The sequence below is a fragment of the Phyllostomus hastatus genome, unplaced genomic scaffold (genome assembly GCF_019186645.2).
Source record: "Phyllostomus hastatus isolate PE091 unplaced genomic scaffold, TTU_PhHast_1.1 phas_contig_1162, whole genome shotgun sequence".
Classification (NCBI taxonomy): Eukaryota; Metazoa; Chordata; class Mammalia; order Chiroptera; family Phyllostomidae; genus Phyllostomus; species Phyllostomus hastatus.
Window position 1 is genome coordinate 10,300,599 of NW_025333537.1, and position 115,904 is coordinate 10,416,502.

The 115,904-nt window shown below is 59.6% G+C and overlaps 5 protein-coding genes across 8 annotated transcripts; 3 read left to right on the forward strand and 2 right to left on the reverse strand.

Annotated features, from left to right (window-relative positions):
• The first annotated feature begins 854 nt into the window (after positions 1 to 854).
• Positions 855 to 35,058, forward strand: TMEM120B (transmembrane protein 120B). The gene is made up of 12 exons (XM_045841472.1): positions 855 to 1,095; positions 15,363 to 15,481; positions 17,905 to 18,021; positions 18,718 to 18,777; positions 19,419 to 19,514; positions 23,660 to 23,749; positions 30,203 to 30,268; positions 30,802 to 30,863; positions 31,952 to 32,044; positions 33,544 to 33,608; positions 33,919 to 33,987; positions 34,382 to 35,058. The coding sequence occupies exons 1-12, from the start codon at positions 1,027 to 1,029 to the stop codon at positions 34,493 to 34,495; spliced, it is 1,020 nt and encodes a 339-aa protein (XP_045697428.1). The 5' UTR covers positions 855 to 1,026; the 3' UTR covers positions 34,496 to 35,058.
• A 924-nt stretch (positions 35,059 to 35,982) lies between these two features.
• Positions 35,983 to 47,468, reverse strand: RHOF (ras homolog family member F, filopodia associated). Its single transcript, XM_045841482.1, has 5 exons — positions 47,015 to 47,468; positions 46,627 to 46,714; positions 38,887 to 38,996; positions 38,641 to 38,775; positions 35,983 to 37,703 (listed from the first exon to the last, which is right to left on the reverse strand). Exons 1-5 carry the CDS (start codon positions 47,150 to 47,152, stop codon positions 37,539 to 37,541), a joined length of 636 nt encoding a protein of 211 aa, XP_045697438.1. The 5' UTR covers positions 47,153 to 47,468; the 3' UTR covers positions 35,983 to 37,538.
• Positions 47,469 to 49,809: 2,341 nt separating this feature from the next.
• Positions 49,810 to 80,020, forward strand: SETD1B (SET domain containing 1B, histone lysine methyltransferase). 3 transcript variants are annotated; one of them, XM_045841442.1, is made up of 17 exons: positions 49,810 to 51,375; positions 57,931 to 58,115; positions 58,348 to 58,446; positions 59,079 to 59,349; positions 61,351 to 61,463; positions 62,254 to 63,489; positions 67,494 to 68,303; positions 68,637 to 68,898; positions 68,989 to 69,320; positions 69,438 to 69,540; positions 70,306 to 70,797; positions 71,908 to 73,161; positions 74,031 to 74,197; positions 74,925 to 75,056; positions 75,160 to 75,279; positions 75,392 to 75,529; positions 77,387 to 80,020. In XM_045841442.1, the coding sequence occupies exons 1-17, from the start codon at positions 51,366 to 51,368 to the stop codon at positions 77,558 to 77,560; spliced, it is 5,898 nt and encodes a 1,965-aa protein (XP_045697398.1). In that variant the 5' UTR covers positions 49,810 to 51,365; the 3' UTR covers positions 77,561 to 80,020. The 3 variants fall into 3 exon arrangements, with proteins under 3 accessions (XP_045697398.1, XP_045697406.1, XP_045697415.1); XM_045841450.1 differs by lacking the exon at positions 49,810 to 51,375 and adding an exon at positions 57,230 to 57,441; XM_045841459.1 differs by lacking the exon at positions 49,810 to 51,375 and adding an exon at positions 57,712 to 57,828.
• Positions 80,021 to 83,934: 3,914 nt separating this feature from the next.
• HPD (4-hydroxyphenylpyruvate dioxygenase) lies at positions 83,935 to 93,003 on the reverse strand. The gene is made up of 14 exons (XM_045844984.1): positions 92,934 to 93,003; positions 92,807 to 92,833; positions 92,317 to 92,379; positions 91,890 to 91,994; positions 91,283 to 91,325; positions 90,988 to 91,070; positions 89,951 to 90,040; positions 88,873 to 88,976; positions 88,410 to 88,487; positions 87,755 to 87,917; positions 87,581 to 87,652; positions 86,045 to 86,167; positions 84,373 to 84,489; positions 83,935 to 84,271 (listed from the first exon to the last, which is right to left on the reverse strand). Exons 1-14 carry the CDS (start codon positions 92,934 to 92,936, stop codon positions 84,161 to 84,163), a joined length of 1,182 nt encoding a protein of 393 aa, XP_045700940.1. The 5' UTR covers positions 92,937 to 93,003; the 3' UTR covers positions 83,935 to 84,160.
• Positions 93,004 to 100,957: 7,954 nt separating this feature from the next.
• PSMD9 (proteasome 26S subunit, non-ATPase 9) lies at positions 100,958 to 114,750 on the forward strand. 2 transcript variants are annotated; one of them, XM_045843091.1, is made up of 6 exons: positions 100,958 to 101,131; positions 105,845 to 105,947; positions 107,213 to 107,424; positions 109,041 to 109,142; positions 113,987 to 114,075; positions 114,401 to 114,750. In XM_045843091.1, the coding sequence occupies exons 1-6, from the start codon at positions 101,051 to 101,053 to the stop codon at positions 114,426 to 114,428; spliced, it is 615 nt and encodes a 204-aa protein (XP_045699047.1). In that variant the 5' UTR covers positions 100,958 to 101,050; the 3' UTR covers positions 114,429 to 114,750. The 2 variants fall into 2 exon arrangements, with proteins under 2 accessions (XP_045699047.1, XP_045699037.1); XM_045843081.1 differs by lacking the exon at positions 100,958 to 101,131 and adding an exon at positions 103,411 to 103,630.
• Positions 114,751 to 115,904: the final 1,154 nt, after the last annotated feature.

Consider the following 115,904-nt stretch of genomic DNA (forward strand, 5'->3'; position numbering starts at 1 on the left):
CCACCACCCCGAATCTCAGAGGGCGCATGGCTCTGCAGACACCTTGGTTTTGTACTCCTAGCGCCCAGAACTGGGAGACAATGCACTGCTGTTGTTTAAGCCGGTCAGTGCGTGGTTAGGGGAGCCCTAGGACCTAACACAGGTGTCATTTGAACTGAGGCTTGACTGATGAGCAAAAGGAAACGACACGAAGATTTAGGGGGAAGAGTACCCCGCACAAGGGCAGGAAGAGAAGACACAGCAGCTGGAGGTCGGGGTGAGGTGAGAGCTGTGACTAGAAAGCCAGGCAGGGACAGGTCTTGAGGGAAGGGAACTGGGATTCAATGGCCTTTGAGGTGGTTGAGTCTTTTGAGTGACAGAAACAGCTGTCCAGATAGTCACCCAGAGTCTTAGAGGGCAGGACTCTAGGATGTTATTAGTGGCAGAAAATAATGACAGTGTGAGATGTCAGGGCCCTCTCTGTACTGCCCCGCCCTACTCGGCGACCTTGTTGGACAGTCAATGTCAGTTGTAGCATTCCAGGCCGCTGGCCTTGGCTCGGGCCAGGTGATGCCAAAAGGATGGTGTGCTTTCACGTCCCCCCAAACACCCTTCTCCCTCTAGACCCCAGGCACCCCAAATGAACACAATCCAATTAATTTATATAAAATAAGCTCTGCAAATACAGTCTGCGAACGAGTTCCCTAGCCCCAGCTAGAAGAGAGATTCCGGAGGCGCAGACGCATTCCCAAGGGGCCGGAGAGAGAGCCCTGCAAAGCTACAGACGTCCCTGGAGGGGCGCGCGACACTCGGGGGCGGGGCCGGGGAGGCGCGTGCACCTGCGCATGCGCGCGGCCTGCCGCCCGGCGAGGGGGTGGGGCGGGCGCCGGGGCGGGGCTGTGACGTCAGGTGCGCGCGTGGCTCCGGCAGCGCAGGAACAGCTGGTGCCTCCGAAGGCGGCCGGCGAGCGGACGGCGGTGGGGCGCTGGTGGCCCGCCGCGCCACGCTGCGGGAGCCGCCGCCGCCGCCGCCGCGCGCCACTGCACCATGTCGGCCCAGCTGGAGCGCTGCGAGCGCGAGTGGCAGGAGCTGGAGGGAGAATTTCAGGAACTGCAGGTAAAGCCGGGCCACCTGGTCCCTCCACTCTGCTACCTGAGGCGCAGTGCCTTCCCCCTTGCGACTCCGCGAGCCCGGGCGGTGGGCACCCCGAGGGACTCCTGGGCGGTGGGTGCCTCTGGCCAGGCCGCGGAGGCCGGTGGTCCGCGTGGGCCAGCCCCCTCCCACCTCCCAGCACTTCAGTTCTTCATCCACTTGGGGCGCCCGGTCGGAGCCCCACTCCCCCGCCCTCGCACCGGCTCCTTGCTCCGCGCACCTCCTTCGCTGCAGAAAGTTGGTCTGTCGCCTCTGGGGGGAAGTTCCAGGCATGTCCGTGTGGGGGAGGCTCGAGGGGGCAGGTCTGTGCTGGGACTCCGAGGGAGGGAGGCAGCCCGGCACCGCGCTCCGCAGGGGTCTTCCCGGAGCCCCACCCCCGGCCCGGCTCCCGCTCCGCTCCGGCGGGGCGGCCCTGCGCTGCAGCCCGGTTCTGCAGCATGCGCTCGGGAGACGTTCCCCTTGAACCCATCGGCCGTGCGGAGGGACCAGCGATCCCTGCGCCCCACCTTCGCGGCTCTGGCGCGGCTGCAGGCTGAGTTCCGCGCGGTGGCTGGCATCCGTCGGTCTGACAGCCCGGGCGCCTCCCTCGCCCTCCGGGCCGGAGCCCGGCGAGGGGGCCGCGGGGGCGGAGGTCCGAGAGGCCCCCGAAGAGAATGGCTTTGCTGCTGTGGGGTCCGGGCAGGAGGGTTTGTTCCCGGTGGGAGTTCTCAGAGGCCTCCGCTATCTGCTCTGCTGACTGGAGACGCCTCAGGAAACCCTGGGGTTGGCCCCGGGGGACTCCCGGGCCCTGTTTGGAGATGGGGCTGCCCCCTCTGCAGCTCCGGGATTGTGGTGGTTTCCTCCGCGTCGGGCGCTGCTGGTCTGAAACCGTCTGGCACACCTCCACCCGAGTCCTCGTCCTCAGCTGGAGCAGTGACCTTTTTCCTGAACGTGTAGCTCTTGTCTGCGGTTGGTTGGCCTCTTGCCGTGTCCAGGGGAGGGGAGAGGAGGTTGCCGAGGGTGTCTGTGATGGGTCTTTCTAGACACGAGGCAGCAGGTCCGGAGGAGTAGAGAGAGGGGTGCTGGAGAGATGGGCCAGTTTTAGGCATGAGCGGAGGGTGAGGTACCCAGAACCGGAAGGGCATCATCCCTTCCTTGGCCTGTCCAGCATGTGTGGGTTGGCGCCCTCTCCTTGGGTCCCACCCAGTTCCCTGGGGACCCTTGTGGCTCCACTGCCATCGAGAAAGCAGAGCCACTTCTTAATGCTTTGTCCTGCTGGGCTCTCATGTCACGTCCAACCTTGGAGCCACGGAGGGGGCTGGAGGGTCAGGAGTGGGAGAAGGAGGTTGCCGAGTGGAGCTTTTGTTGTTCATCCCTCCTTCCCCTTGCCCTGCCTTAGACTGGGAGAAGGAGGAGGAGGAATCTTAACACTTCAGAGCTGTGCAATTAATGCAATTAACAGCAATTAGACTGCAAGTCTTGGCAGGCAGAGGTTGCAAAGGAGACAGTTTGATTTGTTGTTGTGTTCTCACTTGGTGTCTCTGGGCCTCAGGTGTGTGAGGGCCAGGGAGGAACTGGGCATTAATTCTGGGTCTCAAACCCCGGTGCTCGGCAAGGGTTGGCCGGGTGGAAGCTGTGACGTCGCCTGCCTGCTTGGTTCTTTGGCAGTAGGGCAGCAGGACCGGGCCCTGCCTTGGGGCAGAGGGACCCTGCTGGCCTCAGGCTTTGGTGGCAGCTGCTGGGTCAAAGGCCAGTGATGGGTGGAAAGCCACAGGGGCCCCTGGGGGTTAAGATTAAAAACACTATGTCTTCACTGAAGCTTGGACATGCTAATTTAACTGGGGTCACCCAGCAATTTAGTGATCAAGCTGGGGCTAGAACTCAGTGCCCTACATGTCCATGTTCAGATGTCTGTCCTTGTATTGGGAGTCCCCTCTCCATCATATTAAATGGGAGAGCTCTGAACTGCTGGGGTGAAAGTGTCTGGAAACATACATGTAAGTAGGGTGTGCACTGTCCATGTGTATTTATTGGACAGACTTTCAGATATGAGACATTTGCTGGGGAACTAGGAGGTCACCACAGGTAGGCAGGTGGGTGGGTGGGAACTAGAAAGGTTAACAGTAAGAAGGGTTTCTTTTTTCATTTCCACCAGAAAATCCTCATCTATCTTAATTTTCCTACATCTACTTCAGAACCTGGGATTCATGGGTTTTTCATGGTTCGACTTCGTCTTTCTGGGAGCAACGTGTAATGCCTCTGGGTGTTACCTCTCCTTCCCGTTTACCAACGAAGGGAGGAAACAGGAAACTCATTTTCAGGCCCTACAGCATCTGAAAGATGTTTGGAATTCCTCCCCGCCACCCCCCCAAGTCATGATCTCGGGGAATTTCCAGAGGAAAGGATCTGATTTCTTCTGACCGTGGTTTGCATGTGCCGGGGCCTCCCTCAGTGGGTTCGGGACAAGGTCAGGTCGCTGAGGGGACTTTGCCTTTTTGCCTGGTTGGGGTTTCAGCCTTGCGGGCGAACTGAGCACGGCCCTGTGGCCTGCGGTATGACCACAGAAGGTCACTTACAGACCCGGCGGCAGGTAGTTTAATGGGCCTTTCCTGCCTTGTCTCCTTCCACTGGACACCCGGCCTTGCCCCTCGCACCAAGGGAGGAGGTAGCCGGAAGCGGCCTTTCCCTAAACCTGATCTCACAGTAGGTAGACCTCCGCAAAGCCTGTGGCTTTTACTAGCAGTGAAACGGGCGTCCTCTGGCTGCTGTGTATAGACTAGACAGCGGGCGGGCAGGCGGTAAGCAGGAAGAGAGTATTATTTCATTAAAACCCTGTGGAACGAGAAATGAGGCCAGCAGTGTCTAATCTGGTCCCCCGGTCTGAGGATTTGTGCAGAGCCGACAGGCCCGCGTGTCCCCCTAGTAAATAATTTTGGTTACTTCAGAATGAAATAAAGATCTTTTTGTCGATTTCAGTGTACTATTTTTTCTCAAAGGCCACTAAGTTGTTAGGGCATAAGTGCCTTTCGGTTATTTGGTCTGGGGACGCCGTGAAAAGTTTACTGAGACACTAAGGAAGCTTTGCTTTATGTGCGGATGGTAGTGCTGGTTACACAATGGTATATACTTGCCAAAATTCATCGAATCGTACACCTGAAAGCTGGCAAATTCACATGTAAAGTATACCCCAATAAAGCTGATTTTTAAAAACCAGGCCATGGCCTGTAACATAGGCCTTGTCTCCCAGCCCTTTGACAACTGAGGAAACTGAAGTACAAAGAGACTGAGTAACTCAGCAGGCGGCAGACCCTGGATGTGACATCTGTCCAGCTGCACAGTGTGATCACTTGGCTGTTATGTTGTCCTGCCTTCCTAGTGTCTGACACACGTGCTCATACCTCCACTTACTGCTCCCGTACCAGACATTACTAATCGATCCTTACACGTGACTCAGAATCTTTCCCCTCCCAATACAGAATCGATGCAGTTGAGATGAGGTCAACGTGCCATCCTTGGTAGTGTTTCCACGGTGATGAGTCTTAGTTAAGCATACTCAGCATCCAGAAATCTTTGTTTGATGTTGATTCCTTGGAAAGAGAACGATATAAATGTAATCTTTTGAAAACTTCCCGCCAGAGAAGGGCACAGCTGTAAGGCTCCACATTTTGGTGGCGACCCTGGCTCCGTTGCAGTTCACTGGGGTGCCCACCAACCCCGATGCTCCTGGGCCAGAGCCCTGTCTGAAAATGCCGTGAGATTCCATGGCTGGCAGATCTTGCAATGAATGTTGACTCAGGAGTTCTGACTTCAGTTCTGGATCTTACGACTCAGCCAAGATGCCTTGTGTTAAGAGGGCATCTCCAGATGTTTCACGGGTGTGCTGGAAGCTGGAATCATTAACCTCATCTTCCCACTGGGGCAGAGCTTGGGGCCTCAGAGGACAGGACAGGCGGAAGAACTCCGAATCCTCCAACAGAAACTCGCTTGTTTGTATCTTCAATACATAGTGTAAAAGAAGGGGCATCAGATGTGCAGGAAAGACGCTATGGGCATCTCAGCTCCCAGAGCTAATGTTAGTGCTTCTCTGTCTTTTGTTTTTATCCATTATACATTTTTATAAGTAATACCTATACTCATGGTTAAATTTTCAAACAGAAGATATGTCCAAGAATTTTCATAACACTTGTTTATAACAGCTAAGAAACAGAAACCCAAGTGTCCATCAAACTGGATAATTCCACTGAACTCCCATGGAGTGGGGTGTGAAGAGCGGAATGAGTAAACTAGAGCAACATGTATCACGGTGGATGAATCTTTTAAACAGAAAAGCCACACTGAGCCCTGGCTGTTGTAGCTCAGTGGACTGAGTACAGGCCTGCGAACCAAAGGGTCGCCAGTTCGATTCCTAGTCAAGGCACATGCCTGGGCTGCGGGCTGGGTCCCCAGTGTGGGGCATGCGAGAGGCAACCACATATTGACATTTCTTTTCCTCTCTTTCTCCTTCCCTTCCCCTCTCTCTAAAAATAAGTAAATGAAATCTTAAAAAAAAAAAGAAAAGAAAAGCAACCCCGAGAGGGATATACAGTGTGACATGTATAATAAAGTGAAACTATGTATTGCTTACTGATGCGGATCTTTGTACAATAGTACAAAGACTTGCAAGGGAGTGACCTGGGTCAGATTCACTGAAGTGGAGATCGGGCAGGCAGAGCCCTGGCGAGAAGCGAGAAGCGTCTCTGTCCGAAGGATCTCACTGAAGAGTTTAAGGAAGGGGCTGTTTACAGAGAGGTGTGGCCGTTTAAGGCCCCTGCGGCTGGGATCCTAATTCTAAAGGAGCAGAGGGTGCTGCTTGGGCAGCACAGACGCGAAAGGGGCGGAGAGAGGGGTCAGCCCGCAGAACTTGGCCGGAGCTTATTCCTGGGGAAGGGGGGCAGTACTTGAGGGCCACAGCCGAGCAGGGGGGAGGCCGGAGGAACACATACCCCGGCTCTGTCTCGCCCGCCCTCCAGTCTTCTGTCCCGGCCTCCCACTGGCCAGACCTAAGTCGGGGGCAGAGTAAGGGAGCCCAGGGAATAGAGTCTGAGGGGGTCAGCTCAGGGAAAGACCAAATTGATCTGGGGTGGGGGCGGGGGGCTGGCCTGTTTGGGAGGAGGAGGTGGCAGTTCCGCCTAAGCAAGAGTACACAGGCGCTTTCAGCCTCATGTGCACTCTTATTTCTTAAATGCAGCGTGAGAATTTGAGTGTTAATGTTGTGTTTATTTTCTATGCTATGGTTTTTCTGTCCCCTTTTTTTTTAAAGATTTTATTTATTTATTTCTAGAGAGGGAAGGGAGGGAGATAGAGCGAGAGAAACATAGAGAGAGCAATAGAAACATCAATGTGCGGTTGCTGGGGGATCATGGCCTGCAACCCAGACATGTACCCTGACTGGGAATCGAACCTGCGACACTTTGGTTCGCAGCCTGAGCTCAATCCACTGAGCTACGCCAGCCAGGGCTTTTCTGTCCACTTTTTGTATACCTGAAATACTTCATAAAGTGAGCAGGAAACCAGAACGTAATCCAGCAGTACCAAAGGCTTACACAGAAAGCCAGCTGCGTGGGCTTGGTGCCGGCCATGTGCGCGGTTGTGGCCCCGCAGATACCAGTCACTGCAGGACGGAGGGTGCGCGGCGGCCGTGTTTTCTCTCCTAGAGAAGTAAGTGTCTTGGCATTGGATTCTTTACCGACAGTGTCTGCCTTACCCTTACCCCCTTCTTCCTCCTCTCAGCTTTGTCTGCACGCATCCGATCAAGCATGTTTCTTTTCTTGGATTGGTCTTGAACGAGACAGTTGCGGGGGGTTGGGGCTCGCTTCGTGCTGCAGAACGGCGCCTTTCCCCCACAGCTGTCTGTCTGCTCCGGTGCCCCCAGCACTCCGGGTTATTTTTAGAGGGAGCGACTCGGTGTGAGAGTCAGGCACGTTGATTAGCTGGTTCTCCCTGCGCCGAGTGCAGAGAACTGACTCCTGCTTTTCGGAGAGCGTCTCCCATGATCCAACCCACTGTTTCCAAGTTCAGAAATAAGAATGGTGGTTTGGCGGTTGGGTGCGTCCTTTAAAACTTAAACATACATTTACCTACCACGTGACCCAGCAATTCCATTCCTATTAGAGAGAAATGAAAATGTATGACCGCACCAAGCCTAGTACGAAGCACCCGTGGTGGCATTGCTTGTAAGAGCCAAGAAGTGGAAATCACCCCAATGTCCCGCAACGGGTGCACGGGTCAACAACATGTGGTATATCTGTGCCAAATTTTTATTGTTGAGTAGCGCTAAAAAAATACTCACACACGCTACAATGTAAATAAATCTCAAAAAGTTAGGCTAAGTGCAAGAAGCCAGGCACAAAAACCACAGACTGTAGGACTCTATTTATTTGAAATATCCAGAGAAGAAAAGTCTATAGAAACAGAAGGGAGGTCGGAGGCTGCCAGGCGCTGGCAGCACAGGGGGCGGGGAGTGAGCGCTGAGAGGGACCAGGGACCTCACTGGGCGGGGGAATGTTCAAAAACTGGGTGTGCTGATGGTTGTACAACTTGGTAAATGTATACAAACCTTTGAATTGTACACTTAAAGTGAGTCAATTCAATGTATGTAAATTATACCTCAATAAAGTTGTTAAAAAAATGGTTTGGGTTCTTAGTTTGGTTAAAAAAAAAACACAACCCACACAAAACAATATGGTTGTGCTGTGGTGTACACTTTTGGGTGACAATTTAGCCACTGGCGTGATGAAGGATTCTGTCAGCCAGGCTCCAAGTCCTTGCTGTTGGCATCTTCCTGATGACAGTGTCCTCGGCCAGAGCTTGGTAATAATGGGTCCGAGATTTGTGGCTTCTCCCCTACCTGGTGTGATTCATTTTGCCCAGGAGGAAAGCTCTGTTCTTTGGCATCTGAATCTAGATTCTGACACTTGCCTCTCGAATGAAGACACTCAACCCAACGGGCAAAGACAAACGGAACAAAACAAAAGATGTTCGCTTATGTAATTGGGAACTCAAAGGTGCACTGCCTTCAGGTACAGGCCGATCCAGGGGCTCAAGTGAAATCATCAGGGCTGAGCCTTCGTGTACCTTTCCATTCTGTTTTCCTCTCTGTTGGGTTCATTCTCAGGCAGGAGCCGCATGCACACCGGGCTTACATCTCGCTGCCTTCAAAACTAGCAGAAAAAGAGTCTCTGTTTTCCAGCAGTTCTGATAAGAGCCCCACCACTGAGTGTGGTCGGTTCTGAATGCCCCTCCCTGAGTCAGCCATCGGGATCTGGAGGCTGATGATCTGGCCGCCCGGCCTGCAGCACCTGCCCTGGAGCCCGGGGCAGGGCCCACCGGCTGCCAGGCAGAGCTCCCGGACTGAGCGTGGGGGAGGGAGGGGTCTCCAGAGAAACTGGGGAGACATCAACCAGAAGGGGACGAGCTGCCTGGTTGGCAACAACAGAAGGCCCCCATCTGGTGCCCAGTTCCATTCGAGGCCACAGGGCCAAGGCTGACGGGATGAAAGGCAGGATTGGATTGCCTCAGTGCAGTTCATTCTGCCCCCGGAAAAAGCATCCCAGCACACAGGTCTGTCGGAGATACCCTCCTGCGCGAGGGTAAATCGGAACTCCGTGGGAAGGCCGGTACTGTGCCCCTCCCCGCTGCCAGAAGCCCCTGGGGACGCGGAGACAGCTGTCGGCCGTGGTGCGGCCTCTGTGGGAAAGGGCACGGCAGTTCCTCAGAGAAAAGCAAACACGGAATTGCTGTGTGATCTAAGCAACCCCACTTCTGGGGACGCACGCGAAAGAACTGAAAGCAGGAACTTGAAAAGGCACTTGGACACCGATGGTCATAGCAGTAGTTTTCACAAGAAGCCCAAAGATGGAAGCACCCAGGTGTCCATCGACAGATGAATGGATAAAGAAAATGCAGTACACACGTACAGTAACATTGTGCGGCCTTGAAAAGGAAGAAAATTCCGACATATGCCACAACCTGGATAGACCCTGGAGACATAACGCCGTGTCTGAATCAGCCAGACACAAAGAGACAAATACTGTGTGATCCTATTTGTACGGGGTACCCGGAGGAGTCAGAGGCGTGGAGTCAGAAGTGCTGGAAGGGTGGCGGCCAGGGCCTGGGGAGTAGAGGAAGCGGAGTTGTTGGTGGTGGGTTCGGAGGCTCAGTTGGGAGGAGGAAGAGGAAGGTCCTGGAGGTGGATGGTCGCGGTGGACATGCAGCGATCAGTGCTGCTCTGTCGCGTGGACGTTTCCCTCCCCTGCTTCCTCTCTCTCTAAAAGCAATGAAAAAACTGTCCTTGGGTGGGGATAGAAAAAAAATTTTAATGGTCAAAATGGTAAATCATATGTGTATTATATCACAATTTAAAAAGTTAAAAATTTTTAATGATTAAAATGCTAAGTTTTATCAGAACTTTTTTTAAAAAATATTTTATTTATTTATTTTTAGAGAGGGAAAGGAGGGAGATAGAGAGAGAGAGAAACATCAATGTGTGGTTGCTGGGGGTTATGGCCTGCAACCCAGGAATGTACCCTGGCTGGGAATCGAACCTGGGACACTTTGGTTCCCAGCCCGCGCTCAATCCACTGAGCTATATCAGAACTTTTAAAAAGAGCAAGTGAAAGGCAGCTGACATGAAAAAAGTGGATCCAAGACATGAAGGGACGACCATTGCTACTGCTGGAGGCGGGCGGCACCAGCAGCCCACGCAGACTGGCCCGGCGCGGAGAGCGTGTCGCACTAGGGGCCTGGTGTCTGACTGCCCCCGACCCCACGCTGTCGTCCTTGTGGCTGGCAGACCCTAACCCTGGAGCTGAGGACAGGAGTGGACAGATGTACGGTCTCCAGTATCAGAGACAGAGAGAGAGAGAGAGACAGAGAGAGAGAGAGAAGCCCCAGGGATCAGGAGTGACTCCGCGTACCGGGAGACGGGATGACGGGGCAGCCCCCGGACCCCCACCCTCACCCCGTGTCGGGGCTCGGGCAGAAAGCACCACCCGTGGGGCATGAGGGAAGCGCCTGTAAGAAAGCAGATGTCGAGGGCACTGAGTGTCGGTGAGACGTGGACGGCTGTCCTGTGCTGTGGGTGGGGCTGTCGGTGGGTACAGCCGCTGCGCAGGCCGTTCGCCAAGATCCATTAAAACTGAAGACAGGCCTGTGCCCTCTGACCCAGCAATTCCGTTTCTTTTCCCCGGAGAGAATCTTCCCCAGGGAGGGGCTGGCGTGTGCGCCCGGGGAGGCAGGGCCGAGGGTGTTAACCAACGGTGCATTGTTGGTTCCGGTCAGAGACTGGAAACAACTGAAATACCCAGCAGCGGGGGGAACGGCTCCCGTAAACCGTGGCACTGCACGAAACACTGCCCAGCGCTAAAAAAGAATGAAGTAAATCTGTTCTTACATGGGTGGGTCTTCAAGGCATATTATTGAGTAAGAAAAGAGAGTTGAGGAATCATTCTGACACTGTTCCTATGTTTCTAAAAATCAAAAGTATGTGCTTTAGGGTATAAGCTATGCTGTTATAACGGAGAAATCCCCAAAGGAAAAGACTGAAACGAGGTATCTTCCTTCCTTCCTTCCTTCCTTCCTTCCATCCTTCCTCTCTCTCTCTCCCCCTCCCTCTCTCTCTCTCCCCTCCCTCTCCCCCCCCCTCTTTTTCTCATAACAGTCCGGAGGGAGGTGTGGTCCAGGGTGAGTGGGATTCCAGTCATCCGTTGCTGCATAAAACAGCAGTAATTGCTTTTTGCTCGTGGGTCCCGTGAGTCGGGAGTTTAGACGGGGCACATGGTCTGGGCAGTTTGTGTTCTGTGGTGCCAGGGGCCCCAGCTGGGAGGACTCGAAGGGCCGGGATGGGCGGGGCTGAGTCATCTGGAGTCATCTGGAGGTTTCTTCACCCCCTGGTGCCTGGGCTGGAACGGCAAGCAGGTTTGTCATTCCAGCCGGGACTGTCGGCCAGAGAGCCTGTCTGGGGTTCCTCTGCGTGGTTAGGGTTTCCACACAGCATGGTGGCCTCGGGCAGTTGAACTTTTTGCTCCAAGAGGGAAGGTTCCAGCAGAGGAGGGGGAAGCTGTGTGTCCTTCCACGCCTTTTTCCTCACAAATTGTGTAGTGTCACTTTTCTTGCCTTTTTTTTTGGCGGGGGGGGGGAGACCCAGCCACAAGCCTACCTGTATTTAAGGGGAGGGAATAGAGAGAGACCCCGCCTCTCTGCAGGAGGAATGCTACAGGATGGGCAGTCATGTTTTTAAACCATCACAGGTTGGAAGGTCTGTCCCGTGAGGTCACCTGGGGTTCAGGTTAGTGTGGTTTGGCTGGGGAATGGACATGGGCTTTGCCGTTCGTATTGTGCAGCGTCCATCTCTGGTTTCAGTGAAACTGGACCCATTGTTGCCACGCACCGGCCGGGCAAAGGGAGAGTGGCGGCCGAGCCATTTCTTAGAAAACTGTGGTTGAGAACGGGTATACACCGCTTCTGCTTGCGTCCCATTGGCTCTTAGTCCTACTGCTACCCCTAGCTGCAAGGGAGGCTGGGAAATGTAGTCTGTAGGCCACATGCCCGGCTATAACTTCGTGGGGTCTATTGCTAAAATGAAGCAAAGGAAAATAACGTATTTTTTGGACTATAAGATGCACTTTCCTCCCCCATAAATTTGGGAGGAAAATGGGGGTGCATCTCATAGTCCAAATGTAGCTTTACCTTTACATTGGTGAAATATTATGTTGTTTATGTTATTAAATATTTTACCACATTTTTTGCTTCAAAAATTTGTTTCCTATTTTCCTCTAAAACCTAGGTGTGTCTTATGGTCTGAAAAATATGGTAGATTAGGGACCATTCATTTTCGCATATATATCTCACCCTGGCCGGTGTGGCTCAGGTACTTAGAGCATTGTCCCGCAAACTGGAAGGTCACGGGTTTGATTCCCGGTCAGAGCACATGCCTCGGTTGTAGGTTCAGTCCCCAGTAGGGGGCGCTTATGAGAGGTGTGAGAGGTCTCTCTCACATCAATGTTTTTCTCCCTCCCTTCCCTTCTCTCTAAAATAGCAGGTCCTCAGGCGAGGATTTAAAAAAAAAGAAACAGGCCTATATAAAATACAGAAATACATAGGTACATAGAATATAGTCTGGAAGGACACATAGGAAAATGTCTAGAAGAAACTAGTAACAGTAGTTACTTCTGGGGACGGGGAGAAGGACGGGGGTGTGTTCAAAGCCAACTCCAGCTGCAGCTGTAGTGTTTTAATTTTTAACAAGGGTACTGTCTTCATGTTTTACTTTGAAATTAAATATTAATTCAGACCGAAGAGGGCCTGGTAAGCATCTGGCTGCTGATGTTGCAGTCTGGGTCTTATCTCCCCCCGGTGGTGGTGGCACCCAGCCCCAAAGAGTGCCAGGAGGTGACCCACCTCTTTATCTTCCAGGGGCCACTGCTGGGCTGCCGTAGCGGGGGCCATAGCTGGGGCCCTTAGTCCGGAGGCCCCGCCTTCCGGAAGACTGCAGTCCAGTCAGGGTCGCGCTGCCCCCTTCCTCTCCACTGTGGGTCTGGAGGGTCCCCTTGACGCCCAGCAGATGCGGGCTGTGAGGACAGGGCTGCTGGGCGCCGCAGAGTTCAGAAGTGATGGACGCGCAGCCTGGCTCTCCGCAGATGACTTACTGACGACAGACACCGCGTCCCTCCTAATGGGAGACGCTGAGGGCACCATGTCCCTTCAGTAGCGTTCTTCCTCCAAATGCATCAGCAAAAGCCAGTCATGGAGAAACAAGGGACAAACCCAGGTGGAAGGACGTATTCCGAAACTAGATGGAACTCCTTAAGGATGCCGACGTCATGAAAGACAGAGAGATGTTAGGAGACATGAACAGTGGCGCAGTGCAGGGGACTGAGTCGGACCCCAGGGTCCGGGGGCACTGCCGTCAGTGGACAGGCAGCCAGATGGGAATCTGGATGGTATCTGAGGTCATGGTGCCGTGTGGTATCAAGGTCATGCTTTCTGTGTTTGATCACCATTGCTGTGGGTCTGTAAGAGAATCTCCTTGTTCTGTGGAAACACACAACGAAGTCTTTCGGAGTAAAGAAGCATGCTGCCTGTCGCTAACTCCCAAATGGTCTGGAAAAGGAGTAGGCAAACTTACGCGGCACAAAAGCCACGTAGTGAGGGTTCTAGGCTCTGCGGGCCACATGGTCTCTGTCACTAGTGCTCTCTGCTCTCGTAGTTGCATTGAGGCCGCAGACAGTATGCAAATGAGTGGGCGTGGCTGTGCACCAGTAAACCTCGCTTACCGATGCTGACATTTCAATTTCATATACTTTCACATGTTGTGAAACAGTCTTTTGAGTTTTTTTTCAACCAAGGAAAACCCATTTCTAGCTTACCGCCCATACGAAATCGTGTGGCTGTGTTTGACCTATGAGCTATAAATTCCTGGTGCCTGATACAGAAAAAGAACACGCACGCAAACACACACACACACACACACACACACACACCACACACAGGGGACGGGGTGGCAATGAAGCAGATACGGCGTAATGCTCACAGTTGTTGAATCTCGGTGAAGGGTAGAGAGGAGTTCTTTGTACTCTTTTTTTTTTTTTTAAAGATTTTATTTATTTACTTTTTAGAGAGAGGGGAAGGGAGGGAGAAAGAGAGGGAGAGAGACATCAACGTGAGAGAGAAACATCGAGCAGTTGCTTCTCACACACCTCCAACCGGGGGCCTGGCCTGCAAACCCAGGCATGTGCCCCGACTGGGAATCGAACCGGTGACCTTTTGGTCTGTGGGATGACATCCCACCCACTGAGCCACAGCAGTCAGGGCCTTTGTACTCCCCTTATAATTCTTTTACATGTTGGAAATTATTTTAAAATAAAAGCTAAATAAAACAGGGACAGAATTTTCCTTTCTGGGGGCCCAGGACGACGCTGTGTGAAGGTGAGGGACTGAGCCCCCCCACCGGGGAGCCGAGGGGGACCTGCTTGCAGTGCTCTTCGGTGTCGCCCCCAGCTGTCACCTGTTCACTTTGTCGTGTTTGCCTCTCCCTTCCCTCCTGACGTAGCCCGAGTGCGTGTGCAGGGACCAGCTCGGCAGGCGTGAGAACCTAGGTGCTGGCCTTAGCATTGATCATCCCCTTTCTCCCCCCGCTGTGCCAAACAGCGCGTTTTTCCACCAGCCAAGAAAACCGCTGCTTTAACTATGTCCACTGGGTTACTGTATTGAGTTCCACTGGCTTCTCCAGCTGTTGGCATTCGCCTTAGACTGTCGACTGTAGAGAGAAGGGCTTGTGTCCCAGCAGTTGGCGTGGTTCAGGGGAGGCGTGCTGTGGCAGCAGCACCAGGAAGTTCCGTGTTCCAGCCCCCCAGCAAAGTCTCTTTCTTGCAGTTCCCGGGGGCCCTGTGGCCCTGAGCGGTTTGTTTCCAGGAATGGGACATTGAGTTCATCGGGGTGACTGTGCTGGGGGTGGGGGGACGGGCTTTCAGGGAGGAGGTGCGACCTTGTCTTAGCTGACATTGTAAGAACTCTTTTCGTGGCCAGGATTAGCAACCCAATTCCGCCTGGCCTCGGTGGATAGGAATTCATGAATTCCTATCACCAAGAGTACTGGACAGTATTACCTTCAGACTTGGTTAGATCCAAGGGCTGAAACGAGGCTCCCAGAATCCTGTCTCTTACCCTGTCTCAGTTCTGTTCTCCTGTTTGGCTTCATTCTCCGGCAGGCTCTCCCCACTCAGCAGCCCCGAGGTACCTGCTACCAGGGTAGCAAACCCAGGAGAAAGAGGGCATCTCTAAACCAGTATTTCCAGCAGGGTCCCAGGACAGACTCCCACTGGCTCCTCGAAGCCCTGTGTCCGTGTCTGAATCAGTCAGTTGCCAGAGGATTGGGAGGTACCGACTGGCCAGGCGTGGGTCACGTGGCCACTCTTGCATGGACACTGTCGACTCAATCCATCTGGGCTGGGAGTGAAAAGAGGTGGCCCCTCAAAGTCCCCTGTGGTTGCTGTCACCATTCGGAAGGATGGAGCCCGGGCAGGAAAGAAAACAGTAGTTGTCCCTCATTGGTCAAGGGCCTTCCCTAATTCCCGTCCCAGCCTTCCAAGACAGCTTGGTGTCCTTTCCGCTGTCAGACCGTGACCTCTGTGGTCACGCCCCCCTGGCATGAGCGCCTGTGAGAAATGACCGTTGGTGTTCTCCCGGGCGCCCTGCGGGGCCCTCCCCTCCCTCAGGAGACGCACAGGGTCTACCGGCAGAAGCTGGAGGAGCTGACCGCGCTGCAGACGTCGTGCAGCGGCTCCATCGGCAAGCAGAAGGCGCGGCTGAAGAACCTGAAGCACACGCTCCAGAGGTAGGCGGGGCTGCGCGCGCCGCTCCCCCGGGTCTCCGCCCCCGCCCCCGCCCCCGGTCTCGGGGTCAGAGACCCAGCTCAGCACTGGCTCGCGCAGAGAGTGGAAATTTTAGTGGAAAAAACCCAGGGGTGGCGTCAGGCCTCACCAGACCCAGGGGGTCAAAGGGTGTTTTTAGGAATCTGGTTTTTTTCCGTTAAATTGTGCATTCCTGTAGATTGGCTTCACTCTCAGGCTGCGTGTCCCCTCGTGGTCACCGAGATGGCCACCAGCAGTGCCAGGCTTATATCCCCCCAGCCTTTTTCCCCCGTTGGCTTGGCCATCCAGCCCAATGAGAACTTGTCTTTCAGCAAAAGTTCTGAATGTGATCCTCGTCGGCTGGAGTTGGTCACGTGCCCAACTGTGAACCAATCCCTGGGACTACTTAGGCAGGACGAGGTCACATGTGCAGTTTATGGACCTCGGGCACGGGCCAGCCCTCCTTAGACCACGTGGAGGGGGGAAGAGGGTGGGAGGCAGTTCCCCAAAGGAGAGTTGTTACTACAAGTCCTGCTGGGCAGGCAAACAGAAAGTACCCTGCTCACGGGGGTGGGGGCTCACCCCACCAGGCTCTCCGGTGGGGGTGCTAAGAAGCTGGCGTCCCCGGTGGAGACAAACTTGAGCTCATAACTTAGTTCGGTCCCCGAGGCCAGGCCCGCTGTTCTGGAAGTGCTGTCAGCGCCCGTAGGTGAAGGGGCCCCCGGGGGTGCTGTGGTCCCCCCGCCAGGCAGGGGAGATGAGGCTCTGACCTACCTGGCCTCCGTCCCAGGGCGTGTGGCTCCTGGTCAGTTTTTGCCTTCCCTCGTGGACACTTTTTGGGAAAGTTATTGATTATACCCCCTAACCTTAGCTGACCCCTTTGGAAATGGAGGCCCATTTGTCGTGGGGGAAAGTCACAGGTGGTCCTGTTCAGTGGCGTGGGCACTCTCGGAGACACGCATCTAACTGAGGGCAGGGCTTCAGATGCTCGATCCGTCTCGGGTTTGTCAGCCCTGGCACCGCTGATGACTCTCGGCTGCTGGGGGCCGACCTGTGTGACGCAGAAGGTGTGACAGCATCAGTCCCTCTACCCACGAGATGCCAGTGAGACCCGCCCACTCTGTCTGAACAGCCAAAAGGTTCCCAGGCATTGCCAAGTACCCCCCGTTGAAAAGCCCTTGGTTCAAAGGTTGACCCTGGAGGTAGGTTCTTACGCGAGAACCCAAGAGTGTCTGTGACTTGTTCTTCTAGTGGTGAGAGTTCCGTATCACCGAGGAATAACGGTTCGACCTCGATTAGTCGACTGCTCACACTTTTAAGGCGCCTTCCTGCCTGCCCCCTGTGATCGTCATGCTCTCCCTTCAGAGCAGCAGGTGGAGCCCCAGCGCCTTGGTGCCCCAGCTCCGCTGGCAAAGGGCGCTGATCTGTAATGCTTCTCTGTCCCAAGCTTTCCCCTTTGTTTGCTTCCCGTGATTAAAGCAAAGTCATTTGGAAACAAAAAGGAATAGGAAGAAGAGGAATATTGCTAGTAGATTTCCACCGACCTCGTACTGTGTGTCAAGTGTCATTCTAAATACTTTTTTTTAAATGTTACTTCATGTCTTTTATTCACCCAATACCCAATGACTTGTCTTCTGGTTTGTGGGAGCAGTGGGCCAGCCCACGTTTGCCACAACGGTGCCTGTCGAAGGGGCCGGCGGTAAAAGCCCCGGCACCGCACTCAGGGGAAGGGCACTCCCCACGAAGGCGGCTGATGTTGCCATTCTCACCCACGCCGTCGTATTTCAGGACAGCCAGCGAACCTGCTTTCCCTTAAGCTTCTTGGGAGTGGGGTACCACCTCCCCCTTTCCTGAGCCCCACCACGAGGTCGCGGCACACGATGAAGGGGGGCCTCCTCTTGCATGTTGTGGTCACAGCACATCCGTCTCCCAGGGGCTTGCCAGCGAAGATCAGTCTTTGCTGATCGGGAAGAGTTCCTTCCTTGTCCTGGATCTTGGCCCTCACGTTTTCTATTGTATCCGAGGGTTCAGCCTCGAGAGTGATGGTCTTCCCCGTAAGGGTTTTCACGGAAATCTGCATCTTGGCGGCGATCCCACCGCAGGTGGCGGGTTTTGAATACTTTAAATTGCATGTACTGACTTGTCCCAATGGCATCATCAAGGAGGTGGGCTTGATGTTGTCCCTGTCTTTTAGATGTGGAAGATAAGGCAGAGAGGTTCAAGGGCCCTCGGGAGGTCAGAGGGCTAGCAGGGAGCCAGCATCAGACCCGGAGAGTACAGGTGGAGACTTGAGTGTGCAAGAAAAACCGAGGCGGAAGGATGGGAGGGCCGTGCCCGGAGCTTCCAGATTCCTCCTCCAGTCCGAGTAACGCCCCTGCTTCCCCCGCGCCCGCGCCTCTTGCCGCAGGTACAAGCGCCATGCCAGCCGGGAGGAGGCGGAGCTGGTTCAGCAGATCGACGCCAACATCAAGGAGCGGCAGAACATCTTCTTCGACATGGAGGCCTACCTGCCCAAGAAGAACGGGTAGGGGCTGGCCACTCACACACCCCGCACTGTGCGCCCTGCTGCAGGCAGCGCCCAGGCCTGGGACGCCTGGTCCGCGTGACTCCCGCCTTCCCGTCGGGCCTTGAGGTGGAGGGGGAAGGGCAGGCGTGAGGCCAGGAAGGAGGAGGAGGCTTCCTCACGTTTTCTCCGTGAACACAACAGTGGCTGTCATTGGTGGGGAGGGCGGCAGGAGGGGGCCTCCTGGGGCAGGAAGTGTTTTATTCTTTGATCTGGGTGTTGGTTGCACGGGTATATAAATACGTAAAAACTCAGCATGTTATACGCTTAAGACTTGTGCACTTTTATAGGCTATGCCTTAATTTTAAAAAGAGCCTGCTTTAAATTGACCTGGATATTGCACATGTGCTTTTACCTTGTTGGCTGGAACTTAGTCACGTGCTCACAGTAGCTGCAAGAGAGGCTGGGAAATAAGGTCGGTGAGCCGGCTAAAATGAGAGGAAACGGGTCAGTCATGAGCGTCAAGTTCACGGTGCTCACGCTCTGTAGTTAATCACCCTTTGCACTCGGTGAGAGGCCCGTTGTACTGCTGAGTTTAACATCTTATCGTACGTTCTGCATTGCTGCTCCGTGGTGACTGCCCAGTGTGACTGTTTTGGGTGGGGGCTGCCGCCAGGGCTAGGGCCGTGGCGGCGGCCTCACAGTCTTCCCTTCCAGGCTCTACTTGAATCTGGTCCTCGGCAACGTGAACGTGACCCTCCTCAGCAACCAGGCCAAGTGAGTACCCCACGCCGCACCTGGCTCTACGGAATCCAGGCATTTTGCTCTCTCTCCACGCAAGTGAGATGGGACGAGGCTAGGATTCTCGCATAAACGAATAAGTGTTAGCAGTTGGCACTCTGGCTCTTGGTCTTTCTGGCACTTTCTTCCCCCGAGGGCAGCCCCCGGGGAAAGGGCTCCTCCCTTCCTTCAAGAAATCTGTATGTTGGGCGGGCCGGACCGCCAGCTCCCTGTGAGAAATGGCTCTGCTGCACCCCACGCCCGTCACTCACCTTTCTCCTGGGAGCAGACGGTGTCCACTGAAGTCTGTTAGTTTCTAGGGAAATGGAGCCCAGGTGTTTCCATGGCAGCAGCCGGCTGGGGGCGCGGACCCTGTCTGTGCCCCCTGCCCAGCCCCTCCCTCCCGGAGCCCTGCATCCGGAGTCCGGGGGCGTGGGAAGCCACGCTTCGGTCCTCGTTCCCTGGTTAATCGTCACCATTCCTTCAAGGCCGGGCCTCTCCCTTGGCTTGTGGGATGTGGGTGGCAGCGTGTCAAGGATCTGACGGGGCAGGGGTCCCGCCCCCAGTGGCATGTAGTTACTTTACCGTAAATGTGGTAGAAGTTACCTGACCTCTCCTGGGCGTGTCTCCTGCCGTAGATTTGCCTACAAGGACGAGTATGAGAAGTTCAAGCTCTACCTGACCATCATCCTGCTCCTGGGTGCTGTGGCCTGTCGCTTCGTCCTTCACTACAGGTGACGCAGCATGGCGTTGGGGGCTGGGGGCATGCTGGGGGTGCAGGGGGCGCCGTGAGAGAGGGATCCAGGGTCTCTCCTGCATCCGCAGTGCTGGGTGAGGTGAGCTGCAGATACAGAAGGGCCGTTTCTCGTGAGAAGTAGCAGTCCCGTCCGCCTGCCCAGCAGATAGCTCCTAAACAGCTGTTGGACGGCCTTAGCGTGTAGTGCAGAAGGAGCCCAGGTTGGCACATTCGTGCAATGGAATATTGTTTGGCTGCAAACAGAAAGAAAGTTCTGACACAGGCTATGACGCAGGTGAATCTTGAAAACATTATACGGTGGGGCAAAAGTAGGTTTACCGTTGTGAGTATACAAAAATTTTTTTATTTTGTTTGAAAAAATGTTTGATTTTAGAGGGAGGGAGAAAAGGAAAGGGGGAGAAACATCTATGTGAGAGAGAAACTTCCATTGGTTGCCTTCCATAGGCATCCCTACTGGGAATCGAACCTGTAACCCAGGCACGTGCCCTGACCAGGAATTGAACTGGTGACCTTTCGGTTTGCAGGACAACGCTCAACCGAGAGCCATACCGGCCGGGGCCAGAGTTTATTCTTGTATTATTATTTATTAATTATTGTATTATTTTTCATACGAACAACACGTAAACCTTCTTTGTTCCACCCTGTATGTTATGTGAAAGTCGCTGGTCACCAAAGATCAGGTGTTGTATGCGTCCATTTATACGGGATGCCGAGAACAGGCAAACCCATGGAGGCCGGAGACAGAGTAGTGGTTGCCGGGTCGAGGGGAGGGGGTTGGGGCTGACTGCACCTGGGGGCGGGGTTTCTTCCTAGCACTGAGAATGTTCTGGAATTAGGTAGTAGTGATAGATGCACAACTCTGTGCTACACGAAAAAACCCATCAAATGTATACTTTAAAAGGGTGAATTTTATAGTATGTGAATTATATCTCAGTTACCAAAAGGGAGGAAGGGAGAAAGAGAGAAAGGGAACAAAAAAAAAAAAAAAAGGGAAAAAGAAAGGAGGAAAGGAGGAGAGAGGGACACATCCCACATGGCCTGGGTTGGACCCGGCTTTGAGACTGACTGGCTGTTACCATGGGCAGGTGGTTCCCTCAGGGAGCCCCCGTCTGCCCGTCTGTAAAACGAGGTGACACCGGTGCCTAGCGCACAGGGTGGTGGTGACAATTCAGTGCGGGAGCCCTGTGCGCAGAGGGCTCTGCCCGGGGCGGGGCGCGCGGCGGAGCATCGGGAGCAGCTGCTGTTGGGACTGAAGCCACGCCCCCCCAGGGGGTTTGTGTCCTCCGTGTGGCCCCGGGTTTTCCGCCCCAGGGGAGGCAGCCAAGCACACCTTGGGCCTCTGGCCCACGCGTTAAGGGTTTATTTCCTAGCAGGCGCTTGGCTGGGAGTCCACATGCTGGTCTGGCCACTTGAGTGTCCAGACAAAGGCCCTTTTAGACCCGGGGCCCAAGCTCGCCTGCAGCCTCAGGCCTGGCCCGTTTCCCTGCAGGGCAAAGGCTGTCCCCACCGGCCCTGCCGACTCACGCCCCCTCTGGAAGCGGGTGAAAGTTCTTAAGGAGCAGCCAGACTCCCTGCACGGGGGCCTCTTGGGCCCTCAAGGGGCAGGCGTGGGGCGTGCCGTCCAGTTCCAAGGCTCACCCAGGGCCTGGCTGTTTCCATTCCTCCCCGCCCCCTCCACACTCATTTCCGAGGGGCGTCGTAACAGAGTACCGCAGACTGGGGGGCTTAAAGCCACAGAAGCAGGTTTTCTCTCGCCCGGAGGTGGGAGTCCGAAATCAGGGTGTCTGCCGGCCGGGCCGCCCCTGACGGCAGTGGTTCTTCCTCGCCTCTTCCGGCTCCGGTGTCGCTGGCTGTCCTGGGGGTTCCTTGGCTTAAAGCGGCTTCGTTCCAGCCCCTGCCTCCTGGGCCTCAGTCTTGCCTCCTGGGTCTCCTTCCTGTCTGTCCCTGTGTCTCTCTCAGGGTCCCGGCTGCTAACCGTGCCCGCGGGTCCTGGCTGCTGCAGTTACCGGCAGGCCCGGGTGTGTACGCACACCCACTGCAGGACCCAGTCCCGCAGGGTCGCTTGCGTTTCCAGGGAGGTCGTCCTCATAAAGTTCCCGCAGCACTGCAGGTTCCCAGCGGGCCGTGCTGGCCCCGTGTGGCAGGCAGAGTAAATGGCCCCCAGAGACGTGCGCGTTCTGATCCCCAGAACCCGAGACTGTGTTACCTTACACGACGGAAGGTCTTTGCAGAGGGAGTACGTTAAGACCTTGAGACGGAGAGAAGACCCCCCTGGCTTCACCGGTGGGCCCCTTGTCATCACACGCGGCCTTGCGAGAGGGAGGGTCGCAGCCAGGGAGGGGGCGTGGTGGCGGAAGCAGAGGTCAGAGCCGTGTGGGGCCACGAGGCCAGGGGCTCGTCCAGCCTCCAGAAGCCGGAAAGGGCAACAACGACACAGGTTCTGTCCTGGAGCCCCCAGCAGGAGCCCGTGACCCGCGTCAGACCCCGCCTGCAGAGCCCGCAGAGTGGGTGCGCCCGCTTGTTGCAGCAGCAGCAGCAGCAGCAGCAGCAGCAGCAGCAGCTCAGACCCGCGGCACAGCAGACTGAGGCCGCGCTTCAGGCCTCTCGGGGCCGTAAAGCCGTTTTTGCTTCTCTCTTTACTGACCGCACGGAGGAGGGACTGGTGAAAAATGCCCCCGTGACCGTGACTTGCTCGTGGGCATCTCTTGCCTGAGCTCAGACGTCAGGACCCGAGTGACTCTGCACCCTGGGGGGCCGCCCCCGCCCCACCCCCACCCCCACGTCAGGCAGGCCTCGGAGTTTGTCACAGTTCTGCCTCTGAGCGCCATTCGTCCGGCCCTGGGTGCCCTGTGGTGCTTCCAGAGTGGTGACAGGGAACGTGGGCTGCTCCGAGCACTTCATTGAACTCGGCGAGCGCTCGCGGCGGCCTGCTGGGGAGGTGCTGTTCCTCTCCCCGCTGCACAGGCGGGGACGCGACGGTGGGGAAGAATCACTGACTTGTCCCGGTTCTCCAGCGGGGAAGAGGCAGAGCCTGGATTTGAACTCAGGCCCTGGGTTTCCAGAGTCTGATCTTAACCCTCCTGACACTGCCTTTGCAGGCCACGTCCAGCAGGCTCGGGCCGAGACCCTGTCCTCTGTGACCGCAAAAAGGCCACCTCCCAACAGCTGTCATTATCGTTAAAGTTGTGTCTTCTTTCCAGTCCACCCCTCCACCCCACCCCCGGGCACTGCAGTGCAGGGGGAGGCTGTCCCAGTTCAGGGACAGATGTGGAGGGGGAGAGGGTGGGAGGGGTCCCCCCCCATCATTTCTCTGCTGAAGGGCTCTGTGTGACACTGGGAGGCACCAGGGTGCTTCCTCTTCAGGGTCAAAGACACAGCCTTGGGTGAGGTCTCACCAGACAGACCGGCCACAGCGGGGACTTGTGTGTCGCAGGCTCTCTCCCAGGATCCTTCGCCTGGGAAAGCTCACGGAGGGGACCAGTCTCCCTGTTTTACAGACGGAAAGGCTGAGGCCGGGCAGGCGTCCGACAGGGCCACACAGAGCGTGCCCGCCAGCCCTGCACTCCGACCAGGGCACCGCATGGCTCCAGCCGCCCCGCCGGCCACCTTCCGGGCCCGCTCCGGGCCGTGGGCACTGCACGGGAGGCAGGAACTTCCTAAGCTCTTCTGACAGACAGTTCGGGCCAGACACACTTTTTCGTATGTGCGACAGAATTTACGGCTGGTTTAAGGGGACCGTGGGAGCTTACACTCAGCACTGCAGACGGTTTTAAATGGCACATTAGGTGTCGTGCTGCAAGTCCTTCTGTCGCCCCCCCGCCAGAAACGTCACGTTTAGAAGGCAGACAGGCTGTCATGGGCCACGTGGTCAGGGCAGGAGGGAAGCCTCAGCCAGGGCCTTCGGGGCGCACAGGATTCCGGTGGGAAGGTGAGGATGGGGTGAGCGCTCCCGGTGCAGGGAAGACACCTGAGAGGCCAGACCCGCTCTGCCTTCCGGGCGTCCGCGCTTTCCCAGGCGTCGGGGGTTTCAGGGGCGTGCTGGGGCGGCAGCCCTGGGCCCGCCCCGCCGAGCCACCTGGTCCTCACACCTGCTCCCCGCCCGGGGCTGTCTCTCTACACCAGGGTAACGGACGAGGTCTTCAACTTCCTGCTCGTGTGGTACTACTGCACCCTGACCATCCGGGAGAGCATTCTCATCAGCAATGGCTCCAGGTAATTGGGGGCCCGGCTTTGTGGGGGGCGCGGAATGGGGGCGCCAAAGGGAACACAACGAGGAGGCAGGTGAGGGCCGGCCCCCCCACAGCCTGCACTGCCTTCCTCCTTGGGGGGCCCCGGGACGGTGCAGACCCAGGGAGGAGGGACACATGCTTGCTACTGCGGCTGCGTCGGTTGTGTGGTCGGTCTCTTGTTTACAAGAGACCCTGACTCAAGGGGGCTCAGCATGACTGACACTTGTTTTCTCATGTCAAGAAACAGATCCTTCAGGGCTGGCCTCAGGTTAGGCTTAATCCAGGTGCTCAGGCAGTGTTGTTAGGACCCAGGTTCTCTCTGTCTCTCTCCCCTGCCTTCCGCGGTGCTGCCCGTTCCATCAGGTTCCGTGCAGGGACACCGCCAACTGCAAGCTCACGTCTTTATTTCTAGCTTTCCCAGCAAAATAGGGCACATCCCTCTCTTCCAGGAGTCTCACTGGGCCTTTGCCCACTGGTGTTTGGTGGACCACATGCCCATCTCTGACCCCGTCACTCACTGCAGCTAGCGAACGTACTGCTACAGGGATTGGCTGGGCTTGGGCCTTGTGCCCACCCCTGCGGCTGTCACTGGAAGCTGAGAAGTTGAGTGTCAGGCGGGGACTGGTTCCCCAGAGGAAAATTGTGATACTGTCCCTAGAACGACGAGTGGATTCTGGTGACGACGGCATTGGTCCCTCACAGGGAGACGGGAGTCCCAGGACTCAGCTGAGAGCCACGCCGGCCACTTGCAGGACCCATTTCCCGCAGTTCTGATTCCTTTTTGGGGTGGCTGTTGGAACCTCTGCACACCACTTTTGTCCTTGTCCTTCCCCAAAGTAAGGAGTAGCATCTTTCCAGCCACCCCCCTTTCTCCCTGTGGAGACTAGTAAGGAACAACCAGGAGCGTGTATTTAACTGGGGGCCTCTGCCAAACCCCCAAATAATCCGCCACCTTCACCCTTTGCTGCCCAGCGGTCTCTCAGGGCAGACTGCCGCTCTGCCGGGCCTGGCCCTGAACGCAGAGCCGAGAGGTGAGGACCAGGGGGGCGGCGGTTCTTAGACGCGCGGCCCCGTGGCCCGCGGCCTCCTAGGAAGGACCCGTGTTTCTCAAACCGAGCTCCTCCCTGTGCCGTCCGCGCCTTCCTCACCGTGTCCTGTATCGCCTGGGAGACGGCCTCCCCATGTTTCAAATCAGCCATCTCTCTCTCTCCCTTTTTTTTTCTTAAATAAATATTTATTTGAAGAGGAAACTTTGTCCCACCACGTTACATGGAAAACCAGCATGAATTGCAGGAAAAAGGAAGTGGTATAAAAACATTGTTTTGTTTTCATTGTCGAACCCATGAAAGACTCTGGGCCTGAGGCCCGCGGTCTCTCGTGTGTGTGTGTGTGTGTGTGTGTCCCCGTGGGGAGAGGGAGACGGGCGCATCTCGAGGGGCGCTGAAAGTGATGTGCTGGCACCTCTCCCAGACTCTGTCCTTGACGCAATCCGGGGAGCAGAGAGAGCATTCGGTGTCGTCTGGGGTTACACTCGAGTATCATCTAAAACTTGGTGACACACGCCCCAGGCTTTGGGAAACACCGAAATAGGAAATCTTACTCCATGAGGAACATTCATAACTTTCCTTAGTTTTAGTGAATAGTATCTTTCTGCTTTTGGGCGTGGCTGGAGGGTAGGTAGCCAGGTAGTGTATAGAGAGAGGGGCAGTGAGGCCCAGGCATTGGGCACAGCCCCCGGTTACTGATTCTCTCTCTGTGCTGTGGGCTCGCTGTCAGTCTTGGAGTTTTGTCCTCCTGAGGGCCTCCTGTTCAGAGGGGTCGGGGCATGCTGGGTCTCTCATGGTCACTGACACTTTAGTAAGAGTTACTCCGGTCAGCTCTTTCTCTAGGATGGTAAGCTGTGGATGGGGCGAGGGGTGGTCAGCGGAGACAGGGGAGCAGGACTGAGTGCAGGCGCCCGTGAGCGTGGGCACACAGGAAATTGGGAGGGGCACGGGGAGGGAGGGAGTGGGGGGCTCCAGAGCCAAGCCTGGGTTGCCTGGCGCTTTAGCAGGGGCTTTTCCCGGGCTTTTCCGGAGTCCGTGCCCTGCCGCGGCGGCAGGAAGTGCTGCTGTCTCTAGCGTGCAGTGCAGAGCGTTGGTGTGGGTCCACGCTGCCCCCTCCGTCGTTCTTCACAGCGTTTATCGGTGTCTCCTGGCCGTCGGACACGGAGCTCGGGGCTCCGAGGTGGCTCACACTCTGGTGCCTTTGGGGGGCATTCGTGGAGTGTTTGGACAGACGCATTCATGGTGCGTGTCACTCAGGAATCTCCCGTCATGACGGCGCCGCTCCTCCAGGCCTGTGCTGCCACTCGGGCCTGGGCGCGGGTCTGCGTGCGGCGTTCGTGGGGAGGCTGGGATGGGAGTGGGGGCCCGGCCGGTGCCTCGTCTTTTGGGATGACTGCGGGAGTAGTGGCCAAATCTGGGAGACCACGCCTTGTGACTGACTCATCCGCCACATCTGTCAGCCTCCGTCCTCCCCAGCTCCTCCTCGAGCTGGTTTCTGCGGGGAGTGGGCAAGGGAGGCAGATGCCCTGGAGGCCCTCTGTCTCACACTCGGCCCTTCCCAGGGGAGAGCCGGGAAACCAGCAGCTAGGAGAGCACAGTGAGGGGGGAGGTTGGGGTCCAGGCTGGAGCGAACTCGACCTTCCTCACTTGCGCAGCGTCCCAGGGCCCGCTCAGGAGCTCAGTGTCGCCACCCAGCGGAGGCCCCGTGGTTTGTCCAAATGAATTCAACTCAAGCTCTGCAGCCGGTCGGGGCCCTTGGGGCCATGCCAGCGTTCTCAGGACAGGCGCGCTTGAGCCGTGTGGGCTTCCTGGAGGCTTGGCGCCCAGTCCTGGTCTGACCGAGCCTCTTTCATCCGGTTCCCCATGGCACTGGAGACCTGAGTGCGGGGCGTGGTCAGGGAAGCGAGTCTAGAGAGGTGGGGGAGGAGGGGGGAACCCCCATTTCGGGATGGAGGTACCCTTTTCTTTGTGTCCGATCCGTCCCCTGTGAGAAGTAGCTCATTAGCTCGGTTCTGGAAATAAGCGAGTCAACTTACTTTGCAGATTCTGCAGATGGTGGAAAACCACCTGATAGGAGTAAACGTGAACAGGATTTATGGGGGCATATAAATAGTTCTGGGGGGTAGAAAGGGCTCAGTGTTAACAGGTCCCCCTCCTTTTCCCTGTTCTGCTACCCCTGGAACCGCTCCCAGCAGCCTAGGTCAGCATCCTACTGGATCAGCAACCCCAGAGTTTCTTTCCTTCACGAATGTAGCTGTAATCTTGGGACAGACTTCTGATTGGCTAGGCTTGGGTCACATGCTCATCCCTGAGCCAATCACTGGCTGGAGTGATACAACCGTGATTGGCTCTGGGTCCTGTGCCCAGGTATATTACTCATATCATATTCATTTTCCTGGCTAGCCAGCCCACGAGCTGTAACAGGCTTTTGTAGGGACCATACCGGGATGCCGAGGCCTAACCGTGGCAGGCAAGGGGACGGGTGCTCAGTGTAGAAGCCATTCCTCCATCCGCCCAGATTACCTGCAGCAGCGCCCAACCAGGAGCGGCCTGGGGGTGAACAGTGGCTGGCGCACGGGTTTTGTGCGCGTGCCCAGACGTGGCCGAGGCTCCCCGTAGGGAGGGTCAGGGTCTTCCTGGGCATCATCCCCAGGCGCCAGACCTCCTGTCCCGTGTGAGAAGCACTCTTCCTGGGCGCCTCCCCTCCGCTCGTGAAGAGGACGCCAGCCCCTGCAAGCTTCGTTTCCGTCTAAAACAGGCCCAGACTGCCTGCCCCTGGGTGCAGGTTTCCTTTTGGGGTGACAGTTTGCACCACTATATATATGCACCAAAAAATATTTAGTGAATCTATATTTTTTAAGATTTTATTTATTTATTTTTAGAGAGAGGGGAAGGGAGGGAGGAAGAGAGGGAGAGAAACATCAATTGGCTGCCTCTCCCACATCCCCAACCAGGGACCTGGCCTGCAGCCCAGGCATGTGCCCTGACTGGGTTTCGAACTGGAGACCTTTCGGTTCGTAGGCTGAGTGCCACTCAGTCCACTGAGCCGCACCAGCCAGGGCTGTGAGTACGCATTTTAAATGGGTGAACTGTGTGACATCTGAATTACAGCACAATAAAAGTGTTACATAGACACATGCACAAACCTTGCCCGGAGCCCTGGGGGGTGCAGGTGGACAACGGGGCGGGAGAAGAGGCGACTTCTAGTCCCTCCCAGTGCCGCTGAGGTGTGTGTATCGGTGGCCGCTGTCACCGCTGGGCTCTGGGCACAGCGCGCTGTGGAGTTAGAAGCCGCTGCTCAGCTGAGCTTGTGGCCCGGGGCCTGCGTCCGCTCAGGAGATAAACCCACGGATAAGGACATGCAAATGGAAACCTCAATGACACACCAGTTTTCACCCAATAGGTTGGGCAGGAATTTTAAAATTTTGTGTCGGGCCTTGGTGAGGGTCTGGGGACCCAAACAGCCTCCTCTACCGCCCATGGGGGTGTAAATTGGGGTAGCGATTTTGGACGGTGCTTTGACAAGTAACGCACACACCCTCTGAGCCAGCCATCCCCCTTCTTGGAGAGACGGTCATCACGCTGGGGGACTTCCAGAGGCATGTCTTGGCAGCATCGAGGACAATAGTGACTGTTGAGGAATAACCAAGTAGACGCTGGCACAGGGGCACCCCACAATGTCGTGTGGCCTTTCAGACGCCCGTGACAGCTCTGTAGGTGCTAGCCCGGGAGTCCAGCAAGGAAAGCCAGGTGCAGGATGATGGAAGGCTGACCTGGCAGTGCATCCCCCCAGCCAGCAGGTCCTTGGGAGGAGCAGTGCCCTGGACCCCATCTCCTCACTGGGCCCCATCGCAGAGAGCGGGGGAGAGAGAGAGAGAGATGGTTGGTTCTGGAGGGACACAGCTGGATCACTCCTGCAGGTGCCTCTGGGGTCCCAGTCACTGCCGCTCAGTCCTTAGGGGGACGGAGCCTGGCTCCTCCCAGGCTGCCTTTGGCAAAGCACCTCCCTGCCGCCTGGTGTTCAGGTGACTGAGCTCCCAGAGCGGGGCTGGGGAAGACCAGCCGAGGCCTGAGACACACTCAGGGACTTAGAAGGGCAAAGGTGCTCCGGTCCAGCCTTCCTCCTAGGCCGCCCCCAACACTGAGAAGGGGTGACAACCGGGGCCCCTCCCCTGCTGCGGAGTGGGGGCCTTGGGCTGGGGGAACACCGGGTTCTGACAGCAGGGTCCCCCCAGCCTCTGGACTGGACGAACGAAGCCCAGGGCTGGGCAAGGGCTGGCTGTCACGGAGCAGCCGATGCGCCGGCGCTCGGGGCCCCCTGGGGGCAACCGCGTGTGGGGTGCGGCGATGCCGCGTGTGCGGCCCGTCACGCCTCCGTCTCTGTCCGGGGCAATGCAGGTGGCTGCTGCTCTGCGTAAATGTGCGTGCGTGCGGTCTGTGTTTATTCAGCGCACTTACTGAGCCCCCGCCCGGAGCAGGTGCCTCAGTGAGCCACCCCAACGAGACCCCTGCTCTTGGGAGAAGGATGTCTGGGTGGGGGAGGGTGCTCAGAGAACACATGAGGGGAAAAGGGTCATTTCAGAGACTGGCGAGCGCCATGAACAAGGTGAAACAGGATACTGTGGTCCCGAGTGGGCTCGTCTGGTTGATTTCGATAAGAGGGTCGGGGAGGGTCTCGGAGGAGGTGACAGACAAACCTGAATTTGGACCAGGAGCAGGCAGGCCAAGGCCGGGGAGCAGAGAGAACAGCAAGTCAAAGGCTCTGCTAGTCAGCGCGGGCCACCCCCGACGGGACACAGAGTGGGCCGCTCCCACGGCGGAAGCTCTGGAGGCTGGCAGTCCCAGGCCAAGGGGCCGGCGGGGTGGGCTTCTCCTGAGGCTGCCCGGGCTTGCAGGCAGCCCCTGCGTCCCCACGTGGCCTTTCTCTGTGAGCACGCACACTGCTCGTGTGTCTCTGCTTCTCACAGTAAGGACACCGGTCCTGTTGGACGGGGGCCCATCCTTACGACCTTAGTGACCTCTTTAAAGGCCCCATCTCCGAGGACCGTCCCACGGGGGCCTAGGGCTTCAACCCAGGCGTCCCGGAGGGCACAACTGAGCCCGTGGCCGCAGGTCCCGAGGCAGGAACGGTTCCCAGAGGAGAGGGAGGGAGGCGGGGCTTGCAGTGGGGGTGAGGTTGGGGCTGCGTCCTCAGGGCAGCTGGAAGCCACGGGGGCGTGTGCTCCCATGGGTCTCGTGGCTCCTGGCCGAGGGCTCACGGGTGGGTGTGCGTCTCTGTAGGACGGGGAGAAGGGGAGCCCCCCTTACCCCACGCAGGCTGGGAAGCCGGGAGGTGCCTGCGCTTCTCTCCCTGCCTGAGCTTTCTTTTCCCTTCTCTCGTTCTCTCCGAGAATTAAAGGCTGGTGGGTGTCTCACCACTACGTGTCCACCTTCCTGTCCGGAGTGATGCTGACCTGGTGAGTGTGTCCTGCCCCGCACCACCCCCCCCAGCCTCCGCTCGCCTTCCCCAGGTGGCCGTGAATGGGGACTGGTGGGGAGCGAGGGGGCCCACATGGCTTTCGAAGGCCTTGACCTGGGCTGGCTTCGGGGCCAAGAAGGAAAGCGGGAGCGTACGGCTGGGCCGTGGGGAGTTTTCCTGGGAATGTGCCCTCGGCCCGCCGGCTGGGGCAGAGGTGACGGAGCCAGGCCGGACGGAACAGCCCAGGGGTGAGGCTGTGGCACGAGAGGCTAGCGGGCAGTGGGGGTGGGGGGGACCCGTGGGAACGGAGGCCTCAGAACTCCGTGGGCTGCCCTGGTTCTAGGAGGGACTCACAGCGAAGGGGGAGGCGCCTGGGCCCAGCCCCGGGCACTGGCAGTAAAGGAGGGTGGAGATCGGGGGCTCCGGCTTCCGCACGGAACCTTCTCTTCCCTCTCCGCTGGAACAGGGCCGGAGACGGATGTCCTGGTTTCTCGGCACACCTCACCTGGGCTTTTCCCTCCCTCTCCGCAGGCCTAACGGACTGATTTATCAGAAGTTCCGAAACCAGTTTCTAGCATTTTCCATTTTTCAGAGTGAGTGACTCTTGCCTAGATTCAGGGGTGGGGGGCACTTGGTCCTCAAGAAGACCACATCCCTGTTTGCGGGGGGCAGCGTGCCTTTCCTGGAAGAGAGAGGAGAGTGGGGAAGGTCCCTGGTCGGCCTGGGGCAGGGGAGGGCCAGGAATCCAGAAGAGATCTGCACCCCCCCATCAACTCCACCCCCCCGAGCCCCAGCCCCAGCCCCCTCGCTGCCTTTCCTTCCCGGGGCCAGGCCAGACCAGCCGGATCTCGGGGAGCCCGGGAATGCTGGGGGCACTGACTTTGTTTCCCTCAAACTGGAAACATGCTCCGCTTCTCACTGACAAGCAGCTCCGATTTATAGACAGTGCGCAGGTCCCAGGGGTCAGGGGTGGCTTCCGGGAGTGGGGAGCGTGGGTGGCGGGAGACAGGCAGAGTTTTACTTTTTAGTCTACACCTGGGTGTTCCCTTTGGATTTTATACCGTGTATGTATTGCCGATTCAGACAAATACAGCTTAATTTTTAAATAAAATCTTGCTTACAAACAAGTACAAATACATAAAGCTGAGAATGGAAATCACGTCCAATCCCGCTCTAAGGGGCGATACTGTTAGTAGGTCTGTGTCCTTTAACGTGTTCACTCACAAACATGCACACACGTGTGCACCGCATTATGTGTAGTCTGTAGCCATGGGACCCCTCTGCACATGTGGTTTTGCTCGTAACCTGGGCTTTTAACAATTGCCCTGGGCGTTTCTCCACGTCAATACAAGTATCCCATTGTATGGGACCACCTCTTGCCACCTTGGCATTGCACACAGCTCCCAGTGCGGTGCGCCGTCCAGCAAGTATCTTTTGAGTGCCTACTGCATGCCTAGGAAAGCTCCAGAAGTTTCTAGTCTAGCTGGGGCTTCCTTCGGTCCTCAGATATCCTGAGGTCTTTTAATATTCTGGAGAATGGATAAAGTGGGTTCAGAGGACTGTGTGTGTGTGGGGGGGGAGGGCTGTGCCCAGAGCGCCCCCTGCCCTCTGGGCAGGGCAGACCCAGCCCCCTGCGGTGGAGGGGCCACTCCATCCTCAGGGCGCTGTGCTCCCCCTGCAGGCTGCGTCCAGTTCCTGCAGTACTATTACCAGCGGGGCTGCCTCTACCGGCTGCGGGCTCTGGGCGAGAGGAATCACCTGGACCTCACAGTGGGTGAGTAGCCGGCCTGGGGAGTGGAGGGACAGGTGCGGGCCCCAGCCTGGTCCCCCAGACCTTGCCCCTGGCTCCCCCAGCGGGAGCACGTGCCGGGAAGGACATACCTAACAAGACCTACCACACGCAGAGCCGGAGCTGCCGGCCCCTGCCTGAGTTGCTTTTCATAATTCACAGTGGATTCTGCTTCAGCTAAGGGCGAGACTGGCTGTGCGCCCTGAGTGCTGACTTCTCTCTTACCCTTTTCATGTTTATTTTATAAGAATGTTTACTTACTGATTTACAGAGAGAGGAAGAGAGAAAGAGAGAGAAATAAAGATTTTGTTGTTCCACTTATTTATACATTCATTGGTTGAGTCTTGTATGTGCCCTGACCAGGGATTGAACCCGGAACCTTGACGTATTGGGACTGTGCTCTAACCAACTGAGCTTCCCGACCAGGGCCTCTCTTATCATTTTTAAATGCCTGTTTGTGTCTGTGCTTTCTAATGTGCATACTGTCAGCCTAGTGTTGTTGCACATATACACGTACATACGTTGGGAATGTGTGTGTGAGTTTTTAACTCATAGCAGTAGTTGCTTAACCAGAAAAGCTTAGAGACCTTTCACCTAAATTGTCAGGGCAAACTTAAAAAAGAGATTTAATTAATTTATTTTTAGAGAGAGGGGAAGGGAGGGAGAAAGAGTGGGAGAGAACCATCGATCGGTTGCCTCTCGCATGCGCCCCAACCAGAGACCAAACCTGCAGCCAAGACAGGTGCCCTCACTGGGAATCGAACCGGCAACCTTTCGGTTTGTGGGATGAGGCTCAACCAAGTGAGCTGCACCGGTCAGGGCAGGGGAAGTTACTTTTTTTTAAAGATTTTATTTATTTATTTTTAGAGAGGGAGGCAGGAAGAAAGAGAGAGAAACATCAATGTACGGTTGCTGGGGGCCATGGCCAGCAACCCAGGCATGTGCCCTGACTGGGAATCAAACCTGCGACACTTTGGTTCGCAGCCCGCGCTCCATCCACTGAGCTACGGCAGCCAGGGCTAGGGGAAGCTATTTTTAATAAAGCTTTGCTACCTTTGAAGATGGTCATTTTTACTGAATTGCTCTGCAAAGTAGGCCCTACTTTGTCAAGACTCAGTGGAAAGGGTGCATTCCAAAGTCCACTGCAAACATGCGAGTGAGAGAAGTGATTAAAAACATGGCGCCCGGCACAGCAGCATTCTGTGCGTGTCGTCGGGCCGCTCGGTCCATGGCGACGTGAGGCGAGAGAGCAGTCAGGCCGGTGACAGGTGTTCTGCACGTTCTCGGGGTCATTTTCACAGCGAGCGCTCGCATCCCCAAAAGGGGTGAGGGCGGCGCCCCCCATGCTGTGCGTGTTTGTGCGTAGCTGATCTCAGGGTGGCCGGCGTGTGCAAGCTGTGGGCGCTCGGGGGGGGCCGTGGGGGGCCGTGGGGGCCGCCGAAGCCCCTCACACGGGCCCTTCGCCCCCTCCCTGCTCTCCGCAGAAGGGTTCCAGTCCTGGATGTGGCGGGGGCTCACCTTCCTCTTGCCTTTCCTGTTCTGTGGCCACGTGAGTACCCCTGGGGTCTGTGGCTATCCCCTCTTCTGGGCTGACCCCCAAGAACAGGAGGTCTGCGGGCCTCTCCCCCATTCACCAGCCATCCCCGGGCTGGGCCTCGCGGGGTCCTGGGGCTGTGACCGCCCCTGAGCCTGGGGAGGCCTCAGGCCACTCTGGTAGGGTGCCCCAGTTTCATCCGGGCAGTTTTCAGTATCTCAGGGCACTGACCCCAGAAGCTGGGGTCCTGGTGCATCTCCCGGGCTCTCCCGTGAGGGGCCCCGGGCACTGGTGGCTGAGCGGCGCCCGCCTCCCCTCCCTGCAGTTCTGGCAGCTCTACAACGCGGTCACGCTGTTCGAGCTCTCCAGCCACGAGGAATGCAAAGAATGGCAGGTATGGGGTGTGTGTGTGTGTGTGTGTGCGCGTGTGCATGCATGTGCATGCGTGTGGTGGTGTGTGGCTGGGGTCCTGGGGAAGGCTGGGCCGGCTTGGGGAAAATTCTTTCCTTAGCCATCCCCTTGGCCCTCCTCCAGGGCGCCCGGATCCCTCTGCTCCTGGGAACTGGGAGACGGTGGGAGGGGATTTGGGAGGCCGGGGAGCCCCTCGGTGAGCTGCCCAGGACCCTGCCTGACCCTCTCTCTGCCTTCTGCGGGCGAACCCCTGCAGGCTGCAGGTAGCTTGTGCTGAGGGGGTGCTGCGGTCAAGGGTGGGGTGGCCCTTCAGTGGGGGACGCTGAGCACAGCCGGCACAGCCCCCCCTCCTTCCCCTCCCCACGTGGGCCCGCCAGGTGTTCGTGTTGGCGCTCACGTTCCTGGTCCTCTTCCTGGGCAACTTCCTGACCACACTCAAAGTCGTGCACGCCAAACTGCAGAAGAACAGGAGCAAGGCCAAGCAGCCGTGAGCCTCGGGACCGTGCCCTGGAGCCCCGGACTCTGAGACTGCGGGGGGTCTCAGGTGGCACCCCGCTGCCGACTTCTTCCCCAGCGGTGCCAGCGGCCACTGGCAACAGTGACCTCAAGGGCCAGCAGCCTTGTGGGGAGCAGGGCCGGGGCCTGGACCCCGACGGGACCAGAGGAACGTGACCCCAGCCTGTCCTCGCAGTATTAGCCGCCCCACCCTCCCTATTTATGACGTATTTAATGTGGGTCCTCCCTGGGACCTTCCGCCTTCCCAGCTGCTCCTGGCCAGACTGGGGGGGGGGTGCTTCCTGGGAGGAGGCTAAGCCTCAGGGAGCCCCCCCTGTCCCCACTCCCGTCACCTGAGCCCCTCACCTGGGGTGTGGACATGCCTCCTGGGGGTGGATCCATGACCTGCGGCTTACAGAGTCCCGCTGGGGGCGGGAGGAAGCCCCTGGTCGTCCTGTGGCGCCTCCCTCCCCAGGCGCACGCTTCTGCTGTAATGAGCCCCACCTCCTCCCGGCCCCTGTTTCTGTGTGGGCCGGTATTTAAGTGCTCTGAGAACCACTGTCTGTCTGTGCCTTGTGCTCTTTGCGCTTCCCCAGGCCCCGGACTGCCGCCCCTCCCCCCGGGGAGAGCGGCCCTCCCTCCCTGAGGCCTGGGGCTCCTGGCCCCCGGAGCAGCTGGGGGTGGGTGGGCCTCAGGTGGAAGGGTTTTCTGAGGCTGGCCACCAGAGGGCGCCCCGGCCCTGCGGCATTCGGGTGGACTGAGCGTGTTCTTTGACCAAGTCTGGCTCTGCTCTTGGGGGCTTCCTGACGCTCACCCCAGCCCTTCCCAAATTCTAGCAGTGAGGACTCGGGGAGTGAGACCGAGCCCCTCGGCTTCGGCCCGCACAAAGGGCTCCCAACCTGCACCGCCCTCCCTTGGGAACCTCAAGGTTCTAGGAAGCGTGGGGAGCCTGAGCCGCCTCACTTGCAGGAGGCCACCTGGCGGCAGAGCCTGCATGCGCGGAGGGGGAGGGGCGAACAGGTTCGGCTGAGTTTCCCGCCCCTCCTCCCACGCTTGAGCCTCCGCTGCCCCTGAGGACTTCCCTGCAAATCCTCGGGAACCGGCGTTCGCAGCTGGTTTCCACAGCCACGTGCTGGCCCTCAAAGGGATTTCCTTTTTCTTAATTGGTTACATTTTTAAAATACGAACTTCCCTAGAAAAATGGAAAGACCTGGCAACATTCCCACAGGGCTGCGCCGGGCCGAGCCAGGCTCTCTAGTTGGTGGCAGAGCCCGCCGCCCTGAGACCCCCGCCCTCCCCCACTGGCCGGGCCCCCCAGCTGCCTGCTGGGTCCTTGGGTCCACCCGAGACCAGCGACTTTTAGCTTTTTCACTTCCTGGCACACGTAAACTACTAAAATTCTGCTGCACACCAAAAAATACATCTTTTTTCCCCCGGTCTGACCAAAAAAAGTTATAATTTGAATTCATTCATACCGGACAGCTAGTGTGTTGGCTGTTGTCACATTTTTTATTCGACAGCCTAAGGGAAAGGGGATCAGTGCCCCTGACTAAACAGTCAGGCGGAGCATGTTCCAAAAATTCTGGGGTGCGCTGGCTGGAAGTCACTGCTCTGGTCTGGACGTCCCCAACTTTCCCTGTGAGGGGCCAGGTGGCCCATCACAGCCACCGCAGCCCACAGCTGCAGGGCAGGAGCCGCCGGCGCATAGGTGAGTGGGCACGGCTGTCTTCCAATAAAACCTTATCTGCAAACACAGAGTGGCCGGATTTGGCTCACCGGCCATCGTTTGCTGACCTTGGTCCCAAACCCTCATTTGTCCCTGAGACCCCGAATTCTGCCCGAACCAGAGGTCCTTGGACTGAACGCCCTGTTCGGTCCCCAGGGTGCGGCAGGGCCCCGGGGAACCTGGGTGAGGTGCAGTGGGCGTCGGAGGTCTCCTTCCCCGGCCAGCGACTTTGGAAAGGCTCCGGCTTCGTGGCCCCGGCACCGGGGGCAGGGCCTCCGGGAGCATCGTCCCGGCTCCGGGGCGCTGACTCCTGTGCTCGCTCGGAACCGAGTGACTCTGGGTCTCGGGCGTTAAAACCGCCAGGGGCACTGGTTCAACCGTTCCCGGGCCCTCCCGGAGGGGGTCCAGTGAGTCTGCGGCCCAGGCGGGCACGTCCGTCCTCGAAGCAGGCCGGGCCGGTCTTGCTTCCTTGCTTCGGCTGACGTGGTGGCCTGATGGCTCTTGCACGAGCCGGCGCTGTCCTTTTGCAGACAGGGACGGTCTGTAGAGAGCAGGGACCTGTCCGAGGTCAGGAGCTGGTGTCGCTTTTCATCTCTAGTTGGCAGCAGGGTTGCTGCGGGCGAGGAGACCCAGAGCAGGGGTGGACGGGTGGTCCAGGGCGTTGGTTTGCTTTCCGAGCTCCTCCTCCCCCTGGTCATATGCGTCCAGCTCTGGAAAGGTGTCGGTCGAGCCAAAGGCTGGGCCTGAAGTCCTCTGTGTGGGGCGGAGGGGGCAGAGTGGGGGTTTGCCAGCCCCCACGTCCGGGTCTGTCGCCTGTGTGCCCCTGATAGGCCTGGTCCCCTCGTGGCCGACGGTGCCCCGGGGGAAGGAAGCCAGGAGCTGGAGGATGCAGCCGGGTCTATCTCCCGAGCCCAGGGAGCCGCAGGCGTGGGGCCCCTGGGGTGCTGCCCAGTCCGCACTCCCCCGCACCCCAGTGTCGCCTGGCCTTTGGAGCGCGGGCTTTGGGGACCCGCTGGGTGTGCGAAGGTGGACGCACGAGGCTGGGGGGAGGTGTGCAGAGGGCGCTCCAGAGTTCTGGGCACAGATGCCAGTTCCAGGGCACAGGGGACTGGGTCCAGCACCCTCGCCCACTGGCACGGGGGCCCCAGCCGGGAAAGGAGAGAGTTCCAGACGTCCTAAGAGTCTTGCCACAGGCTCCAGGCAGCAGGCCCTGGAGACGCCCAACCCCAAGTGCCCTCCGAGGGCTAGGGCTGCGGCGGGACCCCGAGGAGTGGGCCAGAGACCAGGGCCCGGTCAGTCCCGGCCCGGCGGGGTCAGAGCAGCAGGCACAGCGGGCGGTGTTTCCGTCGATGCGCTTTCTTCAGGGCGCTGAGGGCAACCTTGGCCGCCTCCCGGAAGACGTCCTCCACGTTCTCCCGGAACTTGGCTGAGCACTCCAGGTAGAGGGCGGCTCGGATCTGCTCGCAAGCGCTCATGCCCTGGGGCGGGGGCGGGGGCGGGGGCCAGCGTCAGGGGCGGGGCCTGGGGCGTGGACCTGGGGGCCTCTGTCCTGCGTCCCAGGGCCAGCCCTCGGGAGTGCGCGGATGGAGCAGAGGGGTCTCTGCGTGGCGTGGCCCTGCGGGGAGAAGCCCCTCCTGGCCTCCACCCCACCCCCTCTCCACCCTCAGGCCGAAACGGCCGGATTCTAGGGACCGGGTTGGCGGCGGTGTCTGCCGGCCCCTGAGAGGAGCCGAGGGCCTCGAGGCAGCCAGGGCCCCCGACCCCTCCCTCCCTCCCTCCCCGAAAGCTCCATGCGGGCAGCGGGGCCTGCTCCCGGAGCAGAACGTCTGGGTTTCTAAGGCAGGTTTAACGTTCATCAATGCGCATTCCCTTTTATTAAACTTGACGAGTTTCCCCTTGTGTCCCACGTTGTCTCCCGTGCCCGGCCCGGAAGGCCACGGGGTTAGGTGTTGGCCAGGAGGCTCGGGAGTCGGGGGGAGGGGTGCGGGGGGGGGGCCTGCTTACAAACCCGGGCCTGCCCCGCGGGTCCCCTCGGGTAGACGGGGCCCAGACTCGGGAGCCGGAGTGACGGCTCGGGCGGCATACACTTCAGGCCCGCCGTGTGACCCTGGGCGGGCCACTTAACCTCCCCGGCGCTGCACCGGACGTGCAAAGCACCAACAGCACCCGCTTTGGGGTTATAAGGATAAAGTAAGGTCAAGTGCTTGGGTACTCGGGTCATCGATGTTTCTAAATTGTTATTCTTAGAGTCCTGTTGGCTTCAGCTGTCTGCAGGCCACTGAGGGCGCCCCGCCCCCTGCAGAAGCCGAAGGCCTGGGGGTCCTTCAGGCTACAGCTGTGCCCGAGGGGCCCGGCTGCCTGGGGTGGGGCAGGGACAGGACGGGGTGGGGGTGGGGGTGGGGCGCCCCGGCCTACCTGCAGGTAGGTGATGGGCTCCAGCTGGGCCGCCCGGAGCTTCCGCAGCTGCTCCTTGTCCTTCCTCAGGTCCGTCTTGCAGCCCACGAGCACCATGGGGGTCCCACGGCAGAAATGTGTGACCTCAGGGAACCACTGTGGGGGGGGAGGGGCCGGGGGTCAGGGCCAGGGGCGGGTTCCAGGGTCCCCGCCCCCACCCCGGGGCAGGCGGGCAGGCGGGCAGGCCGGCAGGGAGACAGGCCGCACCTTGATGAGGACGTTGTCGTAGCTGACCGGGTTCATGACGTCGTAGCAGATGAGCACCAGGTGGGTGTTCTGGTAGGACAGGGGCCGCAGCCGGTCGTAGTCTTCCTGCCCTGCAACCGGAGAGCCGCGGGGGGGTCAGGGAGGCGCCCCGACCTCGCCCGCCTGAGTCCCCGTCTGCGCCAGCGACCTGCGCCCAGGCTTCGGTGCCCTCCCGCGGGGAACAGGTGCAGCCCCCCGCCCCCGACGGGAGCCAGGCGCAGCCGATAGGAAACCCACGCGGTCCTCAGAGCCGGGCCTCACTGACTACAGGGGTGGGCAGCTGCCACAATTACGCTGGAGACGACTCCCCAACCACCCCCTCCCGCCCCCAGCCGCCCCCTCCCCTGGTGCTCAGGCCGGAAGTGCAGACTCTGAAGCCACACCCCCTCCCCGAAAATTCAGCTGAAGGAGGGTGCCTCCCCCACAGGCTCAGAGGTCTCAGGTGGAATTCATCCTGCCATTCCAGCCAACACTGGGGCGGGGGGGCGGCTGGAGCCGACACCAGCAGGCTCCCCCCGCAGACCCGCCCCACACGGCAGCTGTCAGCCCCGCCGCACAGCAGACGCACTTGGGGGTGGGGAGACGTCGGCGCCCTGATGCTCGGCCCCTGCCCAGCACCGGAGTCGGAGCCCACGGCTGGGCCGGACAGCGGTGGGTTTGGTTTTTCAGAACAATTTTACATTTACAAGTTCAAGCTCACAGACAGATTGCCAAAAGGAGTGCCCAGAGCGCCCTTCCTCAGATGCACTGAGCGTTCACATTTTGCCCCACGAATGGATGCCCAGGTCACCCACGTATGGATGCTCTGGAGCACGTGAGAGGCCGGGGCACACGGGCTCCGCCCAGGACGCCGCCCTGTGGCCTCTTACCGACCCCATACCAGCGCCGAATCCAGGCGGGCAGCCCCGCAGCCAGGTGCTCCTCTCTCCCCCGAGCCACTAGCTGCCCCCCAGCCCAGCGGCGGGGCGCTGCGTGGAAGTCCAGCACTCCGCTGCCGTGCTGGGTGACTTGGAGAAGCTCCCACGGCGAGCGCCGAGCGCCCTCCAGACTCCTTGGCACCCCGCCAGCACCTCTGCAGAGGGCAAGGTGACTCCTTCCACTCACCACAGAGGCCAGGAATCCCTGCCCAGCCCCGCCTCCCGCCGGCGGGTGCCCGTCACTCCCCGCCAAAGGCCTCTTCACCCAGCACACACAGGCCGTGTCCTGCTTCTGGCCCCTGCCGATGACAGGACCCTCACCTCTCTCTCTTCCCACCGGCTCCCCTTCAAACCAGGGCCTCCCACAGCGTGCAGAGGGTGGCTGCCACAGTTACGGCAGAGGCTGGGCCAGGAGGACTGTCCGCGCTGTCATTCAGCTGGGGTCTCCCCAACATCGCAGAAGGGGCGAGGGGTAGGCGGGGCTGGGCACACTTGCACCCTCCTGCCCTCGTTGCCACAAAGCTGCAGAAATTCGTGTAAGAATGAGGGACTGGAGCCCTGGCTGGCGTAGCTCAGTGGATTGAGCTCGGGCTGCAAACCAAAGCGTCGCAGGTTCGATTCCCAGTCAGGGCACATGCCTGAGCTGCAGGCCATGACCCCCAGCAACCGCACATTGATGTTTCTCTCCCTCTCTCTCTCTCTCTCTCTCTCTCTCTCTCTCTCTCTCTCTCTCTCTCCCCCTCCCTCTCCTCTCTAAAAATAAATAAATAAAATCTTAAAAAAAAAATGAGGGACTGGGCCCAGCACGCTCTTCCTGCCCGTGCCTTCCCTCTCCTGTCTCCACACTGTCCCCTCCCCTAACCTCGGACCACATCTTGCCTGACCTCTGCGGCCCGATAGCGCTGTCTCTAGCCCCCTGTGGCTATTCAAACCATCACGGAAAACTCAGGTCCTCCATCACTTCGGTCACGTTCCGGGTGATTAAGTGCTACGTGGGCCTGTGGCCACTGTGACAGCGCGGGCACAGGGCTTCCTGCCGCCCCTCATGGCCCCTCCCTCACCCAGCCGCCCCTCCGTCCAATCACACCTCACGTGTCCCTCCTGCAGAAACACCGCCACACTCTCTCCTGCCTCCGTGCAGCCGCAGCTGCCGGCCTCCGGGTGTGACTAGTGCGCGACGGAGGGGGAGCACAAGCACTCCCTCCCCCGAGGGAGTGTGGCTGGGGCAGGCATGGAACTGGACAAGGGGGGCCACAGAGTCCCCAGTCTCCCCTCGTCTCGCCTGGCTCAGGGTGCACACGGGCTCCTGGGTGTCCTCCCACACTGCCCATGTCCCTGCGGATGGCCAGCGCCCTGAGGACAAGGGCCATGTCTGTCCGCGAGGATTAATTCCTGGGCGCTGACCAGCATGGCTCAGTGGGTTGGGTGTCGTCCTACAAGGGGAGAAGTCACCGGTTCGAGTCCCAGTCAGGGCCTGGGCCTAGGCTGCGGTGCGGCCCTCGGACGGGGCGTTCACGGGGGCCACATCCATGCTTCTCCCCCTCTCTTTCTCCCTCCCGTCCCCTCTCTCTAAGAAGAAATAAAGTCCTGTTTAAGGAATTAATTGCTGGCACCCGTCAGGCATCCGTCCAATCAGGGATGGCTGGTGGCGGTTTGGGAGCTGCTCATCGGTTGTCACGCAGGGGACCGGGGCGGAGGCGCCGTCCGGTGAGCCCACTGCGGCCGCGATGGTCACGGCAGCGTTGACAAGGGCAGAAGCTGGACCGCCCGGGGCCGAAGGGGGGCGTCAGGCCAAGACGGCTCCCCCCCACCCCCCCGGACGCCACCCTTGCTGCTGTTCCCTCTTCTGGAAGGCTGTTCCCCAGGGAGCAGCACGACACGGCCCCTCCCTCCCTTCGGGCGTCTGCCCAAGTGTCACCTCCTTCCAGAGAACTGCTCGGAAGCGGTCCCCCTGCCGGTCGGCCCCACGGGCTGACTGTGGCTGTGTTTTTCTCTCTGGCTCATCTCGCTACTCGACGTAGCCAAGTTCTTCCGAGTTCTGTTCGTTTGGCCTCCCCGAGAGGACGGGCAGGGCCCATCTCGGTGCCGCTCGCCAGTAACCCCCGGGACCCTGGGGAGGTGGGTTCCCTTTGGAGAACGCACAAGTGGATGGACGGGTGGGTGGACCAGGGGCACCACAACCCCCGTGGCCGTCGGCGTTGGCACTTTCTGTCGCCACCTGTGTTCGTGTGAGCTGCCTCCGGGGAAGGAAGGCTGGGCGGGGAGGGTTTTTCCCGTCAGGAGCCCAGGCGGCTGAGGGGGCATGTTTCAAGGTCACAGGCAGGCTCCCCGGGAGCTGGAGCGCCAGCCAGCTCAGTCCCCAAGTCCCCAAGTCCAAGGTCAGCTCCGGGCCAAGCCGCTCCGAAGGGACCGGTTCTCCCTGGAAGCCTTCCCCAGCCTTCCCAACCGGAAACGACCCTCTGGGCCTCAGTTTCCTCGCCTGCAAGAGGGACACGCGAGAAGCAGGCGAGCCTCCAGGACGACAGTGATAGAAACGGTCACTGTCATTCTTCTTCGACCGCCAGGCCCCACTGGAAGCCCTCGGCCGGCACGACTCCTCACGCGTCACTAGGACCCGGTACCGCAGGGCTGTCACCGTGTGTTACAGACGCAGACACTGCAGCACAGAGAGGCCGAGTGACTTGTGCACGGTCACACAGCTCAGCGGAAGGGTCGTAAGGACAGGGGCCCAGAGGCAGGACTATTGGGGTGCCTGTCTCTCCACCCCAGAGGATAGGGAGCTGTTCCCACTCAAGAAACTCCAGCCCCGACCAGGTGGAGGAAAGGCTGCCGACACAGGTGTCTCGAGGAGAGAGGGATTCTGGGAGGCGCTGGGCAGCCAGCCCGGATCCCAGCTCCTCCTCCCGGCTGCCTTCCTGGCTGGACGGTGCCTGGCTCAGCTGGCCCCAGGACCCAGGGCGGGCCTCCTCGCACAGACCTGGCCGGCAGCGAGAAGTCGGCCTTGCGGGCAGGCGCTGTGACCTCACGCCTCCGTGGGTGGGGTGGAGTGAGTGCCCTGGTCACCTCCCAGGTGAGTCAGGAGCGCCGGCCGCACGCAGACCCGCCCTCCGAGACTGGCCCTCCCGCTCTGGGCCTCAGTTTCCTCGTCTGGAGAAAGAGAGGACAACCCTGGCCCCGGCACTGAAAGGAAAAGGCTCGCAGGGGGAGCAAGGCTGGGCAACAGTGAGGGGCTGCTGCCGCGGTTACGGCTGAAACGGAAGCTCCCGAGGGGCCGGATCCTGGGGGAGGGCTCTGACCCTGGCTCTGCAGACCCCCAGCTTTACGGGTCCCCCGGCTGCAAGGCAGCTGCTGCCCCGCCCGTTTACCCACAGTCACGCCGGGGCTTCGAGGGGCCACGTCGCCTGTCCACAGGCGTACAGGCGGCCCACTCAGGCCCTTGCAGATGGGTTTCAGATGTTTAAACAGCCCCAGCGTTCCGTGCAAAGGAGGCTTTCGTCCCTGGAGAGGAGGAAGTGAGGTGCGCGCCCGCCCCCGGAGAGGGTGTTTCCTTTGTGGGCAGGAGCCCAGCCGCGGCCACCCCCACCCCGGGGCGGGGGGGGGGCAGGGGTCTCGAAAGCGCGGAGCTGGAGTGAGGAGTCAGGGAGTCATCGAGCATGGTGGTCCCCGAATCGGCGGGAGGACACACACTGGGGCAGCCGGGCCCCAGCGCGGGCCAGGGTGTGGGTCGGGATGGGCGCGGGCAGCGTGAGAAGCGGAAGCTGCCAGAAAAGGAACCCGCTTTCACTGGAGCTCTGGGGCCCACGCCCCTGCGCGTCCCCATCCTCACCGGGGACTGGGCCACGCCGAGGACCGCGGCTCCGGCTCCCCGGGCCTCCCAGTGCTCCTGCCTCCTGGACATCGCTTTCGCCCCCGACTCCTGGTCTGAGCGAGTCCTCTGCCCCCATTTTTCCTCGTGTCCTCATCTCAGGCTGGGGCGACAACCACAGACAGCACCCCGCCTTCCTGGTCACTCCCCACCCCATCCTGCGACGCCCCACCCTGGGCCCCACCCCGAGGCCCCAGTAGCCCCGTCTCTGGTGTCTCTTGTGGGTGTCTTAACATCCCACCTCGCCCCCCTCCCCCCAGCCCAGGAAACTTCAGCCCTCGCCACAGCTTCCTGTCTGTGAGGGTGTCGGTGACGGTGGCGTCGGGGTGGCAGGCGGGCGAGGCTGCCGGGATGGCGGGTGCTCACAGCCCCTGCCTCCCTTCCGCTTTGAGCACCGGGAGCCCCGTCGCCCCTCGGTGCTCCCTCTGCCACTGTGCGCGCCTGTGACTGTCCCCACAGGACGGAGACAAGCAGCAGGACTGGCCGCCCACGTGGGCCCTTCTGTGGGGTCCTGGGCGCGGGGGAAGCCGGCTGCCCCAGAGTCCCAGGCAGCTCTGCTTGGTTGGGAAGACGCCACCCTGCACCCTCCCACCTCCGGACCCCCTGCCACAGGGGTTAGCCTATCAGGTTCTAGAACCTTCTACAACAACTTTTATCGGACTCATCTCCAGCTTGGCCCCTCCCTTCACTGGTTGGCCTCTATCTTTCGCTGTCTGGTCACCTGGCCACCCTCATCCAGCACGTTCTCCAGATGCCTGTCCCTGGACAGGCCGAGGCGAGCGTCATCGCCCTTGTCACCCAGGGCCTCCCCGGGGCTGTCTCTGCATGTGGGCTGCTTCCTCATTCATCCCACGAGCCCCGCTGCAGGCCAGGCACCCGGTGTCTCTGCCACACTCCCCCAAACGGCGGGGACTCCCTGGAGGAGGGAGCAAGCCCCGCCCCACCCCGCCCTGGGCTGCCGGGTGACCGGGGGCCTGTCTCCTCCCTGGGCGCGAGCGGGGCGCACAGAGCCCTGCACGGCCACCAGCTGTGCTCCGGCCTGGATGGGGTGGGGGCGGCGAGGGGGGGGCTCCGAAACCACGGCGACGACGTTCGTGAGCTCTTCCCCAGAGCCAGCCTCTGCGCTAGGTGCTGCTGCACGTGGTCGCACGGGCCTCGTTCAGTCTCACAACTATGTCAGCCCCTGTCGCACACGGGGAAACCGGGGGGCCAGGCGTCTCCAGTGACACCCGGCCGGGAGGCTGGCGCGAAGGCCGGGGCTGACTCCAAAGCACGTGGACATGCGGACAGATGGGGTCGACACTGCCCCGGTGGTCACGCAATTCCGATGACGCAGGGGACAGAGCTGCCTGCACCTCGCCCCACCCAAGTAGCTCTTAGAGCCACCCCCTTTTTAAAACAAGAAGCTTTCTAGAACCTTCGCACGACAACCTACCCTGACATGTCCATTGAGCATTGCTCTCCCGGCCAGACCAGAGAAGGGCCAGAGTGGCCCCCCAGGGGTCTGATGGGGGGCACAGCAAGGGACACTCAGTGACCCAGGAGATCTGGGAGGGGCCCCCCTGAGGGCAGAGGGCGGGAGAGACACACAGACAGTCCCCCTGGACAGCCCCCGTGCCGCCGGGGCTCCACCCAGAGCTCCCTCCCGGGGCTCCGGACAGGGAACGTGACACCCAGTGGCCCGAACACACCAAATTTCTACTGTGGCCACGCCCTTGGGAACTCCCCAGGGGCCTTTGGGGGGCAGCCCCGCAGGGTCCTCACCCAGGAGGCCCTCAGAGGCCACCACAGACTCGGACACACCCAAACCGCAAGGCCTGCCAGAAGTCAGGCACAGGGGAGGTGTCGGGACCGGGACGGGCAGCCCTCTCCTGACACTCCAGGTAGACCGGGAGGTGCTAACGGCAGCTCACGGCGGGCGAGGTGTGTGGACTGCGGCTCTGTTCCAAGCCGGTCGCAGCCGTCACCTCAGACACACAGGGCTTGCCTGGGGAAGGGGTGCCCGATGACAGGGTTTACTGCAGGTTCCTAAACACTGAGTCACAAAGGCTGGGTGAGGCGCCAGGTGGGGATCGTGAACTTTGCTCCCCCATGTCTACGCAGGTCCAGAGGGGAGCCCAGGCAAGATGGGAACTCTCTGAGGCAGGCAGGCCCCCCGCCCCCCGCCAGTGCCACCCAAATCCTCTCGTTGGCGGTGCTCCTCCCACCCATCCCCAGCGGCAGGGACGGGTGACTGACGCAGGCAGCATAATAAACCCACCAGGAGCTGCAGGTGGCAGTAAGGACCTGCTTCCAAGACTCCCCAGAGCTCCGTGCCCTCCTCAGGGCCTGTTTCTCCCAAGGAGGCACAGCTCTGTGGCCACAGGCAATCCAGAGGGCACAGAATTCCAGAATCGCCCACAGCAGGCAGCCCCCTGGAATCCCACAAGCATGGGAATCAAAACCTGCATCCACAGGACCCTGGGGCCACGGGGCTGTCGGTCACAGAATCTGGGAGTCACGAGCTCTGATCTGTAGCCCAGAGAATTCTAGACACAGGACCCAAAGATAGATATCCTACCACCAGAGGCCCCAAATCTGGGGCTCACGGAATCCGAGGAGACACACGCAAGGCCTGAAAACCCTGGCTCCAAGGGGAGCACAAGGAAGCGCAGGATTTTCCAGAACCACCGGAGAGGAGCGAAGCCCTCGCTATCACTACATCAGTGCTGGGTGGGGGCCGGGAGCTCCTCTCGGCCAAACACCCTCCTTTTACAGATGACGTGACTGAGGTCTCCTCTGCCACCAGGGTCACCCGGCTCCCAGCCAGCATCCCTGCTCCTGTCTCCAGGGACCACAGGCTGCCAGGGCCCCGCGGGGGCTGGCGGCGGGGCTGGCGGCGGGGATGCCCGGGCAGGGGAACCCTCTGGGCTGACTCACCGGCGGTATCGTAGAGGTTCAGGGTCACCTCCTTGCTGCCCACGGTCACGCTGGCCGTGTACTTCTCAAACACGGATGGGGCGTAATGCTGTGGGGTAAGGGGTGGGGTCGGTTCTTCAGGAGTGCGGCGGGGTCCCAGGGTGTTCGGCGAAAGTCCCCGTCCCCTTCTATCTTCGCCCCCGTGCGGCTCGGCCCCCCTCACGCCGCGAGGCTCGGGAATTCCCGAGGGGGAGACCCGGGGTGGTGGCCTCCTCCCGGCGCGCAGGACGGCGGGGACCCAGGGCCTGGGCTCGGCGCAGGCTGAGGGCTGTCTCTCGCCCTCCGGTGGTCCCAGCCCAACCCCCTTCTCCATCCTGCACCCTCCAGCGCCCCCCTCCGCGGGCCTCACCTCGGGGAAGGAGCCCTGGCTGTACACCATGAGCAGCGAAGTCTTGCCGCAGCCGCCATCGCCCACGATCACGATCTTCAGCTCCTTCCTACCCGGGCCCGGGGCGGTGGTCTGTGCCGGGGTCCCGGAGGTGTCCATATTCCGGAGCCGGCAGACCTGGCGGCAGCGCGCGGGGAACAGCGCCCGGCTGATAGCAGTCGGGGGCGGGGCCACGGTAAGCCCCGCCCCTTAGCTGCTGGCGCCTCCTCCGTCAGGCAGCCACCCGGGCCGACCTCCAGCCTCAGTTTCCTTCCTGCTAGGGTGCCAGCACGGGGCTTTCACCTCTCACGTACAGGGAAACTGAGGTAACAGGGACGGGATGCTCAGCCGCACAGGGACCGCACAAAGAGCCCCTGACCACTTCCCCTCCTCACACTCAGGACGGCGCGCCCCCCACTGTCAAGATCCCAAGGTTTCCGCAGCTCCGCGCTGGGCACCCCTAATTGGCAGGCTCCGCCTTCTGCTAGGGGCTCTTTGATTGGCTGGTTGCGACAGGGACTCTGATTGGCGAACTGTGCCCCCCACCCAGCACCCAGGTTCGTGGAGCTTTGGTTTCGAGCTTGGAAAGCCCCCTAGCTTGTCCTGCTCCAGCTGTGGCCTGGGGCAAGTCTGCCTGTGACCCGTTTCCCCACAGGAGGTAGGTCGGTGGTGCCAGGGAAGATGCTGGCCTGGGCGGGGGGGGGGGGGGTTGTCTCCCCTGGTCTGGGTCTCCCCGCGCCTGTGTGGGTGCGGGTTGGGGGTGGGGAATAGTGGTTCCGCTTACCCCCACCTCCGTAGGGGTGCAAAGTGGACTCGTGGCGCCCTCTGCCGGGCGGTCGCCTTGGTGCGGCTGAGCGCCACAAACTACGCGTCGGTGGGAGCTTTTCTAGCAGGGGTGAGAGGTCTCAACGGAGCAGGACACCCGGGCGGGGCTGAGGCCAGCTGGGCCCCCTTGCCCATCTTGGTCACTGATAACCCTCGCCTCCATCCAGCAACTTAATTAGGTATTCCCCAGCCAGCAGCCACATCCCAAGGATTCTCCCCAATCTTCCCTCCACCCCGACCAAAGCAGCTACTTACAGAGCACTCACATGTCCAGTGCTATAGGACGGCCGGCTGCCATCACCCCCGTCCCCACCTTCCCCACCCCCCCATGCGAACCTGGGCTGACTTCCTTGTACAAACCAGGCCATAGGCAGGAATGGCAGGAGACCCCTGGAGCAGGTGAGGGCAGGCAGGTCAGGCACTGGGGCATGGCCAAGGGAGCTAGCAGGGTCCTCCCAGGCTGGGTAGGACCTCCGAGTTTCCTTGGAGAGGGGCTGGCAGGATGCAGGGTCTTCTTGCCCCTACCCTACCCGGAAGGTTACCAACTTTCATGTTCTCGGCAAAGATGAGGCAAACTTGACTTCAAGGGAGGAAATTGCCAACCTGGCAGTTCCAGAAATGCCGGGTCAAGGTTTTCAGCGGCTGCAAGGCAGGGTCTGACCGCCAGAGGGCAGCAGCGACCGCCCGTGGAAGCCCCAAAAGAGCCACAGCTGGGAAGAGGTGGTAGTGTACCTAAAGGCCCGCGTTTTTCAGGTTGTTGGGTGGATGCCCTACCCTGTGACCAAACCGGATGGCATCAGCTGGGTCAAGCACCCCTAGATAAATGACCAGCAACTCATTCTTTTTATTTTTTCAAACACAAGTTTATTGAGAAGCCATTGTGTTCTTGCCTGTAAGGAGTTCAGAGAAGGTTGAGAGGTGGTAGGTGAACTAGTAAAAAGCTTGGCAAGCGTAGGGCAGGCAGGCCAGAAGGGCACCCAGCCGGGGCAAATGCATGGTGGCCGAAAACCCCCGCCAGGTTTGGCAGAGGCTGGGGAAGGAGGGGGGAGGCCAGACGCTGTTGTCAAGGTAACACAGGTTAGATGGGGAGGGCCTGGCTGCCAGGCTCAAGCAGGGGGCACTGAACCGAAGGCTCCTCAACAGGCCCAGCCTAAGCCGGACCCTCAAGCTCCCTTTGGAGACCACAGAGGAGCTGTGGTGGCTGCTGAGGCAGCCTGAGGTTGGCAGGAGAACAGACCAGGTCCGGAGACACGTCAGAAAGGACTCCAGGACCCCAGGAGGACGGGGAAGACGGGGGAGGGTTTGGAGTGCAGGGAGGAGGACCACTCACTCGCCTTTGTGGCCTCAGCTCCAGCCTGACCCCGTGGCAGCAGGGGCCCTAAAGCGCCGGGAGGGACTGGGAGAGTAAGGGGCGGGGGGGCTGCCTCACCTGGGAGGGACCTGGGGAGAAGTCCCTTAGAAAGGCCACCCCGCTCTGGGCGAACTGGGCCAGGAGAAACCACAGAAGCCCACGGGGAGGGCTCCCGACTCTCCTCAAACCCTCAGACCTCCGCGTCCACTCCCCACTTGAGAAACGGGGTGGTAATTCTGACTTAGGACAGAACCACTCCCACTAAGTGGACAGGAGTGGGGAGAGGGAAAGCGCGTCTCCCAGCCCTGCCTGGGTCCGGGCAGAACAGCTGACACCGGCCCCGGCCTCCTGCCTGGCCGAGGGGCTGGCAGAACCCAGCCTTCACAGCGGGTGTGAGGGGGGCCCAGCTCCGGGGGGTCTGCAGCTAAAAATACCCGGTGGCCAGGCCAGCTGCTCAGCGCCCTGGAGGTGGCGGGGCGGGGCAGGCCAGCTGGGGTGCCAGGTGGCGCACCCCCACGCCCCGGAGCCCTGTCTGTGTCCTTACCTGTGAGGTGCTCTCAGGCCCCAGGTCATCTGGCCTCTAGTCACCAGGATTCCTGGGGAGACTTAGGAAAGCAAGAAAGACACTTTACACCGAGTAAGACACTTTACATGCACCACAGAGCCGCGGGGATGCCGAAGCCGGGGCGAGCTGGCCAGGCGGCCCGCGCCAGGGAGGCCAGGCCCAGCCCACCCGCTCTCGTCGGGGCAGGGTCCGGCGGCGCAGGTGAGGACGGCCCATGACAAAGCCCAGGACTCCCACTTCCCCGGGGCCTCCGAACGCCCCAAGAGGTCACAGCCCACCCGAGGAGGCACCCTCTCTGCGTGAGGATGAGGACACTGAGCCTGCACAGGCTGAACTATTCTCTGAGGTCCCAGAGATGGGAGGTGGCCCGGGGTGGCTTGAGGAGTCACTGCCATCCAAAAAGCTGCCCCTCAGAAAGCCAGACTCAGAAATGGCTCAAGAAGTTTCCCGCCAACTTCCTCCTCCTGGGTCACACGGGAAGACCCATGTTCCCGGAGGGACAAGAGACCTGCTAAGGTCACTGGCCAGTTGGAGACAGCAGCGGACCCACTGGGCCCTGCGATGGCAGGGTGCCTCTCTCCACAGTCCAAGCAGCTGCACCTCCACCCAGAGGGTCCAAAAGGTCATATTCCGCGGCGGGGCTCTCCCTCTCGGTGGCTGGGCCGGAAGAGGCGGGGCTCTGGCGCCCAGTGGTTAGGCAGGTCGGGCCAGCGGGCTGCCCTTCCGCTGGCGTGGCCCTCTCCAGGCAGGCTCCAGGCCGGGAGCGCCCCGCCCCCCGCCCCCTGGGTGACCGGTGGGCGGGGCCGCCCTCTGGGCCCCGAGGAATGACAGCCTGCCCCGCCCCTCCCTGGCCGGGAGGTGATGGGGTTGGGGGCGGGGGCACAAAGACCAGCAGGGGTAAAGGAGCAAACAAGCATGCGCTGCTGAAGAGGAGCTTCCAGGTCAGGTCACGGGGACACCTCTCCCAAGAATCACACCCGGACCACACAGTTCAGCACCTAATTGCTTCCTAATTGCTCCCAGGGCAGGAGTGGAAGAACTGGCTGCGGCCCTGCAGGCAGCAGCTGAAGGGGGAGGGTTTCAGTGAATTACCCAGCCGTCTGCAGCCCGCAGCAGGTTAAGATCCCTGCCTCTGCGGCCACAAGGGCCCTGTCCGAGGGGACACAGGACGCCCTCAGGCGGCTGGGTAGGTGAGGAGCCGAGAGACCTGAGTGGGCTCATCAAAGGAAGGGCAGAGCTGAACCGAGCCCTGAGGTCTGTGGAAGGAGGGAAGAGGCGCACCGACTTTCACAAAGAGGTGCGGTGGGGTGCACCCCCTTGGCCCCAGCAAAGGGCAAGACGGACCTCACCCAGCTAATCTGGGGCGGGAGAGCCCAAGGCACGGTGGCCAGAGAGAGCCAAGAGCACCACTCCGGTTACTCGCAGCCAGACAGGTTTCCCGGCTCGCGGCGGCCGCGATGCCAGCCGACAGCTGGCACAGGAGGGCGCCCAAAATAACCCAGACAGCTGGGGCGAGGGGGTGCCACGGACACCGGCGCTGGGCTGCTCTCAAGACACCCGGAACCCGGTCCTAGGCTGCGGGTGGTGGCCTCATGACCTTGGGTGAGTCATTTACACACTGGGGGGAGGGGTGGGCGTGTGACCCCAAATCCTGACTGTTCCCAGGGCAGGGGGCAGGCCACCAGCCAGACTCAGACCACACGGGAGGTAGAAGGACGCTTCCTCCCGCCCTCGGGCCCTGAGGCTCAGCCACGCGCTCAGGGTGGGCCGGCGGGGGAGGAGCTGGAAGGCAGCCCGGCCCCCAGTTGGAATGGAGGCTAACCAGTGTGAAGCCTGGACACGCAGCCGGCCCCTTCCTCGCAGTTAATCCTCCCGACGGCGTACCACGCTATCATTTTACACTGGAGACTCGCCCAAGGTCACCAGCCCCGCGGAGATTCAAGCCCACAGACACCTGCCTCAGACCCTCCCTTGATTCAACACCAAGACGCCTGCAACGAAAACGTCAGGGGCAAGCCCTGCAGGCTCCCCCACACCTCAGCTCTGCCCTAGCACTGGGGGGTCCTCCCACTGGAGGGGGGGGGGCGTGCCGGCCGGCAGCGCTGATCTGGGACAGAAGCCCAGCTGCGAGCCAAACGGGAGAGGGGGAGGCAGCTCGCTCCGCGGCACCTGAACCCAAACGGCTCATCAAAGTCATCACACACTTAGAGGCCACAGGCGGCGGGGGTCAGAGATCAAGGGCCACATGGGCTCCAGCTGCGGAGCCTCCCGGAGACAGAGAGACCGGGACGCTGTGGCACCGCCCGTGTCAGAAAGAACAGAGAGGTGCCATTACTACGAGGCCAACGACTCCGTGCCAATCACCGGGCTTCTCTCATCAGCACCACCTGGGGCTTTGTCAGAAATGCACGTTCCCAGGCCCCGCCTACTGAACCGGGAACTAGAGGGGTCGCCGGGAATCAGTTCTGCGGTGTGACTCGGCGGCACACTTGCCCGAGAAGCACTGCCCTGGCCCCACTGGCCACCCGTGCAGGGTCGCAGCAGGCAAACGGCCAGCCGCCGTGTGCTACTCTAGCAACGGCTTGTTTTGGTGCGGGGGGTGGGGAGGTGATCGTGGGAATTCCCAGGAAGCAGAAGAGGCAAGAAGCCTCTCGGAGGAAGCTGGCCCAGACCTCAGGCCCGGGTTTCACCTCCGCGGCAGCCAGACACAGGAGGGGAAGGGCCCTTGCTCAACCATTCACCCCACCCGCCAGCACGGGGGCAGGAAGGAAGGGCCGGAGCAGGGCTGGGCTTCCTGGCAGCCGAGGTGTCTTTCACAGGCATCCAGGGCCCATCCCCCACCACCAAACACCACTGGGAAACCCTGGCCGGCGCGGCCCGCCTCTCCTGAGCTGCTAAAGAGGCAGAGAATTGCACGCCCCGAACTCCTGACAACAGAGGCTGACAGGCGGGGATGGATGGGCCCAGCAGGCCGCCGATTTCACACACACACAGCCCGCACATCTGTGTGGGGGAGGGGCTGCAGAACCAGCCTAGCGGGTTTGAGGTGTCCGCCCTCCCGGGGCTCCAGGCCAAAGCCCCCCAAATCTCCCTTACAGATTGGGAAAGGCCTCACACCTACCTTAGTGGGAGGAGTGTCAGACTCAAACTAGGCCTGCTCCTGTTCAGAGGAGGACGGTCGACTCTGGGGTACCCGCATGATGCCCCTTTCTCTGGCCAGCAGCCTGGGGGTGGGAGAAGCCGGAGGATTAGGGAGGTAATGGCCACAAACCAGACAGGATCTCCGAAACAGAAGGGGAGCCTTACAACCGCCTCCCCCCCTATTCTGGCTGCCAAGGCGCCCTCTCTCTGGAACGGTTCAGAGCGGGGGTGGCTGAGTCACCAAGGTTCAGCCCCAGCGAAAATCGGCAGCAGGAGACTCATCTGCATTTCCAAAGGTCCGCCCCGTCCGCATTCCTTCCCCCAGCAAGGGCCAGGGATGTGAGAGGTTCCCCCCACCCCCAGCCCTCCGCCTAGGGGGAGGCCCGGGGAGGGCCCTCTGTCTTCCCAGGCCTCAACCCCCACCTTAGCCTCCAGAGGCCGTTTGGAGGGCGTGCCCTGGACAACCAGATCGGGCGTCGGTGGCTTCCGTGAGGGCCTCCCGCCCAAACCGAGGACAAGGGGCCCCCAGCACCTGGGGCTCCACTGTTAAAGGGCGGTTGCGAGCCCAACGTGGGCACCGAAAGCCGGTGTGCAGCCTGGGGTGGGAGGGCAGCTTCCTGGCCCAGATCAGCCACGCGGCCCTTTGCTACTGGCTCCTGTGCTGGGGGGAGGGGAGTCAGGCTCCCTGGTGCCCGCAGGGGCCCCCCGACTTGGGTGCCAGGTCCGAGCCAGCTGTGCAGCCAGGACTTGACGTCGAGGCTTCCGGGCCAGGGGCGTCCACGCGGGCGGCGGCCTGGAGCGTGGGCGAGGAGGCGCCGGCCTCCCCTCCCCCCGGCCTCCCCTCCTCCCTCCCTCCCTCCTCCCGCCTGGCGCTCGGCTGCCGCCACCGCCCCAGCCGCGGGCGGCGCACGAAATGGCGCCGGTCTGTTCGCCTCGCCCCGCGGAGGCGAGCGCGGGAGCCCCGGCGCGCGACGCCCCTAGACCCCGAGGCCCCCCGAAACGGCCTTCGCGACCAGCCCGTGGCCGGGAGCGCTGTGCCCTCCGGGCTCTCGGGGCCCGGCGAAGCCTCGGGACCGCCGCCCGCCCCGGGCGCCCAACGACAGCCGGGGAAGGAGGGAGGAAGGGCGAGGAGAGCGGCCACGAGCCGCCCGCCGCCCGGCCCGCCCGGCCCCGGCCCCAGCCCGCGGCTCTGCTCTGAACCTGAAAATAAAACTCGTGTTTGGGAGGGAGGCGCGCGCCCGGCCGGGGGAACCGGCGACGCCAGGGTTGCAGGCGGGAGAGTTGCTGCGTCACGGTGCCAACATGGACGCCGGCCTTTGTCCTTTGTTGCCGTGGAGGCGCAGGCGCGCCCGGAGCCGGCCGAGCGGGCGCCAGGGTGCCAGACCCCAGGATCCCAGGGAGATGGGCCTCGGGCCGGGCGGGCACGTCTCCTCGTCCTCCGCGCCCCCCACCCCATCTCCAAAGCACTTCCATTCCTGCTCCCCACCGAGGCTCAGACCTAGAAGGGCGAGGGCCAGGGGCAGGCAGGCAGCGACACGGGCGCCCGAGGCCGCTGGGGAGCCTCCACTGCCCTTCTGGGCCAAGGGGTCCGAAGGTGCCTCCTCGACCCAACCCCTCCCGGATCCGGCTTCCAAACGCAAAGCTCCAGAAACCTCCTTCTCCCCTCAGCTCCCACACCTTTGTAGCCCTTGGCCTGCTCGGAATAAACAGATTTCCTCGAAGGGGCCAAAGGCATTTTTTTGTTGTTTCTTCAACTTACCCGCTCGGCCAGGTGCCATGGAGTCTGGAAGATCAGGCTGGGCGGAGGGTTGGGAGGTGTTATTGGAAAAAATATCTCGGGGTGGGGGAGGATTTGTTTAGTTGAGGTATTTGGGGAGATGGTGGTGCCTTTTTTTGTTGTTGTTACCTTTTTGTAAGTTACACTCTCATGGCATTTTCTGTCCTTCCACTTCTGTGAACTTTCCAGGGTTGGGTTGGCAAAAGGCGGCTTCGCTGAGGGCTGTTTACTGCTCTGGATATGGCAATGGTGGGACCGTCATTAAGAGACAAAAGGCGAAAATACACAGTCAAATCAGACAAAAGGCAGAGAGACACGCGGCCACCCAACCACCATCGACAAATACCCGCAAGTGAACGTTGATGTTTGGCTCAAACCAGCCAGGACTTGTTTTCCAGTTTTAATCTAGTTTCCTGTGACGGCTTTTCGTCTCTTGTGCACAGAGGTCTTCCTCTTCCCTCACCCACTCCTCTACCAAGACCAGAAAGAAAAAAAAAAAACACCAAAACTTGTTTTTCTTCAAGTAGATCGATTTTCAAAGAAAGGGTACGTGTTTACTGGGAAGAAAGCTGACTAGCATTTATTGCTGTACACATTTTCAGAAGCTTAAAGCTAAAGCCTTGGCTTTATAAAAGCAAAATCGTCTACAAGCATTTTTCCTGGCTTATATTAGACAAGAGCGACAAAGACAGACATGCAGATGAAGGTTCGGAAAATTAAGGACATCTCAGCAACATTAACATGAAAACTACACTGGTAAGGACAATGGATCGGGTACTTACAATGTAAAAGGTTTTTAAAAACTTAAAAAAAGAGTAACAACTGCTTACAAGTTGTTGTTGCTGCCATTTCGCTAGTCCTAAAACTATACATTTAAAACATTACCTTGTTAAAAAAAGAGAGAGCAGAAGGAGTTAATAAGATGGCCAGGTTTAAGTGTTTAATAGAGGAAACTATACATATTTAAAAATTTATTGTTCAGTCAAGAGAATACAGATTAAGACAGCTCCAAGCTTCCCCCCACCCCCACTCACCCAAGTTAAAAAAAAAAGAAAGAAAATTAAATATGTCATTTACTTAGGTTTTTTTTGGAATTCAAAATTGTTAACTGCTGACATTAAGGGTGTGCTATGACCTAGTTATATAAGACAAAGATGGATTCCAAGTCATAAGGAAAAATCCAGATCTTTTTTTATAAAAAAAAAACAAACAAAAAAATATAAAGTCTTCTTCTTTCTTCCAACTGTGAATCCTTTAAGCCTTGGTGACCCATGTTACACACAACAGTGAAGCGTCCTGCACAGGATGGTGGAGGAGTCAAAGGAAGAACATTCCCCATTTGCAACAAAGGAAAAACCCACTTGGCCATTTAATTCCATTGCAGAAAAATGGCTCCCCTCATCTGTTGGCCTCTCCTTGGTGTCTGATGAAGGATGTTTGCAGATCGGCGTCTAATAACTCAAGCCCGATAGAAGCCGCGCGCTGATTGGCTGCCGCGCCCTGCCGCCCGGCTCCAGCCAATTACCTCCCCACGGCCGAACGACAAACCCCGAAAAGAGCCCCAATATGAAACACGGCACCGCGAAAGCCCCGGCGAGACGGCGGCCCGCCGCGGCCGCCCGACACGGGAGGCGAGAGGGGGCCGCACGCGCGTCCTCGCCCAGCCCGGGAGCCTCGGAGTTGAACTCACAAGATGGAAGCCGCGCGCTGATTGGCCGCCGCCACTCCCCGGACCTTTAATAAAGAAAGGGGAAGGAAAAGAGAAATGCAAAAAAGGGGGACTCTCTCTCTCTCTCTCCTCCTCTGCTGGTGGCTGGAGGAAGAGGGCGGTGGGGGGGGGGGGTCGGGGGAGACAACCATGTGTTCTGGACAATTACAGGGCGCTGCTCTCCCAAAATAAAAACAGTGCAAGAAGCTTCTATCAGCCAGGTCCAGGCGAGGGCTGCATCCTCCCAGGAATGTGAATGCTAATGTGGTTAAAATCCTGGTTTCCCCTCCTTAGCTCTGCCCCCGGGGGCGGGGGGAGGGGGTCGCGGGGCAGGAGAGGAAGCCGGAGCCGAGATACCTCGATTGCAACTCGCTCTGAGCCGTCTTGCCTGCTCCCGCGGCTCCAGTGTCCAGACACACAATTAAACCCCAAAGCCCCGGCCCTGTCCCTCGGGCCCCCGCGCGCCCACCTCCGGCCTCGGCAGTTTGGAAACAGTTGTGGAGGCCTGAGGCTCACCGCCGCGGCTCGGAGGGTAGCCTCAGCCGCGGGAGGTAGAGCCCGGGGAGACCCCAGCCCCCGCCCGCCAAGACCCCCACCTAGGTCCCAGCAGAATAAATAAATTAAAAGGCCTTCCCCTGGGGAGGGGGGAGGCAGTGTGGGAGCGCGCAAGTGAGGGGTGGGGGGCCGCTGGGGCCCGGGGCTTTGGCGGCGCAGCTGCCGCCGCCGGGAGAGTGCCTGGGGAAGCGGCGAGGAAGGCGAGGGGAGGAGGAAGAGGAGGAGGAGGAAGAGGAGGAGGGTGAGCGCTCGGGTCGGGCTCCTTAGCGGTGTATTGTGGGATGTGCGGCTACTGGGAGCCGAGCCTCCGCCGCCAGCCGCCTCCCGGGCAGCAGCAGCAGCAGCGGCGGCGGCAGCAGCTCTGGGCCCGGCAGCCGCGGCGGTGCCCCCCCCTCCCGGCCCCCCGTCCGGCAGCCCCGGCCTCGGCTCCCGCGGGGGACACCATGTACTGGCTGGCGGCGCAGGGAGGCCGGCGCCCGGCGGGGATGTAAGCGCGGCTCGGGGAGGGAGAGGCCGCGGCCGGCAACCGGGCGGCCTGAGCCCCCGGCCCCGGCCCCGGGGCCCCGGCCGGGCGGGCGGGCGGGCGGGCGGCGCCAGGCCTGCCGCGAGCCCCGCGCCCGAGCCGGGCCGAGCGAGCGAGCGCGCGCCACGCTGGGCGGCCGGGAGGCCGGGCGGGCACCATGGGCCGGAGCCCGCGTCCTCCCGGCGCCCCGGGCCCCGCCAGCCCGCACCGGGGGCCCCCGGGAGCCCCCTGCTGCCGCCCCGAGACGGTGGCCGAGCGGGCGGGCTTCTAATTCTCCCGGAAGGGTTATTCTCTCGCTCCATTCTTATTTTTGGGGGGAGCCAGCGAGACAGCGCCTTTTGGGGCGCGCTGGTAAGGTGGGAGGGGGTGGGGGCTGGACGATTTGATTCTTTCGCGTGTGTGTAGAAGCGGCCGCCGCGGCGGCGGGGACGACAACAACTTGCTCGTTTTCAGGTTGGGTTAACGGCATGGAGAACAGCCACCCCCACCACCACCACCAGCAGCCCCCGCCGCAGCCCGGCCCTTCGGGCGAGAGGAGGAACCACCATTGGAGAAGTTACAAGTTGATGATTGACCCGGCTCTGAAAAAGGGACACCATAAACTGTACCGCTACGATGGGCAGCATTTCAGCTTGGCGGTGAGTAGCCGGCGCGCCTCCCCGCCGCCCCCACCCACCCCCAGCCGAGCCCCGGGAGAGGGGTCTGAACAGCCCGGGGACCCCCCGTCCCGACCACCCGGCCAACTGTCAGCCGGGTTGGCCCAACCCTAGAGTTTGACAAGTGCCTGGACGAGGGGGTCCTGCCCCAGCCCCGGGGGAGCAGTGGGACCGACCCTGCCATCTCGCCCCCCGCCCCCATGTCTCCCTACAGATGTCCAGCAACCGCCCGGTGGAAATTGTCGAAGATCCACGGGTGGTCGGGATCTGGACCAAAAACAAGGAGCTGGAGCTGTCGGTGCCCAAATTCAAGGTGGGACCCCTCCCCCCTGCCCCCGCGGTCCCTCCTCCCCCTCCCGGAGTTCGAAAATAACGCCAGTCCAGACCGAGCCCAGCCAGATTCTGAGTTCCCGCCGTCCCGGACGGGGAAGTTTTGGCGGGGAGGGGGAGCTTGCTGCCAGAGGGGCGTCCCCTCTGGGCTCCTGTAAACAGAGCAACACTGCGGTGCAACTGTAATCGAGGCGCTGATACCGTGTCCTGCCCGCCCAGCTGGGGGCTCTGGGTCCCCACCTGGCTCCTGCAAGGCCGGGGGTTTGGCCCAAGGGACCCGCCCCCCTCCCCGGGCTTGTGGCTTTAGGAGGACAACTTCCCAGCCCAAGGGGTCGCCCCAACCCGGCAGCAGGGAGAGGAGGCCGAAATGGGGGTGTAGGGAAAGAGAAACTGTTTCTTTTTCCCCTTTCCTTTCGAACCCGGAGGACTTCCACGTTCCAAACGATTTAATCTTCCGCTTCCCGGGCCCGCCCGCGTACATTTTTTTTTCCAAAATTTTTTTTTATTTTTTTTTTTACCCTTCATTGTTTTCTACGGGCAGGCGAGTGGGGAGTGTTGTGTTTCCCCTTCGATTTCAATGTTCTCCCAACCCCCTTCTCCCTCGCCTCCTGCCAGATCGATGAGTTCTACGTGGGCCCCGTGCCTCCGAAGCAGGTGACATTTGCCAAGCTGAATGATAACATCCGCGAAAACTTCCTGAGGGACATGTGCAAGAAGTATGGGGAAGTGGAGGAGGTGGAGATTTTGTACAACCCCAAGACCAGGAAGCACTTGGGCATTGCCAAGGTGGTCTTTGCCACGGTCAGGGGAGCCAAGGAGGCGGTTCAGCACTTGCATAGCACTTCGGTCATGGGCAATATCATCCACGTGGAGCTGGACACCAAAGGTGAGTGGAGGCTGGCCCCGGGCACCCCGCAGGGGAGCTCGCGAGCTGTCAGTGTGGCCCCTTCTCCTCCCTGAGCCCCTCCGGCAGTGTTGGGGACCCCCTCACTCTTCCTTGGGTGCCCCACTACAGTCTATTTTTTTTTTTGCCCCCTCCTGAGGGTAGAGTCACATGGAGCTAAATGTGTTGTCTGTTGCTAGGAGACAAGCTATAATTTACCAAATGTGCGGTCCTTGGCCACTGTACCCCTAGGGACCCCCCCCGGAGGCTTCCCCACCGCCGACACCCCCAGAGGGCCCCTGCAGAGCCCCGGTGGTGGCCAGGGTTTAGACAGTCCCCAGTGTTTCCTCTGCGTGAGGGGAGGAGTCTGGCTTTGTTTATTTGTTGGAGGGGGGGCTGAGGGAGGGCCACTAGGATGCCTTTAAATGCATAAAGAGTGGGTCCCTCCATTAAGGAGAGAGTCCTCCGGGGCTCCAGGGAGCCCCTCCCCTCCATGCCACCCCTTCCCCCTGGAAGTGGGAACCAATCTGGGCCCAGAGTGTGGTTTCATTGATAATGTTCCAGATAGTGCAGGGCGGGCTGTTCTGGGTGCTCTAGGGTTGACTCGGTGTCTTCCCTCCTCTCTCTTAAAGAGACAGCGGCACCTCCCCTGCACTGGGCTCGCTCCCCGCTGGCCGCCGGGAGAGGCTGGCCGGGAGGCCACACCTCCCACCCTCTGGGTCCCGGTAGGCCCCTCCAGAAGCTGTCTGGAGGGGGGAGCCAGGACCCCACCACCAAGATAGAAGGTGCCCAGACAGGTGCCAGGTACTCTGAGGACGAGGCAGCCCCGTGACTGTGCCCTGGGTGCAGAGTCCCTGGAGGTCTCTGAGCGGGCCTAGGAGGGTGGCTTCCCGGGGTTTTGTGACCTACCAGGGCACAGAAAACCCAAGACAGGAAAACCTAGACCTTTATTTTTGGTTTTCATAGTGGGTGCATATTGACTGAGTCCCAGAGGCCTTCCTTGCTGGGGGCTGGGGTTCTAGGCAGGCCCTGTCAGTCTCCGGAGCTGTACCTACTTCTGAGTCTCCTAGGGGCACAGGTCCAGGTTCCTATCTAAGCCACATCCTCCCTGTCCCCCAGCTCTAGTTTCTCAATCTCCGGGGGGAGGGGGGCGGAGTACAGACCCTTGCCAGCCTGCATGCCCCGTGGGGTGGCTGCAGTCCTGAGAAGCAGATGCACAGGGGGAGCAGCCCCCTCCCCATTCTAAGGAGCAGCCGGCTCTCAACAAAATTTCATTTCTACAAAAAGAAAAAAGGCGGGTGGGGGGGGGCGGGGAAGGCCCTCAGAGACTGCTAACTAAGTTTGTATTTCAAGAAAGAGACCAGTAAAGTGTAGCTCAAGGAATGTGGCTCCTTTGCATATGTAAGCAGCTGCCTCGCAGGGCTCTATAAATATCAGTGATCTGGGGCCCCGGGTCGACGGAGGCCTCTCTCTGCTGGGGTGTGGGGGGGGGGTGGAGGGTTCCCAGACAGGGCTCAGGGGGACCAGCCCCACACCAAGCCGGGGAGTCTGGTCGGAGGAGGAGGCCTGTGGCATCCGAGGGAACTTGGCATTGGTGTGCGTTTTATAAACTGCTGGTCCCCTGGCCCCCTCACAGTGAGCAGCAGACTGTGACCTCTCCCCTCCACTTGCTACCAGGACTGGGAAGAGCTGCCCCTTCCCTTTGGGCGCCCAGGTGCCAGGAAGGGCTTCGTGCTGGGGGGTGGCACTCTGTATTTGGGGGAATCCCAGCCCCCGAGGCATTAAATTCTGAGTCTCAGGATGAGACACCTCGTAGAGTTGAGCCGCTTCGTGGAACAGCTGGGACACCTGGGTGAGGTACAAAGGGAGGCGGGAACTTTGTTATGGACACACAGCTACCCCAGGCCTGGGGTCTCAGGCATTAGGGACCCACAGGAAGCCAACCTGTGGGGGCTGCGCCCTCCGGGAACCTGGCTGAAGCCCCTGGCCCTTGTCCGTCCTCAGGGGAAACCCGAATGCGGTTTTATGAACTCTTGGTCACGGGCCGGTACACACCCCAGACCCTCCCAGTGGGCGAGTTGGATGCTGTCTCTCCGGTTGTGAACGAGACCTTGCAGGTGCGTTGATCTCTCTCTGTGTTCCCTCCCCTGCCCCCGCCCAGCACCCCCTGACCACCCACCACCAGCTCCTTGATGTGTTGTCCCCCGCCCCAGCTCTGGACACCACGGCCTGTGTGCCCCTGTACCCCGCTCCCAGAAAGCAGAGTTCGGGGCCCTCTTTCCAGAGCCAGACCGACCCCTTCCCCAGTCGCTGCCTCCCGGCACACGCAGCGGACCACCATCGTCACCTGGGGGGGTTCTCGTCCCAGCCCTTGCCCGGCATCAGCCCAGCCACCTGCAGGAGTGGCTTTTCCAGAACGAAGAGACTTTGTTCGCTTGCTGGCCAGCTGGGTGGTTCATTTACCGAGTCCTAGTATTTAAATCCTAAAACACTGGGTAGCCCCCCTCTACACACACTCCCAAGGCCATAGTTCTTCCTGCTGCCCCCCGCCTGCGAGGGCTTTGATTTCTGCCAGCCTGAGATGGAAGGAAAATCCCAGTTCAAACCACGGAGTCGAGATCTCCTCTTTCCTCCGCGTCAGGGATTAGGACAAGCCCTCGAGGTTCCCTGAGGGTAATTGGCTACCCCAAGAGTGGAGAAAAGTTAGGAACACCGAGACACTTCTCTTCAATCTCCCCCCGACCCCTGACTCTTACCAAGTGGCAGCTCTAAAGCGGCCAGTGTGGCGTGAGCTCCGGGCAGCCGGAGTGAGTGGGGAAGAGAGAGAGCCCGTTCCATTGCCGGCCCTGCCTGCCTCCCAGGGTCTCACCTCTCTCTCTGTCTCTCTCTGTGTTTCTCTCTCTGCAGTTGTCAGATGCCCTGAAGCGCCTCAAGGATGGTGGCCTGTCTACAGGCTGTGGCTCTGGCTCATCCTCCGTCACCCCGAACAGCGGCGGGACGCCCTTCTCCCAGGACACCGCTTACTCCAGCTGTCGCCTGGACACGCCCAACTCCTACGGGCAGGGCACGCCGCTCACGCCGCGCCTGGGCACCCCCTTCTCGCAGGATTCCAGCTATTCCAGCCGCCAGCCCACACCCTCCTACCTCTTCAGCCAGGACCCCGCGGCGACCTTCAAGCCCCGGCGCCACGAGAGCAAGTTCACGGACGCCTACAACCGCCGCCACGAGCACCATTATGTCCACAACTCTTCCGCGGTCGCTGCCGTGGCAGGGGCCGCGGCCGCCTTCAGGGGCTCCGTGGACCTCGCGTTCGGGGCCGTCGGCAGCGGTGGGGCCAGCGGGGGCCCTCCGTTCAAGGCCCAGCCACAGGATTCGGCCACGTTTGCCCACACTCCACCGCCGCCCCCAACGACTCACGCCACTGGAGTCTCCTTCAAGTCGGCTTTCTCTCCCTATCAGACCCCTGTGCCCCCTTTCCCCCCACCCCCCGAGGAGCCCCCCGCCACGACCGCCTTTGGAGCCCGGGACAGTGGGGAGTTCCGGAGAGCACCCGCGCCCCCGCCCCTGCCGCCCGCTGAGCCCTTGGCCAAGGAGAAGCCGGGCACGCCCCCCGGCCCCCCGCCCCCCGACGCCAACAGCATGGAGCTGGGTGGCCGGCCAACCTTCGGCTGGAGCCCCGAGCCCTGTGACAGCCCGGGCACTCCGACCCTGGAGTCGTCGCCGGGGCTGGAGAAGCCCCACGACAGCCTGGACTCCCGCATCGAGATGTTGCTGAAGGAGCAGCGGAGCAAGCTGCTCTTCCTCCCGGAGCAGGACTCGGACACGGAGCTGCAGATGGAGGGCAGCCCCATCTCCTCCTCCTCCTCCCAGCTCTCCCCGCTGGCCCCCTTCGGCACCAACTCCCAGCCGGGCTTTCGGGGCCCCACGCCGCCTTCCTCGCGCCCGTCCAGCACCGGCCTGGAGGACATCAGCCCCACGCCACTGCCGGACTCGGATGAGGACGAGGAGCTGGACCCGGGGCTGGGGCCCCGGCCCCCACCTGAGCCAGGCCCCCCGGACCCTGCTGATCTTCTGGGCCAGACGACTGAGATGTCCTTGGACATGGCTGGAGACAGGACCCCGACCTCAGAGAAGATGGATGAGGTACCACCATGTCTGTCTACCTCTGTCTGGGATTGGTTTCGTTTGTTTTCTCTCTCCCTCCTTGCTCCTTTAAAACATTATCTCCTTGGAAAACTAGTTAAGACGTAGAAGCAACAAGGCTAGGGCAGCCAAAAGAACAGATCAACGGGCAGGATAAAAAGAGGATGCAAAAAGCACCAGACTGTGATTGAGCAGCTGGTTTGGCTCTGAGCTCCCTAGCAGCCATGGAGAGAAGGGAAACATGACGTAGTTTCTGTTGCTGTCCTTGTTAGCTGTGGGGAGTCAAGACTTTTCTTAGGGGTCATCTCTGACATGATCTTTGATAGGAGTTTGCTGAGAGCCCCAGAGTATGGATTGTGGTGATGGTCCTGGGCCCCCTTCTCTCGGGTGGCTTGGGGATAGTCGGGGCTGGACCTGAGGCTCAGGAAGCTTGGGGAGAAGCAGGGAGGTCCGGACCACTGTCTGCTCGAACCTAGGGCTCTCCGAAGAGATGGGAGACCACGGCGGGCGGGCAGGTGGGCACTGGAATTTCCCTTCTCCCACCTTTTCTGTCTCTAGTGGTGAAGGAGTTAAGGGCCCGCCTAGGGGGAGGGCCACAGCCAGAAGCAGCCGGGTTGGTTGTCCACCTGCCACCCTGTCCTCAACCTTAGATCCTCTCCTGGGGTCTCAGCCCCCAAATCTGCAGCCTCGGGATTGCGGGGGTCGGGGGGGGGTTCGTTCTGTGTGCCACATTCCCCTGGAGGGAGATATGAGGTCACCTTCCTTGGCTCCGCTCCTCCCCCTCCCTGGGCCAGGTGCCTGCCCCCACCCTCCCTGAAACCTGCACTGGAACCTGTGGGTCCGATGGGCATGAGCAGCCAGGGCCTTAGACGGAGCTCCGTGCCACTGTGGGCAGTGGGGAGGAGGGTCCTTCCCTTCCCGGGCCCTTTGATTAGGCCGGTTTGGCTGCCTCAGGGAGGAACAGAGGAGAACTCGGCCTGCCCAGGAGGGGACTGCAGGGGGCTGGGGCTCCAGATGGCCTCCAGGCCGTTCTAGGGAAGTGGTTTCAGGTGCCCAGGGCTCCCAGCAAGGGGACTGACAGGTGTGCAGGGGTGGGGAGCTGCTGGCCCTGCCGCCCTCCTTTCCTTCCCTCTGCTGTCTGGGGTTGAGGGGTGTTGACCACGTTGACGACCTTGTCCGAGGCTGGGAAGTGCAGACTAGCCGGCGGGGGCGGGGGGGGACTGCGCCTGCCCCACCGTGTCACTGTAGGGAGGGCGAGACCGAGGCCCAGAGAGCTGAGGTCAGGCACGCCTCCCGATCTTTGACCAGGGACGCCTGGGTGCACCGAGAGCCTCTGGGCTGGCCCTCCGGCGCCCCCTGCTGGCAGCCTGGAGAGCAGCGTGCGGGCTCGTCGGGTCACTGTGGGTGGGTGGGAGGGGGTCCCCTTTCTTCACAGAGACAGACGGAGGGTTAAACCCGCAGGCCTAGAGCCCCAGCTCTGCCACTCTCTGGCTCTGTGACCTTGGGGAAGGCACTTTCCCTCTCTTGAGTCTCAGTTTCGGTGTCTGTGTGCGAAATGGGATGGGGAGAGCCCCTGTCTTGCTGGGTCTGGGCCTCCGGGAGGGACCACGAGGTTAGTTCGCTCCGGGCACAGCACGCTCCTTGCGGGTTGCTGCTGGGTTCCCAGTGAGTTCCTACCCCCGCCCCACCCCGCCAAGGGTGGGGAGGAAGGGGCAGATGGAGGCCTGGGGCAGACCTACCGCCGACTGTCCTGGCCCCTCCTGATTGGCTGCACCCCCCCCCCGCCCCGGGGTTCACTCTGCGGGCACCGCCGGGCTTGCTGGGCGCTGTCCAGGGCTGACCTGGTGGCCGCTGTCCCCGAGTACCAGGCTGAGCCTGCCCGTGTCTCTCTCAGCAAGTGGCTGGGGATCCTGCGGGGGTGGGTGGGGGGGAGAAAAGGAGAATAGGGGGGCCGTAGCAAAATCCAGAGCTTCCTGCTGCTGCCGAGTGTTGGGTGTTCTTCCCCCAACCCCCATTTTCCTCCAAGGCCTCCCCCGACCTGTAGGCTGACCTGTCGCCTCTCCTCAGCCTTCAGAGCACTCCTGCCTCAAAGGCTACAAAGGCTCCGTCTCCCCCGCCAAGTTCATCCCGGGCACCTGCTCGCCTCTCGCTCTGTACGAGTGCCAGGGGGTGGCCAGACCCTGTTCTCCCTGTCCCCGCTGGTCCTCCGGTTCCACCTCCACCCTGCGGACCTCCGCACCCCCCCACTGTGTCCCAGCGTGCGGGGACCCTTGCCCGTTTTAGAGGCAGGCTCACCCTTGGCTCCTCCGCCGCCGTTCACCGGGTGCCAGGTGCCCGGGTTCCGACGACAGCAGAGCGTCCTGAGCTTGAGCCCTGGCCCCCTTCCTGACCGGCTCTGCCTCTTGGGCCGGCGGCGTCTGACTCTCCCCAGCGCCCCCTCGCCGGTCAGGAGGAGCTGGGGGAGAAGCCCGCGCTGGGGGCTGCCGTGCAGACGAGGAACGCCGCCCCCCCCCCCGCCCCCCCGGCTCACTGCAGCGTGGTCACTGTAGCCGAGGTTGGGAGGCAGCTCAGATGCCCGCAGGCAGAGGAGTGGGTTAAAAAAGCTGTGGTTTGTTTACACAATGGAATACTACTCAGCTGTAAAAAAAAAAAAAAAAGAAGTCTTACCTTTTGCGACAGCATGGATGGACGTGGAGAACACTATGCCGGGTGAACTAAGCCAGAGAAAGACACGTCCCGTGTGACTGCACTTCTGCGTGGAATGTAACGAACCAAGTGAACCAGCAAACAGAATAGAAACAGACTCGCGGCGACCACGGACAGGCTGGCAGCTGTCGGAGGGGAGGGGGATCGGGGAGCTTGGTAAAAAAGGTGAAGAGGTTAAGCAAAAAAAAAAAAAAAAAAATGAAAACAAACAGATACAGACAATATGGTGACTGACAGAGGCAAGGGGGGCGGGGGGGTGGAAGAAGGTAAAAGGGAGTAAATGGTGATGGGAGGAGACTGGACTTGGGGTGGGGAACCCCGTGTAATACACAGATGACATGTTACAGAACTGTGCCCTGGAACCAATATCATCCCAGTCAGTTTGACTTTTACAAAATGTACGAAAAAAGCAAAAGGCAGGAGACAGCCCCACACTGGCCTGTACTAGGTGGGGGCCAGTCACGAGACGAGGCGAAGAGAGTGATGGAGGTAAAGGCGTGCTTCCTGTCCGTGTACCTGTAGTCCCACTGACTGCGCCCCCTTCAAATGCCACCGTCTCCACCGGCTCTCTCTGCCTCGGTGAGGGCAGCAGGCGGGCTGGCGGCCGCTTCTGGGTTCGAACCCCGGGGCCATCTCTTACTGTCTGTGTGGCCTTGGGCGGGTCGTTGAAGCTCCGTGTGTTCCGATTTTGTCCTTCGTGGAAACGGAGGTAGTTCTTCTGAGGGTGAACTGAGTTACTGCACGTAAAGCGCTGAGAAAGGTGCCGGGCGCATAGGAAATGCCACAGAGGTGTTCATTATGAGCATTACCTTCTCTGAATCCAGACTGAAACAGAATCTCTCAAATTGAAACAGAATCTGTCTCCCTTCCCGGCCGGCTGTCTTTTCTGCAGGACGGAATGTATGTTTCACACCTTCGCCCTGGCGACCTCTTCGCTCTCGTTCCGCTCGACGAGAGCACGAATTTTGGGGGTCCTGTTCCCTGCCGTGTAGTCAGCACCTAAAACAGAGCCGGGGACATGTTTGACAAACGCCTGGATCCTCACGATAACCCCCCGAGGCGGGTGCTCTGACGCCCATTGTGCAGACGGGCAAACTGAGGGTTAGAGAGTGACCCTCAGCCTTGCTGAGGCCACAGGGCTGGGAAGGGAGGGGACGAGGGTGGGGACCAGAGTGTTCGGCCTTGCAGGGCAGACTTGCAGAAGGCTTCTCCTCTGGCTCCCGTGTCCAGAACGGGGTGCCGGGAGGTGGCCGGGCCCTCCAGGCTCACCCTCACTGCTGTCCCCCTTTTCTCCCCAGGGCCAGCAGTCCTCCGGCGAGGACATGGAGATCTCGGACGACGAGATGCCCTCCGCCCCCATCACCAGCGCTGACTGTCCCAAGCCCATGGTGGTGACCCCAGGGGCGGGGGCCGTAGGAGGCCCCTCCGTGCTGGCCCCGAACCTGCCGCTGCCCCCGCCCCCTGGCTTCCCACCACTGCCCCCGCCCCCGCCGCCGCCCCCGCCGCAGCCCGGCTTCCCCATGCCCCCGCCTCTGCCGCCGCCACCGCCACCGCCGCCCCCGGCCCACCCAGCCGTGACAGTGCCCCCGCCGCCCCTGCCGGCGCCTCCCGGCGTGCCGCCGCCGCCCATCCTGCCGCCGCTGCCGCCCTTCCCGCCGGGGCTGTTCCCCGTGATGCAGGTGGACATGAGCCACGTGCTGGGCGGCCAGTGGGGCGGCATGCCCATGTCCTTCCAGATGCAGACGCAGATGCTGAGCCGTCTGATGACGGGCCAGGGCGCCTGCCCCTACCCGCCCTTCATGGCCGCTGCAGCTGGGCTGCAGTTCGTCAACCTGCCCCCCTACCGGGGCCCCTTCTCCCTGACCAACATGGGCCCTGGCCGCGGGCAGCCCTGGCCGCCCCTGCCCAAGTTCGACCCATCCGTGCCGCCGCCGGGCTACATGCCGCGCCAGGAGGACCCGCACAAGGCCACCGTCGATGGCGTCCTGCTGGTGGTGCTCAAGGAGCTCAAGGCCATCATGAAGCGTGACCTGAACCGCAAGATGGTGGAGGTGGTGGCCTTCCGGGCCTTCGACGAGTGGTGGGACAAGAAGGAGCGGATGGCCAAGGTGGGTGGGCGGGCGGTGGGGGTGTTACTTTGTGCAGCTTAGGGGTCAGTGGCACCGATGTGCACTGAGGACGTGCTTCCTGGGAACCCCGGCCCCCCGAGGGGGAAGCCGGTGGTCTGGCCCGGGTGGCTGTCGTGGTCTCCCTGGCGGGTGAGGAAGGGGGGACTCGGTGTCCTGAGAGGTGGGCGCGGAGGGTGGCTGGTTCCCGGGAGGGAAGCGACCGGCTACCCTGCGGCTGTCACTGTGGGAGGAGGGCCGGCTGCTCGGGGAGGGCCGCCCAGTGGGGTCCCTGGCAGCCCCGTAACCGTGGTGACCGTCCCTCTTGCACGCCAGGCCTCGCTGACGCCGGTCAAGTCAGGCGAGCACAAGGACGAGGACCGGCCGAAGCCCAAGGACCGCATCACCCCCTGCCTGCTGGAGTCGTGGGGCAAGGGCGAGGGCCTGGGCTACGAGGGCCTGGGCCTGGGCATCGGGCTGCGGGGGGCCATCCGCCTGCCCTCCTTCAAGGTCAAGAGGAAGGAGCCGCCGGACACAGCCTCGTCCGGAGACCAGAAGCGGCTTCGGCCCTCGACCTCCGTGGATGAGGAAGATGAAGGTCTGTGGCCTCCCCACCCCCCACCAGGTTCCGGGGTCTCCTCCTCCTGCGCCCCCCTGCCCGGCGCCCTCACACCCGGCCTCCCCGCAGAGTCCGAGCGGGAGCGGGACACGGCGGACGCCCCCTGCGAGCTCGCCAAGCGAGACCCCAAGGGCGTGGGCGTGCGGCGGCGGCCGGCCCGACCCCTGGAGCTGGACAGCGGCGGGGAGGAGGACGAGAAGGAGTCGCTGTCGGCAGCGTCCTCATCGTCGGCGTCCTCCTCCTCCGGGTCCTCCACGACCTCGCCCTCGTCCTCGGCCTCCGACAAGGAGGAGCAGGAGAGCACGGAGGAAGAGGAGGAGGAGGAGGAGGAGGAAGAGGAGGAAGAAGGCCCCAGAAGTCGGATCTCCTCCTCCTCCTCCACCTCATCCACGTCAGATAAGGTGCCATTCCGGGCGGGAGGCCTGGGAGCCGGGGCGGTGGGGGCGGTGGGGGGCCAGGGGCACCCTGGGGCTCCCTCCCTCCCTCACCATCCGCCCCCCCACCCCCACCCCGCCCAGGATGACGACGATGACGACAGTGACGGCCAGGAAGAGTCTAAGGACGATGAGGACGTGGCCCTGTCGGAGGCGAGCGACAAGGAAGAAGGGGACTCGGATGGAGGTGAGTGGGGCAGGCCGTGGTCCCCGGCCGGCCCAGGGCCCCCCTGCAGAGGGCGGGGCCCGAGCAAGGGTTAGCGACGCCTGCCGGGTGAGGTGTCTTGCCCTTGAGGCAGGAACTCATTAAAGCACCCCCGACACGCCCTGTGGTCCCACTGCCATGAGACATCCAGAGCAGGGCTGTCCGCAGATCCAGAAAGCAGACTCGTGGTCACCTGGGGCGAGGGGCGGGGGTGCGGGGGGCCGAGGGGCGAAGGCCGAGGGGATAGGTTTCTTCTCGAGCTCACAACAGTGGGACCAGGCAGGGGGCGCTAGGCCCGTTTCAAATGCACTGCACTGTCAACTTTTTAAAATATTTTTTATTTACTTATTTTTTAGAGAGGGAAGGGAGGGGAAAGGGAGGGGGAGAGAGAAAGAGAGAGAAACATCAATGTGCGGTTGCTGGGGGCCGTGGCCTGCAACCCAGGCATGTGCCCTGACTGGGAATCGAACCTGCGACACTTGGGTTCGCAGCCCGCGCTCAGTCCACTGAGCTGCGCCAGCCAGGGCACTGTCGACTTTGAAAGGGCTCGTTTCCTACGTTGTGGGCTCTGCCTCGATCTAAGAAAACAATGAGTAGTTCTCACACACAGACACCCGCCCCCCATGTCTCTGAGGGCCACGTTCAGGCCACGTGCCACCCGTCTGAGCCCTCGGGCGAAGCGTCTGCTTGGGGTGCAGCAGATGACGAGAGGGTCCCCCCCCCTCGTGTCCCGTGTCCCCTGCCCAGACGAGACGGCGAGCATCGTGACCCGCAAGGACGGAGCTGGCTCCTCCAGTGAGAGTTCTGAGTCTTCGGAGTTCGAGTCAAGTTCCGAGTCCTCATCGTCGTCGTCGTCTTCTTCGGAGGATGAAGAGGAGCCAGCGGCAGGGGACGAGGAGGAGGAGGAGGAGGAAGAGGAGGAGCCAGCCACTGATGAGAGCATGGCTCCCGCCGTGCCTGAGGAGGACTTTGAGAAGGAGGTGGCCACGAGGCCGCCCGTGGTGGAGTCCTTGGGCACGGAAGAGGAGGTGGACATTGAGGCTGAGGACGGAGCCCCCGAGGAGCGGCCCCCCGTGCAGGAAGAGCCCCCCCTGCCTGCGGGTGTGAAGGAGCCGGCTGGCGGCAAAGAGCCCCCCAAGGAGCCGGGGCTGACCCAGGAAGGAGCCAGGTCGCTGTCTCCAGAGCCCCCCGAGAGAGAGACAGAGGCCCGCCTGCCACCTTCCCCGGAGCCCACCCAAGGTAACCCCCGCAGCCCCCCGGGAGGGGTGGGGGCAGGATGAGTCCAGCCTCCTTTGGGTACATTGTTTCACCTGCCCAAGCCTCAGTTTGCTCATCTGTAAAATGGGTCAGTGGACAGCGCCTTCGCCGTGAGGCCGTGTGGGAGGAGGGAGTGGAGGGGGACAGATCACGTGCCGGCCCAGGGCCAGCATTTCCCAACCAACGAGTCCCTGGCCTGTTCGTCCCACGAGAAGCTCCCCAGAGAGGGGCAGGTGTGCGTGGTTGCTGTAGTGACAGGCAGGCAGGGGAGCTCTGGGGGCTGGGCCAGGGGAGTGGCGGCGGACATCGCCCCCTCCACGTCCTGACGGAGCTGCACGGAGCAGGGCCGGGGCTCAGACAGCGCCACCCAGTGGAGCTTCTGCAGCGATGCAAACGCTCGATCTCCGCCCTGCCCAGTCCTGTAGCCACTGGAATCTGCAACCTCGCTTCATTTTAACCGATTTAAACTTCTCTATCCACGTGCGGTTAGTTTGTGCCTCCGCTCAGTCCTTCAGGAGAGAGACCTGGGATAGTTTGTATCTCTCCGTGGCATCTAGCTGCAGAATCACAGGTCCTCTGATACTGTCCCGAGTGTTTTATTAAGACTCATCGCACCCCATTGCAACGGTGAAACTGAACAAAGTTATTCGTCCCCTCAAAGCTTACTTTCTAGGGCAGGGTGACAGGTAACAGCAGATGAGTGAGAAAATGCCTTATGGGACTGGAGAGAAGTGGTAGGAGAAAACCCTTAAAGGCCCTGACAGGTCCTGCAGGAGAGAAAGTTGAGTTTTACTCAAGAGCTCTGTTTCAAAGGGAGCATCAGCCACTAGCAACCGTGCCTCCGCCTCTGAGTCACTTCAACATTTATCAAGCGCCTACTGTGTACTCTGACACTGGGCTGGACGCCGAGTGGTCCTTGAGTGGCTCAGCTGCCGGGCAGCGAGGGGGACAGTCTTTACACTCAGAAGAGTCTCGGGGGACTCGGGGGTATGAGCCGGTCAGGTATCAAGCGCACAGTAGGGCAGCAGAAACAGGACACTGAGAGATGTTTGAGTCAACTAACGGTGGCCTGGTTTTCACCTGTCTCTGCAGGGGAGGACCTGGAAGTGGAGCCCGAGCCCCCTGTGCCGCTCCCCTCGCCCCTGCAGCCACCGCTGCCGTCCTCTCGACCGCCCCGGCCACCCAGCCCACCGCCCGAGCCCAAGACCCCAGAGCCCCCACACCCACCAGCCCCTCTGGAGCCTCCCTCCGAGGACCAGCCCCCGCGTACTCCAAGCCTCTGCGGCAGCCTGGCCAAGTCGCAGAGCACGGAGACGGTGCCGGCCACCCCGAGCGGGGAGCCCCCACTGTCGGGGGGCAGCGGCAGCCTGTCCCTGAGCTCCCCGCAGGTGCCCGGCAGCCCCTTCTCCTACCCGTCCCAGTCCCCCAGCCTGAGCAGCGGGGGCCTCCCCAGGACGCCAGGCCGGGACTTCAGCTTCACGCCCACCTTCCCCGAGCCCGGCGGGCCCCTGCTCCTGCCCGTCTGCCCCATCCCGGCCGCCCGGCGGGATGAGCGGCCCGGCCCCCTGCCCTCCCAGGTGCTCCTGGAGACGGGCCTGCCGCTCCCTCTGCCCTTGCCTCTGCCCCTGCCCTTGGCGTTGCCTGTGCCGGTCCTGCGGCCCCAGGCGCGGACCCCGGCCCAGCTGCCACCCCTGCTGCCCGCCCCTCTGGCCCCCTGCCCGCCCCCCATCAAGAGGAAGCCGGGCCGGCCCCGGCGATCCCCGCCAGCCGTGCTCTCCTTGGACGGGCCCTTGGTCCGGCCGCCCGTAGGGGCCGCCCTCGGCAGGGACCTGCTGCTCTTGCCTGGCCAGCCGCAGACCCCGGTCTTCCCCAGCACCCACGACCCCCGGGCCGTGACCCTGGACTTCCGGAACACGGGGATCCCGGCCCCGCCCCCGCCCCTGCCCCCCCAGCCCCCCCCACCGCCACCCCCACCACCTGCTGAGCCCACCAAGCTGCCCTTCAAGGAGCTGGAGAACCAGTGGCTCTCGGAGGCCATCCCTCCGGGTCCCCGCGGGCGCGACGAGGTCACCGAGGAGTTCATGGACCTGGCCAAGGTGCGGGGCCCTTGGCGCCGGCCGCCGAAGAAGCGCCACGAGGACCTGTCGGCCTCGCCCGAGCCCTCCCCGCCGCAGCCCCTGTTCCGGCCCCGCACGGAGTTTGAGGAGATGACCATCCTCTACGACATCTGGAACGGCGGCATCGACGAGGAGGACATCCGCTTCCTGTGCGTCACCTACGAGCGGCTGCTGCAGCAGGACAACGGCATGGACTGGCTCAACGACACGCTCTGGGTCTACCATCCTTATATCCTGCCAGGCGGAGTCCGGGGTGGGGGGGAGCACGCCTAGTACCAGGAGCTCTCAGCTGCCACTTGGAGGCTCGTCTGCCATGTGGGGCGGTGTCTGTGCGCCGGCCCGGGCCGGGGTCCACGGGCTCGGCGCTGGCACCCTTAAACACGCCCTCTGTGGCAGCCAGGCGCAGCTCCGCCCCTGAGTTAGCCAGTCTCAGGGCCAAGTGCAGTCATGTGCTTGTGCAAAGCAACGGGCAGGAGCTGGCCGAGGGCCTGCTCTTCCTGGGCTCCTGTCACCTGCTTGAACCGCCCCCTGTAGCCCAGGGAGGTGGGGCTGCTATCCCTGATAGATAGCCAGCGTGCAGAAGCCGGGGCCCAGGGTGGTTAAGCACCCTGCCCAAAGCCACACAGCACAAAGGGAGCGACGCTGAAATCTGAGCCCGGGCAGATCTGATAGTCGGGCGCTAGCTGCAGCGCGTTGAGGTTGGAGCTGCCCTCCTGGTTGCACTGGGCTGATGCAGTGAGTGCTTGGTGCCAGGCACAGGGAGTCCTCCAGAGAGGCACCGGCAGAAAGTAGCTGCCCCGGGCTGCACAGATAGCTAGGTGCCCCCAGAATGCAGCTCGCCCCGGGCTGCACAGATAGCTAGGTGCCCCCAGAATGCAGCTCGCCCCGGGCTGCACAGATAGCTAGGTGCCCCCGCCTGAGTCCTGGCTGTCGGTGGAGTCGGCCGGCCGGGTGGTGTGGCGGTGGGCCGCGACGGTGCAGGTTAGAGCCACCTGGAGGTGGCCTGAGGGTGGAAGGGCTGGGCTGGTGGGACGGGTCGGATGAGGGACCAGGCGGGGCTTGCCATCCGTGTCCAAGTGGCCCTTGACCCGCACCCACCCACCAGCCTCTCTTCGGCCAAGAAGAAGAAGCGGGACGACGACATCCCCGAGCACGCGACCGGCTGCGCCCGCAGCGAGGGCTTCTACACCATCGACAAGAAGGACAAGATCAGATACCTCAACAACACCCGCGCCAGCACAGATGAGCCCCCCACCGACACACAGGTACTGCCGTCGGGGGGGCCTGGGCAGTGGGCGGGGGTCTCCCCAGGGGGGGCGCAGGCAGGGTGAGGGGTTGCGGGGCCAGAGGGGCCGGCCCTGTGGCGGTGGTTCCGTACCTGGTCGCTCAGGTGGGAGCAGTGAGGTGCGTGGTGGGCAGGGGGAACCCTCTGGAGAGGTTTGATCGGGGGTGTGAGCGGAGCTGAGTTGCGTTTCCAGAAAGTTCACTCGTTCCTTTTTTAAGTGAAGCAAGCATCTATCGAGTGCTTGCTGTGTTCCTCCAGGCACTGTTCTGGGGCTCCAGCCGGGAACAAACCACACTTCTCTTCCCGAAACCTACACGTTGATTGGGGGGGAGGGGCGGCGAGCAAACCGGGCGCTGGGCGGAGAAAAGAGGAGAGGAGGTTGTGGGTTGGCACGTCGGGGTCGGGGAAGGTGGCAGGAGAGCCAGGCCTGAATGAAAGAAACGAGCCACGTGGATGACAGGGAGACTCTGCGGAGAAGCCCAGAAAAACCTCAATGAAAAGTCACTTAGTGAAGTCTGGAGGGGCCCGGCCACGTGCCAGTTCTGGCAGGAAGGGGAGGTGGCAGTTAGGGTCAGGACAGGCACAGGGAAGGCCACACACAGCAAGGAAGCTGGGGCAGCAGGGACCCAGAGCTGAGGGTGCCGTGGTCAGGGGGCCCGCCCGCGCGCCCCCACATGCCCTCACCCGCCCCCCTCCCCCCTCGGCAGGGCATGAGCATTCCGGCCCAGCCGCACGCCTCCACCCGGGCGGGCTCGGAGCGGCGCTCGGAGCAGCGCCGCCTATTGTCCTCCTTCACTGGCAGCTGTGACAGCGACCTGCTCAAGTTCAACCAGCTCAAGGTGAGGCCGGGCCGGGCCCGTCAGGCGGGGTCAGGGCCACCGGGGTGGCGTGGGACCCGGGGCCGGGCTGCTCACGCCTCCGCTCCTCCCCCGCCCCGCGCAGTTCCGCAAGAAAAAGCTCAAATTCTGCAAGAGCCACATTCACGACTGGGGCCTGTTCGCCATGGAGCCCATCGCCGCCGACGAGATGGTCATCGAGTACGTGGGCCAGAACATCCGCCAGGTAGGCGCCGCCCGGCGGCCGGGCACGGAAGGGTGCGGGAGGGTGCAGGGGCGGGGTTTGGGAACGGGACCCGCCCAGCCCGGACTGAGGGAGGCCTGCCCCCGATGGCCAGGTGATCGCGGACATGCGGGAGAAACGCTACGAAGATGAGGGCATCGGGAGCAGCTACATGTTCCGGGTGGACCACGACACCATCATCGATGCCACCAAGTGCGGCAACTTTGCTCGCTTCATCAACCACAGCTGCAACGTGAGTGCCGGCAGGGGTCGCCCGCGCCTGCCCCTGCGCCGGAGGTGGGGGCGGGGAGGGCGGCAGCCTGGAGAGCGCGTGGGGGGGGGTGGGGGTGGGGGGGGCCGTTCTCCGCTGAGTTCCAGTTTCCCCGTCTGTACAATGGGTATAATAACGAGACTGAAGGTGCTCAGGAAGGGCGCGTCCAGCTGGTGACTGCGGAGCTCCTTCCGTGCTGGGCTCTTTCCGTGCCTCAGTGGGTCGCGATCTGGGGCATGCTGGGAAAGCCCTGCGGCCACGCTGTCCAGGGACACGGTACTCGCCACATGTGCAGCTGAGCACTGACCTGGGGTCAGTGCGCTTCAGAAACTGAGTTGTTAATTTCATTTTATTTCAAATGGAAAAGACTCATCTGTAGCTAGTGGCAGCCGGAGTGGACGGTGCAGGGATGGGGTACTTCCGGGAGGTCGTTGATAACAAGAGTGATTCTCTCTCTGAAAACAAGCGCAGGAGCTTGGCACAGGGGCGGGCGGGTTCCGAGCCACCACCGCCAGCTCTGATGTCCCTACTTCCTGAGTGGCCGTGAGCTGCTTACTGAGTGTGAATGTCTCCAGGCCACTGCGTCCACATCTGTGAAACAAGTGGTGTCGGCTCCTCCTTGTAGGTTGTTGGGAGGACCAGTAGGTTCCTGTGGCCGGCCCTCCGAGGGTGCTGACACAGCGAATTCCCTGTCCCCGCCAGCCCTCCTGGCCGTCACTCGGTCGTTATCTGGGCTGGTAGGGCCTCCCTCGGATGCCCCTGTGGGATCCAAGGGGTCAGAGATGGTGGCTGAGGCAAGGGCCCTGTTCCGAGGCCCTGGGGCCGTGGGCGGAGGGGAGCACCCCTGGGTGAGGAGGGTCAGCGAGGGGAGCGGTGGGGAGGCAGTAGGGGGCGAGCAGACAGGCCAAGGGCATGAGGTTGGCAGGGTCGGGGTGGCCGAGGCAGGCCTCCGGCGGTTTGAGCCACGGGGTGGAAGTATCTGCTGTCCCTGTGGGAAGATTTCCCTGGCTGCTGGGTCCAGAGCAGGTTTTCTCAGAATGAGAGAGGCCGTGGCAGCCCAGGTGACGGGTGGGGGTGGGGCCTGACTGCCACTGCTGGCGGAAGGCGGGAAGCGAGCGGTAACCAGAATTAAGCAGGCTCTGGGAGACTGACCCCCCTGGGTGTGGCTGTCAGCCAGGTCCCGTCCGGGTGAGAGGGGCTGGGACCTCGAGGTTTGGGGCCTGAGTCCATGGTCCAGCGCCCCCTAGAGCTTAGGTTTGAGATGACGGAGCCATCCCTGTCTCCTGGAGCTGCCCAAGGCATGCACCCGGACCCCAGTAGGACTTCCGGGCCTGGAGCAGGACCTGCAAACTTTTCCTGTAGTTAGTAAATATTTTGGGCTTTTGTGGTCCAGACCACGTCCTACAGCTACCTAACTGCCACCATAACAAAAGGAACCCCGACAACATGTGAATGAATAGTTGTGGCTGTGTGCCATTAAAACTTTATTTGCAGAAACAGGCGGGGGGGGGGGGGCGGCGGAGTTTCTGACCCCTTCTCCAGAGCACAGAAGTGAGGCCTGGGCTACAGATACAAGTTTGGGAGTCTCCTGCGGTGTGAACGAAAATTGCAGCCCTGGGACAGGCTCGGTTAATATTACCATTGTTATCCTTCTTATGTAACATCAGGGGCCAGGGGTCATTGCCACCCATGTGGCAGAGCAGAGGCCTAGAATAGATGGCACCAGGCGGGGGGATCACACGGCAAGCACAGGGCTCCGCCCCCGGGGCCCTTGGTGGCGGCGGACTGGGTGGGGGTCCCCGGAGTCCTCCGCTCAGTGCGCCCCCTCCTGGCCCACAGCCCAACTGCTACGCCAAGGTGATCACGGTGGAGTCGCAGAAGAAGATCGTCATCTACTCCAAGCAGCACATCAGCGTCAACGAGGAGATCACCTACGACTACAAGTTCCCCATCGAGGACGTCAAGATCCCCTGTCTCTGCAGCTCCGAGAACTGCCGGGGGACCCTCAACTAGGCGCGGCGCCCGGCGGAAGGATGTCGGCTGTCGCCGGGGCTCCCCGCGCGGACCCCCGTGGCCCCGGGGCCCGGCCCCACCCCCCACCCCCATTTCAGGTGCTGTCCTCTACCCAGCGGCCGTGGCAGGGCCTGGCGCCCCCAACACTACCCCCAGGACCCCGGCTCCAGCCCCTCAGAGGGAAAGGGCTTCTCTGTCTGTCAGCCTGTGTCTCATCGTCTCTTAAAGTGCTCCCGCGGGGGCTTGTGTTCGACTCCAACACGAACGTCTCCGTTCCCGTGTCGCCGTCCCCGGCTCTCCATCTCTCTCTGTCTTTTCCCCGCGTCGTCGTCACCGTCAGCCTCTTCCCGTGAATGCTGCTACGTTGTTTTGTCTTCCCTTTATTTTCTTCCTTGTTGTAAGAAAAGACATTTTAACCGTTGAAATGTGAAGGCAGAATCAGAGGGCGGGGACCCCCGGTGGAGGCTGCCGAGCCCCGGGCGCGTCGGGGTGTCGGCCAGCAGTCTGGAGAGCCCCGGGGCCAGGGTGCTGGCTGGGCCAGGTGCTGCAGAGAGGAGGAGGGTCCGGCCCGGTGGCCTTGACCTCAGAACACTACGGAAGGCCCTCGCCTCTGCCAGAGGACTCAGTGAGAAGACCCTCCCACAGTGCCCCGCCCCCAGTCTGTTCTTCCGCCAGCAGCCTGGGGCGGCGCCTGCGTCTCCGCTCTCGGACCCCAGCCGAGCTGGTCCCAGGCGGGACTTTACCCTCCGGGCTCTCTCTGCCACCCTGCACCCTGCCACCCCCCAGATCTTGGGTTCAATGTTTACTTTCTCATTCAAATGCCAGCAACGAGGGAGCCTCCAGGAGGTCCCAGTGGGCAGGCAGGGCACCGGGAAGGGTCACATCTGCGCTCCCCTGTCCTCCCCATCACGGGCCAGAGGGGGAGCGCCCCGCACCCCCCAGGCAGGCGCAGCTCCTAGCCCCACCGCTACGGGTGTCTGACCGTGAATACGTGTGGCGATTTTTTTGTTTATAAGCTTCACCTGCTCGCCCCCAGCCCCCGCCCCCACCCACCCTGCCAGCAGCCCCTTCCCCCGCCCCAAGACATCAAAAAGCGTATTTATTTTCGGAGCGAGAAGAGTATTTCTCCCAGAGAAAGAAAAACCTTGGAGAAGTTTTTAAAACTCGGATCTAAACCTGACAGGTGGTTTGTTTGTTTGTTTGTTTTTGGTTTTGAAACCCTTCCTACTCCCTTCCCGTCATCCTATCAGGGTTTATACTTCCACAGATGTGTGTGTTTGCGCGCGCGCGTGTAAAATCTGACGGGGGGGGGGGATGGGGTTTTGAAGTTCAGAACCAACTTCTGTACATAGGCTCCGGTAAAGGACTTCTTCTCGGGAACATTGTTTCTTGTAGAAACACGTGGGAAGACTTTTTTGCTCATTTCTTTGTACTTCCGAAAACACCACGCGAGTCCCCGCACCCCAGAAAGCAGAGCAGGCGTGTAAATAATTTATGGAAAGTGACCGTCGTGACCAGGACTCGTTCTCGCCGAGACGGGAGCACCCGGCGGGGCCGCCCGCCCTGCGCAGACGCGGGCCGGGCCTCTGGTATCAGCTTGTGTCAAGCTTGTTATCGTGTAAATTCTGTACAAAGAATTGTTATTTTTTTTCTCTCTCTCTCTCTCCTTTTTTTTTTTGTCGTTGGTGGTTTTGTTGTGTTTTTTTTTTTTCCCCAGTTTTCACCCCACGCCCTCTCTGTTTGAGACTGTGCCTGCCGTTTCAAGGACCGTGAAATCGGTGGCGTGAAGACACAGAGAGGGGACCCAGGCATAGCAGCGACCTTCTCTCCCATTTGCGGTTTTCTGCCTAATTGTGCAACTGAGGAAATAATTTATTTTGCACATGAGGACATGTGTAGTTTGTAGAGACGGCCGATTTAAGTTACCTGCGCAGTCCCCAAGGGGCTGTCTCCGTTCTGTCCCCGCTCCCCTTACGGAAGAAGTGGAGGTGGGGACGCCGGGGGCCGGGCCTGCCTCAGCCCTCGCCTGGCCCAGCCGGGGAGGGACCGCGCCCTTGTCCCCAGGAACCCCCGCCCGCCCCTGAGGTGGTTCGCCGTATCCAGGAACACATTGGCTCGTTTTTTCTTTCAATGCCTTCATTTTCATTGAACAAATTTTTTTTGCTTTGGAAGAGTTGGGGGTTTCTGCTTTTTTTTTGTTGTTGTTGTTCTTTTTTGTTCCTCGTCCCTCCCTCCTTGCCTCCCTTCTCCCGCCCAGAAGAGAGCCTGTCGGATTTCGGGACGTTTGTGCGCACAGGCTCTGGCGTCCGTACGGGACTCGTTTCGAAGAGAAGTGTTTCTGTTGTGGGTGTGTCTGGCTGTAAATAATTGTTCATATTTTTGTGAATTCAATACTATGTACCATTGTATTATAGTAACTTTTATAAAGCAAACCATAAATATACTGACTTTTCTTACAGATACGCCGTCTCTCTTGCTCTCCTCTCTCCCTCTCCCTCTCCTTTCTTTCTGCCAGGGGCGCACCCGGCGGGCATGGAGGGTGGGCCGGCTGGGCGGGGTGTGGGCCGCTCGGCCCGCCAGATCTTCAGCTCTGGGCATCGAGGTGAATCCTGTGAACAAGGCCAGGCTACGGCCTCCACAGCCTGGACCTTCCACAGCTTTTTAGAAGCTCTCCTTACAGAGCCTTTCTTAAGCACGTCAGGTACCCCGCCCTGCCACTAGTCTGCAGTTAAGGACACTGGACCCGACATCCTGTTGCCATCCCTAGAAGAACTAAACAGTGTTGAACATTTAAAGAGACAGTGCTTTCGTCTGCGTTTGAGGGGAGCAGGGGCTGGTGAAATGGGTGGAGAAGAATTAAATGTCTGCAGTGTCTGTGGTGTTCCAGGTAAGTGTCACTTCTCCCTGACCTGGGGGTGCGGTGACAGGGGCCCAGGGAGAGAGAGTGTGTGAGACGCTGTCCGCTTGTCCCTAAGAAGGACAGACAGACTCAAAATCCCAGCAAGGGGGCAGCATGATGGAGAAGATGCTGTATCTTACTTCGTAACGACAGGAATGCAAATTCTCATGAGACTGTTTTCCCTGTCACGTGGCAAACGTCTCGGAGGTGGAAAGCGCCCAGCGCCGGCAGGCCTGGGGCAGGGGGCACTCCCGCGCCGTGGCCAGTGGAAGCATCCGTCACGACCACCTCCAGGAGGAAACGTTGGGTACTGACCGTCGGTATTTGAAATGCACACACGCTCCTGGCCTGGCTGTCCCACGGTCAGGAACGGAGTCTGCCAGGCACGAGCAGGCTGCACCCGGAGGTTCTCGGCAGCCTCACGGGGGGGGCAGAGAAACAGGCCGGGCAGGACGTGCACTGGGGGTGGGCTGGTTGTCAGAGCCGTGCATCCAGACAGCCGAGCCCCACCCACCACAGGTGGACTCTCGGGGTGAGGCAGGGCTAGGAAACCAGGCAGCTCCCCGCCGTCCATTCATTCATTCAACCTGCTCTGTGCCCGATGCTCCCCCAGGCGCTGGGGGTACTGGAGTGGAGAAAACCCACTCCCCTTCTTCAGGGTGACTGTTTTTGTGGGTGAGCCGGACAAACATGGAAGACAAATGCTGTAGGCGGGAGGGAAACAGCCATGAGAAGAGGGTGTTGGTGGGTGGGGAGTGAGTGACATTGTGCATAGGGGGACCGGGGAAGTCCACTGGGCCAAGAAGGGCACGAAAGTCCAAGGATGTGAGGGCGCATCACCTCACCGGGGACGCCCTGGGGAGGGGCGTTCCAGGCAGAAGGAGCCCCCGCCTGATGTAGATGGAGCACCCACAAGGGGGCTGCAAGGCTGCAGCTGAAGGCTGAGAGGTCCGGGAGGTACTACAGGGGCCCACGGGGGCAGCAGACACTGAAGGGCCTTGCAGGGCTGCGTGAGGACGACCCGGGGCGTCCAGCCCGAGGCACACACTGGAGACACACATGCACATTTGAGTTTCCTCCATCGTCCTTCCCGAACCTGCTCCTCTTGCTGTTTTTCCACTTCGGTCAAGGGCGTTTCTCTTCGCCACGCCCCCCGGCCCTCCCTTCCCCTCCCCTCCCCTCCCCTCCTCTCCCCCCCACACTGCTGACCCCGGTCACCTAAGCTCAAGCCCCATAAATCCCGGACTTCTTTCCCCTCAGCTACCAAGTTAGACAGTTCTCCTCCCTTATTCTTCCAATCAGCCACCTCTCGCTTTGCCTCTCTGACCCACAGGGTAAGACCTCTCCTCACTGGTTCTGGTGTGGGGACCAAAAAGGAAGGCCCAACTAGAACACCTGCATGCACCGGGCAACTGGGTCGGCTGGCCTGAGGGGGAGGTGCCGGGCGGACTTGGGCAAAGTCTCGCACCCAGGCCCCTCTACAAAACTAAGAGCAAACACATAGTGCTGATACCGTGCCAGTCAGTTTGTTTTGTTTTTTTAGAGAGAGGGGAAGGGGGAGAAAGAAAGGCAGAGAAACTTTCACGTGTGGTTGCTGGCCCACAACCCAGACGTGTGCCCTGACTGGGAATGGAACTGATGACCCTTTGCTTCACAGTCCGGCACTTGATCCACTGAGCCACACCAGCCAGGGCTGCCGGTCAGTTTTAAATATCTTTGATGTTCAACTCACAGCAGCACTAGCAGGCAGGTATTATTGCACCGCCATTGAACAAAAGAGGAAAAGCAGGGCACAGAAAGGTTAGGTAACTAGCCCAACGTCACACAGCAAGCAGGTGGCTGATCTGAGGTGAGAACCCAGGCACTCTGGCCCCCTGGTCTGGGCTCAGCTAAGGCAGGTCCGCTCTGCCCAGACCCCATCTGAAGGGCCAGCAACTGCTTGGTTCCTGCTCAGTGTGGCTGCGTAGGAAGAACAGCCCAGAACTGCCTGGTGGTTCCAAGAACTAGAATCCTAGGATTTCTATGTGAAATATCCCAACTTTCTGAAATGTTCACTCTAATTTGTTTAAAATCACGCAGACGGAATACATCTGTGAGTCACACCTGGCCCATGGGCCACAGGTGTGCGATGTCCTGGGTTACAGAATTTCCCTTTTGTGCATAAGCCATGGGAAAATGGAGGGAGGGTGTTTTTACCTAGCAGCCTGGGCCTGGGGCCTTGAGGGTCTTGCTGATTTAATTTCTGAAGTTCATGGTCCCAGAATCCCTATCTGCTATTACCTGAAATAATAATAATTTTTTTAAAAAACCCTATTCTCCCTTTATGCCAACTTAAATTTTTTCTTTCTTTCTTGAAAAATTCTCACCCAAGGACATGTTTTATTGGTTTTAGAGTGGGACAGGGAGAGAGGAACAGAGTCGTGGGAGAGAAACATCGATCGGTTGCCTACCATACATGCCCCCGTGGGGATCGAACCCACAGCCTGGGTACGTGCCCTGCCTGGGGACGAAATTTGAAAACTTTTATGTACTGGACGACACTCCAACCAACGAAATCACCTGGCCAGGGCCAACATAGATTTTTTCTTACACTGAGATCCACCCACTCCCAGTTCTGAGTTGTCTTTTTTTTTTTTCCTTTTTTCTGAGTTGTCTTCAAGGAGGCTATTAAACGTCAGATGCAGAAGGAAGGAGAGACCCAGTTTGCCCCCACCGCCTCTTGTCTGGTTTTGAAGAAAAAATTCCTTCCAAGAGTTTTAGGACTAGTAGCTTCCTCCCACCTCCCAACTGTGTCCTTCTTTTGCAAGGTTCACTCACACTTGAGTATGAACTAGCAATGCTATGGGGGCCAGAGCTGCACCGCTGTGCTGGGGGCTCAGATCCCTCCTGCCCAATCCACCTCTCAGACCAGAAACCGTGTCCCGTGGTTGCGGAGCAAGGACGTTTCCCCAAAGACCCTCCCCTAACACTCTCCCCTCTCTCTGTCCAGAAGTTTGGGTTCAGGGCAGCGAAACCGGGGATGGCTCATCTTCAGAGACTATAAGACCACCAGACAGATTGCTGCCAAGCGCAGTCACACCTTAAGGCCTTTGCTCGTGCTGTTCCCTCGTCCTGGGATGCTCTTTTCCCAGATTTTCCCACGCTGGCTACCAAATGTCACCTCCCCAGAGAGACCTTCCCTCGATGAAAATTAGTGCCGCTCCCAGCAATCTCACCACCCGCTTTATTTTCTTCATGGCATGTGCCACTCCATGAAACCATAGTCTGCCTTCCCCGCTAGAGTGTAAGCCCTCAGTCTCCCTTGGTTCCAGAATTCCCCTGCCAGGCGCCGACCCATTAGCAAAGCGCTTGCACCCGGCTCCTCGGCTGCCGCGGTGCTCCGAACCCCTAACACAGACTCCTCTGCGGTGTTACCGCCCCCTGGCCGCCAAATGGCGTCACTGCTCCTGCCCCGCACAGACACCCAGACACGGCGCGGGATCCCGGTCCTCTTTATTCCGGAGAACCGCAGAGGCCGGGGACACCAGGAGGTGGGCGGAACCCTGGGGTCCTGGACCGGCTGGTGGGCGGGGCCTAAAGGGGATGGCCAGTAAGAAGGGCTGGCTCTCCGATCCTGTGGGGTGGGCGTACTCCAGAACTAGGGGGCGTGGCCTGTCGTGCAATGGCGGGTGGGCGGGGCCTCGGCTGTTCAGGCTAGACTCTCACATGCCCCGCGCTATCCCATTGATCTCCATGTCGGTGAGGTTGCCCCGCAAAGCCTGCTCCTCCTCGAAAGCCTTGAACAGTGCGTTGAAGTTGCCGGCTCCAAAGCCCTAGCGCAGAAGAGAGGAGGTGAGTTGCAGGCCCAGAAAGACAATCGGGCTAACTAACCTGCATGGCTCCCTTGGGCTTGCTGGGGACAGGTGGCATCTACCTGGTGGTTGTGGCGCTGAATGACTTCCAGGAACAGCGTGGGCCGGTCCTGCATGGGCTTGGTGAAGATCTGCAGGAGGTAGCCTTTCTCGTCGTAGTCCACCAGGATTCTCAGCTCCTGCGTTGGGGACAGGGGCCTGGGTTGGGGGCAGGCTGACACACTCCTCTCACTTCACACCTTAGCATCCTTAGAAAGTCCATAGGAAGGGGCTCTTGCACCCCCTAAGCCAAGAAAAGACCCCTTTTCCCAGCAGTTCCAGACACCTCAAAATAGAGCCCCCAACTGTCCTATTACCACCCCCTGACTCACTCCCCGGGGAAGCCACCCTCACTGCTGGCCTGGACCACCCTTGTAGCCTCCACTGAGGTCTCCATGCTTCCGCTCTCGCCTCTTTACAATCCATCTTCCCCGCAGACATAGCGGGATCTTTCAAAAACCAAATCATGCCATTCCCTGTTTAAAACCATCCAGTGGGAATGGGAGCACTCCTAGGTTGATGGTAGGAAAACAGTCACTGTGGAAAACCTTCCGGCAGGTCCTCAAAAGATTAATCGGAGAGCTACCTTATGACCCAGCAATTCCACTCCTAAGGAGCTCCCCAAGAGAATCAAAAACATGTCAGCACAAAAACTTGTACACAAATCATCATAGCGTTGTTTAAACAACCAAAAAATAGAAACAACCCACATATTCATCAACAGATGGACAGATAAGTAAAACGTGGTCTATTCACTCGATGGAATATTACTCGGCCATGAAAAGGAACGAGGCCTTGACACCAGCTACAACGTAGATGGACCTTGACAACGTGATGCTGAGAGAGAGACGCCAGACACCGAAGGCCACCTATTGTGTCATGCTATTTGTATGACATGCTCAGAAAAGACAAATTTATGGAAACGGAAGATAGACCAGCGTTGCCTAGGTCACAGGGGACGGTGGAACGGTGGGATTGGTAGGCGATGGCTAAGGCCATACCCCTTCTTTTTAGAGAGATGAAGATGCTCTGAAATTGATTTTGATCATGGCTGCGCAGTACCCTGAAACTACTGAACTGTGCTCTTGGAGTGATTTATGTTATGCAAAACAAACAGCAAAAAAAGCCCACAATGGTTTCTGGCCACAGGAAAACAAACTCCAAAGTCCTGAACAGCCTCCGTGAGGAGGTAGCCCCCGCTCACCTCTGCGACCTACGCCGCACGCCCCCCTTCCACCCACTCTAGCCTCCTTTCTGTTCCTCGGGCCCTGGGAGCTTGCTGCTGCCTCAGGACATTTGCACTCGCCGTTCCCCCTGCCAGAACCACCCTTTCCCCAGCCTTCCACACAGCCAGCTCTCTCTCGGTATCTGGATTTCACGGAAATGTCGCAACCTCAGACAAGCCTTCCCTCCTGACTACCTCCTGTGAAGTGGTCCCAGGTCGCTCTCTGCCATAGCCTATTTTAACGTCCTGGGTGGCAATGACTCTGTCCCTCTCTGGTGGTGTTTGTGTTATTTATTTGTTGGTCATCTGTCTCTCCACTAGGATGAAAGTCCTGTGACTGGCGGGCCCTGGCCTGGTTTTCCTCTGGGTCTGGGTGCCTCCTATAGGTCAGAGGTCTGGACAAAGCTTGGGGGACGAGATGGAAGTCGGCTTGTCCTGCCGGCTGGCCGAGGAGCCCGCTGCGGCCTCACCTCCAGCACGTCCAAGTTCTCCTTCACCTGGATCTTGGCCGACTTGAGCTTCTCCCGCAGCTGTTTGTAGTACATGGGTGGGACATGCAGGAATTCCATGCCTCTCTCTCTCAAGTGGCGAATCTGTTTCGGAGCAAGGTCAAGGTTGGCCTCCGTCTCTCTCCACGCTCAACACCCCTAGACGGGTGGAGGTGTTGGGCCAGGAGGAGGCAGGGTCCCTGTCCTGGCCTCCCCAAAATGCCAGGGTGCACTGTGACCTCATCCCCCTCCCCCTCGGGGTCTTGTGGGTCCCAATGGAAGAACAGCAACCACTAATGTGTATGAGATGCTCACCGTGCACCTGTCTCAAGCCCTGTGTGTTGCCTCATTATGTCCTTGCAGCGATCTTTGGGCGCATTCGGATGACCTTGTCCCCATAGCTGGGGACACTGAGGCATTAAGAGACTAAGTATCTATTTTCAACTTCATAACCAGAGTGCTCTTCATTAAAGTACCAGTCACGTCAGTCCTCTTCTTACCCCCCAGGGTGGGGTCACATCTCAGAGTCTGAGTCCTCACCATCGGCTCCCCCTCCGATGTTCTAACCTTGTCTCCTACACCCTCTCTTTCGCTCATTCTGTTCCAGCCACGTGATCTTGCTGTTCCTCCAGCCGTCCTCCGCCTTGGCTGTGCCTTCTGCCTGGGGTGCTTTCCCCCAGACACCCCCATGCGTCTCCCTTTCCAAGCCTGCTCCTTCCAGCTCTGCACCCTCCACCGTGTCCTTCTCCACGAGGCCTTTCGCGGCCACCCTCCCTAAACCGCAGTGCCCGCCCACTCCCTCCCTCCCCCACTGCCCTCTTCGTTCTCCTCCCGAGCGCTCCCTGCTATCTGACACCTATTTTACAAGCTCTCTCCTCTGCCTCCATAGGGGTGGAGACTATTGTCTGGTTGGCTGGTGGCTCCCAAGCCCCTGAAACAGCGGCCGGCACAGAGTCGGTGCTCGGTGACCATCTGTTGAGTGAGTGAGTGAGTGAATGGATGAATGAAGTGGCTGGGCCATGCAATGAGGTTTTGGTTGGGCCAGACTGATGGGACAGTCCAGGCTCCTGCCCACTCTGCCAAACTGCCATTTAAGGAAGAGGTAGGACCCAGCCTCCCTAGGGGCTGGAGCCACAGACTCAGGACATTTGATTTGGCTCAGAGGACCTAATCGATCCTGTAGCCTAACGTCCTCATTTTCAAGGTGCGGCAACGGAGGGGGACAAACCCCCCAGAGAGACAAGTCCCTGGTGGAACCGGGGAGAGAACCCAGGCTTCGTGCCCACTCTGGCACTTGCTATTTCTAAAGCCCGGGGCGCTGTTCGCTGTTCGAGGAGAGGCTGAGCCCTCCGGGGAGGAACTGTGCTTGAACTTGGGCGGCAGGAACCGGGAGGGGCCCCGTCAGCCCCCGGGGCCAGCAGGGGGCCCGGGGCTGCTCCGCAGCTTGGACTCCACTTTGCAGAGATCGGCTCTGGGGCTGAGTGGGGGGTGAATTAGGGCCCGGAACGGGCTTCTCACCGCCGAGATGATGTCTCCGGTCTTGAGAGCAATGTGCTGCACCCCGGCGCCCCCGTTGTAGTCCACATACTCCTGCGAGGGGGCGACAAGGGAACCCCTGTCATCGGCCCCGTCCCCACGAGAGCCCGCAACCCCCTTCCCTGCCGTCTCCTGCCCCAGGGCGGCCGGCCCCACCTGGATCTGGGACTTCTTCCTGCCCGGCGCCGGCTCGTTGATGGGCATCTTGATGGACTCCTCGTAATTGGCCACCACGATGGAGCGCAGGGAGCTGTACTCTGTGTGCACCTGCGTGTCGTCCACGGACCAGAAGCGGTGGAACTGCAGGTTGTTCAGGTACCTGTGGGGCGGCCGGAAGGGCACGTCGGCTCTGGGGCCGGCGCCCGGCCTCGGTTCCCCCTCCCAGAATTGGTTCCCCGAGCGGGCTCCGAAACGGACCGTCATGCCCATCCCACACGTCACGGATGTGTACCTTTGTTGTGACAGCTCCCCTCCAGGGGGACAGAGAGCCTTGTAACCACCCCCCCCCCAAGGAAGTGCTCCCGCGGGTGCAGGTGCCTCCAGAAGGGCCACTGGCTGCTACTGTGCACGAGGGCGCTGGCAGGGTGGTGACGGTCTCCCTCTGAGCCCCCCTGGACTGGGACACCCGCCCTGTGCCGGCTCCCCAAGGCTCTCCACTTCGGGCCTTCTATCCTCTGGTCTCCGTGGGGACAGATTTACAGGGAAAGATGAACGGGTGGCCTCGGGCTCGCTTCCTACCACCCGGGGCCCTCCTTCCCACTCCGGCGTCCCGAGGCGAGAGGGGCCCGGCGGGGGCCAGCCGGGGGCTCACCATTCGGAGGCAGACTGCATCTCCTGGTCGGGCTGGTTGCCCACGATGTGGTCCACCACCTCGAGGCCGCACTGGGGCCTGGGGCAGGGGCTCAGTTAGGGGGTGAGAAGGTCACTCCCTAAATCCACCCTTCTCCCCCCTGGCCCCTCAATAATAGCATTAACTCACTATGACGTAGCACCTACGCCCCTTCCTCGCCCCGTTTTGCAGATGGAGACGCTGAGGTCTGGAGAAATAAAGTCACTTGCCAAGGTTCAGTGACCATGAAGTAACAGAGCTGGGATTTGAACCCAGGCAGCCTGCTTCCAGAGCCTGCGCTCTTAGCCTCTGCGCTACATCTCCAAGCCACCCTTGGGGACCCGCAGGGGCACCCCAGCAGGCTCGCAACGCCTCACCCTTGCAGAGGAGCCCGCAGCCAAGAGGCCTCACGCCCCACCCCCGCCCCGCCCTGAGCAGCACTCACAGCTTGGAGAGCAGGGGGTCCTTGCAGTCCACGGCCTCGAACCCGGGCATGAAGCAGCCAGTGTAGTTCATCTTCTCCACCAGCGTGTGCGTCGTGTCACCGTACTGCGGGCGGAAGACAGCCTGGCTGGTTCGAGTCCCCTCCCAGCCCAGCCGGGCCGCAGCTCGCGGCGCCCACGCAGCCCCGGGCTCCTGCCCGGGACGGACCCTGACTCGTGGTGTCAGCTCGGGCAGGTCACCTCCCCCTTCGGGAAGGAGCTGCAGCCTGCCATTTGAGGACTTCTCTGACAGTCTCTCTGCCCCACAGACCCCGAGGTTCTAAGAGGGCGTGAAAACACTTTCTGGTCCACCGCTGTGTCTCCCACACCCGGGTCAGTGCCCGGTGCGGTAAAAACACGCGGACCTGATGGAGAATGACGAGGATGTTGAGTCAAATCATACCAAAGGGCGCTTTTAGTCTTAACCATCTGTAAGGTATATTGAACCTTGAGAAGATAGGGCCCGTGGCTGTCTCTGTGTGACGACAGCACAGGTGCTGCACCCACTCGGTGATCTTCGCTGGTGTGGGCACTATCCGGGCACCGCTGAGCTCGGGGCTAAGTACACGGGTGATCTCATTCGACCTTACAATAACCCTCGGAGGGCTACAGCTGGAGAAACCGAGGCACGGAAGGGGTAGGTGGTGCACCGTCTCAGACCGCACAAGGGGGTCCAACCCCAGTCCTCGCTCATTTCCACGTGGTCAGAGAGGTGCAGCGATTTGCTTAAAGTCACTCAGCGAGTGCGGGGTGGAGCCCCTCCCCCAATCCAGTCCCTCTGCTTCCTTCAAAGTCCCTGCCTGAAGCTTCCGTCCCTACGATGTGACTCCTGCTGGGGAGGAAGGGAGGCCCGAGGAGGGTGGCGGGTAGCCCTCATTGGCCTATGTGCGCTGGCCAGGCATCACAGGAGGGGACAGTCTGTGCTTTGAAGCCCGAGGGTGGCCAGACACAAGGAGTCAGGGTGGGGGAGGGGCGTCCTGGCATCTTAGTGGGCACTAACAGCGTGGGTGGGGGGGGCGCGCAGCACTGAAGTTAACTCACCGTCTGCAGCACAGCAAGCTTCACCTTCCCGAACTTATCTTGCTCCACCCAGGGCTCATGGATGACTTTGGCGCCCCGTTCCCGGGCTTTCTGCGGGAGGACGGGTAGGGGGGCGGTCAGGTCTGGGCCTTCCCGGAGCCCCAGCCCGCTGCTCCTGCTGGACTGCCTCTGCGCGCTCCAGCCCCAGGCAGGAACCCTGGCCGGCTTCTGCCGTTGCCCCCGACACCCATGCCTAGTGCCCATTTGGCAGATTGAGAAACTGAGGCCCAGGCCCAGAGTGGAGGCTGTGGGCGACAAACCAGGTAGGGGTTGGGGGGAGGTCTGTCCTGCCTCTCCTGACTCACTCTGTGGCCCATTTCCCTCCCCAGTCCTCAGTTTGCCCATCTGTAAAAAGGGCGGTTCGATAAGAATATGAGCTGCATTAATTGAGCACCCACTTTGTGTCAGACCCTCTGCCAAGTGCCTTACACGCGTACTTCACGCATGCACACGGTAAGCCTTACTTAGCGCGTGTCTGTTCCTATCACACGGGAGGCACCGCCGTGGGTGTTAACCTCCAGTCCTCACAGCCGTGTTCTGTGGAAGGGGCCATCATCGTCTCCACTTTGTAGGTGAGGACACGGAGGCACAGAGAAGCTAAGTCAGTTGCCCAAGGTTGCACAGCTAATGAGGTTCAGGCCCAGGCCACCTGCCTCCGGAACCTGAGCTCTGAGCCTCCGCCCGCACTGCCCCTCGAGGACGGCGTTGGGTTCAGGGTCGTGCTCCGCGAGCGGCCATTCCGCTCCCATTGCCTTGCTGCGAGAGCCCGGTGGGCCGGGTGCTGGGCCGGGTGCTGGGCTTATGCCCATGTCGCGGTTGTGGAAACAGAGGCTCAGAGAGAGGACACACGGTCAGGCCGGGTGTCCCTGGACCTCAGGCGTGTGTCGCTCAGCACGGCAGCGTCCCCTGGCCCCAACAGAGGCAGGACTCGATGCAGACAGAGGGCAGGCCGAGAGCCTTCTCGCTGCGTCCCCGCGGCGGCCCAGGTGCGGGCTCACCTGCACGATGTAGTCGCAATCTTCCACCTCGAACGCGATGTCCTTCACTCCGTCCCCGTGTTTCACCAGGTGATCGCCCATCTCTGTGGCCGGGAGGGTGGGGGGGGTGGGGGTGGGGGGGGCCGGCACTGGAGTCACGGACCTTCACCTGTGCTCCCAGGCTGCTGGGCTCCGTCCCCTCCCGGGCTGAGGCCCCCTCCCGGCACCCTGCCGTGCCCCCATCCCTGACCACACCCACAATACCGGGTCTCCACCCCCAGCACCGCCAACCCCACTGGGCGCCCCCCCCCCGCACCTTTGTTCCAGGGGTTCAGAGCGGAGGAGAACACAAACACGATCTGGGATGCAGAGAAAAGGGGGGTGGTGAGCTGGGGCTCCCCTGAGTGAGGGCAGGTGCACCCCACCCCCTTCTCCCTGCCACCCCGGCAAAAGGAACCAGGTTAGCCTTCCAGGCAGGCAGGGTCCCCGGCCCCGGGTTGCAGCCCCTGCTCTGCCTCAGTGTCCCCCCTGGTCCTGAGGGACTGGGGACTTCTCCTGTGCCCCAGGGGCCTGAGTCGGGCCTTCCTCGGGGACAGACAGCTCCGGGACCCGGGGCCAGGGCACTGCTCGGGCTTCCGGCTCTGACCCCGGGGCCTCTGGTCACTTTTCCCGGACACGTGGGAGGCCAGCGTTGGAGGAGGAGACGAAACTAAGAAGTCCTCTGTTGTGTGTGGCAGAGGGGCCGCTGGGCACCGCACCCCACCCCCTCAGCACTCTGCTCGCCATGCCAGGCCCGCCTGGGCAAAGGGCCTCCTGGTCTCCGGGTTTCAGCCAAAGGCACCAGAGTCTCCGGGATCTCGGGGACCCGCGGGAAGACAGGGACAGGCCTCTTGGACGAGCGGTGCTCCTGGCTGGGGACTCACCTGCCCTTGCTTGACCACGTGGCTGACCACCTCCCTGGAGCCCGTCTCCAGGCCCTTGTAGGCCAGCGGCTCAAAGCCCATCTTGCTGCAGTAGAAGGACGCGGCCTGGAGCGGAGGGACGAGCGCGTTGGGTTCGTGCGGGCCGAGGCGCCTGCCTGGCGCCCCCGGGGAGAGCTGCCCCCCAGCTCAGCTGCCCCATCGTGCCGGCCCCTGCTGGCAGCCCGGCTGCTCTCTGACCCCTGCAGGCCTCCAGCGAGGTTCCTGCTGGGGTCCGCCCCGATTGTGTAAGCAGGGCCCAGAGTGTCCTGCCTTGCACTGATGCCCCGGCCCTGGCCCTGACCCGCCCCTCCCAGGGGCCAATCACAGGCTTGTCCGGAGGCCGTCTTGCCCGCCCTCTGCCTCCTCCAATACCTCGCCCTGGCCTCACCTGCTTGGCATTGCCCACCCAGAAGGTCACGGAGTGGAAGTGGAGGAATCGGCCTCTCTCGGGCTGAGGAGGAGAGAGGGGGCGAGCTGAGTCCCTGGACATGGGTCACTGCTGTTGTCCCCCCACCCCCTGCCCCAGCTGCCAAGCCACAAAACGGGGCTCTCTTGGGGAATTTGAGCTCCTGGGGGGGGGGCCAGGCTTGGGAGGCTTGCCCAGGTTTCACAGAGCGCTACAGCCTGTTGACACAGCAACACGGATTTCAGTTGGATCTTAGAAAGAACTTCCAGACGGGATGGAGAGGTGGGCAGGGACTTGAGATAGACATTTTTCTCAGGAGGGCAGCTCGGTGTTGGGGAAGGGGGGTGGCGGGCGGAGACGACCTTGAGCGCACATGCTGGACGTCACAAACCCACTGTAGACATTCCTCTTCTGGTGTTTGCGGACACCCCCATGCCCCGGGGCCCTGACCCCACCCGGCCCTCCTGCTCACCTTCTGTCCTTTGTCGCTGTAGGACGTCTAAGGAGAAAGAACAGGACGGTAAGGTTTGGACGCCCAGCCACCGGTGTTGCTGGGAGCCACCCCGGCGTGGCTGCCGCGGCCCTAGGCAGGCACTTACCATGACGGATCTGGGTCGTGCTTCCCTCGGGGGACACTGGGACAAAAGGCCGAGGAGCCCTGGGCGGGGGTATTTAACCCCCAGCGGGCTCCACCTCTGGCTTCCGTGGCTGTCCTGGGGGTGGGCGCTGGCACCTTCCCTGGAAGCTCCTGGGCCCGTGAGCCTCTGGTCCGGCCCGTTGGACGGGGCCATGCAGTCAGGCGTAGAGATAGGGCGTGGCCTGCCCAGGGGCCGTGGCGGGAAGCCAAGGGGCGCATTCTCTCTAGGACCCTGGGCTTGGACTCTGAACTCTGCCCCCCAGGATCCAAAGCTTGGAAGCCAAAGCCAGGCTGCCTGTGCAGTGCTGCCTCCGGAATTCGTAACCAGGGAGGATTCGAGGGGGGCTGGGGGCTGGTCTGGAGGCCCCGTTTCCACGGCGAGTGTGTGGTTTGTATTTGGGTAAAAGGGCTGCGTTCCGTGGCATTCCACAGTGGGGAGAGGCTCAGGTGTGGGGTCGGAGCTCTGGAGCTGCTACCTCCCTTGTGACGGGGGCAAGTCACCAAAGCCCCGGGCCTCGGTCTCCCCATCTGTAAGACGAGAGCGAGAACAGTTGTGGTCGGGGTTCCACGAGATAACGCCGAAGTCTTTGCAGCCGACCTGGTGCCAGTGGGGTCTCTGCCGATGTTGGTTATGATTCATGATGTTCCTTTGGGATTGGGGGCCCAGGTCCTGGTCTCTCCAGGGTGGCGGGTGGGGGGAGTTGACGGCTCTGGGAGCAGGGAGGCCGGGGCTCTCCCCAGCACCCCAGCACCGAGTCTTCAGGTCCCCCTGCCCTGGAAGGTGGAGCGGTGACTGCTGGCCAGCCGTGGCATTTGCGGAGGCCCGCGATAGCCCCAGTCCCCGAAGGCTCTGTGGCTGAGCCCTCCTCGCAGGGAACCGGCTTTATCAAGTGTCCTCGTTGCCTGGAAACGCTTAGCAGCCCTGACATTGACCATCTGGGCCCCTGACTGGGCTGCGACCCTCTACCCTCTTGCGTTTTGGTTCCCACCATGTCCTTCATCAGCCTTTTTTTTTTCAATCCTCACTGAAGGATATGTTTATTGGTTTTAGAGAGAGGGGGAGAGAAGAGAAAGAGAGAGAGAGAGAGAGAAACATCAATGTGAGAGAGAAACATCGGTCAGTTGGTCCCTGTACACGCCCTGCCTGGGGATCGAACCCACAACCTAGGTATGTGCCTGGACCGGGAATTGAACACACAACCTTTTTGGTGTATACACTCCAACGAACTGAGGCATCTGGCCAGGACCCACACTTGCCCATTAGAAAACATACAGAAAAGCAGATCTTTGTGGCCAGTAATGACCTCAGGGACCGGAGAGCCCAGCATTCTGCTTTTCCAGAGGAGAAAACCTGACAAACGGCAAGAGGTTGCCTGGGCCCCCTACCCCTGAGGTGGGGGCCTGCTGAGGGCAGAGACCCAAGTCCAGCCCCTGTGCTCCCGGAGCGGGAAGCCACCCACCAGGCCAGGCAGCTCTTCCTCTCCTCTGTTTTCTGGGCAGCTCTGGAGGCAGGCAAGATAGCTCCTCCTCCTTCTTTTGCCCCGTCCCCCACCCGGAATGCCTCACCAGCCTGTGCCCACCGCACGCCCCTGGGCCGAGGTCTCCCACTGAGGAACCCAGAGCCGAAGGAGCTCACAGGCCAGGAGGCCCCACTGAGGGAGAGGGCACCAGGGGAGGGGGGCTGGCATTACGGGAGGTCTGTGGCCCACTGGGCCCACAAGCGGCGTGCTTCATGCTGAGCACCTGCTTCCCTGCTGCGATTCTGGGACTCTGGTGCATGCTGTGCAGGGGGGGCCTATGTGCCCAGCATCCAGTAAAAACCCCAAACCCTCAGGCTCAGGCGTGAGTCCCTGGTAGAGAGCGGTTCCCAGCCCCTTGCTGGAGGAATGAAGAGCGTCCTTTGCGCCCCCACTGGAGGGAGCCCCTGGGCAGCTGGCCCCTGGTTTCCCCTGGGCGACCTCCATGTGCCTGTCCCCTGGGCCGATTGTGCTGGTTTTTTGTTTGTTTGTTTTTGTTTTTGTTTTTTTGCTGTAATGCATCTCAGCCACGAGTGGGGCTCTCTGCTGGCTCCTGTGGTTTCTCCCAGTGCACCATCAGACCTGGGGGTGGGCTTGGGGACCCCCGACACAGCTGTTCCTAGCTCCCTGAAGGGTCTCGAGTGTCAGGCTGGGGGTGAGGGCTGCACTTCGAGGCACTGGGGAGCTATGGAGGGTTTTATAGCAGAGCTGCAGCAGCATCAGGACCTGACTTGAAAAGCTTGTCGGCTCCAGGTCCACACAGGGAAGAGAGCTGAGCGGGGACCCGCCTGTCTGCAGCAGCTGTGGTTGGACGGGAGCAGCCCAGGGGCCTACCTGTGATTCGTTAGTACATATGGGGGCCATGAAGAAACCAAGAGGCTTTAGTTACATCTGAAAATTGGCCCTGAACACAGTCTGACAGCCCTGGGCTCTGCATCCTAGGATCTGTGACTCCAGACTCCAGACAGAACTAGGGAGGGTTCAGAGGCACAAGCCCGCGCAAAGGACTTCCCTGTGCCCTGCCAGGCCCCCCAGCCCTACCACCTGAGGGCCGAGACATCAGTTGGGGACCTCAAGCGGTGAGGGCTGGTCTGCATGCGGGCTGTTATCAGGGCTGGAGCAACGGGGCAGGGCCCGCTGGATGAGGCTGAACTTTATCTCTTGGGGCCCAGCGCCCTGGTGCCTGAGCTTTGGCGCGACAGGCAGCTGTATCAACAGGCATCAGTCACGGCCCGAGCGCCCAGGCAGCCGATGGCAGGGGATAGGGGACCCCCTCACTCTGGAGCCTGACACCGGGCCACGCCCGGGCCCTCTCTGCGTCTCCGTGCTCCAGACCGTGCAAGCGGGCGCCCTGGATGGCTGTGCTTGTCTGGCGCAGCGGGGGCGACCCGGAGGTGTCCTTACTGCTTTTGCGTCTCCCGCGTCAATTCCTACCCTGACAACAGCAACTCCCTTTGGAGAACCGCCCTTCTCCTTCGCTGTCCCCGTGGCTGGGGAACGTGAGCCACGACTGGCCAACGACAATCCCAGGGCTGGGTTCCGGCAAGGGCGCCTGGCCAGAGCCGGTCGGGGCCGGTTTGCCCGGGGACAGGGCGCGAGAAGAGTCCCTCTCTGAGCTCGGGATTCGGGATTCGCTCAGCGGATCGAGGGGCGCCGCGCAGGCCACGTCTGCCTCCTGGGAGGGAGGCCGTGCCTGGGCGTGAGGCCCGCACGGAGACGGCGGAAGGAGACGGGACAGGCCGGCGGGTCCCTGATGTGTGCGTGCCCCCGCGTTCCGGGCCTGCTTCTGGGTGAGCCCCCGTGCGCCCCCGTTGGCTTGCGCTGGTGAAGATGAGTTTCTGGTATTTACAGCCACTAATCCCGACTAACGTCAAGAGGAGAATGATGAGAATGATGATGATGGTGATGATGCTGTGATGGGCGTGGCTCAGCTGGTTGGAGCCTGTGGACCGACGGTTGCAGGTTCGATCCGGTCAGCGTACATACAAGGAAGCAACCAATTGGTGTTTCTCCCTCACACTGATGTCTGCCTGCCTGTCTCTCTCCCTTCCTCCTCTAAAAACAATAAGAAATGCCCTTGGGTGAGGACAAAATAACAACAACAACAATAGTGGCAGCCACGATGGCATCTATGAGCACTTACTGCCAGGCACCACGGTGGGGGGCAGTGGCCGTTGTCTGTTCAGCAACTGGCCTTGACATTGTTTAGGTCTGCTGGCACCAAATGATAAAGTAAGGTCGACAGCGTTCACTACTGTAAATTCTCCGTAGACAACGCCCTGCTGTGTGGGCGGGAGACGTGCTCCCCCCCCCAGAGGGACTGGCTGCGCAGGTGCCTGGAGGGACGCTGGCTGCGGGCTCCCCCAGGACCTGGGCGGCTGCAGAGATTTTGCCCGAGGCCGCCTCTGCTCAGGGCAGCCCACACCTGGGGACAGAGCCTGGCAGGGTAGACCGGCCGGGCCACCTCAGCCCAGTGGGGACAACCAGAGTGGCGGTTTTGCCTCCAGAGACGCCTCCCCCCCCCCATGTGGGGTTGACCCAGGCCTTGCTGAGGCCCACCACGATGGCTGCTTCTCCCCCCTCTGGCTCCCCCTCCCTTTCACTGTTGTGGGTCCCTGAAAACATCTTGCACCCCGAGCTCTGTTCTGTCTCAGCCTGCGCTTTGGGAGAACCCATTGGGTGACGGGGGGGGGGGGGGCAGAGGACAGCAGTGGGCGTGGAGGCCAGGCAGCTGCTGTGACATCAGGGCCCAGGGCACATCAAAGGGGTTTTTCCTTTCCTCTCAGGCCAAACCACTGTTACGTGAGTACCTTTGTCACTTGCATAAGCCGAGGATGAAGTTACTCAAGGTGGATCATCGATCGCTTCCAGAATGAACCTGTGTCCTCCCCAGTTAAAGTCCCCAAGCTTTCAAACAGCTGCCACTGTTTGCCTCAGAGCCCTGACTTTCACTCTTCATGGGGCAATGGGGGAATTCCCTTGGGCGTCCGATGTGCTGAGTTGCCTTAGATAGATGGCTGAACCTCTCTGATCCTCCTTGTCCCACTTCTGAATATTAGGGCGAGCTGTAGTAGCAGAGTCTCTGCTGTCTGCAGGGACAGGAGTGACTGCGTCCCACACTCTGCCTTTAACATGACCCCGGGAGGTAGGGACTATAATTGTGACGGTACCTACTTTGCAGTCCGGGAAGCAGGCTCAGAGAAGCTAAGTGGTCCACGCAAGTAAGGGGTGGCGTTGACAGGCAGTCAGTCCCCCTTTGTTCCCCGTCCAAGTTCCTCACATTCCGTGGTGTGTCTCACGGCCCCTGGACACCCTCAGGACTCTAACAGATAAGAAGGGTCTGAGAGGCCGCCACCCAGGGACTTGCCTCCCAGATGCTGCGGGAGCCAGGAGAGTGACGCAGAGGAGAGCGAGCTGGCTGGGGCTGTGGAGGTCAAAGCCGTGCCTTGGCCACACGGGCCACGGCTGCTTCGCCTCAGCCAGCTGTGGCCTGTGGGGCCAGGGGCCTCGTTTGGTCAGATTTCAATTAAAAGAAGCTGGAAATTGGAATTTTTTAACTTCTTTTTTTCACCTTTTTTTTTAAAGATTTTATTTATTTATTTTTAGAGAGGGAAGGGAGGGAGAAAGAGAGAGAAACATCAATGTGCGGTTGCTGGGGGCCGTGGCCTACAACCCAGGCATGTGCCCTGACTGGGAATCGAACCTGCGACACTTTGGTTCGCAGCCCGACCTCAATTCACTGAGCTACGCCAGCCAGGGCTGAAATTGGAATTTTTATGTGAAATCCATGGACTGAAAAATGGGATTGTTTTAAATTCTATTTACGGGAACTATGCGGGACAGGCAAGTCCTTAGAGATAGCAGGCAGACTGGCGGTGGCCGGGGGCGGGGGAGGCAGGAAGGGGAGAGGCTGCTGATGAGCCCAGGGCTTCCTTTTGGGTGATGAAAGTGTCCTGGGGCTGGATGGGGCGGTGGTTGCGCAACTCTGTAAACACGCTAAATGCCACTGCTTGCACACTTCACAATGGGTAATTTTATGTTGCCTAAATCTCTCCGTTTGGAAAGCTGCATTGGGTCTAAAATGTTCTTTATGATTGAGTGTGTTTTTTGGAAATGGAGAAATAGTGTATCTACCGACGATGGGTGTGTGAGAGAAAGCGCAAAATGGATACAGCTCTGAGTTCCCACACACGGAGGACTCCTGTTTAACCAGCTCAGATAGGTGTTTTATTTTATTCTTTGTAACAGAATTAGTAGAAGTTAAGTTAGGGGGGAAAAAAGGGAACATACACGTCATTAAAAGTAAAAAATAAAAATAAATAAAAAGCCCTGGCTGGTGTGGGTCAGTGGATTGAGCGCCAGCCTGCGAACCGAAAGGGTGCCGGTTCAATTCCCGGTCAGGGCGCACGCCGGGTTGTGGGCCAGGTCCCAGCGTGGGGCGTGTGAGAGGTGACCGACTGATGTTTCTCTGGCACAACGATGTTTCTCTCCCTCTCTGTCTTGCTAAATCTTAAAAAATAAATAAATAAAAGGGAGAGGGCGAAAATACAGAAAACAAACCCATCTGTAATTCTTCCTCGACAGGCACCACCATGGATGTTTTGTTCATACCCACCCAGACTACGTTCTAAAAACATATAAACATGTGCAGGCATGATACAGTAATGTTTTTTATGTATGCTTTGTAAACACTTGTCGTGGTAAGAAACACCTGTGTTCATTGTTTTTGTGCGTGCGTTTCATGAAAGGTTGCATCATAATTACTGTAGCCGAACAATTAGAAGCAGCATCTGTGATGATCTGTCTCACTCGAATGTACAGCTTCACGCTCTTTGACATAGATTTTCTTTGTTAATTACTCTGAATTAGTATTAATAAATGTTCTATATTTTCAATTGCTTTCTCCTCTGCCCAGGCACAAAATATTAACAATCTCACACATACAACCCCAACTTTCTCCATTCTCAGGAGATCATATACAGGCACATACAAAGGGGGACCTAAAAACTCCAGAATTATCTTCTGGAGGGCAAGCCTCTTGTAGTCCAGGCTTCCCCTGCTAGGTGAGTATTCTAGGAGCCCATCTGTATCAGTGCACCAGCTGGCGTTGTTGTGAGAGGCTGCATTTGGCTTCAGTGAATTTTTTTGAAGACACTTTCAGCACATTTTTTTTCCATTTCGTCATGGGTGATTTCTGAGCGCACCTGCCCACACCCCGCTGAGTGTTCAGCAGTTTCTGAGCAAAAGCATCATGACCCCTGGGCCCCACCCTCCCTACTTACCCGACCTAGCCCTGAACAGCTTTATTTTTTGTTTCCCCAGATTAAAAAAAAAAAGTCCTCAAAGGGAAACATTTTGCCGATGTAGAGGAAGTGAAACAAAAATGGCAGAAGCACTAAAAGGCATCAACATCGATGAGTTCAAGAACTGTTCCGAGCAGTGGAAAAACTGTCCTGACAGGTGTATGGCATCAAAAGAAGAGTGCTTTGGAGGTGACTGAAGCTTAAACACATAAGAACAGACACACAATTTTTTAAAAGATTTTATTTATTTATTTTTAGAGAGGGAAGGGAGGGAGAAAGAGAGAGAGAGGGAAACATCAATGTGCGGTTGCTGGGGGCCGTGGCCTGCAACCCAGGCATGTGCCCTGACTGGGAATCGAACCTGCGATGCTTTGGTTCGCAGCCCACGCTCAATCCACTGAGCTATGCCAGTCAGGGCTTAGACACACACTTTTTTATAAATAAATTCCGGTGTACTTTGGAGTCCCTGCTTGGATAGACACACACGCGGAAGAGCCAACTTGTTTAAAAACAGGACCTACGTCGTGTGGGTCTCGCATGGTACTTTCCCAAGTGTCTGCCTTTTGGTAACTGCTGCGGTTCTGCCTGCCCCTCGCAGTTCTCCCGCCGCCCCGCTCTGTGCCCCAGGCACCCTCGCCCTCCAGAGCCAGAGCTCAGGCAGCAGGAGGGAGGAGGGAGAAGAGGGAGCCCCCGCCCAGCTCCCTCTCTGCGAGGTGACACTTGGCCCGCTGTGTCCCTCTGCCGAAGGCCACACGCCCGCTGGGTTGCGGAACCTCCCTCGGTTCTGAAACTACTCCTGCCCCTTGGCCCTGTAGGTCTGGGGGTGGGCTCTGACCCCCACCGTTGCCAGCGTCAGGCGGTTTAATCATCCCTTATTTGCCCCCTTAAGCTTGCCCATGACTCTGTATGTGACCCTTTGGTTGGGTGCCCCTCAAATATCCCGCTGTTTGGTGATGGGGCACTGGACTGATTCAGTCACTGGTTCAAACTTCTAAAATGTTGTTAGTGAGCCAGCGCCCGCAAGCCTGCCACCAGCTTGGGCTTCGAAGTCCAGCCCCTTGGTTTGCAGGCGCGGGCACTCGCCTCGCCAGTGCTCCCGGCTGCGGCTGCCCGGCCGGCGGGGAGAGGGGAGTCGGCTGAGCCCTGGGAACGGGCGGCGTGAACTCTGACCGACTTGGGGGAGCGCTGGCTTCCTGGTTCTGTCCCCGAATCCCCGACAACCTCATGCCCTCGAGTGGAAATGAGCAGGACACGGGCGCATGGAAGGGGCAAAAGCAATCTCCAAATCTTGGCAGCTTTCTAAAACAAAGGCTTTGCTGGCTCTCCGTGGCCCCCGGAAGGTGAGATGAACCAGAACAACTGGAATGGGGAGCGAGCAAGGACTCTTCTCTTAGCTCCTTTCCTTAGGATCCGGTTCAACATCGACTCAGCCTCAGCCAGCCGGGAACACACAGTTGGTCGCTTAGAATACCCGGTGAAGAGTGCAGCAAGGAGCCCAGTCTGGGGGGCGGGTTGGAGAAATCATTGCGGGGGGTGGGTAATGTTCGGGCTGGATCTCCACGGAGGAGCTGAAATCAGCCAGTCCTGGGGCGGCATCCTAGAGAAGGCTCGAGCAGGCGCCAAGACCCCGTCTAAGACAGACCAAGCCAAACACGTGCCAGGAACTGCTGGAAGCTCAGTGTGGCTGGAACCTAGGTTGTGTGTGTGTGTGTGTGTGTGTGTGTGTGTGTGTTGAGGGCTGTGTGTGGGTGGGTCCAGAAGGCGAGCAGGGATCCGAAGGGTCTGGAAAGACGGAAGGAGGGCGCTGGAAAGGCCTTGGACCCTTCTAACCCGAAGAGTGACCGTGTCACTCTTCGGGTGGGTCCTCCCGGCTGCTGTGTGGCGGGCGGGTGAAAGGGGCAGCCTAGAAGCCGAGGTCGCCGCAGTCTGAAGAAGCATGGGGGTGGATGACAGCAGAGGCGGAGGCAGGTGATGCGTGGCTTTGAGAGCTATAAAGGCTGGACAAGGGGCAGGGTCTAGGTTTATTATAACAACAACAATATTGACAGTAACAGCCTGACATGGGGACTTAAACAATAGCTTTGGTTTCAGACTGCAGTGGGGAGACCCTTCTCCCCGCCCTGTTTATTGGGGAAAATTCCAAACCTCAGAAGAGTTGCAAGATAGTTTCCGTGAATACCCATATACCCTTCCCCTAAGAATTACCTGCTGTTATACATTGCCCCCCACCTCTCTCCCTCCCCCCTCTCTTCCCCATCTCTATTTCTCATTGCATGTGTGTGTATAGCTGTTTTTCCTGAATCTCTTGCAAATTCATTGCAGAAATCATGGCATCATACCTCTAAACACTTCAGCATTCATCTCCTGGGAGTAAGGAGATTCTCTTCTGTGACCATAACACCATTGTCTTACTTAGGGAATTGCACGTCGATACACTATAGTCTAATATGACGTCCCTATTCATTTCCTCCAATTATCTCAAGGACGTCCTTTATAGCTTTTGCTTATTTATTTATTTATTTTCAGAGGAGCACACATTGCATTTCATTGTTGTGTCTCTTCAGTCTTCTCTAACGTAGGTGCTTGCCTGGCTCTGGGGCACATTTCACAATGCTGACCTTCTGGAAGAGTCCGGGCCAGCTGTTTTGACGAATGTCCCGCAGTTAGGACCCGCCTGTTTGTTTGCCATGACTGGGTTCAGGGAAAACATGTTTGAATACTCCGTGAGTGATGGCGTGTCCTTGTTCAGTGCACGGTATTAGGGGGCACCTGTGGAGAGCCTAAGTTTCCTCCTTTGGCTTTTAGCTGGGTTGAGATTTGGGCTGCTCGTTTTGCTAGTTGGGCAAGTCCATTGTTGAGATGGTTTTCCCCGCTGCCGATGAGGGAAATAATAATCCTGGCTTTCAGAGGTTGTTTACATATAAGGCACTTAACAACAGTGTCTGACCCATTGTCACGATTAGATAAATTATTAGTATTACTTTTACTGTGGTTGCCCGTACTATTTTGACCAAAATTTATAGAGACCTTAATAGGCGACAGGAACTGAGCCACCCCCTCAGTTCTTTACCGCTCCAGCACCCAGGACAGGATAAGGCACAAAGGAGGCATTTGATACACATTTGTTGGTGAAATGTCAGCTCTCTGCGTATTTCTGTGGATATTGACCCAATACACAGATGAGCAACTGAGGCTCAGAGAAGCAAAGTAATTTACCCACGGTCACTACATTGCAGTAAGTGGCAAGGGCCCTGGATTTGAACCCAAGCTGATACGGTCTGTAAAAACTAGGGATAGGAATAGGGTTGTATTTTGTAAACCCTCCAGCGCTGTGTAGATGGGAAGAGCTGGATTGGAGCGCCATGCACCGAGCTCTCGCACATACGCACAGTAGGCGCTCAATAAATGTTAGTTGAATGAGCGAGGGCAGAAGATGAGCCAGCTAGGGAGAGATCGACTTGCCCTGGTCCGCTGTACTGGGGAATCATTCCGCTCCAAGTGGGGTCACCACAAAACCAGGTCTTTCAGTAGGGTGTGGCTTCCGGCGACCCCGCCCACCCAACGAAACCACGCCCCTCATTTCTGCCCGCGCTCGCGGACCGCCGAGGTGTTTTGGCCCGCGGGCGGAGCCGTAGCTACAGTGTCCTGCGGGGTCCGTATCCCGGAAATCGAGCGTCCAGAATACCCTGCTGAGGTCCACGATGTCGGAGAAAGGAGCTGGGTCGAGTGGGGGCTCCCCCCAGGCCAGCTCGGTGACTGTCAGTGACGTCCAGGAGCTGATAAGGCGCAAGGAGGAAATCGAAGCGCAGATCAAAGCCAACTATGACGTGCTGGAGAGCGTGAGTGTGGGCTCCGGGGCTCCCAGGCAGCGCGAGGGGCGCCCCAAGGCCTCCGGACGTGGGAAGAATGGGAGGCCGGGGCGGCCTCCGCGGGAGGTCTCAGCTGTGGGTCTGTGTCTCCCTGGGCGCCCAAGGCGCCGCACCGGCGGCCTCTGCCGGCAGCCGTCAGTGAGACAGATAACGTGGAGAACTAAGAACAGTGTTGGTATTGTAGCAAGCGTCCAGGGAGCCCACACTGTGTGCTGGGCGCTGTTTCACGTGCTTTGCATTAGTGAGCTCACTTAAGCCTCACGGCAGCCCTTGGAGAAAAGCTCTATCATCTCCCCATTTTGGGGATGAGCACCTGTGGCTCACAGAGCCAAAAAGTTTGCAGAGGCCAGGTAATTGATAATCACCATCATCAGTCGTTGTTGAACGTTTATAGAATGTTCTGTGCTTTGCTAACCACTCTACGTCAGAGCTTCTTAAACTTTAATGCATATGTTAACATTCAGATTCTGGTGGGGGCCGCCAGTGTTGGGGGTCCCAACTTTGGAAATCAGTGTCTCAATGTGGGATTGAGTCAGGAATGCCGGTCAGCCGGGTCGTTGTGGAAAGGCAAGGAGGTTGGCACAGGTATGTGGCCCTTGGAGCGTTTATGCTGTAGCTACAGAGAGTCGCGTCTTCAGGGACCGCAGGGGACCCCCTTCCTCCCACAGGAAACAACCGGTATAACCCAGAGGCTTCCAGAGAGAAAGGGAGAGAAGCAGATGGAGTCCCGGCATATAAGTGGAACCACCTGTGTACACTGGGCGGTGTCTCCATGCTAACTAGTGGTTACGGCCCTTGCTCTCACTATGTGTATTAAGTTCCTAGGGCCGCCATGACAAATGACCGCAGGCTGGGCAGCTTAAAACAAGAGAAAGCTATTCTCTCACTGCTATGGAGGCAAGAAGTTAAGTCTGCAGTCAAGAGGAAGGCAGGGTCAGTTCCTTCCTGGCTCCGAAGGGGAATCTATTCCGTGCCGCTCTCCTAGTTCTGGTGGCTGCCCTCTGTCTTCACGTGGCTGCCTCTCTGTGTCCCAAATGTCCCTCTCGTTTCTCTTATGAGGATACCCGTCATTGGATTTGGGGCCCACCCTAAATCCAGGATGATCTCAGAGATCCTTAACTTAATTACATCTACAAAGATCCCTTTTCGCAAAAAGTTCACATTCTCAGGTTCTGGGGGTTAGGATTTGGATGTATCTTTTGGGGGCCACTGTTCACCCCACTTTGCATGTTCTTGGCACTGTGCTAACCACTGTACACAAGCCAACCCATTAATTTTCGCAGTACGTGGGAAGGGAGTGGGCACCATTATTCCCCTTTTGTAATGGACAGAGCTGAGACTTAAAGAGGTGAAGGTCTTAGCCAAGGGCACCCTGATTGTAGCGGGCAGAACTGGGCTCATATCACAGGCTAATGGAAGGCAAAATCCCTGCCCCACACCACCGTCAGTGCAGAACACACCTCATTTTCCTTGTACACCATGCCCTGACTTATGTAGGGAAAGGCTTGAAAGCGTTAAAACAAAGGTCTTGTTTCAAATAGGGAACACACTTCCAAGATCAAGGTCAGAATTCAAAGTCCCCTAAAGGGTATGCAGTGAGAAGTCTGCCTCCCGACCCCCGACCCAGCTCCCCACCGCACCCATGGTTCCTCTCCCTCTCCCTCGGAGGCAGCTGGTGATATCAGTGTGTCCTTCCAGGGAGGAAGCCCCCTTTGAAAACCCTCTTTGAAAGCCCTTTTAGATCTTTTTTTATATTTAGCAGAACCAAAGTGCCGCCACAGCGGGGTTCCTTTAGGGCTTGTCACTCCCCTCTGGCTTCCAAGGCCGTGGGCCAGGTGTCAGCTGCCCGTAGGAAGGCGGGTTTGGAGGAGTCGAAGCAGACTGGCCTTGGAGTGCACGCTGAAAGGAGTCATTAGTTCCGTCTGCTCAGTTCTAACTTCAGAAGAGGAGAATGATTCATGCATTATTTGTGTTGCCAAAAATTTGACAGACAGTGCGCCCCGTCAGGGGAACTCGGGAGAGGGTGTGGGTGTAACGCCGGCCCTGCGCCGAGCGGTCGGCAGGCGGCAGCTTCTTCGTTAGCGTCGCCTTTGCCGGGACTGCGGAGGGGAAGAGGTTGGGGAAGAGGTTTTCAGAACTGCAGGCCCCAGCAGCGTTTTTTAAATCCACGTGTTTTCCTTCCAGCAAAAGGGCGTGGGCATGCACGAGCCGCTGGTGGACTGCGAAGGCTACCCCCGCTCCGACGTGGACGTATACCAAGTTCGAACCGCCAGGCACAACATCGTCTGTGAGTGACCCTCGGCGGGGCCCCCCCCACCCCGGCAGAAGGGGATGGTAGACGCACACGCGTGAAATCACCAGTATTCCGTGTTATCTGCTTCTCTTGCTTCTGCCTTGACAAGACTGTCGCCGTGTCCCTGTGGAGGGCCTAAGAACTCACGGATGGGTTAAATGCAGGGTTCTGTATTTGTAGTTTTGTTTTTTTAAGATTTTATTTATTTATTTTTAGAGAGGGAAGGGAGGGAGAAAGAGAGAGAGAGAAACATCAATGTGCGGTTGCTGGAGGTCGTGGCCTGCAACCCAGGCATGTGCCCTGACTGGGAATCGAACCTGTGACACTTTGGTTCACAGCCCACGCTCAGTCCACTGAGCTACGCCAGCCAGGGCCTCGTTTTATTTTTTAAGACTTTCATTTCACTGTGGAAGCTCTTGAAATAACAGTAGCAACCCAAGTCAGATACTGCTCACAACGCTAGTGGAATCACTTCTGTGCCAGGAATTGTGTTTAGCAGTTGATGACAGCGACCGAGGAACGGGGCGAGCGGAGGCTGCGTAGGGTGTTGCTTTTCTGCTTCCGATCTGACAAACCGCCGCAGGCCTCGCGCCCCGAAACGGGACCAACCTGCCACGGGACAGTCCCGGGGGCTAGGCGTCCAGGTCCAGGTGCAGCTCAGTGAGCCAAGATCCCGGTGTCGGGCAGGGCTGCGTCCCTTCCGGGGGCCCCAGGGAGACCCCATTTCCTTGTCTTTTCCGGCATCTCGAGGCCGCCCACACTCCTTGTTTCGGGGCCCCTCCCGTCTTCAGAGTCCAGAGCCGCATCTCTCCACCTCCAGTTCCGCCACAGTCACTCTCGCCGCCCCCTTTCGCTTCCACAGACCCCGTCATTGCACTGGGCCCGCCGCCTGCATCATCCGGGACATGCTCTGACTCAGGGCGATAACCTATTGCGTCTGCAGAGCCCCTTTTGCACATACAGTGGCGTGGTCACAGGTGCCGGGGTCAGGGCACGGACCTCTTTGCAGGGCCGTTATTCACCCTGCTTCCGCTGGGCAACCCGGGATCTCCCACCAGGCCCCGTTTGAGGGAATTATTATTACCTCCGTTTTCCGCTCGCTGACTCCCGTTACCTGTATGAGTTGTGACCCCATCCGGGCCTGTTTTGGGATGAGCCAAGCATGTAGGAAGCGCTTGTTTAATGCTCAGTGAATGAATGTGGGAGTCTTGTGTCTTCGGCCGTGGTCCTCGGCCCCTGACACGGCTCTCCCCTCCCAGGCTTGCAGAACGACCACAAGGCGGTGATGAAGCAGGTGGAGGAGGCGCTGCACCAGCTGCACGCTCGGGACAAGGAGAAGCAGGCCCGGGACATGGCTGAGGCCCACCAGGAGGCCATGAGCCGCAGCCTGAGCCAGAGCGAGGGCGTCAGCCCCGCTCAGGCCTTTGCCAAAGTGAACAGCATCAGCCCCGGCTCCCCCGCCAGCATCGCAGTAAGCCAGGGCCCGGCCACCCGGCTCTGTCCCCAGTGGGCGCTGTGGGTCAGGTGGCCTTGGGGCTGGGAGCGGTGGGGAGGACCGTGGGAAGACAGACCCACTCTCTCGCCACGCCGCGGCTCAGCTTCACACACTCGTTCAGCAGACACCGGCCGAGGCCTGCTGGGGGTTCGGAGCTGGGGGCCTGCTGCCCGCTAAACTGGCCAGGCAGGGGCTTGGGACGGACACGAGGTAGAAGGTGCCAGATGTCCCCAGAAAGGGACAGAGGCCCCCCTCCCCGGGCTCCTCGAGGCCGGGCACTGACTCACAGGCCCGGGAAGGCGCCGGCTGCCGTTCACCCGGCCCTTGCTGCACGGCAGGCGTCCTGCCAGATGAGCTGCATCTTGCTGGGTGTGTTTGGAAACGTTTGAAACAGCTTTATTGTGATATTTCACATACCATAAAAAGCATACAATGGTGTGGCTTTCAGTGTATTCACAGGGCCGCACGCCCATTTCAGAGCATTTTCGTCATCCTAAAAAAGCAATTACCCGTTAGTCATGCCCCCAGCCCCCACCTCCCCGGCCCCTGGCAGCCACCGGTCCGCTTCTGTCCCCGTGGACCTGCCTGTTCTGGACCCATGACAGACACAGTGTCACGCAGCGTGTGCTCCTTTGTGACGGGCCCCTCCCTCTCCGCGTCGTGTCCTCGGGCTCGCCCGTGTCCGGGCGTGTGTCTGTCCCGCATTCCTTTTCACGGCGCATTGGCATTCCATTGCACGGGCGGCTCCCGTGTTGCTGGCCGTCAGTCCGCTGGCATTCTGGCTTCCGTCTTTCGTGAATTATGAATGGCGCCACCATGAACATCATGTACAGGGCTTTGCGAAGGTCACGCGCAGGCCTCACGTGAGCCTGTGTGTAGCGTCTGAGCCCGCAGCCGCCTTCTGAGGCAGGCGCTAACCTCTATAACCCCGTGTCACCCGTGAGGAAGAGCCGATGCCAGGACCTGCAGGGACCGGTGCCAGGATGCCCAGCTCCCGAGAGATGGCGCGGGGCCCTGGCTCCGGGTCCCGCCAGTCCTCTGACGATCACGAGACAGCAAGTTGTACATAAGCTCTGTTCTATTCACCACATGCAGCCCGACCTGTAGCTGGCCCGTGGCAGGTACTTGTCGGAGGCATCAACGAGTCACCGTCAGTGTGCTCGGAGTGAAAGGGTCACACGGGCCCCGGGTCAGCCTAGTGCCTGTGGCTGCTTATCTGGGGCAAGCTTGCCTGGATTCTGACCCCGGAATGAGATAGGCCCAGACCGGCCTGCGTCTCTTCGCCCCTGAACCTGGGTCAGGACCCCAGAGAGTAGCACCGGGCTACGGCCGCCAGCTTTTATGAGACGTTGGGTGGACCTGGCCGCCTGCTACTCCATGTGCCCTAGAAGGAGCCTCCTGGAGGAGGCGGCCCAGTCACCCACCTTCTGCACAAGCTGTCTGAGTCCCTGACCGCCGTGCTTTGGGCTTGCCATTGTCCCCTGGGGGGAACATGCTCTCGCCCTGGACATGAAACTGGGCGTGGAGGGGTCAAGAGCTCCAGAAGCATGCTTAACCTCTAGCCTGGCTCCCCATGTCTCGTCTTTCTCCAGGGCCTGCAAGTGGACGACGAGATCGTGGAGTTTGGCTCCGTGAACACCCAGAACTTCCAGTCGCTGCAAAACATCAGCGGCGTGGTGCAGCACAGCGAGGGGGTGAGTCGGGGTCACGCGGCCCTCGGTCCGTGACCCTGGACCCACCGAGGCCGGAAAACACTGCCGGGCCCCTGCTGCCTTCCCTTCACAGGGCTGCTCCTCGGGCACGGCCCCACTCGGGGCCCTCGCATGGGCTGTTCCCTCTGCCTGGAATGCCCCCCCCACCCCCGCATCTCAGGCCCTTCCCTCCCTCCTCTTGTGCGAGTGACACCTCAGCGAGGCCTTTCCCGCCACCCCGTCTGCAGTGTCTGCAGCATCCTTCTGCGGCTTTCTGTCCCTGTTTCCGTTTAACAGTGTCCCTTAGAGAACTTTCCACTTGGCACACACTTGGCTCTTGTTTGTTTTTTCTTTTTTTTTAATTAAAAAAAAATACATCTGTTGGTTTTAGAGAGGAAGGGGGAGAGAGAAATATCGATGTGAGAGAGAAACATCGATTAGTTCCTCCCGTACGCACCCTGACTGGGGAGTGAACCTACAACCTAGGTTCTGTGCCCTGACCTGGAATCGAACCCCCAGCCTTCTGGTGAACAGGATGACGCTCCAACCAACTGAGCCACACTGGCCAGAGCCACCTCGCCCTGCTTTACCGCTGCATAGTCCTGCACTGCAGGAAGGTGGTGTGCCCACTCGCTGCCGTCCCAGAGAACATCCGGGCATTCTCCAGTTTTACGCCGGTATGAACAGCCGTGCGTACTTGTTCACGACTGTGCACACAGGTGCACTCTCACAGTAGACGCCAGGAAGTAGACTAGAGGCCACCAGTGTAGATGCACATGAAAGCTTAGTAGGTCATTGGAAAAGGTTTCACTAATTTAAACTCTCAGCATATCGTATCGCTAATCAAGACTCTGTATTACCTGTTGACCTTTTACTATTTTAAAAAATATTTTATTTATTTATTTTTTAGAGAGGGTAAGGGAAGGAGAGAGGGAGAGAAACATTAATGTGTGGTTGTGTCTCCAGTGCCCCCTCCTGGGGACCTAGCCCACAATGCAGGCCTGTGCCCTGACTGGGAATTGAACCAGCGACCCTTTGGTTCGCAGGCCCTCACACAGTCCACTGAGCCACACCAGCCAGGGCTGATCTTCTACTATTTTTAATAATAGGACATCTTATTTTGTATTTTCCTGATTACCCGTGAGGTTGAACATTTTGTATATGTTCATTCATGTTCATATTTTTATTTCTATGAACTGTCTGTTAGTATTTTTTCCCCATTTTTTCCTGTGGGGTTATTTGTCCTTTTAAACAATTGACTGGTAGGAATTCTTCATGTATTCCAGCTATCAGACCTTGCCTGTTTATGTATTGTGTGTGTGTCTCCTTGTCTTTCAACTTTGTTTATGTGACTTGGGTTACTCGAGAGGTTTTTTTAGAAAATGCACTAAGTACCCGTTTTGTTGAAGTTACTGAGACGCCAGGAAGGGGTGACACAGACTTGACTGGCACACCCATCCCTCGGCCGCCGCCCGGGCTCGGCTGCTGCCCGTCCGGTTTCTGTGAGCCTCCCGTTCCGCGGCGTCGCTCCCCTCTGCCGTCTCCTCCTCGCTGGACTTATGTGTCCTTGCCCCGCTGTCCCTGAACTGCGCCGGCGTCATTTTAGTGGGATTCCTCGAGGCGGCGCAGCCGTAGGTTCGTTTCTGCTGCCTGTGAAGAGTCTCCCTCTCCTCCGAGTCCGCGTCCTTTCCTCCGGAGGTGGCCGCTTCCCAGCTGGGTGTCCTCCCAGCGGGCGGTCTGCGCATGCGCCACCGTACGGAGCAGGGTCGTTTTCAGTAAGGTGCGCACCACCCGCAGCGGAGCTCCCTTCTCAGTGGGCAGCGCGGTGCGCTTTAGACGAACTGCCGCCGTAATGAGACACAGAGCAGCCCTGGCTGGTGTGGCTCAGTGGACTGAGTGCCAGCCTAGGAACTGAAAGGTCACTGGTTCGATTCCCAGTCAGGGCACATGCTTGGGTTGCTAGCCAGGTCTCCAGTTGGGGATGCATGAGAAGTAACCACACACTGATGTTTCTCTCCCTCTTTCTCCCTCCCCTCTCAATAAATAAATAAAAACAGAGCAGCTCCATCATCCCCTCAAATGGCCCCATATCTTTTGGTGGGCACCCCCTGCCTGGCCCCACCTGGCCCAGCATGGGTCTGCATGCTATCCCTACCGTGTTGCCTTTTCCAGAGCCGTGTACACAGGACCTTGCAGCGTGCAGAGCCTTTTAAGCCCGGCTCCTGTCACTCCGTGTCGTGCGGCAGGCTCTCCCGCTGCGCCATGCCCCGGGGTCTGTCCCTCTCCGTGGCCGCGTGACACTCTACTGTGTGGGCGACCCCAGGTCGTCTACCCATCTGCCACCAAGGGACCCCAAAGTCGTGCTGAGTTTTTGCCGGTTACTGATAACACCTCCCGGTTTCCGATCTGTCCCTTCTGGTGAAAAATAGCCTGAGGCTCTTCACAGGTTTTAACTCCTTTTCTTAAATGAGCTGTCATGGACGTATAACAACATTATGTTAGTTTCAGGCCTACAGCAAAAATGACTCGGTATTTATATGTATTTCAAAATGCTCACCAAAGTGAGTCCAGTTGACCCATCACTAGACGTGGTTACAGTTTTTTTCTTGTGGTTAGAACTTTTCAGCAGCTTTCAAATAGGCAAACAGCATTACAGACGGTGATGGGCAGGTCGGTGACCACCGGTGAAACCGCTGTAGAAATCCTTCTTCACGAAAGTAGTTGTTGAATATATATTCATATAAACATATATAAATGTATTATACATATACATATACATATATATATATATATTTTTTTTTTAGCAACAGAACCTTTTCCTCAAATGAAATTTCCGGGGAGTTCCAGTGTATCGCACAGAGAAGCGCTGAGTTACTGGGGTGGCTGCGGGGGGTGGGGGGGCCTCACCCCCTCCGGGCCCCGGGGCGTCCGGGAGCCAGAGCTCAGCTTGAGAATCAAGCGTTTGGGTTTTCACAGTCAGTTCTGTTCATTAGGAGAAGAATAAAACCAAAACCCCCACAGCACCACCTTGTTAGACTTTTAGGTGGTTTCCAGTTTTGCAGAAACCTGCAAACCAGCGCTCTCGTAGACAGATCTGTTTCCTTAGAGACCTTCCTGAAGGTGAGTCTCTGGGTCAAATGCATATACTTTCAAAGGAAAAAAAATCTTAAAATTTTAAAAAGTGTCTTTTATTTTTATTTTTCATTCAGTCTGTATTGTATTTTTTTTGCACTACCATTTAGTCCCCTTATCCTCCCCTGCCCCCCCCAGAAGTGTCCATTTTAAGAGTAATACGTGTTTTATTCAGCCGATGTGGACGAATTTCGAAAGGATTTGTGCCGAGTGCGAGAACTCGGACACGTGGGGCCACACAGTGTGGGACCCGTTCCCGTGAGATGTTCAGAGCAGGCGAAGCCACAGAGACGGAGGCAGACCGGTGGGGGCCGTGTTCTAGGGGCAGAGGGGGTGGGGAGGGGCTGCTGATGGGGAGGGAGTTATTTTGGGGGGACAAAAGTGTTCTGGAATCAGATAGTGGGGATGGTTGTACAAATCTCAGAGTGTATTAAACCTCCCTGAATTGTATACTTTTTAAAAAAGTATTTTATTTAATTTTTTTAGAGAGGAAGGGAGGAAGGAAGAGAAGGAGAGAAACATCAATGTGTGGTTGCCTCTCGCAACCCCCCCTGCTGGGCACCTGGCCTGCATCCCAGGCATGTGCCCTGACTGGGAATCAAACCAGCGACCCTTTGGTTCACAGACCAGTGCTCAGTCCCCAGAGCCACACCAGCCGGGGCTGAATTGTATACTTTTAGGTGGTGAATTTTACTGTATGTGAATTGTATCTCAATAATAATGTATGCTTAGTGTAAAAAACATCATACAATGAAAAAAATCTTCCAAAATAAGAATACAAGTCCTGGCCCTCCCCCTCCCGGAGTCCCTCCCCTGCTCGGTCTGAGTCCGGGGCGAGGTGCCGGCTCTCGCGGCGAGCAGCGGGTCAGCGGGGCGGTGTCTCGGGAGCACTTCGCTGGGGGACAGGCATCCACCACGTCATCACGGGCGCCCATCACACACCGTGGGCAGGTGCGGGGAGCGAGGAGAGCGAACAGTGGGGCGCCGATCTAGCGTGGGGTGGGAGGAGAATGCTCCGGGGTGTGGCCGGAAGTGTGGAGACATTGACCGGGACGGCGAGACCGGCGGGGCGGAGGGCCCTCCTGCAGCTCCCTTCGCCTCTCCCTAAAAATAACCGAACACCATCTTTTAAGAAATGAACGGCAGAGAAAGATAAAGAAGCAAACGTCTTCTGCTCCGTTCTCTCCGGGAAGTAGGCACTGTTAACAGCTTTCCGGTGTATCTTCCAGGAAGCTGCACGCAGCAAGCAACGCATATGGTCTTTTAGAAATACGTGTGTATTCCAGTGGGTTCTCGCCTGACCGGTTTCGTTTTGTTTTGTATTCTAAAACTGCCTCATGCACTGTACTAGATTCCAACAATACCTTATTAAGGGGTATTCTGGGTGCTTTCAGTTTTTGAATTTATGAACAGCCCTGGGATGAACACTGTTCATATATCATCTTGTACTTTGGCAAACTGTATTTTATATGCACTTCTACGTTTTGGGGTGGGGGTGGGGGGATGGAGACATGTTTCTGCGAGGGGGTGGGGCCGATTTGCAGCCCCACTGGCTGCCCCAAGAGGGCCGCACGCCCCACTCACCAGCTGCGGGCTGATGCCTAAAATAAGCATCCTTGCTGATGTGATGGGCGAAAACCAGTGCCAGCACTTCAGCCCGAATCCCTCTGAGTGCTGAGGAGGCTGAACTGAAAATGCGCTTCTTTTCCTTTCAGAGGCCCCTGACCGTGACCGTGATCCGCAGAGGGGAGAGACACCAGCTCAGGCTTGTCCCAACGCGCTGGGCAGGGAAAGGACTGCTGGGGTGAGGTGTCTGCTGCCGTTCCCTCACGCGCTGTTTGTTAGACGGGAAGCTGGCGGGGGTGGGGGGCGTGTGTTGGGAAACGGCGGGAATCCCCCAGTGGCCTGCGGGACTCGGGAGGAGCACGGGAGGAGCACTGCGGGCGGGAATGAGGCTGCAGGCGGCGGAGGCGGAGGGAGCGCCGGCCTCCGGTCCTTTCATTAAGGGGGCATCTGCTCGGCAGAACTAAGGAGGGTACGTGGGGCGGAAAGCCCAGGAGGGCTCACCTCCTGATCTTCCTGAACGGAGCCGCCAGATTCACGCTGTTTCTTTTCTTTTTGCCTTCCAGCTGCAACATTATTCCTTTGCAGAGATGACCGTCGCTGGGGAACAGTCACAGAAAAGCGTCTTTGGTCGCCCTGGACTTGGGTCCGGGGGGGATTTCTTCGTTCTCTTCTCTCCCTGAAGTTTAAGGATCTGGAAGAGGCCGGAAGCCCGGACTTCTAGGTGGTGGGGATGCTGTGGCCTCCAAGTACACGTGACCTCTGGGGATTAAGGAATTGTTAAAAACTTGACCTGTATTTAGTATCTTTTGCAAATTAGGCCACAGCCCTAAACGGGAGTCCTCTGATTTTGGACAAGAGGGTGGGAGTTATTCTGGCTGGTGCTGGCATGACTCTATCCTTTCAGGATCCCCCCCGCAAATAAACAGTTTTACACTACTGATAAGACCGAGTGATCATCCCCAACTGAGTTTCTTACGAACCTCCCAGACCAGAGTGTAGACGGGAGTTCGAGCATCGTCATAGGAAGTTGCGTAGAACAGCAGCAGCTGTGCCAAAGTCACATCTGACCTGCAGCGTTTCAGGGCCATCATTGTGTCTGACGTCCCCACGTCTCAGGACCGACATGCTTTACGGCGTCCCCATCGTAAATGATGGCGTCCCAGCCACTTGGCCACCCCTCTGCTCCAAACACAGAGATCGCGTCCTCAGCGTTGGGCCTCCAGGGCCGCAGCTGCTCCCTTTAAGAACAGAGAAAGCAGGGGCTCCCAGGCAGCCCCGTGAGGTGTGCACGTCCTGGCCCATGAGCCACCAGGGGGCAGCAAGCTCCCTTCCCTCCTGGAATAAAAACACCTGCAAACTGGCTTCTAATTTCACTTTTTATCATTGAACCTCTTTGTCCCGCCCTCCGATCAGCGCTGTTTTATAACCTGACCAGGTGGGCCTCACGCATCTGATGGGACCACGTGGCGTGCACAGGGCCACGGCCTCTTGAAAATGCCGATTCCTCTTACTTTCTAATACGGTGAAACATGTTTCAGTGATTCCCAGTGACTCTGGTCTTTCTCTCATCGCCGTGTCACCGTGCTGATCTCCCCAGTTCCCACCGACCAGCCTCACCCTCCGAGACCTGGCACGCGGCCGAGGCTGGTGGTCCCTGGGCCTGGATGGGCCTGGGGTGCACCCAGGTGCCAGCCTGCCCTGACAGGGCTCAGCATGGGGGGTGCTTCCAGCCACAGGGAGCCTTGCTGTGGAGTGTCTCCCCCAGGCTGTTACTTGTGCCGTACACGCTCACGTGTCCCCTGTAGCCACAGTGTTTACCAGTCTTTGCTGTTTATATTGTGTGTTCGATTCCCAGTGCGTTCCAGTCTCTTTTTATAAGCCCCAGACTGTAATAAACGCAGCTTGTTCCATCCAGTTTCTCCCTTTTTTCTTTTTGAGACGTATGTATATGAACCAACCAGCTTTGGGACGTGGGGGTGGGATGGGGGGGATCACTCACATTCTTCTAAAATGAGAGCAGCAAGAGTCTATGCTTCCAGGCCACTGGCCGGTGTCCTGCGGGTCTCC

Bases quoted from the DNA above. Each gene is read 5' to 3' on its own strand.
- PSMD9 (XM_045843081.1), top strand. From the start codon at position 103,493: ATGTCGGAGAAAGGAGCTGGGTCGAGTGGGGGCTCCCCCCAGGCCAGC. The intron at 103,631-105,844 runs GTGAGTGTGGGC...TTTTCCTTCCAG, and splicing joins ACTATGACGTGCTGGAGAGC to CAAAAGGGCGTGGGCATGCA. The intron at 114,076-114,400 runs GTGAGGTGTCTG...TTTGCCTTCCAG, and splicing joins GCAGGGAAAGGACTGCTGGG to CTGCAACATTATTCCTTTGC.
- HPD (XM_045844984.1), bottom strand. The intron at 87,918-88,409 runs GTGAGCCCCCGG...GCCGCCCCACAG, and splicing joins ATGCAGTCTGCCTCCGAATG to GTACCTGAACAACCTGCAGT. The intron at 87,653-87,754 runs GTGGGGCCGGCC...GCCCCCTCGCAG, and splicing joins GGAAGAAGTCCCAGATCCAG to GAGTATGTGGACTACAACGG.
- TMEM120B (XM_045841472.1), top strand. From the start codon at position 1,027: ATGTCGGCCCAGCTGGAGCGCTGCGAGCGCGAGTGGCAGGAGCTGGAG. The intron at 19,515-23,659 runs GTGACGCAGCAT...TCTCTACACCAG, and splicing joins CGCTTCGTCCTTCACTACAG to GGTAACGGACGAGGTCTTCA. The intron at 32,045-33,543 runs GTGAGTAGCCGG...TGCTCTCCGCAG, and splicing joins TCACCTGGACCTCACAGTGG to AAGGGTTCCAGTCCTGGATG.
- SETD1B (XM_045841442.1), top strand. The intron at 61,464-62,253 runs GTGCGTTGATCT...CTCTCTCTGCAG, and splicing joins TTGTGAACGAGACCTTGCAG to TTGTCAGATGCCCTGAAGCG. The intron at 69,541-70,305 runs GTGAGTGGGGCA...TCCCCTGCCCAG, and splicing joins AGAAGGGGACTCGGATGGAG to ACGAGACGGCGAGCATCGTG.
- RHOF (XM_045841482.1), bottom strand. From the start codon at position 47,152: ATGGACACCTCCGGGACCCCGGCACAGACCACCGCCCCGGGCCCGGGT. The intron at 46,715-47,014 runs GTGAGGCCCGCG...CTTACCCCACAG, and splicing joins GCCAGGGCTCCTTCCCCGAG to CATTACGCCCCATCCGTGTT. The intron at 38,997-46,626 runs GTGAGTCAGCCC...CTCCGGTTGCAG, and splicing joins GAACCTCTACGATACCGCCG to GGCAGGAAGACTACGACCGG.